Source organism: Cyprinodon tularosa, unplaced genomic scaffold (genome assembly GCF_016077235.1).
Source record: "Cyprinodon tularosa strain WSP-4 unplaced genomic scaffold, ASM1607723v1 ctg156, whole genome shotgun sequence".
In the NCBI taxonomy this organism is placed as follows: Eukaryota; Metazoa; Chordata; class Actinopteri; order Cyprinodontiformes; family Cyprinodontidae; genus Cyprinodon; species Cyprinodon tularosa.
The window spans coordinates 1,178,506-1,322,684 of NW_024038395.1; the positions used below are offsets into that span (position 1 = coordinate 1,178,506).

General features: G+C 38.9%; 4 protein-coding genes across 5 annotated transcripts in view; 2 read left to right on the plus strand and 2 right to left on the minus strand.

Annotated features, from left to right (window-relative positions):
- LOC119780151 (tumor necrosis factor receptor superfamily member 13B) overlaps positions 1–9,279 on the plus strand; it is a 10,466-nt gene extending 1,187 nt beyond the window's left edge. The window contains exons 2-5 of the mRNA XM_038280062.1: positions 5,970–6,105; positions 6,889–7,005; positions 8,220–8,519; positions 8,593–9,279. Of these exons, the coding sequence (XP_038135990.1) occupies positions 5,988–6,105; positions 6,889–7,005; positions 8,220–8,519; positions 8,593–8,843 (786 nt within the window). The 5' untranslated portion in view covers positions 5,970–5,987 and the 3' untranslated portion in view covers positions 8,844–9,279. The remainder of the gene's footprint in view (positions 1–5,969; positions 6,106–6,888; positions 7,006–8,219; positions 8,520–8,592) is intronic.
- Positions 9,280–18,639: 9,360 nt separating this feature from the next.
- Positions 18,640–54,617, minus strand: usp22 (ubiquitin specific peptidase 22). Of its 2 annotated transcripts, none has more exons than XM_038280091.1 (13): positions 54,110–54,617; positions 47,935–48,067; positions 37,460–37,573; positions 35,063–35,164; positions 29,297–29,463; positions 29,067–29,214; positions 28,837–28,939; positions 25,888–26,046; positions 25,677–25,803; positions 25,497–25,588; positions 22,155–22,217; positions 19,067–19,216; positions 18,640–18,984 (listed from the first exon to the last, which is right to left on the minus strand). In XM_038280091.1, the coding sequence occupies exons 1-13, from the start codon at positions 54,227–54,229 to the stop codon at positions 18,942–18,944; spliced, it is 1,521 nt and encodes a 506-aa protein (XP_038136019.1). In that variant the 5' UTR covers positions 54,230–54,617; the 3' UTR covers positions 18,640–18,941. The 2 variants fall into 2 exon arrangements, with proteins under 2 accessions (XP_038136019.1, XP_038136018.1); XM_038280090.1 differs by lacking the exon at positions 54,110–54,617 and adding an exon at positions 48,746–48,769.
- Positions 54,618–55,772: 1,155 nt separating this feature from the next.
- On the minus strand, positions 55,773–70,660 carry cops3 (COP9 signalosome subunit 3). The gene is made up of 12 exons (XM_038280093.1): positions 70,469–70,660; positions 68,997–69,126; positions 68,647–68,759; positions 67,109–67,158; positions 65,831–65,923; positions 65,574–65,753; positions 65,361–65,501; positions 63,084–63,257; positions 60,864–60,950; positions 60,597–60,710; positions 60,426–60,506; positions 55,773–56,254 (listed from the first exon to the last, which is right to left on the minus strand). The coding sequence occupies exons 1-12, from the start codon at positions 70,521–70,523 to the stop codon at positions 56,201–56,203; spliced, it is 1,272 nt and encodes a 423-aa protein (XP_038136021.1). The 5' UTR covers positions 70,524–70,660; the 3' UTR covers positions 55,773–56,200.
- A 5,618-nt stretch (positions 70,661–76,278) lies between these two features.
- LOC119780170 (5'(3')-deoxyribonucleotidase, mitochondrial-like) lies at positions 76,279–85,548 on the plus strand. The gene is made up of 5 exons (XM_038280092.1): positions 76,279–76,952; positions 78,519–78,619; positions 82,566–82,626; positions 82,725–82,839; positions 84,716–85,548. Exons 1-5 carry the CDS (start codon positions 76,671–76,673, stop codon positions 84,853–84,855), a joined length of 699 nt encoding a protein of 232 aa, XP_038136020.1. The 5' UTR covers positions 76,279–76,670; the 3' UTR covers positions 84,856–85,548.
- The last annotated feature ends 58,631 nt before the right edge of the window (positions 85,549–144,179 follow it).

The following is a 144,179-nucleotide window of genomic DNA, read 5'->3' on the forward strand; positions in this document are numbered from 1 at the left end:
AGGGTAAAAATGCTAATTCCACTGGCAGATCATATTGTTTTCCTACTCATATTAAGGGTAAATACACTTATTTTAAGACATTTTTACTCATTTTCATAACATTTTGCAGTGTAGGCAAACAGCCGCCATAGCGTTTTTGCGTCTCCCCAGTGCTGGTCACAGTGTATGTTATTATGTAGTTATAACTACTGTTACAAAATACACTTCACTTTCATTTCTAATTATTTAGTAACATTAACCATTTTAATTTGGCATCTCATTGAAGGGGAAAAACGTGCACAAAATCTCTTTTTATATGTACATGTATATCAATTCAGGCTTCTAGGGGTTAAGATATTATTTGTGATGTTAACATTTTTTCTTCTATTTGTTAAAACACCACAAAACGTGTTCGATCATCTTTTGGCATTAGAACCACTTTATATTGAGAAAAAGAGTACCTAAATTAAAACTGTAGCTTTAATAAAGATACAACACATGATCTATAAATGCTTAGTAGAAATGTGAAAACAGGAATGTTAGATTTCATAAGAAACATTGTCCTGTGAGCTTGTTTTTCAAGGGGTGGTTGAAAGATGGTCTTATCCACAGTTCCATTCATGCTATAATCAAAACTTCTGCCACAGCAGTTTAACACTTTTACACATAATCAGAACTCCTCAACATTCTTATATTAGCCCAAATTTCTGACCATAAAGGTTTTTATTTTAGTTTTTCAGTCAACCTTTTTTTTCCCCAGAAGGTTCCATGTAATTAAATTCTCTGTAAAATGGAGACGTAATCAACAAGGCAAGAGGTAGAAACTAAAGATTTGACAAGACAACCTGAAACTTTGGATACAAATAACAACTTTATTATCTTAGCTTTCTACAATAAGAACCGACTTTATGTCAAAAAGTTGAGACTTAGCCATTATAGCCATTCAAATGGCTATAATGGCTAAAATAATACCAGTGACTTGGAAAACAGGAGGACTTAAAAACATGGAGGTCCAAATACAGGTTCTCAAGGGCAATTAATAACAACTAATAAAGACTTCTGGATACATATCATCTTCAAAGGAAAAAAAAGGGGGTGAAAGTCACATTGTATGCCTGTGGTTGGACTGACCAAGACACATTTGCCCAGGCACATAAAAAATCTGAAATCTGAAAAACTCACAGGGAGAGAAAAGACAATTAGGAGAAATTGATTGATATAATTACTCGGTCTTTGGCGCTCAGACCTCGGGAGGAAACATAGCGCTGGATTTTGATAGATGCATGAACAGGAGTAAAGAACGGGGCTGTTTCTCCCCCCCTGGCCTGAAACTGGTGGTGGAGTGGAGATAGATGAAGCTGGTCAGTCTGTAGACTGCTGGTTAGCCAGACGGTATGCTGAGCTTTATGGGGAGATCCAGTGGATTGCGTGAGCTAATACTAGAGCTTCACTCAGGAAGATGGAAGTCCAGTTTGGATAACACAGGTTGAGAGAACCTGTCCATGATGAGCAAGCATGGAGCGACAGTGGAGAGGAAAAATTCCCCCTTTGGAAGAAACCTCTGGCAGAACCAGGCTCAACATGGCGGTCTTCTGCCAGACCGTTAAGATGAAACAGGGAACGCAATAGGAGTCCGGGAGGAATGACACTCTGATGAAGCTTTAGCTACGATGGTGGAGGAGGGGCTGGAGGAAAAGCTGATTGGTTGTTTCATAGTGGGATGAAGGCGAGTAATCAGTTTCTTCAGCTGAACTTCCACATAAGCTCCATACAGGAACACTTTGGCTGTAGATGATCAAATCATTTGATGCCATCCCAGCTATGATTATGATCTGACCTAAAGCCAGACCCACTTTCATTAATGATATCAACTAAACATTGAATAGTTGTTCCAGATTGTAGAAAATTTTTGTAACTGTTAACAATCTCCTTGAAAATTGGCAGCTGTATATTTTAACCCAAATGACTGGTCAGCATTTACTTTACTTGGTTGGTTTTCTGCCTCCAGTCATAATTTTAAGGATAGTCTCTAGATCCAGTCTGGATGAGGCTTTGTTGAGAACATCCTGATAGCACAACATGAGTCAAGCATAGTTATGATGTCTGATTGTTATTGTTGGCCTGTTGAAACTCGTATTTGAGCCAAATTTACCTCCATTTTACCCAAATTACTAACCCAATATTAAAGTAATGTTTATAAAAACAGAAACGACTGAAGAATCATCAAGGTTCATAGAAAATGCTGGAAAATCATTATCACTGTGATGTGTTTAACAACAAGTAGGACTAAGAGGATGCTGGTCATGAGATATTCGTCTAGTTAAAATTTAAAAAGCTTTAACTTCCAATGAGCTTAGATTCCCTTTGCAAATGAGATATTGATCTTAGTGGGTTTTTTTTTATGTTGTTAAACAAAAGAAATGACTGAAATTAAATTAAATAAAAACTGTAAAGACCAAGCATGGTGATCATGCACTGGATCTATTCTACTGCAATGGGTTGCAATAATAGTGCAAAACAGCTACTGGCAAGTTATTTGAACTTGCTTAAAATCAACATCTTGAAATGTGAATAAAGCAGGCAAATGATCTTAAGATTCAAATGATCCCGTGTTTCCTGGACGAGGCCGCCTTTTATTGTTGCTTTCTGTATCTCTGCTCTGTCTCCTTAAACCCCAGTCGACCTCAGCAGATGGCCGCTCACACTGAGTCTGGTTCTGCTGGAGGTTTCTTCCTGTTCAAATTGAGTTTTTCCTCTCCACTGTCACTACAAGCATGCTTGGTGTGAGGGATTGCCTTTGAGTCAATTAGTCGATGCAATCAACTGGTTTTCCTTAGACAGAAAACTTTGAATCAATTTGACTGTATGATCTGGTGAACTGTAAAGTGCCTTAAGATGACATGTTGTGAAATGGCGCTATATAAATAAACTGAATTGAATTGAAAATTAAACACTCATAAAATCTAGTTTGGAAGGAATAAACATGCCTAATATTAAACACTTAGAATCTCACCCATTTCAAATCATCTCTCTTTAAAGCATAGGTCTCCCTCCCAGGCATAGTCAAGTTATATGACATTTTTAAATCTACATGCCAGCTGCTTACTCCAGTGAAATACAAAGTTTTTTTTCTGGAGGATTACCATGCTTACTACTCTATTTTTTGTGTTTTGCTTGTCTTTTTTTTATTTTCGCTGAATTTGTTAGTAAATAAGGCCGTTGGAGAATATATCTATAACAACGGATGTATGATATTCAACTATTTCTGAGGCTAAGCAAATTTGCGCTCACCAGTGAAGTTGTTAAAAGTAATAAAAGAAAGTTAGAAATCCATTGTGAACTAAATAAAAAAGAGGAATAATACTTGGATGGGATTAGAATACATTATGAAGACCGGTGGTAACTGAAGCAGAGCTAAAGCTCCAGAGGAATTCAAGTGTCGCCACACAGTTGATGAATGTGGGGGCAAATATCCTCATTAGATGTGATACTAGTGATAGTGATGATGACTATATTCATTTAATTTCAATATTTCCTACCTTAATTCCGTGTCCCACTTTGCATTTGTTTAAAACAAGAATTTTCTTTTTCCTTGATGTTGTGATAAAAGGCTCTGGGGAGGATTCACCTGAACTTAGACTTGCTGTAGATCGGTTTATTTAATTAATATCGGTTGGTTATCAACAAAACACCAGGCTATTGCTTTAACATGGGGCATTTCTCATCCATCCATCCATCAATCCATCCATCCATTTTGGGTCACCAGGGGTGCTGGTGCCTATATCCAGCTGTCTACGGGCAAGTGGCAGGGTACACCCTGGACAGGTTGCCAGTCCACTGCAGAGCAACACAGAGGCAACCTAAGGAGAGTGTAGGGAAGCCAATTAACCTAACAGTCATGTTTTTGGACCGTGGGAGGAAGCCAGAGTACCTGGTGAGAACCCACACATGCACAGGGAGAACATGCAAACTCCATGCAGAAAGACCCCAGAACCTTCTTGCTGCAAGGCAGCAGTGCTACCCACTGCCCCACTGAGCAGCCCCCAGTAGCTTTCCATTCAATCGTTTTTTTTCTCAGTCAGGCTAAATTTGATCACTTTTATCTGTTGTCCCCAACTGGCTTTCTGTTAGTTTTGCAGCAATGCTAGCAGTAGGGTTGTCACGATACTAAACTTTTCAACTCGATACCGATACTAAGGAAAATATTCGATACTCGATACCATTTTCAATACCACAGGGATAAAAACAAAGACTCCAAAATTCAACAGAAATATTTTCATTAAAAATAAAATACAATAAATAAATAAATACAATAAACCATAAGAACAATATTTTGAGGTTGTATGCTGTGCACAAAATTAAGCAAGCTTGATAAAAAACTTACAAAATTAAAATTAAGTGTTCCTTACTTGGCTATGCTTTGCACACATAACAATGACCCTAGCCAAACCGGCTAAGAAACAAAAATAATTCTCAGCAGCTGCACCTGTTACAAAAAAAGTGTGAAACTGAAAAGTGCGGAGAATTATTCAATCACACAGTGTTCAGAAAGTGCATTTTCCTCTATTCTGCACTTTAGATGAATGACTGTTTAGGTGCCACTAGTGGTGGCACAGTATAGATACGTTTGAAAATTAGTATTGTATCCGGATGCAACGTTTCAGTATCGATACTTTTTTGAGTATCGATACTTTTGACAACCCTAGCTAGCAGATGGCGTACACGTCTGTTTATGTCTGCTCACAGGGCCCAGGGCTGGAATTCTGTTTAGAATTAAAAGGGATGATTAAAAACACTATAGGAGTGTTGCTTGGTGTTATTTACCTTATTTTAACATGATCAGATGGTTTTTGGTCTGTTTTGACAGACATTTAACGTTACTATACCCCTTCAAAGTATACTTACCAGTTTTAATTAGAGTGACTAAATATAAAGCCAGAATTATGCTGGCATCTTGTTGATGGCATTGGATTACATTGGTTTACATATGGTTACATGGTTACATATATATGGTTTTATGTGGCTTACTAAAAGATCAATAGTTTCCTTATTTAGTTATTTTATTTTTCAACTTTATTTATACCTATGGCATTAGATGGAACTGAGAAAAAATGTCTATGAAATGCCTCTCACCTCTTACCAAGTCACATACGACACATCCTTATAAAAGTCTAAAGGCAATCCTTAAAAGTGATGAAGACTAAAAGATGGTTCATTAAATGGAGAGAGCTACCAAGAATATGAATATAAATCAGGAAATCTATTAAAAACCTATTTATTTGGACCAGGGTTTAGAAACAACAAATAACAGCCCCTCAAAAAGTCCCTTTTTTTAACTGCACTTGTAAGACAGAACTTCTTGAAATGTTTGCCAAGATAGAGGTGTTTACCTAAAAGCTTCCTTTTAAAAGTATTTATACCACCTGGAATTACTTTTTTTTTTTCATATTCAAAACAAAAATATCAATGATCCAAGCATTTTACAAAAACTTTATGTAGCAATAACTTTAAACTTCAGATCACTTTGAAGGCACCATTCTGAGTGACACATGGCGGTGGCAGCATCATGCTCTGGGAGTTCTGTGCTAACAGGAAGAGGGCAAACCTCTGCGGCATTGATTAGTGGCCAAGAGACACTTTCTTTAGAAGATGTTGTAAAATTCACCTTAATGGTTGGCTGCCCTGTCTTCACTTTATCTGAATATTTGTTGAATATAATTATATTATTATGCTGCTGTGTTTATCAAATGTGGTCAAAGTGAAGGTTTGATTTATCATGAGATTATATTACAGAAATAAAAGAAGAATAATGTGAATACTGGTATCAAATCTATAGGGCAGTTGGAGACTCAAAAATCAAATCCCATGTCGTATAAGAGAACTAATCCGTTACTGAAGACAGTTATATTTAAAAGTTTGTGAATTTTAAAATTGCTTGCATTTCTTACAAGCATGTCTGCTGTTCCTGTCTCTGTTTGTGCATTTGTTAGGGTGAGGCTTTTTAGGGGATGATGGTTCGAAGATGCAAAGAAGATGAGCATCTTGATGGCCTAACCAGATCCTGTCAGCCTTGCCGCCTGCAGTGTCAGAAGCCGCTTGGAGTCAGTAAATGTGATGTTTACTGCAGTGAGTCCACACGCACACACATACAGCCCATACAGGTGTCTCTGTCCTTACAAGGACTTTGAGTTCACTTTCATTCATTTCAAAGGCATAGCCACTACCCAAACCTGAACAGATACCTTCTAATAATGACCTGTTTTGGTTGGGTAAAAACTTCTTAAGTGATAGCATAGAGAAATTTTTTTTTTATCTTAACAAGGACTTTGCATTAACTTGTTTTCATTTCTTGAGGAAATTAAATATCTTAGGTATGTCATGCATGATCGAAACTGATGATGGAGTTACAGCTCGTTGGGGGGTGTGACTGAACTCAGTCAAACTCAGTGGGAGGATCTCTTTAAATATAAATGTATTTCTGCATGGGATTTATTTTTGGACTTAAATGAACATATAAATGTGCTCGGTTCTTTTGCTGTTTTAGCTTTTTGTTTAGAGTTGGTGATCAGATGGGGGTAAACATTCATCCAGCTCTCTTTTCTTTTCTTTTCTTTTCTAGCCTCTAATGGGGTTTCCTTCAGGATTCAGCCCTTTTTATCCACTTGAGACACAGACAGTTCCAGTAATGTAGTGGATTTAATCGTTTTAGATTGATCAGAATAATTTCCTGACATTTTGAAAATATAGTTTTGCCTCTACTGTATAGATATCCACTACTTTGTTTTGGTTTACCACATAAAATCCATGGGAAATACAATACTGATGGTTTTTAATATCACTAGATTTAAAATCTAAGGGATACTAATATGTTTGAAATTCTCTCACGCTTCATTTTTTTCTTTCATTAAGAGGCTGCACTCTGTACGGCTAAGCCTGGTCACTACTACGACCGACTGGTCAGGAGATGTATAAAGTGTGCAGAGATCTGTGGTAAACATCCAGCTGAGTGCAACCCACACTGTCCCAGTAAGTACAACGCTGTGAATGGTAAAGAAAGTAATAAAATAAAATTTAAAAAGCCAGGCTTCCAGTTTAAGCTCTGCAGACAAGGATTGCAGGAAGCTCAGTGGAAAAGATTTAAAGCAAAGGAAACAGCTGTGAACTTTAGTCAAATTCAATTCAGTTTATTTATATAGCATCAATTCACAACACATGTCATCTCAAGGCACTTTAGAGTTCAACCAGATCATACAGTCAAATTGATTCAGTTTTCTATCTAAGAAAAACCAGTTGATTGCATTGACTCATTGACTCAAATACAATCCCTTACACTAAGCATGCTTGTAGCGACAGTGGAGAGGAAAAACTCCCTTTTAACAGGAAGAAAGCTCCAGCAGAACCAGACTCAGTGTGAGCGGCCATCTGCTGAGGCCGACTGGGGTTCAAGGAGACAGAAGCAGAGATACAAAAAGCAGCTGTAAAAGGCGGCCCCGTCCAGGAAACACACAGCCAGGCAGACGAGCTCTGAGGCAGCACCAATGTCAGAGGATGAAGAGAGCATATCCAGTTTGTCACAGTCAGAGAAACAGAACTACACTGGAAAACAGGCCAACATCTATAAACAAAGGTGTTGATGGCAGCAGCACAGCTGATATTTCTCTCCAGGATGGAGTCACAACCAAACAGGAACAGGCAAAGCTACTATGAGAAAAAGCAGAGAGAGCAGAACGCTAGAGATTGAACTAACAGATTCTGCAGAGTGGTAGAACAGAGACAGAATGAAGCAGAATGATGAAATGGGGAGCCCTATGTCCTCCAGAAGTCTAAGCCTATAGCAGCATAACTATAGAGATGCTCAGGATAATCTGTGCCACTCTAACTATAAGCTTTATCAAAATGGAAAGTTTTAATCCTAGCCTTAAAAGTAGACAGGGTGTCTGCCTCACGGACTAAAACTGGTAGTTGGTTCAACAGGAGAGGAGCCTGATAACTAAAAGATCTGCCTCCCATTCTACTTTTAGAAATTCTAGGAACCACTAGTAAACCTGCAGATTGAGAGCGAAGTGCTCTGTTAGGAACATAAGGAACAATCAGATCTCTGATATCAGATGGAGCTTGGCCATTTAATGCTCTATATGTGCTTTAAAAACTAACTATAAGTTTAAAAAATCAGGCAATAGCAAACTTTAAAGACTAAACTAAGAGGCATCTTAAAATCTTCCTTCTGTTTCCTCTTTCAGCTCCGTCACTTCCTGTGCCGACCAAAGGGCTTCACTTTAACGTTAATGAACACGGTGTAAGCAACAGCCGACCTGTGGGACTGCTGCAGCACACCACCCTGCTGTACTCACTCCTGGCTGTGTGCACAGTGCTGATACTTTCCAGTCTGTGTCTTGCCTTGGTTGTGTTTCTGAGGAGAGGAAAGGCCAAAAAGAAAAACTCCAATCACATGAGTACCAGAGACCAAATTCAGGAGTATGCTGTTCAGCCAGGACAGGAGTCTGCTTTCCCAGGACGTCAGGCTGGGAGAAGCCCCAACGGTCAGTGTCAGAAAAACCAGCAGGCCTTATCAGTGCAGTTACCTTTGCTGGAATATCATTTCTGTTCTTCTAGATTTTCAACCAAGCTCAAATCATCTCATCTACCGTGAGCCATCAGAGGACTCCTACCCAACAGAGACCTGTGTGTGCGTACACTGCTTCCCTGATCTGAGGGGTCTTGGCCAGGACAACAACGGGCTGCAGAAAGCACCACACGCCTACCACCAGGGCATCCTTCACAAAGCCCACATCCAAAACAGGGGCTCCCTGTGGCCCAAGGGAAGCCAGTGCAACTCAGCTCTGCAGAAGGCAGCAGTGGGATGAAGTCTGTCTGCTAAACTAAATGAGGAGGAATTCAGTCTTGGATGGCAGAGTTAGCCAATAAAAAACAAAGTTCCCTGATAAAGGAACGTTTTTTTTTTAATATAAAATGCAGAACTTTGAGTTTAGCTGTAATATTTTAAAGCAAAGAAGTAGCTGCTTTGCAGCAGACATATAAAACAAACTTCAGTTTTACCTCAAAAGAACTGATTCTGACATTTTGGTTGAGTAATTTCTCTATGACGATACTTAAATTCATGAGAGCAGGTTTGCATAGGGACCATAGGGACAAGTCCCTACCAAAACTTTTGACGGACCTACCTGTCCCTACCGACAATTAGATGTGAATACCATGTTTATAATTTACAATACAGCGTTGTTACAGCAGTAGAGGAGTTCTGGAATGGAGAATATTGACAGACGAAAACATGTTTTATCTAAAATGGAAAATGTTTATTTTTATTTTTTTTACAATTTTGGTATAATTCTTGCTCTAAGTTGGTCGCTCTGTGATCAAGCGATCATTAAATTTGTTGACATTATTTCAATAATTGATTAATCCAATGAATTGTTTCAGCCATAAATAAAATACATGAAATGGGTTAAACAGAGTAACTACAGCCTAGATATAGAGCTTGTAGAGCGAAGTTAATATATTAAATGCTCAGTGTCAGTTCCTCTTCTATTTCCAGTGCTCATGTAAATGCAATACATTTATTTTGCATCCCTTGAATATATTATTTTGTTTTGTTTTAATGATACAAAGAGAACATTTAAAAAATAAGAGTGGGGTTTTACCTCTGTTTACCTCTGCACAATTCTATATCTTCAAAAAAAAAATATAAATCCACATATAACAGACATATTTAGACTATATTCTGTTAAATAGGCACAGATTTACCTACTGTCTTAGGTAATTTCAAATGCAAACCTTTTCAAAGTGGAAAAAAGTCCTATTTCCTCATTCATCAGAGCCAGTAAAACGTCAGTCATTGATAAACAGCATCTAGTGTGTGTAGTGCTTACAAAATTTGTATAAATGTAGCAAGAAATGCTGCTTTTCTCTTTAAATGAAATACACCCTGATTTTCATATCAAGCATTAAAAAAAAACGAGCATGCATATTTTTGCATAGGACCAATTACATCAGACCAACAGTGTCCCTAGCTAAGTTGAAATCAAACCTACACCCTTGCTTAAAATATAGTTGAAGAGCAACATAATAAATATGATTATAATGTCTTAGGAAAGCACAGAACTTGCCGTCTGTGCAGTACAATTTATCAATTCAACCTTGAATAGAACAAAATCTTTTTTAACAATTAGTGAGTCTCCTTACATTTTTGGACATTTCTCCAAAGGTTTTGAATTGACCATGTGTTGAACAATTGGTTTGTTTTTTTCCTAACTTTGAAAGCCTGATTTTTGTTCCTCTCTCCCATTTATTCCCCTGCTGTTCAGTCACTCTTTGCTGGTTTGTTGTCAATACTTTGTCCCCTTCTTGTTGTGAGTACGTAATCCCAGTTTTCAGCATTTTTGGATTTTTGCTTCTGTTACCCTTTTTATTATTAAACATTTAACTAACCACCTCAAGCTATTGTCTGCATTTGGGTCCTGTCAAACCACCTCCATTGTGACAGTAGGACAGCCGTGAAGACGGCGACGAAGGGGGACCTCTGGAGGACGGCCGTGAGGACAGCGTCTCTGCTGTAGAACCCTTGATTATATGGGCGAGAGAAACAAAGACCAGTCTAATTAGCAGATTGGGAGCAGGTGTGAACAGAGGCAAGAAGGGAGCTAGGGAGAAGGAGACTGACACAAAAGGGCAAACAGGAAATATCTAAGAACTCAAATACAATCAAAAATACCTAGAAGACAAGAATGAAAAATAAGACCAATGAAAACTCAGTGATAAAACTTGAACAAAACCAAAACCATGACATGTAGAAATCATAAAGACTTACGTATGCACATACTCATATCTTGGTTTATTGTGTGAGATGGGAAGTAATGAAGTAAAAAATACTTCGTTACTGTACTCAAGTAGATTTTTCTGATATTTTTACTTTACTTTACTACTTATTTTTATGCCGACTTTTTACTTCTACTCCTTACATTTTTGCACAAATATCTGTACTTTCTACTCCTTACATTTTAATAAACTGGCTCGTTACTTTAGTTTTGAATCATTTCAATGGAGTTACCGTTATTATTTTTCACGTCATCAATACCAAATTCAATCTAATTGGATGGGAATCTACGTTGCATTTGACGCACCACTACAAGATGAATCTACAGATTCGGCGGTATTCATTCGCGGCAAATCATTGCAGCTTGGTGGCGGTGGCGTTAGCATAGTAGCATGGACGACAAGATGATTGAAAATGAACACAACGGAGATCTAGTCCTATTGGCAGACATCCATTTAAAATGTAGGCATGGTGGCACCACTGCATAGGTTACTTTCGTACTTTTTCATGGCAGTCAGAATGGCTCAATTCTGATCTTTGCTGCTCCAAAACAATCTGATCCATTCAACCTCGATATATGGTGCTAAATCTGATAACATTTTAAAACATCTGCAGTCTCATTTCATGCAACTTTCACATCATAATCGAGGCTCTGACTCCACTCCACAAAAACAAATGGTGCATAATTACCTTTCTTCCTCTTGTATGATCTGATTGTAATACTGTGGAGATCTTATAATGACACAGAGATGCAGACATATGTTATCACTTCCCTAACCAGACAGTGCTGATACTTTCCATTCTTTTGGTGGTTGTGTTTCTGAGGAAAGGCCTAAAAGTCAAACTTGAGACACGTGAGTTCTAATGTCCTTCTACCATGTTTGGACATGTGCGCTCCACATGGTCCTTCAGTGGGACTGTCCTGCACAGTCTGATGGTGGCCACATTTAAAGGTACACTATGCAACCGGTGTTGATTTTCCAGCGAGGCTCCCCCCAGAGGGCGAAAGTAAAAGTGCACTGTCGTAAATATGCACAGCTGTTCTCCTGGTTTCTCCGTCAAGCCAGGCGCGGTTGTTTTGAGCTTAGCAGACAGGCAAACGCAACGAATGACTAATGCTGCGTTCACACAGCAGCTCGCGCGACAGAAGCAGCAAGTTTACATGCAAAGTCAATGGTTGACGCGCGTCAAGGCGCAGCAAAAGGTCCCGCGGCGCGTTTTGAGCAGCAGGCGCAGCGCGTCTGAGCAGCTGAAGCAGCGCGTCGGGTGCGTTTAATCATCTGACGCAGGGAGAGAGACACAGCGCTGATGATCACTCCTCTTAAACAGTTTATTGACGCCTAAATTAACTTAAAATGCAGAAATCTGCCGGCAGAATATGCAGTTTGGATTATTTAGATGAAAAACACCTACCAGCTGCCGCGGTGAACCGCGAGGAGGCGACCAGGCCAGAGGCTGCTGATGAAGGGATCCCTACTGTCGGCGCACCGCTGGTATGTGGGGGTCTGAGCGGCTCCGACAGAAAAAATATTGAAGGCAGGATAATAATCTGAATGAACTGACGGCACTGATTACGTTTTCAGGTGTATTTTCTCACTTAAACACATATTAAAACTACTTTATTCCCACTGATCACAGCAAATATAGCTGCAAGGCAGAGAAAGGATAATGAAGCTCCGCCCAACGCGCGTCAGACACACTTTTGCACCGCAAATGAAGCAGCAGACGCGATTTTGCTGCTTTTGCTGCGTGAACGTAGCATAACTGCACAAAGATCGCCACTGTGCTAGCAACGAGAATGCTTTTAACTGGGGGCGTGTAGCAGTTCTCGCCGTAAAGCAAGACTGACTCTCGCGAGACTTCTGACCCTTTGGGTGCGGGTCGGTGCTCCTGCAATCGCAAGTGCAGTTTTTCCCCCACAGACCACCAGGGCGGCCGAGAATATCTTTGTTCAACCTGAAATGACTCATTTAATCATCCAAAACGTTATGGAACACATTAATTAACTGAAAAATGTTGCATAGTATGCCTTTAAGCACTAGTCTGAATGATCAGATTTTACAAAAAAAAAAAAAAAAATTGGAATTCAGCATCTAGACCTGCAGTGTGAACGCAGCCATATTCTCCTGATTAACACCGATGTAAACTTTGAAACGGTCTCTATAGCAAATTTTCCAGTCAGATGACTAACGTATAAGGATGGGGAAACAAAATGTTTTTATTGGCTCTTCATTGTTCTTTTTACCTGTTGGTGACAATTCCAGAAAAGAGCCGCAGCGCTGGAATCTGTAAACCATTTCTCTGCCTAATTTAGATCAAATGTGTAAAAGTTCTGTTAAGATTTGTCCCTTAGCACAGTGATTCCCAACCATGGGTACTCGTACCCGTGGGGTCTGCGAGTGCATTGCAAACAGTACTTGAAAATATTTTATTTCTTAGATAGTAAAATAAAATAGGGCTGGGATCTGTTTGATTTATAAGGACCAAGCTAAAAAATAATAATTTCAAACAAAAAATAACTTTTTCTTTGAGTTGACCTCCAGCTTTGACACCACTGATCAAAATCAAGCAGATCAGCATGGATGCAGAGAACATTCTGGTATCTGCTGGTTTTCACAGAGCAGCTCAGGTTTCTTGATAAAAAAAAAAAAAAGTAAAACTGATTAAGTCAGGCTGACTATATTTTTTGTTCTGTATTCTGTTCCCAATTTGTTTTCATCAAGTTTAAATGTTAAAAAATTATAAAGGAGTTACTCAGAGGAGCTCCAGTTTTATAAATACAGGTTTATAATATGATTTTATTTTGTATTTATTTCAATTCCTTACTAACTTTCAGGCATTTGTGTTTTTTTTTTTATTTGAGATGGAAATATTATATTATAAAAATAAAATGCTCAAATAAAAAAAAAGTGAAATACTCTTGTAACCAGGTTAATTTAACTTTCACACACTACAAATTGAGGGGCAGCAACCTGCACAGCTCTTTTAACTCCGCTTACTTATGATGTTGAGTTTAGCCACAAGGGGGCAGCAGATGATCAGTCACCCTGCTCTCTATAAAAGTTTTTTCGCCGTCTGCCGTTGGCGTGTATGGAAGCAAATCGTTACCATATTTAAAATGAAAAAGCATTTCCAGAAATGCTTTTTCATTTTCAAAATGTGGCTGCATTATTTGGCTCATAAATGAAATTAGTAATCAATAATCCTGTTTGCATTTTCATTTTCTTCTTTAACACCGCTCATCCTTTTACTTAATTAAAATAAAAAAAGACATTTGAGATTTATTTTTCAAAATGTACCCCAGCAAATACATACCAAAATTCAATTTGAAATGTCAAATTTGAAAATGAAAAAGCATTTCCAGAAATGCTTTTTCATTTTAAGAATGTGGCTGCATTACTTGACTCATGAATGAAAGTAGTAATCAATCATCATATTTGCATTTTCATTTTCTTCTTCAACACTGTTCATCCTTTTACTTAATTAAAATGAAAAATAAAAAAGACATTTGAGATTTATTTTTCAAAATGTTCCCCAGCAAATACATACCAAAATTCAATTTGAAATGTAAAATTGAAAATAAAAAAGCATTTCTGGAAATGCTTTTTTATTTTAAATATGGTAACGTTTTGCTTCCAGTGAGAAGAAGAATTGTTAGTGTGACGATTCTCACAGTTAGGGTCGTGACCCACATTGGGGGTCTTTGAGATCCACCATGAAAATTAAACTAATAAATACTTGTGTGGAAGTGTTTAAAGATGTTTAAGTATCCCTTGGAAATGGAGAAAACTCCGTAACCATTTCATGGGTCAGGGGGCTGAAAAATGTAAGAATCTCTGCTTTAGAGTAACGTCCTGAGAGTCCCTGATTTTCTAACATGTCCCTATTTAATTTTTTTTATTTTACCTTTATTTTACCAGGAATTCCCTTGAGATAAAATCTCTTTTTCGAGGAAGACCTGGCCAAGAGGCAGCAGTACAGTAAGACATATAAAAACACATAAAAACAACATAATAAAATCAATCATAAACTATTGATTATATCTACGATTGGGGGTTCCTCTAATCTGGCTTGGATTGAGCAATAATCTAAGCTGATTGATCTCTACTACAAAAGAAGGCACTCTGGGGGTTTTTTGTCGATACGTTTCTTTATTTGAGTGCGTTTCCATCAATGTGTCCAGTTATGCATCAGTAACTTGTGTGTGTGAGGAATGGCTGCCGAGCTCAAGTTCTACGGGATCAGCTTCCCTCCGGCCGGATCCAGCAGTGTAGAGAAACGACTTCCATCAGCTTTGAGGCTTCACCTTTAGTCTCATACATACCAACTGTACACATACACTTATACACACGTCATCAACATGTGAACAGAAAAAAAAAATAAACATATCAAACTGTGATACCAGCTTAGACAGCATGCTGACTGCAAGTACTGATTCAGTACACAAACGTACAGTGCATACGCACGACACACGTGCATACAAACGAGATCTCACACTTTGTCTTTTTTTTGTCTCTTTACACACAGAAACACATTTTGTACAAACATCTACTCTAAGTTTGGATTTTCTTGCTCTTCCTCAGACACACAGATGGATCAATCAGAGCAACATGCGGCGGACGGTTAACACTGCAGCACTGAGCCTTTGACCCTTTACACAAACAGCCTTCCCCCTTTTTTCGCCTTGTTTCGTTCAGGTTGTTTACCTGAAACAGCAACATGACAACATACTGACAATGTGGGGGGAGAAAAAAGAAGAAATTCCTTTACTAAAATAAAAATCTTACTGTCGTAACCTTTAGAGATGAAGTAAAACCCTTCGAATAAATTCATCTTTTACTGCAGTTAAATAATCTCACAGAAACTTAAGAGAACATTTACAGTATTGAAAAAAAGTCATAAATAGCACAATTTATTTTTATTCCGTATACTTTTTAAGATGACGGGTTTCTAGCACTAGAAGTTTGATAACTTCCTGTTTCACTGAGATGTAAATATATAACAAGGGTCTATTTTCTACTCAGGCTCAGAAGATCCACAGAATTAACGGAAAGGAGAAAATAAGCTCAGTGACCATTGGACACCTGGCTGTAAAACCAAAATAAGATGATAAATATGTGGAAAAGCAGAATCTAAACTATAGAAGATGATTTAAAAACAGAACCTGACCTTCAAAGGAAACAAGGCCTGAGGTCTGCGTTAGCAGCCGACTGCTGTTGTTAAACATGGTGAGGAAGCATTTATTTTATTAACATATAATAGGTCACCTTATTTTTTTAATCAGCTATGCGGCTTTAAAGCTAAGCAAAGCAATAAATATGTTTAAAACTTTTAGAATGGCAGACATCTAAAGTGTCCAGCTCTGCATCAACTCTGCTGCAGCATATATTCAGTTTGATCAGCAGTTTGGGAAAGAGAAGAGATCCAGTTTAAAAAGACGTTTAAAATCAACCGTTTATCCAGACAAGAATCCACCTTTCCTACACATCTGAGCCCTCTGACCTCAACCTGGAAGAAGAAAGTAGGTTTGCTGAGGAAACTGGTGAATAGGGGAGGAGCCTAAAGTCTAAAGGATCTAAATGACGATGAGGTCAAAGCTCCAAAATGTTACAGGAAACAATGAAGTGCTGTCCAACCGGCGAAAAGGAGAAAAAGTATTAAAACCAGAAGTACCAACAGTGGTTTTAACAAATCTGGATTTGTTTTTTTGTCAACTGAACTCAAAGGTTTACATAAAGTTTATGATTCTCCGTTTTTCGTGGTGAGATTTTGGTAACGCAGCAAAAGAGGAATCCCTTTTAGCAGTAATTAACCTGGACATGCTGATAAATACAGGAAGTAAAACAAGAACAGTAGCAGCAGGCTTCATAAAAATCCTAAGCATCTTTTTATCTACAGTGTATAAAAACATGATTGACGGCGTGACTTAAGAGACGAAAAACGTTTTTTTTTTTTTTTACGCAAAATTATAAACAATCATTTGGATGCAGGATGTATAAAAATAGACTGACTGGGTCTTTCTGTTCCTCTATTAGACCATGGAAGCTGAAAGAGAGGCTGACATTTATTTTTTAAATAAAAAGTATCACTTTGACTAAAATAATCTCACCAATAATAAACGGAACAACGTTAGAATACTGTCAGCTGATATTCTTCCATTATTCCCAACAGATGCTCTCTGAACTAGAACTGCATAAAGAGACAAGTTCCACTCTGAAAATATTTGGTCTTGTAGAAAAGTGTTTGCATGTTAGACTAAAACATTCGAGCTTAAAGTATTTAGTCAATGACTGTTGTTCAAGTTCTCCTACTTGGAAAGATGACAGAGGTTTGTTATCTTTAAATGGATTCACTTCAACTATGAGAGACAACATGAGGGGATAAAAATGCATGAAATCTAATTTTTAATTAGTTTGTTAATTATGGTAGAAAATAAGTATTTGGTCACCGAGCAACAAGCTGGATGTTTTGCCCTCACAGACTGGAACTTTTTCTTTAAGAAGCCATTCTGTCCTCTACTGTATTAATGCTTCCTGTTTGAACTGGAACCCATCTGCAACTCCAGGCTCATTTCAAAGACCAGCGAGCTGCTGAAGGACACCAGAAGGAAAACTATCGATCTGCACCAGGCTGGGAAGAGTGAATCTACAACAAGAAGCAGGTCGGTGGGAATATATGCACTGTAGGAGCAACTGGAAGACTATTAATAACCTCCATCCATGATCTCAACCTGTGAGGATAAAATGGTGAGAAGGACGGTGAGCGACATGAAGGGATGTGGCTAGTGAGCTGCAGAGAGCTGGGGCCAAAGTGACACACTACGACCAGAGGGACAGGTGTGTCCCCTGTACATGTCCACGGCGTCACCAGAGAGAAGATGGAACAAGAATAGAACTTTTGGCACAATGCTGGTGAAGATTCTCAGCCATCCAGGTCATAGTCATCCCAACAAAAGTTAAAAAACAATCCACTGGACATTTCTCTTCCCATCCAATAAGCTTTTTCAATTCAAAGTGTCAGAAATAGTGTTGAGTTTGAGGTTTTATAGAGTGGACCAAAAACAAACAGGTCCGCCCCTTTGGTATGGGCACAAGTTCAACTTTTCAGGTTTGAAGGGAGAAGTATCCCAGGTTGATTCCCAAAACACCAAACCTACGGAGAAGCATGGGGGCGGAACCATCATGCTTTGGGGCAGTTGTTCTTCCACTCTGACTTAATGAGTGATTGGTGTTAAAGGAAGCATAAATGCAGCCATTTGTGGTGAGATTTTAAGGTATAACCTCCTCCTATCAGTGACAGAACTGAAGATACAAGATGGTCAGTGGCCCCAAACAGACCAAGGAGCAATAAAAGCCTTTCAGGGTCCAGACGTCAGCCCCATTTAAGATTTGTTGATGGAGTTTAAGTCTACGTTGCCCAGCCACAGCCCCAAAACGTGATGCAGCAATGGAGCAAAACACCAGCTAAAGTGTGGAAATCTGCTAAAGAATGACAGAAAAAAGGTGACCTCATCAAAGTTATGCTACAAAGTGTTGAGTTGAACTTTTGTTATTGACCAAATACTCGTTTTCAATCATAATTAACAAACTCAATGATTTTCTGCTTTCATCATCTCTCTTTACAAAAAATGAAAGATTGTCATCTTTCTAAGGGGGAGAACTTGAACGATCAGCGATAAAACCTTCTTCCTTCTCCCTGTATGTGCTTGTGTCCAGAAAGATGGTGGTGAAAACCATGCAGGTGCAGCAAGCAGAGAGCTACAAGGCCCTGGATGTGAATACAGCTGTGCGAGCGTTGAGGCAGATGTGGGGTTATTTAAAATGAAGATGAAGTAAAACTTCCTGAAGTTTTACATCCACGGACCAATAGGAGACGGTTATTGTCCATTACATGAAGGATGAGCCGACTGTCAGTTTTTTTCCCTCCTTGTGTCCTGAACTCAAGTGAAACCTTCAGCTCGTCTTTATTTCAGACCATTTGAATCTGTTTTGTCCTGCAGGGCAGACGGTGGATCCGGCTCTGCGTTTAGAAAAGTAGCTTCCATGTTTACAGTGAGCCTCATGATCTCCTTGCCTCTTTCTCCATCCAACCAATTCCTCCTCCCTGTTGGATTCCTCCTGGAAACTGAAACCTACTCGTACTCCAGGAACTGTTTGTGATAAAACAACAGGTACCTGAGGAGAAAGAAGCAATGCAGCATCATAACCAATCCCAGCAGTTTAAGGGTTACATCTGCTCTTCATGAGACCTGCTTACCCTTCACTGTCCAGGACATCTTTGATGCTAGCCTTGGTGATGATGGCGTCGTCGCACTTGAACCACTGGTCCTTATGCTGCCGGATGAAGGTGGTGTAATGGCCGCTCTCTAGTGTCCCCTGGTGGTTCACCACGGCAAACAAACTGTACCTTAGACGACAAACGGACAGAGGGAAGATCTTAGATTGTGGGTGTCTGCATGATTCGGCAGCCAGATCGGACTTATAAAACATTGTGTAGTAAAACTGTATGTATGGCAAAAGAAATTATAAAAAAAACTATGCTCACTCATAAACCAGACAACTTTCCTTAATAAATCCTTGCTGACCTTCGACAAACCCACATTTAACCAGAAACGTTCCACGCAAAGCACCAGATTAACGCTACAGTGTACTTAAAGAGCCAGCTGATTGATTTTATTCAATGGTTACCGTGGAAACCACAGTGATCGGAGAGAAAGGAGTTGGTAAGTGAGAGGGACAACCAGAGAAAGATGTCAAAATGTGGTTCAATGCTTACTTTAAATATGTTTCAATCTCTGGATAAATTCATGGAATGAAAAGCGACTTAAGACTGATTATGTTACGTGTGTGTGTGTGTGCTAATCTTTAGCAGATTATTTAGGATCTTTAAATAAGATCAGAAACTCATTTCGAACATGTTTCTTATTTTGTTTTCAAATTGATGAATAGTTTCTCATCAATCTAAACTGTAAATCGAGGTCATGACACACAGGTTCAGTCATGAAAGAATTTAATTGATCTTTCCAAAGCATATATTAAAGAATAAATTGATGTTTTATGGCTTTTTGAGGTCGACCACTTCTCTTTTCTGAACCCCGAAAGAAAAACGGAAAAATCTAAAGGATTTCTTTTTTTTCAACTGTGTTTTTCTACATTTAAATTGAAGAAAAATTTGGAACCTAAATTGAAAAAAGGATGGTAATTTTCAGAAATGACTTCTTTGTAGATATTAGTTAATCAGAAGCTGATGTTTTCTAAAAGCTGGAGCAACATCAGTTCCCCCGATACCATTGGGATTTAGCTGGACTGAGGATAGATGTGGCTCCTTGGATTGTAAAGGATGCAGACTTCTGTTAGAGGAGACGTTCCAGAGAATACTAACAATTTAGATCATCACTTTGTTCCAAATTTATGTCCCATCAGTCATCTATTCATCCTGTCAGCTATATTAGAGCAATTAGAGCAATAATTAACAAGTTTAAGACAACTGGGGGGTGTAAATAATAATTGTTTTGTATCGATCCAACAGCCAATGATCCGATGCATCGATACGTCCACCCGAGTATCGATTCATTTTTTTTCTTTCTCCGGTCTTTTTTTTAATCCATTTGCTCCTGGACATAATTCTGACTCCCGTGCTGCGGAGGCGCTAAAACTATTTGACCCTCCGACCTCGCCTCCGTTAGCCACTACCCTCTTTCCACTTGCATACACACACACACTAGCGTAAACAGTAGGAACAAAAGACATGGCGGATTCTGGAGTGTCTAAAATAATCAAATCGTTGGGTCAAGAAATTGATACTGAATCGAATCGCCATGATGGGTTTGATTTACAGCCCTAAAGACAACAGGAAGTGATTAGCAAGGCTGGACAAATCCATTTCATTTTAGGATTTTGTTTATCATCCTCCACCCACTGGATCGATATAGATCCAGATAGCTAATATCTCCTGATGAAAAACCTTTGTGCATCACTGGTTCATTGCTGATCACATGAGGTGGATGCAGGAAGAGAAAAACAACTGTTGGCCTGATGTCAAAATAATTTGTATTGATCTTGAAGATCTGAATTAGTGGATTTCAGTAATGAAGCCATAGGAATTTTCTTCTAGTGAAGAGAGACAGAGCTGTGCTGTTTGGGTGAAATAGTGAGGAGGATTACTGATGCAGGAAATCAGCTTTCATTCCTCTTACTGAAATAACATTCTACCATTGATGCTGGAAGAAGCAGCAGTTATTGCTTTTATCGAACAACATAAAATTATTTGGAGAGCAGAGAAATCAGGCCAACTGCCACTACTCTGGTATCTCCTCTGAAAAATCATAGCTGCCAGGTCCACCAGTTATTAGGGGTGTAAATAATAATCGTTTTGTATCGATGCGTCGATCCGACAGCGGACGATCCGATGCATCGATACATCCGCAAGATAATCGATTCATGTTTTTTTTTTCCTCCGGTCTAATTTTAATCCATTTGCTCCTGGGCGTAATTCTCCCTCCCGTGCTGCGGTGGCGCTAAACCTATTTTGCCCTCCTACCTCGCTTCCTGGTTATACTCTTACAGCAGTTTGTTGCAGTAAGCTTGACACAGACATTTTTAAATTATTCTGAATATTGAAGCGTGGTCTGTGCTACACACTGTGGGTCTAGATACGGCCGAGGCGGCGAGGAAGTGGGGCGAGTTTAGCCCAACGACGGAGGGACATGAGGACCAAAAGAGCGGAGATCCAGGTGGAAAAAGGGTCCCAGCGTTCTCGCGCACCTCGCTCTTCTAGCTGGTCAAACTTCACGAGTTGTTTTCCTCAATTTCGGTCATAAAAACAAAACAAGCCGGCCTCCTGTCTGCAGTCAGCTACAATTTGGGAGAGGTGCAGCCGAGCGTCTGTGGGGGGGGCGGGGACGTCTGGAGCCGAGGTATTGCATTGCACTCATTGAACTGACTTTGTGCAGTATTTTTTGATGCAAGGCCTTTCAGAATCTATTACGCAGGGGTATTATTATTTTTCAGTGAATGAGGTTTTAATAGGAATAGGTGGAGTAAAACTTTCTACTTCTGTTATTTTCTGTAGTTTCTCAAAAAAAAAAAAAGCATAATGATATTACAGCTTTCATTGATTTATTTCAAATTTGAAACATTGTCTAGCCTGTAAGGTGTAAAAAAAAAAAAAAAAAAAAAAAATGAACCAATTAATCGAATCGAATCGTGGTGTATTCTTGAGTATCGAAAATATGCTACTCCTGCTTCTAGAACCTTTTTAAAACAAATTCTGCAAAGTCTCAGAAGAAAAACTAGACAATAAATGATATTCTTATCTGCTTGGTGTCCGTTTGTGTTGAGCTTACTTGTTGTCATTGTTGAAGGTTTCCACAGCCTGCTGGTACTGCCCGTTCATCCTGCTCTCCTTACTGAAACAACAAAAACGTAGAGAATGAAACAGACCTCAGATCTCTTTAGTTTCCTGTGATACATGAGCAGCAGCAGGGTTCAATCATGTCAGCAGTGTTGGGCAAGCTACTTGTCCAGTGTAGTGATCTAAGCTATCAGTTACTCAACAATAAATTAAGCTTCACTACACCAAAGCTACCACCTAAAGAATTATAGCAAGCTAAGTTACACTAATGTGTTAAAAGTAGCTTAACTACATCAGAAGCTACTTAACGTTGCACCAAGCTAATATCAATTCAAAATTAGCCTGATACACTAGTTAAAATATTTATTAAAGATCAGCCAATGACATAACAGTGTAAACATTGCTTTATGATCAGCATAATAAAAAAAAACTAAAGTATTTACTAGTAGACAAAAAAATAAACAATCTGCTGTTATTAGAACCAAATTAAAGGTACTGTGTAGTGTTCTACACATGGAGACATGGCTATGAGTTTGCATTCAATGGACATCTCTAGGGAAAACAAAACCCTACAAAAGGCATCTTATTTCTTTAGGGTCTCCCTTAGAGAAAACTTCTTCAGACCTCAATTAAACAGTCGATTCAAGTAACAAATTAAACTGTTTACAAAAAAGGTGAAAAAATAAAGAAGCTAATTAAGAGATATATATATATTTACAGATGCTGGTCATAAAATTAGAATATCATGAAAAAATAGATTGATTTCAGTAATTCCATTTAAAAAGTGAAACTTGTATATTATATTCATACATTACATACAAACTCATATATTTCAGATGTTTATTTTGTTTAATTGTGATGATTACAAATGACAACAAATGAAAATCTCAAATTCATCATATCAGAAAATTAGAATATTACTGAAGACCAATAAAAACAAAGGATTTATAGAAATGTTGGCCAACTGAAAAGTATGAACATGAAAAGTATGAGCATGTACAGCACTCAGTATTTAGTTGGGCCTCCTTTGGCCTGTATTACTGCAGCAATGCGGCGTGGCATGGAGTCGATCAGTCTGTGGCACTGCTCAGGTGTTATGATAGCCCAGGTTGCTCTAATAGTGGCTTTTAGCTCTTCTGAATTGTTGGGTCTGGTGTATTGCATCTTCTTCTTCACAATACCCCATAGATTTTCTATGGGGTTAAGGTCAGGAGAGTTTGCTGGCCAATTAAGAACAGGGATACCATGGTCCTTCAACCAGGTACTGGTAGCTTTGGCACTGTGTGCAGGTGCCAAGTCCTGTTGGAAAATGAAATCTGCATCTCCAAAAAGTTGGTCAGCTGCAGGAAGCATGAAGTGCTCTAAAACTTCCTGGTATGTGGCTGCGTTGACCCTGGACCTCAGAAAACACAATGGACCAACACCAGCAGATGACATGGCACCCCAAACCATCACTGACTGTGGAAACTTTACACTGGACTTCAAGCAACGTGGATGAAGTGCCTCTCTTCTTTTCCTCCAGACTCTGGGACCTTGATTTCCAAAGGAAATGCAAAATTTACTTTCATCAGAGAACATGACTTTGGACCACTCACCAGCAGTCCAGTCCTGTTTCTCTTTAGACGCTTCTGACGCTGTCTGTGGTTCAAGAGTGGCTTGACACAAGGAATGCGACAGCAGAAACCCATGTCTTTCATACGTCTGTGTGTGGTGGTTCTTGAAGCACTCACTCCAGCTGCAGTCCACTCTTTGTGAATCTCCCCCACATTTTTGAAGGGGTTTTGTTTCACAATCCTCTCCAGGGTGCGGTTATCTCTCTTGCTTGTACACTTTTTTCGACCACATCTTTTCCTTCCCTTCGCCTCTCTATTAATGTGCTTGGACACTGAGCTCTGTGAACAGCCAGCCTCTTTAGCGATGACCTTTTGTGTCTTGCCCTCCTTGTGCAAGGTGTCGATGGTCGTCTTTTGGACAACTGTCAAGTCAGCAGTCTTCCCCATGATTGTGTAGCCTATAGAACTAGACTGAAAGACCATTTAAAGGCTTTTGCAGGTGGTTTGAGTTAATTAGCTGATTAGAGTGTGGCACCAGGGGCCATCAATTTTGAACCTTTTCACAATATTCTAATTTTCTGATATGATGAATTTGAGATTTTCATTTGTTGTCATTTGTAATCATCAAAATTAAACAAAATAAACATCTGAAATATATGAGTTTGTATGTAATGTATGAATATAATATACAAGTTTCACTTTTTAAATGGAATTACTGAAATCAATCTACTTTTTCATGATATTCTAATTTTATGACCAGCACCTGTATGTCTCACTGTAAAATTTAATGTCTACCAACATATTTATTCATTGTATTTTGGGGGGTAATTAATTGAATGTTTATTTATTTATTGAGCATGTATTTATTTATGTATTTATTTTTACAAATGGGAGAGCTGTTCCTCCATACCTAAAAAATCTTATCTGTGCAAATAAGCCTTAAAACAGATATATGTAAACAACCTGTCTGGTAAATTAGGCCATGAAAATACAATATCTAAGTTTGGCTACTGCTCTCTAATGAGAATATCTTAGTGGCACACATCAGATTTAACTATCTGGAAATTAGAGGCGCCAATAAAGTTAAAGCTGATATATTTTTCTTATTTTTATTTCAAAAAATTGACTGCAGTTGACTGTTTTAATGAGTGTTTGGCTATGTAAAACAAATGGCTAGTCTTGGCGACATGAGCTCTCTATGGCCAAGAACCGAAATTTGAACACGTACTTTTTATCAGAGGGTTCAACAAGTTTGAAAATCTCTGAAGATAAGGCGCTCTGCTCCTGGTTCCTCCTCCACCCTGTGTGTGTGGCTGTGTGTGTCTGTGTGTGTCAGTCATTGAGTTCCACTGCAGTGCGCATGCACATGTTTCATAGATACAGACAGGAGAGGCAGAATAGAGGCTCATGCATGAATGTCCAACGAATAACTCCGATTGTTGTTTCAAAAATAGAAAACCTGGTTTCATTTCTTAGTTTTGCCCTGGATTTTGTAGCGTTTGTGGACGCTACGTCGCTACTTGATAAAAATAATAACGTCACTACTGGAAAGTTACTTGATAAATAAGGCAGCGACGCTACGGTCAAGCTACTGGAAAATGTAGTTAAACTAGCAGCAGTAACATAGTGAAACATTGAACTGTTCACGCCTTCAGTCCGTTTCTTTTCTGCACAAGTTAAATCCAAACTTCTGGTTTTCTCTACAATTTGATTAAATTCCTGCACAGCAGCTGAGCTTCTGTCCAAAGGCTGCAGATCCAATTATTTTCATATCTGCTCACCTAGAAGCCATGAAGGGAGTCATGTCCAGCTCCAGTGGGAATGAGACATAAGTAGTGATCTTCCTCCGCAGTTTGGCTGAATGTTCGAACCTCTGCCCAAACACACAGACAAAGGATTGTTAGCTCTCAGCTGGGGTCGTCATCACAACCTTTTAAAAGGTCAACATTTAGTCGCTTTACTTTTAGGTGAAAGCAGGCCACAACGGGCAGCTTCTTCATGGTTAGCTGCTTGGTGGACTCCTGGTAACTATGGCATCCGCTGCACTTGATCTTAGCGCTGCTGCCCAGGTGCTCCGGTCTGGTGAACCTAAAGAGTTTTTATTTGTTATTTTACTTATTCAAAGAGCTACTGACAGTTTAATAGATGTAGAGAAACAGGTGTGTTGGTTACCTGCGCAGACAGTCCATAAGTGTGGTTGCTCCAGTGGTGTGACTCTCTCCGTTTAACGTGGAAACATCTCCTCCGGGGCTGAGGGGCCAGAAAGGCGTGGATGATCCGGGTAGGTCCAGGCTGATGTCCCAGAATGGATCAATGGTCGTTGAAACACCACTGAAAGAAATAAATTAGACAGATCAGACAGGCCCTTACAGCTAACATCCAGTTTCCTGCACTGTGTTGTGGTAATGGAATGTTCTCATGTTCTGTGGCACCGGCTTTGTTTGCTAGATGGCAGTGGCTGCGTTATGCGGACCGGTCATATTTTGTGTTTCGTTTGTCTGAAAGCAGTCAGAAAAAAAGTCATACCTAGAGACAAATTTACAACCCCTTTGTGAAGGCCAGCTTTTCAAATTGGCCACTGAAAATTGTTTTATTGTGCGGTCTAATTAAAGGAGAATTCATCCTGGACACTACAGAAAATGGGCTAAAAGTGTTAAAAACCGGAATTCTCCTTTAATAGCGCATATCTTCACCTGAGAACTGATTAATGTCATTAATGATGTCTGTGAGTTACAGACCCCGGTTGCGCACACTAAAGTGTATATGACAATAAAGTAGTGAATCTCAATCTATTTCATTTTAAATAGGCCTATAGGCTCATAGGTCTTTTTTTGCAAAAAAAAATAAAAAAATGTACAGAATCCCCTGTTCAAAATGACTTCTAGCGACCCTGTTACTGTACAATGATAGAGTCCTCTTTAGTCTTTGCAAATTAATGGCAGCAATCATCTGTTCCTCTGAGGTCAGAGTGGACCTGCTGCATCAACAAAGGAGCCCTAATCGTTTTCAAACATGTCCGGATCAAATCAGGACAATACTAAACAATGAAATAGATTAATTTTAATCAGTGCTGCATATCAAAGGGGTATAAATAAAAAAAGAAAAACGCAGGGGATATATTCTAGAAGCATTAAAGTAGAGCAAATGCAAACCCTATTACAGTGAACCCTCGCTATAACGCGGTTCACTTTTCACAATCTCGCTGCTTCACGGATTTGCATCATGCATTGTTAAACTTTATTGTCAAACATGTTAATGGTGGCATGTCGGTTTATAAGGATCTTTTGGCCCAGAAGAAAAAAGAGCGACAACTACCGATAACTATGTTCTTCTCTCCAAAACACACACCTTCACCGCAGGCTTTAGAAGAAAAAAACGCCACAGAGCAATCAGGATGCAGCGGCTCCGTCAGAACAGCAGTGAAATACTGCACTGTACACGTCAGTCACTATTTGTCCTACTGTACTTTGTATTTTTTTTCATAATCATTTTTCATTTTCTCCCGTTCCAATCCGTCACAGCGGGGCGATTATGATCCCCGCAATATTAACCCTTCATTTCGTATTGATGATTAAAATTATTACTTATTTATTTATAACTATATTATTTTACAGTACAGTACAGTAGTTAACAACGTTTATACCGTACTTTTATTTGTTAAACAAATGCTTGGGCCTGTAAAAAGTTTTTGTTCCTTGATTTCAATGTTGTATGGAGTATTTCATTGTATGATAACTGTAAAAAAATAAAGGTTTCTACTTCACGATGATACCTCCTATTTTAAGGCAAACAATGTAAGATTTTTATTTTTATGGCCAATTTTTCAGTCCTTTCAGTCCTGAAAGACCACCTCCTTATCAGGAATCGTAAAACAGTCGGCCTTCACGAGGTGATCGTATCCTGCTGTTGTAGCAGAGCTACGAGCACATTTACCTCAATCTTGCCCTTGTCCATTAATGGACAAGGGCAAATGAAAAGATGCTGGAAGAATGCCTGACGCCATCTGTTAAGCATGGTGGAGGTAATGTGATGGTCTGGGGTTGCTTTGTGACCATTGAGCTGTTGTGGGAGCAGCTTGACCGTATGGTACGCAAGAAGTGCCCATCCAACCAATCCAACTTGTGGGAGCTGCTTCTGGAAGCGTGGGGGGCAATTTCTCCAGATTATCTCAACAAATTAACAGCTAGAATGTCAAATGTCTGCAATGCTGTAATTACTGCAAATGGAGGATTCTTTGACGAAAGCAAAGTTTGATGGAAAAAAAATCTTATTTCAGATACAAATCATTATTTCTAACCTTGTCAATATCTTGACTCTATTTTCTATTCATTTTACAAAGTATTGTGGTGAATAAGTGTGACTTTTCAGGAAAACACAAAATTGTTTGGGTGACCCAAAACTTTTGAATGGTAGTGTATATATATATATATATATATATAGATAACACGGCAAAATCATCATATCATCTTTACAGTGGACAGGCTGCAGCCATTTCTCAAGTTCCTCGTTTTCCAGCTTCTTTTCCGAACATGCAGCTTTACTATGAACTGGGAGCAGTTCTATCTAGCAGTTATATCTGATATATCCGTTTTTATTCTTTTTTTTAAATAAAGCATTTTAAATGCACCAATAAGCACATTTAATGAATTTTAATGCCAATTAATACCTTAATTTAAAAAATAATAATTTAATGGCTTTTAATGATTTTGATGATCCACCCTGAAAAAAAACACAATATTCTCAACGATACCTTTAAGGTAGGACTGGATTCCTTATCTAAATTTAGTTTCTGTTTTTTTTTTTCTTTTCTCAAGCGTGCTTCCCAAACTTTTTTTAAACCCTATATGATAAAGAATACGTTTATATTCAAACACACAAACATGTTTGAAAGGAGGAGTTCAAAGCTGCAATTGTAGCATGGATCCAGCAGGTGGAGCTAGAGACCAACCATAAGGCTTTCGGCCTTGATGCTGCTGCAGTGAAGCAGCTCAAAATGCAGATGTGGGAGTGATCAACAGTGAAGCTCAGGGTGGATCACAAGCAGACAAGAACCAGAGTTTAATAGAAAAAGCTTCCTCTTTTCGTTCTGAGGTTTGCCATTTGACTCAAACACACACTTACTGGCACACTTGGCAGGTGACGTCAGACTGCAGACCCCCTGTGAAGATTTGGTCAATGATGCAGTTACAGTGGTTTGGGTTGTTGGCTTTCTTCCCGTTGTCATCTGCGGAGACACAGAGACGTATAAAATGTTTTATAAAAGCCATCCAGGTGAACTTTAACGTCCCACTCAAAAGTAAGACAGATCTGTCAGCCTGTGAACCGCGTTCCTCCCTCATCTCTGTTTTCACCTTTGCAGTGTCGGTGCAGCACGTCCAACGCCGCGATGAGGAACTCGTGAGCGTCCTGCTGCTCGTAGCCGGCTAAGTGGCGGGCGTGGGTCCACACCAGGTGCAGGAGGCGAAACGGGATGTGAGGGGAGCGGTGGCCTGAGTAGAACTAGAGGGGGCGAGGAGAACGGAGGAGATGAGAGCAAACTTTCCCTGTTAGGACACTAGGAGAAAAAAGGAAGGATATTCACCTCCTGGAAGAGTTGGGACATCTCGCACACTAGACACGAGTTGCTCTGCATCTCGCATTTGTGTCGGTCGGACAGGAAGAAGTCCCGTAGCAGCGGCGTGTGCGTCAGCGCCTGGACGATGCAATTCATGAAGCAAGTGTTGCCCAGGTTGATCAGACCACGCAGCCCTGAGGGAGAAAAACCGAGGGATTATCATCCCTCTGAGGCCCACAGATTAGATCTGCTACTATTTAAACACAAAGGCAAAGAATTAAAGGCAACCTGCAGACTAGAACTCAACAGATCACAAAAATATTTCACCCAAATTTTAAGATTTATAAAATTTTATTATGGTACATTAAAAAAGTGTCATTTACTTTTAGTTTTAGATCATTTTAACACAAACCTATAATATAAACACACATGATGCAGATTTGTTTGTATAATAATGCTTTTTATTTCAAATACATAATTGTGAGGTTTACGTTTTTATTGTTTATTCCATAATAATCGAGTCTCTTCATGCAATTTCAAGCTTTAGGAATTGAAATAAATACACTCATTAATTAGTATCACTTTTGAATAAGTATACTTTATTCATTCTAAATACCTAAAACTTATGATTATACATTTCAAATAAATAAGCTTTATTATATAATTGAATACGCATCATGTAAGGTTTCTTTAAAAAGTGAGAATTTGTTATGTAATAAATAGGGCTGGGTATTTTCGCCAAAGTCCTGAATCGATTAGATTTTGATTCATACAGTTCTAAATCGATTTATTTCGATTCGATCTGTTTTTACAATCATGAAAGTGGTTCAACTGCGTTTCAAAATACTCATGTCTTTTAGATTTTAACTCGTATTAAACACAAACTGCAAACTTGTAAATCGGACAGTTTAAACTTGAGATGTGAACAAAACTGTCTTGGAAGAGCAAACTTGTTTGTGAAAAATTAAGAAGAAGTGAAGCCTCACACGAGCAGGCAGACGTGAACAGCGGGGACACAGCAGACATGCATGAGCTGCATTATCTTCACTGCACAAACCATATTTGCAGCGTTGTCTGTAACAACTGCAGCCCCCGTTTGTTAATGTTTGCATTAACAAATTTTCAGCTGTCTGGCTCGAAGTCATCTTGGTGGTCTGTAGCATGAGATGCGAGACGCCACTCATTATCAATGCAGTAGGAAGTCACCTTGATGTCACATATCCAGCACATTATCTTTATCTATTTTAAATCCAAAATGGTTCCCGACATCAGACTTCAGTGGGACAGCTTGCTGAGCGGTGTGTTACTTTGGTCGGCATTTGCACACACCTGCTCATTTGAATGTGAATGTCACGCGCGTTACTATAAAACTAATCAATCTCATTCCCTGCACATCCATTTTGCAAAAATGTAAAGGAACCGATCCAAAATCGATTAAATTTTTTTTTTTTTTTACCCAGTCCTAGTAATAAAATCTTAAAATTTGGGTGTAAAACATCAAAGACAGCAGTGGGAGGCAACAGTCCCACTCAATTTCACATTTATCAGAATTCTAGCATTCTATCACATTTATTGATCCCTGCAGAAAAAATGTTTAGTCAAAGTAAGGAAACGAAATCTGTAAAAAAAAAAAGAAAGAAATAAGGCTACTAAATATAGTCTTAATTTAAAAAACAGCATACGTGGAAACATCTCCATGTAGTTGGACGGAGGTCATTCAAACTAGCCATGTCAGTAGTTAGGGACAGCTGGTTCTGTTCAGTCTGACGGAGGCGGGGATGAACTATTGACTGATAAAACTGCAGAACCCATAATGGAGAGTAAGGTTTAACTGGATCTCAACATATAGTGGCTGAGGGATGCTGATCTTTCTCAGCATTAACTATATTTGTAACTATCGTTTTTAGTAGCATAAACAGGTTTCTACACTAAGCCCATGTTGTTATCCTGTAATAAGCTCCCCATCACTGCCTGCTGGAATAGAAGCAGATATTTTTCCTACAGACTGAATCTTCTCAATATGCTTGTTTTCTATATGAACCCCAGGGACTGACAGGATCCTGCCTGACTGAACACAGGCTGATAGACGATCAAACCTCAATGTGTTTACTGGATGCATGGAGAAACGGTAATAATTCATCTCATTTTGCAGATTTTACATTTGGCTTCTGTAACTCTGAGATCCACGAACGAAATCTAGGACATCTAATGGAAATTACATGAATCTTGTTTGTCATTAATCCAAATCAAAATTCAGAGCTTTGAGAAAACTGAGACCAAACATCATGATGAGCAGAAACACAGCAGCCACGACAGAGAGGAGAGAGAACAGCCGTTTGTTGTAATGAATCTACTGTTAGAGAATTTAGGTTTATACAGAAGATATAAAACCATCTGGATTATTATTTTTCTTATTCCATCTCCTATTTGCTTCATGAGAAGCAACATTTCTATCAATATAGTAATCAATAGATTAACAGTTTTTCAACACAGTCAAGCACAAATCCTTATTTCTAACTCACATACACGGTCAGTTATTGACGCTGGTACATCAGCTGTTGCCGCAGCTCCCGGCAAACATGTAGTGTGCGCGGCCGCACGAACAGCAGCTTGATGACCGGCGTCTAATTCATGTTTGCGTAGCACCTTTTTGCCAATGGATGCGTAAATAAGTCCGTGCAATTCGGTTCTCTCCATTTGTCCAAGCTAAAAGTTTTATTTATTTATTTTTTGACTTTTAACACGTCTCTCCGTTGAACGGAGCCGTAAACGACGCAAGTTGACTTTCCCTTCAGCACTGTACCACCATCTATCTGGCGGTATGCTTTCCCAAGACCCGCCCCCTTCTTCTTCTGATTGGCTAATACTGTTAGTTTCAGAGCGGTGTTCTTTTTATTTTTATTTACCGACAATTTATTTTTTAGTGATTTTTTTTTACCCATGGGCAATCACTAGAGGCCAGAATACTTTAGTCCCTGCTTATCATTACCTCCAAAACCATCTTCCTGTGTTAAAACAGCCTAGTCAAAGTCTCAGCATGTAGAGCTATTCTGCAGGAAGGATAAGGCCAACAATAGGGGGGCGAGGTGCTTCCATCTGCCCTGATGAAGGACAAAGCACTTTCCCCGATGAGAGGATGGAAATCAGGAGGAGGAGGCCGTCTGATGAGCAGCCAGGATTCTAACCCCTCCTCGGTGCCAATGATGTTAATGGCGCTGGGCACTTCTCTGCAAGCTGCTACAAGGTGATAAAAGGTTTGCCAGAACCAGTCAGTGCTGCACACAGCTACATAACATTCACTGATGCTGCACCAACTACAGCCCAAACATCAGCTAATGCCTCAAATAGACAGTTAATCTAGGAATTCATCATCTGAATGCAGCAGGAAAATGCCTCCATCCATCAGGGCTTACAGCCAATGGAAGCCTTTAAATAAAACATCTAGGCTCTCCTCCTCAGCTGATCTGCAATCCATCTCGGACAAGGAGCTGATCAGGACAGCAATCTGCTCCTAATCCCTGACAGCAGGGGCGTCTCTAGGTTTATGAGACAAGGGTGGCTAAGCCCCTGAAGATAATGCGCGCGTAGCGCGCGCCGAATTTTTTCAGTGCACCTGCTAAGGCGTTGTCTAAGACAAGGGTGTAACTTTGTGTTGAAAGTTGGTGGGGACGGCTCATAAGGAAAGGGAGGTCCCTGCGCGACGCCTTTTTTTTTGTTGTTGGAAAGGATAAAGCCAAAAAAATGTGAATAACATTTATCAATTTAATGCTTACAGTTGAAAACATAACTGTTACAATATTCACTTATATATTTTGTGCAAAAAATATCACATAAATCTAAACAGACAGTACAAATCAAAGAAGTCAAATAAATATATCAATTTTGTAGAACATTTATTGACAGTCAATTTTGGGTCACTTTTTAAGATTAATTTACTTTTAAACCAGGACTCAGACAAGATCTTATGGGACCTTAAGCAGAATATGATTAAGCAACTCCGTCTTTCTGTCAAGAACATCCACCAGCAGGGTATCCAGGGGGGGATTTACCATTAGGCCATACTAGGCAGTTGCCTAGGGCCCCAAGTTCCTGGGGGCCCCATAAAACTCTGTTTCCATGTATAGTTAATACAACTAATCCTTATTTGTGCACATTAATTATGTTTTTGATAAAAATCCTTTGGCTAAAATGCCATCAGAACGCTGATAAATAGACAGGAAAAAGGGACAAGAAGAGAGGGACAAAACCTAGAACAAATAATGGATGTCTATTCTATTAACATTTCTCTATCTGTAGAATGGGCCTGTTTTATGGGTTTACTTCTCAGGGGGCCCCCTGCCTGTCTTTGCCTAGGGCCCCAAATTTCCTAAATCCACCCCTGAGGGTATCAATACTGATTTGATAGAATCTGGGAGAGCGGACCATGTTCAACCATCCATTTTCTTTAACCTTATCCCTCAGTGGGATCAGGAGGTGCTGGTGCAAATCTCTAGCCACGTTCTGGGTGAGAGGTGGGATCACCCTGGACAGGTCACCAGTCTGTCGCAGTATGTTCAACCAGCTTAAAAGTAATCGGTAATCAGATTTATTATTTGCACTTTTACTAAGTGAACTTTCTAACTCCCTTAAATCTGAAATTCCAATGCCAAAATTGTTTAAATCTTTTATCTTTGGACCCCCTGCAGAGTGACGTCACACCTGCAAGATCCTATCCTTACCTTCCTGCTAGATTGCAAAAAGCAGCTTGCTCATGAGTTGTCAATATAACACGCTAAATATTAAATGTACGTGTACATATAAAAGAAAAAGGGGCGCAGTGCTTGCTACTGAATGGCAACACTATCAAAGTCAGGAAAAAGTTTTAAGTAAAGCCGGGATTAAAACAGTAGCTACAAGAAGCTTCAAATAAAAGGTGTTCTTTATGTTCAACCTAAACACCAACTCCGATAGACCATCAGTAGAGCAGGTGTTTAAATTAATCAATCACTGCTGCGAAAGCTTATAGCAGTGAAAGCTAATATACCACAGCCATCACTTAATAAACGCAAAATAAGCAACCCTCTAAAAACGGAAAACTGTAATGGACTGAAAGTCCTGCTTTTTATGTGGGAAATTATTTGTGTGTGTTTTAGTATAATTCTGATATTGGTGCTGTTGTCTGTTTCTATGGCAACGATACTGAATGTAGTGTAGCTTAGAGACCTGCATGGGTCGAGTTTTACCAACCCGCACCCGCCCGATGACTACCGAACCCGACCCGTCACCCGCGGATATCTTCAATTCAAATGTTATGGGGAGAGGGCGGAGGGGGGTGATGGGCAGAAAGCGAGAGGCAACAGATTCTTTTTTCTGAGTTTTTTTGTCGGGGTTTGTGGACGGTGAGCAGCGGGGAGAACTTTTTTTATTTTCTTTCTGAGGAGCGGCATGAATGGGGTTTTAATCAGATATACACAGCACCGAAAGCAAAATACGTGTACAAAATATTGGTGGGGACATGTCCCCCTACCGGTCAAGATTGGTGGGGACTGTCCACACCAGTCCTTAAGGAAGTTACGCCTATGATTGTTCAGATTAACTTGTCTTCTTTATGGCTTTTATTCGGTGCTTTACTGCATTTGTTTTGGGAAAATATGAGGAAAAAATAAATACAGAAAAAAAAAATATTTTTTTTAAATCGCAAAATAATTATAGGGTGGCTAATGCTAAAGAAAGGATGACTGAAGCCACCCTTAAATAGGTCTAACGACGCTTATGCCTGACAGCTATTAGTTCTGGGAGCGCAGATGCACCAACCAATTGTACAGTTGGAGGTGATTCTCCTCCTCTTGGGATTGTGGCGAAGCAGCTCCAGCTCCCTCTTGGTGGGCTCCCACGTCGAATACTTTTCCCCAATGCCTGCAGCACAAATGGAAATGAGTTTAAATAAAATTTGCATGTATAAGTAATTTGTTTCTATTTTAGGACTTATAGAGGGAGGCCTATTGGAATAACTCCTCGCAACAGCATTGTGGGAAACTATAAAATCCACATTTAGTCAGAAAAGAAACTAAAACCAGTGAATACCTCATGGAGCCTCATTTTTAGTGCTAGCTTTCAGTGTTACGTCTCTACTAGCTCCAAATCTACAGACTATCATACTCATTATTTCAAATTTGGCCAAATTTCCACCATGAGAATGTAATAAAAGAACATTTCAAATCTTGTATAGATTCTCAATTGTATTAAATTCTGGCCTTTGACTAGGCCATTCTAAGACATGGCTTTGTTTTGAGCTAGACCATCACATTATAACTGATAAATGTTTCCCTTGCAAGATAAATTGTCGTGAGATTTGGGAATTTACAAACTCCCAATAATACATCTTGAAAGAAATACAGAAATGTTTTGTACCGATGAAATGCAGTGACATAAATGATGTCAACCACAAAACTAAAGAGGAAGAAGAATTCAACTTTATTGTCATTACAGTGTCACAAGTACAAAGCAACGAAATTCACTCTCTCTCACTCAATCTGTTTTATTATATCACAAAAATAAGTTCAATAATGTGCAAAAAATAAAAAAATTTTTGCTTGTTCAATCAATATTTATTAATAGATAAAATTATGTACTGTAAAAATTATATTTAGCTATTTGTGTTATGGAATGATTATCTTAACACAGGAGGATTTTAAGAAAATGCTTATCAATGAATCCATTGATCAATAAAACCATTCAACATTAGATTTATTCATTAATCAATCACTTGCATTCCTAAAATGTAGTTTTATTTATTGAGGTTTATGTAAATAAATGAGATTTATTAATAATCAAAATATAAATTTATTGATCACACATTGGAGAAATGTACCACTGCATTTAACCCATCCCTTGTGGAGCAGTGGGCTGCCACCATGGGGCGCTCAGAGAGCAGTGTGGGGTTAAGGGTCTTGCTCAGAGAAGCTGTGGGAGGTGTTTCTGCATCCATGTTATACATTGAATCTTTAAATAGAAAAATATGAAAAAAATAGAAAATGTTTCCATTTTAAAATCTGAAGTAGAGAACAACAATCGCTCAGTTTGGTATATAGACAATTTCCTGATTCACATATTTTATAAAACACCTGAACTGATCGTTTTTCTTTCTTTTTTCTGTCTTAATGAGAGCAGTGGGCTTTATGCTGCCCTGCAAGGCTTTAAACCTGGGTTTGAATGGAGACTAAGCCATTCTCAAGCACATATCAAGGAGCTCATTTTGAGCCTGGATCCATATTTATTTTTGATTCTTTTAATGGTGGAGAATCCTGCTTCACAACAGCAGGTTGAGTCAAACATACTCAAAATGTGCAGGGTCATCTTAGAGCACCATTTCACTTTTCTGTCACTAGTTCACTGCGGTTCTTCCAGCAGTCCACACTTTCTCTGCTCTCTTTTTCTCATCGTCTTCTCCTTCTTTCCCATCGCCCGGCTTGCCACAGGTTTGCCTGCTGTGTCTAAAAGTAGCAGCAGCAGCAACCCAGACTGACAGCAGCTCATTGCTAAATTAAATCAGGTGTGGCCTGATGCCATAGGGCTTTACCGTACTAACAGGAGAAGCGGTGCAAGTGAAATTAGACACTGCCGTCAGACAACATTTATAAATGTTAAAAATCAGGTTGGGTCTGGATTAGCCAGCAGGTGGGTCCAGATCCGGACCGTGGTCCGCTAATCCGTGACCTCTGCATTAGACCACCACTCCTCTGCTGAGGCAAAAAAAAAAAAACAGAGCTGTGCCTATTTTACGCAGAATATCCTCCATTCCTTACTTCAAAAATGATCAAAACAACAGCTACTGATGCTGCGATTGGCTAAAAGCTTGACATGGCAGGAAAGTGCTGCTTGGTGATTTACCCAATCAGCTCCAAGAATTTAACCGAATGTCTTTCCTTTTGCGAACACTTTCCGCAGGAAAAGTGTGGAGAATCCAAACTGAGCTACACTGATCAATCTGGCCTATATGAAGTTAAATAAATGTTACTTTTATCCTTTTTATAATGTAAACAGCGAAAGAAATCAACATTGGCCTTAAAAATTTGCCCCAGAAAAACCTAAATCAGCAGAACATATTAGGGACGTTTAAACTGATATGGAAATAATCAACATCAGCTCAAAAAGCTGCATCAGTCGAGCTGTTTCTCACTAATGGACTGGTTGTGTTCAGTGCTGAAGTACCTTGCATTTTCCAGGATTTCCTCTGCTCCTCTTTGGACATTTGCTCCATCTCTTTGTCATAAATGTAGTCTTGGCACATAAAGCAGTAAATTCCCCCATACAGCAGGTCGATAGCTGGAGGATGGAGAGAGAGACAGAAGGATAACAAAAGGCAATGCATAAATCCACTTCATGCAAAAGCAAAGAGGGTTTTGGTTTACTGGACTGTGAGGAAGATAATGTTTGTGCAAAATGCGCGAAGCCGCTTCCTATCAATAATCTGCAACCATTTGAAACAACAGACACCCTGAAATCTGAGGAAGAAGAAACTCAAGTGTTTACAGAAGTCAAACACATCCTCTACGCCCCTTCCCTCCTTTCTCATCCCCTCTTCTGCAACCTACGTTTACCTGTTTAAGGTTGCCATAACAACCAGCCTGTGAGCCTCTCAGCAGCCGACCTTTGCAGATATGGAGGAAAAATAAGAAATAGAAAAACTACAGGATAGAAGGAAAGGACTCAAGAAAGATCTGGAATGAAGAAGGTGCAGTTGATGAAAATCCTTGAACGTTTATCCGTATCGATGGGGTCACTGTGTAACCATGGGAACAAGAGGGCCAAAGACAAGAGGATGGGGATGCAGAAAAGCCTACATGATGCAGCAAACAAAAATGGTTGAAATAGGGAGGTAAAGGACGAAAGGAGATTTATTTAATATCTGCAGGTTTCATGGGGTTTGTTAAGGATGCTTAATTACTCTGTCGCCGCTCTGCAGAGATCTGTCCTTTTCTCTGCTTCTTAACCATTTTAAAGCACATAATTCAGCAGATAACCTAATTAAACTTACAATTATACTCAGTGGGGAGTGCCACGTTGCACACAGCAGGAGGTCTTCCTGAGCAGAACGATAACTCAGCGTGGGGGAAAGGGGGGGGTGGGGGTGATACCATACATAGGTTTCTCAAAATCTGCCAATTCTAGATACCCTCTCAGCTCCTCGCTGCCACGCTCACCTCCAGAAAGGGAAGAATGAAGACCCTGAAGCTGCATCACACATTTACATCACCAGGATGATGCCCTGGCTAAAGATTTAAAGCACCTTTTATTACATCTTTATTACGACATACTGCTGACATACATCTAGCCTTAAGATACAATAAAAAATGCAACTCCAAAGGCAATTGTTAGTGACTTGAGTCTAAATGTGTCTGAGGCCATGTTTTGTGGTTAACAGAAACCACAATAACTGCTGAGTTCTCTGAGAATGGCACAGATTCTAAGGGAAGCTTTTTAAAAACGTCCAGGTTGCAGGAATCTTTCTGTATGTCTGTAAATCCGACAGAGCCGCACTAAAATAACTACACATTAAACAGGGGGCATTTATATGCGTACAAATGTTGACTTTTAAAAACCATATCACCTAGTTGAATGGCAGGAAGACCAAATCCCTTTTAATGCTTTGACTAGTGTTTGCATCAAGACTGAATAAAATTTTGTCATATAGGGAGGTTAACTAATAATCAACTGGTTTAATTGATTCAAATGCGTCACATCTAAACAACTGATAAAATGCACATGAATTTAATTTCCCTTTGGGATTAAAAAGTGTTCTGGAATTGAATTGAGCAGAACTTCTCTCAGTGTAATACTACCACTATCCACTAGTGTCGCTGGTTATTCTTAAGGCCAATTCATGTTTCTGACGCATAACCTCTGCAAGCTTCAAATGTGTCTCTGTGTAAAAAATCCTGACTACGCATCGGACGGTCAGACACCCGCGCATACCTCAAGTGGAAGTGTGCAGACAAAAAGCAGCTGTGATTGGTCCTTGGTATGCCTTTCCGGCTGTCTGTGTGGTCGTCCTTCTCGATTCGGTAGCCGGGCGCGCCATTTTTAAAAACCGAGGAACAACTACAATGGGCAACTATGAGGAAAGGTTAATTGAGGAGGTTCGGAAGTACAATCCGCTGAAGTTCACACGAGTTTTCGAATAGGCTTCCCCTTGCGCTTTGGCGGGAAACTGTGCGTCCCTTGAAATTCCAGACCAATAGTGCAGAAGCATACCAGCAAAAGCGACATTTGATGTGTGCGTTTGCAGAAGTCTTATCTGCCCTTTAAGTGGAACCTTAGCGGTATTTGGAGAAGTAACTCCAGAGCAGAGGTATGCCAGAGCTGAAATATTAATGTATTTTGATTGTATTTTCTCCTAAAGTTGATGCGTTTTACTTTGAATTGTGCCTCTCCTCTCGTCAGGCCCGTAAAATTGCTCCTCAGTTTCTGTGTAGTCTCATTAAAATTTAAATGGTGGTAGACTTGACCAAGGAGCTGTACACTACATTCAGTCATTAACTCACACACTAATGGTGGGGAGCTAAATTGTAGCCACAGCTGCCCTGGGGCTCAGTGACAGAAGCTAGGCTGCAGTACGCAATCAGGAGGCAATGTGGGTGAAGCTTCTTGCCCAAGGACACAACGCCGTGCGCCCTCAGGGGCCACATGGGGGTGTCCACATCATCTTCTAAAAACAGCACAACTCACCAGTGGGCTGAGATTGAAATTTTATTTTATTCCGTTGCCCTTCTCTTTTAATCATTTATAGAGCATTTTAATCATACAGACCATTTAAGCATTTATAGAGATTTGAATGACATATTTCATAAAGAAAATTAGGAGTTAAAAGAAACAAAAGTATGTTTGTTATGTATGAAGTTAAGGTGAAGGCTGATCCCTCAGTTCATAGGGATCAGAAACACAAAATGATTTTCTGTCTGATCGGATGCAACACCGTCTTTGGTGTGTTCAGGGTTTAAGGTTGCAAGTAATATAACGGTGTTAGCAATCTGTAAAAGTGAACACTTAGATTAAGGTTTTAATAAAAAGAAATTAACTCTGTTACTAATGGCGTTATTATGTAGCGGCTCCGTCACTCAATGAGTCATATGACACAGAGCACCACTTTACAACAGAGTTCCCCTATAACCTAAGAGCTAACTGAGCTAAAAAGACTTAAACCTTTTTTTCCCCCAGTGTTTTATTGTCATTACACTGTCACAAGTACAGCACAACGAAATTCACTCTCTGCATTTAACCCATCCCCTTTGGGAGCAGGGGGCTGCCACTTGCAGCTCCCGGGGAACACTTAGCCAATTTTTATTATCATTTTGTATACAAAATTAAATTCCCAATTCATAATATGCTCATCAGGGGCTGCTCAGTGGTGCAGTGGGTAGCACTGCCGCCTTGCAGGAAGAAGGTCTCGGGTTCCATCCCCCGGGTCTTTCTGTATGGAGTTTGCATGTTCTTCCTGAGAATGTTTGGGTTCTCTCCGGAAACCCCTGCTTCCTCACACAGTCCAAAAACATGACTGTTAGGTTAATTGACTTCTCTAAATTCTCCTTTTTGTCCTGTTTGTCTCTGTGTTGCCCTGCGATGGATTGGCGACCTGTCCAGGGTGTACCCCGCCTCTCGCCCGTAGACAGCTGGAGATAGGCACCAGCACCCCTCGCAACCCCAGCAGGGATAAGCGTGATGGGAAATGGATGGATGAATCAGTTCTTACCAATGTATTTCTGCTTAATAGGCTGTTATGCTGAAAATCAAGTAACATTTTTTATGAGCGTATCTTTGGGCTTACTGCATACCAGAATTCAGCAGACACTGGTCACACCGAAACATTTAGAATTACAGTGGAACTATGCCGATACCCAGACTTACAATGAGCTCAAAGTCCACACAAAAAAATGTGTTTTTAAGCACATTTACCTCCTTATTTACAAATGTGCGCAAGGGTGATGACGTCATACATGCGCCGCTTTGTTTTTAAAACATATAAATATAAAAAATGTAACCACGGATGTCTGGGGGACAGTGATTCGCCTACATGGTATGAATGCTGGCATAAAGAATAAATTATGAACAGTTTAGTTTGTGCCTTCAAGTCGTTGCCCATAGGAAGACGTTACTTGGATATAACCTAACGGAATATCTTCAGAACAGCTCCAAATGACACATAACTCATATGGGTGAGTAGAACATGAAGTAATAACGTAAAATCAAGTGGCCAAATGTAAAAAAAAAAAATGGCGTTCCCCCTTAAGGTCATCATTGGTTCCCAGAAGAAGGCGGGTGAAAACACTCCAGCAGTGACAGCAGACAGCAAGCTTTGAAAAAATCCTGGTGAGTGAATGTGTTTTTGTCTTTCCAATGCGCTGAGGGAAACAAAGCGGTGGCACCGGTCGCTTTAAACCTGGAAGTTAAATGCCTAACACCTCTAGTAGCTAAAAGTTATAGTGTTGCTTTACATCAATATCCATTCATATTCAGATATTTTCAGGAGTTGGGTTTCATACGTCATCAAATAGATGTTTATCGTTTTTGCACCCTATATTTATTTAAATAACATCCAATCAATATTTGGTTTATCACAGCTTGTTTTGTCCCTGAGGGACTATTAGGGAGGGGGTAGGACAAAGAAAAACAACTTATCCCTACACCTTTACTCAAATTCATACAAAGATATCATTTAGGCGCCAGAATCCATCCTTGGCTGTGGAAATATGCCAAGACAGCAGCCTTTGTGTGGGCAAGTTGGTTCAGTTCCTGAAACAAAGCCCCAGACAGCTTTAAGGAGGTATGTTTTACTGCGCTGTAGGGATTTACCTTCCTCCCACAGGCACCTCTGAATGAAGCAATTAGCTATACAATAATAATAAAAAGAGAAACATCAAATAACAACATGGTGCAGCTAATCTTCATTATCCATCAACCTATCCATTAGTCACCAACGCCTGTTTCTTCAAATGGGCTACATGGGTCCAAATACACCAGTGACATCATTATTCACCCCCTGAGGTTAATCTCTCTGTGAAAGGTGTTGCAATTATGTTGCACAGGCTTGCATAAGAGCTGCTAACTACAGTATGTGGCTCTTGATAAAGTGCCTCTCAACGCTGCCAGTGTGTCACCCTGAGGTTGGAGTGTGTTCAAACATTAACAACCTAAAGACCTCCTTATACACCAACACACCCTGATAAACAGAAGGTGAAGCAGAACTTATAAACAGCTGCTAAAAACATCTAGAAGAGCGGTGTTTCTTAGCATGGCTCAGGGTAGCATTAGGTCATCTACAGACCACCGTGTGGTCCATTCAGGTAGGGAGAGCAAAATTTCAAACAGACAACAGGAAGGCTTAATGGAGTGCAGCAAGGTTGATTTTTGCACCACTTTTTAGCTGTCAACCTATGGCTTCAAGAGACATTATGTAAGTCTTTACTGAAAAATATCAGCCTTTTTTGTTTGACCGTTTACAACTAAAACATTGTTTGATTAGTAGACTGAGGCCTCAGTATTTCAGGGCTGATGCATCTATTAGCCTGTAGCCTATGTTCCCTGAATGGACCTTGGGTCAGAAGTTTCTGCGCTGTTCCGCTGAGTAACGTCAAGCTTGTTCAAGTTAAACGGGTACAACCTAGCAAATAATCCAAGCGTTATATGGTCACTCAAAGTAAGGTGAAAAAAAGTTTTAAAAAACCAAAAAGATTGTCAAGTAGGAGGGCAATAGGGGTGGGTATTGGCAAAGAAGTCACGATTCGATTCGAATCACGATTCACATGCCACGATGCGATTCTATCACGATGCATCACGATACATGAAATATTGCGATGCATTGGGATATTTTCACTGAACTTTGTAAGAAAAAGATACAGTCCTTACCAGTGGCTGACTGGCTGTGTATGATCTGGATAGTGTCTTCAATTGATACATAACTGAAAGCAACTGAATTCATACATAGCTGTATTTATTGAAATTACTTTTGGAGGTGTTGTCATGAAAACAAATACTGGACAGAAATATTACTATTACTGGCGTGGACACACTAACAAAAAGATCTTAGGATTCATCAAACTTAAAATAACAAAATGAGGATAATCAGTGCCATTTACATGGCCTCAGTGGTCTTTTAAACCAATTAAATGAAAACATTCAAATGTAAGACATTTCCCCTTTTGGAAATTACGTGCGTCATATCAATTTCGTTTTTACCTTCTTTGTTTTTAAAGCCAAAATGCATCCAAGCATCTGACTTGAAATGTGATGGAGCTGGGGGGCGAATTTTCTCAGTCTCCTCCATATTTTGTTTATGAATGACTCTTCTCAGTATCCCAAGGCCGGACATGCTTGCAACACAAAGCAGCAGGCGTCAACACATCCGCAGCGACATCTGCTGGACTGGAAGTTGTATTCCACTTGGTTTGATTGATGTGCGCCAACCATTAATGTATTTTATTTGTTAATTTTTTTTATTTTTTATAATCGATTCTTGCCTTCAAGAATCGATTCAGTAGATCACAAAAATTAGAATCACGATTCATCGATTTGACGATTATTTTGCACACCCTTAGAGGGCAAGCTAGGAGAATGAGCAGAAGAGTGCTGCAAATCTGTGTTTTGGCCACAGGAGGCAGTATCAGTAGAAAACTATCATGCCTCTTTAACAATTTAAATTAATTTAGAAATCAGAAAGTTTTGGGCAAACTTTCTAAAAACAGGCAGAGGCCATTGTAGTAGTGGGATCTGTGCTAATTGTCTCAATAAGGGTCTAAAAAGGTTCAACCTGTCTTTGTCTGTTTTTTTCTAATATAACTGAGGACTGCTCAGAACACAAAGAATAAAAAAATAAATAAAACACTTTGAATAATAATTTTATGTCTGTATAAAACACAACTCCAAAAAAAAAAAAGAGAGAGAATTTAACATGCATTAAAGGTACACTATGCAACCGGTGTTGATTTTCCAGCGAGGCTCCCCCCAGAGGGCGAAAGTAAAAGTGCACTGTCGTAAATATGCTCAGCTGTTCTCCTGGTTTCTCCGTCAAGCCAGGCGCGGTTGTTTTGAGCTTAGCAGACAGGCAAACGGAACGAATGACTAATGCTGCGTTCACACCGCAGCTGGCGCGACCGAAGCAGCGAGTTTACATGCAAAGTCAATGGTTGACGCGCGTCAAGGCGCAGCAAAAGGTCCCACGGCGCGTTTTGAGCAGCAGACGCAGCGCGTCTGAGCAGCTGATGCTCCGTTCAGACCGGACGGCCAGCTGCCCCCGGTGTGAACGCAGCATGAAGCAGCGCGTCGGGCGCGTTTAATCATCTGACGCAGGGAGAGAGACACAGCGCTGATGATCAGAGGCTACGATCACTTCTCTTAAACAGTTTATTGACGCCTAAATTGACTTAAAATGCAGAAATCTGCCGGCAGAATATGCAGTTTGGATTATTTAGATGAAAAACACCTACCAGCTGCTGAGGCTGCTGATGAAGGAATTCCTACTGTCGGCGCACCGCTGGTATGTGGGGGTCTGAGCGGCTCCGACAGAAAAAATATTGAAGGCAGGATGATAATCTGAATGAACTGACGGCACTGATTACGTTTTCAGGTGTATTTTCTCACTTAAACACATATTAAAACTACTTTATTCCCACTGATCACAGCAAATATAGCTGCAAGGCAGAGAAAGGATAGTGAAGCTCCGCCCAACGCGCGTCAGACACACTTTTGCACCGCGCAGCCAGAGCAGCAAAGCTGCTTCAGCCGCGCGTCAGAACTAACTGGTACAAGCAGCAAAAATGAAGCAGCAGACGTGATTTTGCTGCTTTTGCTGCGTGAACGTAGCATAACTGCACAAAGATCGCCACTGTGCTAGCAACGAGAATGCTTTTAACTGGGGGCGTGTAGCAGTTCTCGCCGTAAAGCAAGACTGACTCTCGTGAGACTTCTGAGCCTCTGGGTGCGGGTCGGTGCTCCTGCAATTGCAAGTGCGGTATTTCCCCCACAGACCACCAGGGCGGCCGAGAATATCTTTGTTCAACCTGAAATGATTCATTTAGTCATCCAAAATGATATGGAACACATTAATCAACTGAAAAATGTTGCAAAGTGTGCCTTTAAGTTAATCTTCTTGATTATTGATCTGGGGTATGCTCCCGATACAATTACTCAGCTTTGTTTTGACCGATATCAGCATGAATCCCGCACATATTTATTGCCTATTTTATAGTGTGGAATGATAGAAAAGGTTTGATCAAGAGATATTTCTTAAACAGAGAACAATTCTTAACATCAGGTTTGAGAACAACTGACCTATTCCTTAGTAAGCAAAGAGCTTAATAAACTTCAAACAAAACTGGACTATGAGCTGCCTAATATTAGAGGCAGGTCAATACATTCCTATATTCATTTTTTGGCTCAGATATCAGACCAATTTCTGATATTATTATCAGATAGGGACGTGCCTAATATGGGGTCTTATTTATAGAAATGGGTTCTAAAACTTGGTATGCAACATGTATTACGCTTTAAAAAAAATAGCATGAAAATGTAACACAAACTGTAAACTATGTGAACGAGTCACTCGGATCTTTTGAGGCAGGAGAATCGGGCAACATGGATGGGTATATGGGGTCACTAAGGCTAGGTTCAGCCTTGATGCTCACTTCCGATTTTTTTGTGAAATCCGATTTCTTTGCGTTGTTGTTCACATTTCCAAATATATGCGACTTGTATGTGATCTCCTGTGTGAATTGCAGTCATACAACCTCATTGTTCCGCATGCGCAGTAGAGGACGCAATGACGTCACAAGCAAGCGTGCTCTGTGTTTACGGAAGTAAACATGGATGGTAGTGCTCGAGAACATCTAGCGACCTTTCCCAACCTAGAAAACTCAATCTTTCCAAGATGGTTAAACATAAATACTGCTCTCTGCATTATCGTCCACCATTGTTGTTGTTTTTCTTGCCACTTCTGCGAAGCAAGATGCAGAAAATTAACCACTGTCGGCTATTGATGACATTTAGGTCGGATGGATGTTATCTGGCCGTTTAGACTGGGGTCGCATTTAAAAAGATCAGATTCGAATCGGATTCAGGACCACAGAGCCAAGCGGCCTGGGTCGCATTGGAAAAAATCAGATGTGTTGTTCAGACTGCCATGAAAAGATCAGATCAAGGTCACATATGGGCCAAAACATCTCATTTGGGTCACTTCAGGCTGCGGTGTGAATGTAACCTAAGATGACTGACTTATAATTAGGGCTGCAACTAGCAATTATTTTGCAAATCGATTAATCTGTGGATTATTTTTTCAATTAACCGATTAATAATCGGATAGCCAAAGGTTCTTTTAAGAACTTTTACTAAATTAAAAAAGGTAAAACTCAAACTTTTCAGAATCTTTATTTAATCTTAAAAGCAAAATGTTTATATATTTTTCTACAATTTACGTATAATTACTGCTTTAAGTAGATTGCTCTGTCAGCTAAAAGCACGTTTTAGAGTCTCTATAATCCAGTTAACGACTACTATATTAGTTGACGACTATTTCAATAATCAATTAATCGCTATTAATTCTTTCAGCTCTACTTATAGGTTTATACTTCTGCAAACACACGCATCAAATGTCGCTTGGGTCTGGTCGTGAACCAGTTTTCCTGGTATGCTTCTGCACCGTCGGTCTGGAATTTCTAGGGTCGCACAGCCGTTTGCCGCCAAAGCGCAAGGGGGAGCCTATTAAAGAACCCGCAAGAACTTCAGCGAATGTTCACGAGAACTTCGATGGTGCCAGCGGGAGTGTTTATCTTCCAAAACAACAATGGTGCGTCTGCAAGATATCATGGTTAGGGAGAGGGATCTAGAGTTGCTAGACATCGCAGAGGATATATTTATTTATATAATTTGTCTGAGACGTCGTACAAGTGGTTGTACTCCCGAAACTCCTCGATTATCCTTTCGTCGTAGCTGTCCATTGCTCCTCGGTTTTTAAAAAAAGGCGCCCCGGCACTGAATCGAGAAGGACGAACAGACAGCCGGAAAGGCATACCAAGGACCAATCCCAGCTGCTTTTTATCTGCGCACTTCCGCTTGAGGTCTGTGCGGGTTTGCGACTGTCCGACGCGAAGTCAGGATTTTTTTTAGGTGCACCACGACGGTTGCAAAACCTCTGTGCGGGGGGCGTGATCACGCACAGGGACAGATTTGAAGGATGCAGAGGCTATGTTTCAGAAGCATAAATTGGCCTTTACACTCTCAGAACATTGCACTGCTAGATGTTTTCAACTGTGTCCAGAATTGGAGAAACGGCAGACCCACACCACCCTAGTTCATCACAGGGTTAAACAGGAGGTCAGCAAACACATCTGGGAGCACGGTTCTAAAGGAACAAGATTAAACATAAATAACCAGTACTTCATGATTCATTTAAGATTTAAAATATATTTATAAACTATCAGTATACATAAATGTAAAACGATTTCTGCTTCATGCTGTAGGCAGCTCATTACACATCCAAGATGATCTAACTATCTACTGCATACAGATTAGGAAACATCTAAATATAATAAGATCCAGCTCACTAGAACCTCTGCTTATTAAACAGATTTGTTGTCTGCTGTTTTACATACTAATTTACATACAGCAGGAGGTGGATGAGGGAGACTGTGTGGTCATACCCAGGTTATGCCTTTTGCTCTTGGCGTGTTCATGGATGTGTTTTTTGGAGAAGCAGGCAAAGAAGACACAGTAGAGGCAGGAGTGGAGTCTGTTGAGGTGGGCTCCGCACATGTGACAGATGCATGACTTGGCCTGCAAAAGTAGAAAGAGGTGAGTTTGGGACAGAAAAGGCAGTGGGTAGGATATTCGACAAAACTATCACCAAAGCTGACAGCAGCACATCATGTAGGGTAAAAAACATAACAATAAAAGAGCAAAGTTGCAGCTATAATATGCTCATCCTAAATACTAAACTTGAAAAATGTGAAGAATTGATTCAAAATGTTGGTTTTCTAAAGAAAATTTGCCCAAAAAACATCAGAACTTTACATTCAAACTGCAAATAAAAGATCCTCTGTGCCAAAAAGCGAGGGAGGGAGATGTGAGGCGTGTATGGAGCGTAGATTGCAGCAGTTCAAAAGCATGCAGATGATATGCTGGCATGAATATCAGAAGAAATGCATAATGCTGGGAAAAAAAGAAGGGAGGGAAGAATAAGAGGAACACAGATGGAGGAGGGGAAGGCGAGCATGGAGAAGGTGAAATGTAAGCCTTTGTGCATTGATAAAGTGAAAGCTGCTGGAAGAGATGCATGCGAACGAGGCTGCAGAAATAGAGTATTATGAACAAAAAAAAAAAGAATGCTGTATGTGGTGTCAAAATAGGCTTCAAAATGCAAAGACTGAAAAAAACTAAATCCTCTGGAAAACCCCAGAGTGGAAAAAAAACGTGTTTAATTTGAAAAGTGGGTCATGGGAAACTGAGGCTCACCGATGCATGTGGGAACTGAAGGGTTTGCTGCGTGTTCTGTGGTCGAACATTGGGAAAATATATTAAAGGCATGAGGATGTTTTCACACATCATTAGGCGGACGGACAAACACGGATGGAGAAGTGTTGCCTGGTCAGAGGACGGGGTCTGCATTATAAACCTGCCTTGTGTTGCGCTAAAATATTTCTCCTACCTAAAACCCTCTGTCTCAACATATTACATGACTTCCATGTTTTTTTTTTTGTTTTTTTTTATGGGATTATAGTGGTGAACAAGCTTTTTTTTTAAAAGAACATGACCAAAACAATCCATGTGTCTTAAATGCAGAAAACTGTGTGGTGGTAGCATCGTGCTATAGGGGGGATTTCTCTGACAGGGACAGAGAAGGAGGTTTGAGGGATACGTGGAGATGAGTATGGATCTAGAAACACGATGAGAGACGACAAAGGAGTGAAAACTGGAGAGGAGGGTTAAAAAAAGGAAAGCTGAATATTTCAATATTTTACATCCTTTAAATGATGCAAACGACTGCATTATTTGCAGGATTCTGCCTTTAAGCATCTGAAACTGCAGACAATCAGAGACTGAAAACGCCTGGTTTGGCTCTACTGGCTCCACTCTGAACTTTTTTGTGACCATTTTGGGACCAAGAAATGGAAACCACAGAGTCTAACAATGAGATGCAGGCTTCCCAGAGCATCACCAGCAGACTTAAACAACCTGCAGGTTTCCTGTTTCGGTCAAAGTTCTCCATCAGCACCAAATCCTGAAGCTGACGTTCATACACACATTGCTTCCAGTGTGCTTCATAAAACCACTTAGAAAAGATGAGTTGGCAATGATGTCCGCCTGCAAAAAAGCTGGTAGACACCAAAATACCTTTAGGGTGGAACTTGATGGAAAGCTTTCTGTTCTGTTTAATTATCTTATTCTATTTTTTTTTTACAAAGTAATTATGGAGTATTTTTGTGTTTTTATTAAATTCAAGAAAAAGTCATCTGAAAGCAGAAAATAATTTCGAAAGTGGGATCAATATACCAGCATATAAAAAAACAAGTTTTCACGCTGATAGCAAAAAAACTGATGCTATTTGAGACTGACAAAAAAGCTTTGAGAAAATATTTTCTCATTTAATAAAAGATAAACTGACATTTGGAAAATGATTACCAGGAAATATCAAATTAAATATATATATATATATATTTTTTTTTTTTTACTCTCAAACATTGCTTTGAAAAACATTTCTCTCTCAAATGTTTTTCCTCTCTCTCTCAAAACCACCAATCAGCTGTCAGTTCTGTTGAGACTGACCAATAGGAGCACAGGCCCGCTGTTCTGTCAGATGAGCAAACCCAAAGTCAATACCCCTTTATCCCTGCAGTTTATCCCAATTTTTCCCCTTAGTTTATCCCCTTAGTTTTGTACCAAAAATACAGTTTAAACCACCTAAATGGGCGTGTATCCCTTTAGTCATGTACGAGAAAAAAACATTTAATTACTTAGTTTTTGGTGTTTTTTGAAGCGTATTGTGATCTGACCTTAAATTAGTGTTGCGCCGATGCCATTTTTTGTCCCAGATACCGATACCTTGCTGCGCAGTATTGGCCAATACCGATGCCATACCAATACCATCTGTTTGAAATTGATGTGTATGAAGAACTGCATACTAGTTGGATGTAACATAAATGCCATCATGGGTTTGTCAAGCTGCTGCCTACCTTTGTGAAGCAGGAAAAAGACTAATACAAAGTGAATCCAGTAGAACTTTTTATTGCCTACCAGGAATGGGTGACAATAGTTGAATAAACTTTTGGCTCTCAAAATGGTATCGGTGCCCTATTTGTTGGTGCTCGCCAACACCACCATTGTAGAGCTGGGCCCCGTCCGATAATGGTATCAGTGAAACACTAGCTTAAATTTTATTTTTATTTTTTGTACACAACTAAAGGGATACAACCCAGTTGAGGTAGTTTAAAGTATATTTTTTGTACAAAACTTAATGGATGAACGTAAATCTGACATCTTGCACATGCTTATTTATTATGGGTATGCTGGTCTGATGGGGTATGCTCATCTGACAGAACACCGCCCATTTCACATTTTTCACATGAGAGAAAAATACGGAATCAGCAAAGACTTAGGTCTGAGATTTTTTTCCTCTTTAATATATGCATTTTACTTTTTAAATTATTTCACCCTTTAAGGCAGTGGTTCCCAAAGTGTGGGGCGCGCCCCCTTATAGGGGGGCGCAATGCCATTGCAGGGGGGCCGCGGGAAGCGGTATGGATGAATGAAGAAAAAAAAAAAAAAAAAGAAAAAAAACAGCGCTTGCTTGACTGAGCATAATGAACAGTTGTGACACTGCAACCCAGATTTGAGAAGATCTACAGCAAAAAGCAGGCTCACTACAGCCGCTGAATGAGATGGGAGGATTAAAGTACAAAGAAAAAACTCTCAGGGAGCTGTTCAATGTTTTCACTCCATTTTGCACAGAGGCTTTTTAATGTATAGATTATAGCAAAGTTAAATATTGTTACAAATAAAAAAAAAAGAAATGTTTAAAATAACACAGACAACAAAGAATCCTCTTCTAATCTACATTATAGAACTATGAAAAAAATACAGTTGTTCCACTGTAAAGATGGTGTATAGTTTATTTTGTTGCAACCTGAAGTGTGAAATAAACTTCAGTGGAGTTGTGCGTGGAAATTTTATTGTAATCCAAAGGGGGGCCCAGAAGAAAATCTTTGGGAACCACTGCTTTAAGGTAATTATTTTCTTGAGTTTAATAAAAATACAAAAATAACTCCATTATTGACTCAGAGTGGCCCACAGGACAATACTGCCACCACCGGTAATATCTAAAGACTTTCCATGTAGTCCTATCATACGAGTATTAGGGCCAGGGTAGAGATTTTTTTTTTTTGTTGCTTCTATTACGAGAATAAAGTCATAACATTACGAGAATAAAGTTGTAAAATTACAAGAATGAAGCCATCATACCACAACCCTTTTCTGAAAGAGCTTCGAGCTACAGCAGCAGATGATGGCGAACCCGAGTCCACTTTGACATCCTGCCCAATTTGATGGCAGTGCTAAAAGATTTCCTTATTTGTCAAACCAGAACCAAAGTATAACTTCACATGATGCTCGACGTTCCTCATTTTAGGGAAGAAAGTGCTTCTTGGAAAAGTTGTAAAATGCAACTTTATTCTTGTAATTTTAGGACTTTATCCTCTTAATACTACGACTTTATTCTCCTAATTTTTATGAATATTCTCGTGACTTTTTTTCTCGTTATATTAGGACTTTATTCTCATAATGTTACGGCTTTATACTAATATTTGTTACGTCTTTAATAATGTTATGACTTTATTCTCGTAATGTTACGGCTTTGATAATGTTACGGCAATATTCTAGTTATGTTATGATTTTATTCCAGTAATTTTGCGACTTTATTCTCGTTATGTTACGACTTTATTCTAATAATGTTACTATATTTTTGTAATGTTGCGACTTTATACCATGTTATGACTTTAATTTCTATTTTTGTAATGTTACGACTATATTCTCCTAATGTTATGACGATATTCTCGTAATGTTACGACTATATTCTTGTAATGTTACGACTATATTCTTGTAATGTTACGACTTTATACTAATATTACAACTATATTCTCCTAATGTTACGACATTATACTAATAATGTTACGACTTTATAGTAATGTTACGACTTTGTTCTATATTCTTGTAATGTTACGACTTTATACTAACGTTAACTTAATGCTAGTAATGTTACAACTTTTTACTAATGTTAAGACTGTTCTATATTCTCATAATGTTGCTTTATACTAATATTACATTATTCTAATAATGTTACGACTATATTCTCATGTTTCGACATTATACTAATAATGTTACGACTTTGTTCTATATTCTTGTAGTGTTACGACTATATTCTCGTAATGTTACGACTATATTCTTGTAATGTTACGACTTTATACTAATATTACAACTATATTCTCCTAATGTTACGACTATATTCTCATGATGTTACGACATTATACTAATAATGTTACGACTTTATAGTAATGTTACGACTTTGTTCTATATTCTTGTAATGTTACGACTTTATACTAATGTTAACTTAATGCTAATAATGTTACGACTTTATACTAATGTTAAGACTATTCTATATTCTCATAATGTTACTTTATACTAATATTACATTATTCTAATAATGTTACGACTATATTCTCATGTTTCGACATTATACTAATAATGTTACGACTTTGTTCTATATTCTTGTAGTGTTACGACTATATTCTCGTAATGTTACGACTATATTCTCATAATGTTACGTCATTATACTACTAATGTTACGACTTTGTTCTATGTTCTCATAATGTTACGACTTTATACTAATGTTACAACTTTATGCTTATAATGTTACGACTTTATACTAATGTTACGACTTTATTCTTATAGTGTTACGACTATACTAATGTTACGACTTTATTCCTATAATGTTACGACTATATTCTGTCAATGTTACGGTAATTTTAAGACTTTATTCTCGAAATAGAAGAAAAAAACCTCGAGCCTGGCCCAAATACTCTGCCGTGTATCAGAGTAAAGCAGAGCAATGATTTTTTTCTGCATTTCTTGACAGTAAGAAATGCGGGGGGGGGGGGGGGGGGGGGGGGCTCCTGTCAGTGCCAGCCTCCTCATAGTGGAGCAGCAGAGGCTGAGTATTGGTGTAATGTAATCCCCACATACAGTCTGAACAATAACAGTGTTTGAGGGATTCATCAATAGAAATGCAAATGTAGAAAAGCTGCAAACAGACAGAACCAGCCGCACTGTAGTGAGGCCGGTTCTACAGTGAAACATCTACAAAGTGTAGCAGAAACTAGACCGATTCTGAACCCCTGCCGATCAGAAATGTTTTAAACTTTGATTCCAGCGGATGATGAGTTATTCATTGCAGAGGAAAGGGGGGAGGGTCATTTGTTTATTTTATTCAAATCCCACAGAGGAGGAAATGCTGCTGCTGGTGGAAGGAAGCGGAGCCTCAGCAGATAGATGCACAGCAGCTCTGATCTAGTGCTTTAGGTTCTAACTGTGATGGGAGCTGATCTCTAAAGTGACACAATCTGATAGTTTGCTTTAGTTTGAGCTATACTTGATGTCGAAAAATAAAAACACTGAAGGTTTTTTTAATGTATGTATCTGAAAGCGGGTTTCTGGCTTTAGATGCGTCTGCCTTGGAAGGGCGGGGAACTCTTAACGTTCAATAGAAAAGACGAAAAAAAAACAGGTTGTGTCGCCCAGTAGGACACTTGTCTCCCCTCCACTTGTTACCTTGCGTTTTCTGGTCTCAGCTGAACCGCTCCACACGAAGCACTGATAAATAAGCCTCAGGTTCTGCTTCCAGTTGTCCACTTTGAAGCTGTTCACATGAGGGCAGCCTGCGGGACTCATGGCAGTCACAGCATCCGGCTTTCCGCCTACTCCGAGCGACGAACCTGTTCACAAGCCGCCCCCCGCCACCCCGGTCCGAACGGGTTTTTTTCTCCTCCTCCAGCTAGCTCGCCAGCTTCGTTTATCCAACGGCTGCTGCGTTCAGGCTAACTGGCCATGTCCCGGTGGCAGGAGCTGATGCACACGCAACAGCAAACATGGAGGCAAATGTTTACACTGCGGTCTGTTTGCAGGTTATCATGGACGCGCTTAAAGCAGGGCTACGCAACACATGAGGCTCTTCTAATTCGTCCAATTATATGTTAGCAGGCTGGCTAAAGTTGGTTAGCACTGGAATTTCAACACGGCGACAGTCGTCAGGAGTAGACCCTCAGCCGTGGAGCTAAACCAATCAGAGTCGCGCTCTCAACGTGATTGGCGTGTGCCAATATTCGGGGCTTTTTTTTTCTTACAAAATCCCGCCTCTACACAATGAGAGCTGCCTTGTGATTGGTCGGCCTGAACCACATCCGCTTGCTGAGAGATGCTCACTGGATTCACTCCTTTTAACAGTCAACTGGATCTTGGTCAAAATGAGGCGGCGTGGGAGGAGTTAGTGTGTTTTTAACTATAAAATACTACACTTAACTATTGATTATTATTAAAACGGTTGCTAGATGGGACACTTGAGAATAAAGGGAAGAAATTACAATATAGGAAGAAAAATGGAGCAAGGACAGAGATGGGGCACAGGAGGAAGGAAGGAGATGGAAAAGAAGGGAAATTTGCAAGTGGAAAAGAAAAATGATAAAGGAGGAAAAGAAAAAGAATAGGAGGCAAGGATGAAAGGAAAGAAGGGGGACACATGCGGAAAAAGAAAGATGAAGAAATTATAAACATATAAAACCTTGAGACAAAGGGATAAGGAATAAAGACTCAATTTTTTTTCATACCCATAGAAATTAATTTGATTGACTAATGTTAGCTCCACTAGTTTAGACTCACTGACTTATCTAAATTGTGGATTTTCCCAACAACTGAACAGCTGTAATGTTTTTCTTAGACGTCTGCCACTTCTCACATCAAGGTCACGTCTAGGCTGATGAACCCCAACAAATGATCTTTGAATCCCTCCTGTTCAAGCACACAAATTGCCACGCCGGGTGACAAATGGTGCACACCCGATGAGACAGCTTCAAAGCAATAACTGAGATTACGATCATTTTAGAAATGATGGAAAGTAAAGCAGAGTGTGCAGAAGAAGTTACTGAGACCTGTATCCTTAAACAATTTATTAACAGATCCACAATCGCAATGCTAAAGCTCCCGATTGACAAGACAGTTTGGTTTTATCTGACTTCAAGCTCTCAAAAACAGATTCTTGTGCAGTGCTCTAGCGACATCTAGTGGATCTGACCTAAAAACCAAAACCAAAACAGTGCACCAGATTGTGTTCGACTTCTCCACAGCGGCGAGCTCCGTGGAGGGCAAGTCCGTGTGTACAGCTTTGCATTTGATATCTACAATCTAACCAAGGAGTGAGAAGAAAACCATCAGCACCATCTTTACAAAGGTGGAATATAATCATATTTATTCCTCGTCAGCCATTGATGTTTCGCTTCATATGCAATGCCCTCCGGTTACGGCCATCATGCAGAAAAACCAAAACAAACAGTGAGATTATTCACACAAGGTTGGAACAGATAAGTCCAGTTTTTATTGTGGTTTCTGTCGCCGTAGCTGTGGCGCTCCTGAATATCGATAAATAAAACACTGACAAAAGTTTTATTTTTTTTTCTCTTTTCTCTAAGGATCTTTTTTTTATCCCCAAGACACGGTGAAGTAAGAATAATCAAATTCGTCATCATTTCATATAACTAGGTTTTCCTTGACCAAAGTTCATATGCGACAGAATGCTTGCTTTTCCTTTTTTTTAAAATCCAACTCATCCTGGGAAGAACGTGTTGGGGTGGCTGTGGCGTTCTGGCCCCCTCATGAATAACTTGATGTTTTGCTACCAACGTCATCGTCCTGCGATCCCATACTCTACAGAAAAAAAGACAAAGAAGATTTACGATCAGAAATGTTTAATTTAAACCTTGAGACAAGAGAAGTCATCATTTTGTTCTTGGCGACTTTTTTTTCAGGATTGTTTAAAAGAAATTAATGACACTTCAAACTTAAAATAAAAATAAAAGGCTTTTTTGTTGCTCTGGCAGAATAATCAATGGACGTAAGTTCATTTGAGACTTGGCTTTATCTGCAGCTCTTAAAGGTCAGAACAACCTTTTCATTAGAAGTGAAGTGGTGCAGACTGAAAGTATTAATCTTACCTAAAAATAGTATTTACATAATATATTTTATACATTTTGGCAGGTCCAAAATATGTAGTTCAATATATATATAATAATATATATGCCTGTTCAAATTCTCAGTCATCCGGGTCACGGCAACAACAACAAAATGTGCTTAAATCGGAGGAAACCGGACTTTTGCTCAGTTTTTCTGAAATGTTTCAGCACATATACAGGAGGCTTTGTCAGTTCTGTCGGATCGATCCAGACCAACCTGTAGTTGTAGTGCTGACATTTTTAAGCAGCATGGATGTCCATCCACCGAAGAGCATTCCATCAGATACAAATCCATGACCTACCCTTCATTCTCTTGTTTCAATCTGTCATGTACGGGTTTTGTGTTTGGCCATTTGAATCATGATAAGTGTTCTTGTCTAACCTCTTTGGAGTGAGTTCCTAGCCTCATGAGACCATCCTGATTTCGCGAGCTTTCAAGGTTTCACTCGCAGATCAGTCTGGCTACTTTCCGTTAAAGAAAATTTGGAGCCGTTCACCAAACGAACGTCCAATCAGCATTGGCTTTGAGGCAGGTTGAGGTGTGACGCAACGAGAAGCGCGACAGTTCAGTCTAAAGAACAGGGCGGCTTCAGCCGATGAAACTAGCGTTAGCGTGGCTATCGAGCAAGTTTTATCGGAATTACAGAGTATTTCTTTACTGAAAGAAGAGGAAAACACTGCTCTGGAGGCTTTTCTCAGAGGAAAAGATGTTTTTGCTCTTCTCCCGACTGGTTTCGGCAAGAGTTTGATCTATCAATTGGCTTGTGCCTGGCTTGTGGTTGTGTTTTCGTAGTTGCTCTGTTAGAACGTCATATGCTTCGTTGATCTGATCGGTTTATTTGGCCCGTCTATCACCAACATAGGCCAATCAGCTAACCAGTATTTTCGCCCCTTCCCAAAATTACTTCAACTGAAGGTTTCCAGATGGATATGCGGAGCAAATCCAGCAAATCCATCTGGCGGAGTCAGGTTAGTGAGTTCCAGGAATGAGCTTTAAATGCTTGGAAACTGAAACTTCAATCCTCCTCTTTTCAGTGACTGCTTTGGTCTTTTAACAAAGATGGCTTCCTGCTCCCTTAGACAATCTTCCCAGGATCTGAACACTTTGGTCATCAAAAGTGTCCTTTGTTCTCAAAGTGCTTTTTTAGCCGAATCCTTCTAGGAGCTGCTGGTTCTTTGCTGCTCCATCCGTTTGTATAGTTGGTATTTATTCTCTCCAATGTAGGAGTCCAAGCTGCATTGCACCACATAAACAACGCCAATCAGCTTTGGTTTGGCTTTGTAGAAAGAAAGAAAGAAAGCTCTAAAACCACAGGTGGCTGCTGTGTGAACAAACAGACACACTCCTGGATTGGTGTCAATACATATTCAGAGAAACTGAGCGGAAGTTCCATTGTTTCAACTTAAAACCAAAAATGGTCCAAATATTTATTTCCGATTTAAATGATTGTGTTGAGAGGAAAGGATTCTGCACTAATAGGAATAGTAATCATAGTAACAGAGGTAAGAGACTGTTTCTTCTAGATGTTGCATTTCTCAGATTTAAGCAAACAAAAAACAAGACTGAACAAGTTTTTAAGTGCTGGTACCAACATGAAGAAGCCAAGTAAAGGTTGTTAGTTATTCACCAAAAGTAATCTTAATGGTATTGCATTGAAAGACATGATAATCATCAGGATTAAAGGAAATAAAAAGGTGAAATATTTCACTCTTTGTGTGATAAATATCTATAAAAAGCCATTTGCTTTTTTAATTAAACCTTTACACAATATTCTAATTGTTTTAGATGTAAAATTCGTACTCTAGAGATTTTCATCAAACTACCAATATTTTTAGTTCCAGACATTAACAGGCTGATGATTTATTTAGCCTTCCTGGTGTGTGCTCAGAATTTTGCTCTTTTTCAGCCTGAATGGACCACAGATAAGAGTCAACATGTCGTAGGACAATTTCCCATTTAATATCTACTTAGTTTTTGTTCCCCTGACTTATTGAGGCTGAGGTAAAGTGGGTTTTAATATGTATGAATTTCATGGTTTAAAGGCTTTCTCAGTGCATTTTTACCTTTCACCAAGCTTTCTGCAGTGCAGTAATTTTAGGTGGATAATGGGAAAGAGGATATCAGAAAACTTAATGTAAACCTCACAGGATATCACAGCTTTCCTTCAAAAGATGAGCGTTTTTTTCTTATTGCTTCCGTTCGGCGATAAATCAGAATATAAGTAGATGAAGAAATTTAAAACTCAGACAGGAATGACTGGTAATGATGAAGAAGCTCAAAGACCTGCTTCCTTGTTTTGAACTGCAGTGCTGGTTTATGCTGATCTAAGACACTGGCAGAGGGTTAGTGGAAGCGTATGGCAAGCCAAAAAGGTCAAAAATGGCAGATTTTTTTTTTCAGATATAAAAAGTTATACATGTATGTAAAGGCTGATTTAGCCTCAGAAACCAGGTCGTCTGCATGTGTGAACGCAAATGTGTCCCCGCCCATTCCGCAGACACCCTGATGCACCTCTCCAAAATTGTAGATGACCGCAGACAGCGCCGAAGATAGGAGGCAGCTGATTGGTCGATTCTACATCTGCTCTACACTATGAGTATTTCCTGTTTGGTACCTTACCCGCTTGTTTTGTTTGTATAACCGCCATTGTGGAAAACGACTCGTGAAGATGGATCAGTTAGAAGAGCGAGGTGCGTAGGAACGCTGGGACCCTTTTTCCCCCCTGGATCCCCGCTCTTTTTCGCCCTCATGTCCCTCCGTTTTTGCACAAACTTTCCTCCACTTCCTCACCGCCTCGGCTGTATCTACACCCACAGCTCTTTCGTGATTGTCCCTCTTGCGTTGTGGCGTGGAATAACATACCCAAGACCACGCTTCAATATTGGGCATAAATTTAAAAACACAGCGACAGGCTCACTGCGACACACTGCTGCTGGAGTATAACCAGCCCTTAACACTTCATTTATGTCGCTTACTCTAAAAAAATTAAACAATCTTTTAATGCGATTCTTTAGCCCCTTTTATTTTGGCGATATTTTTCTAATTTTCTGTTCTGGGATGCTGCAGCTAATGGCTATTTTGCAAATCAATAAATGTGCTACTATTTTTGATGAATGTATTAATGTTAAGAAAGAAGATCTTTGACTTTAATGCAAGATTAATTTATTCTATTAAAGTTATAGATGAATTGCTGCTGAGTGGATGGTTACCTCTGCAAATTGCATGTTTTAGAGCTGGTATATTCCAATAACATTATTCAATTGATAAATTAGTTAATGATTATTTAATAAATAAATAAAATAATTATTAATCGCAATCAAGAGTTTAGTATCAAACATAAGAATTAAAAAGAATAAATTAAAAACAAGCTTATTAAGAAAAATTTAAGTTAGAAAATTATCAATAAACAAAGCTGAGAAATCTTCTAATTGAGCACCATGTCAAGAGTTGTAAAGCTGATAGTGTGTGTGTATATATGTATATATATATATATATATATATATATATATATATATATATATATATATATATATATATATATATATATATAAAGCTAAATTGTACTTTTTCCAACTTTTGAAATAACTCCTTTAACAATCTCAATAAAAAAACAGGCCTTCTTCTAATGATTGCATTTACACAATCTCATTCCAAAAATATCATCTTTAGGTAACGATTTACCAATTATTCTTCTAATTAGTTGACTTTTATGCACATTTGAGCCATAAATATGACAGGCTTAATTTTTTTTATAAACAATAGTGAAATATTTCTAACTAGTATTACTAAGAGCATAAAAAAAGGCAAAAACGTTTCCCTTTCAGAAACCTGGAAAGAAATGAGGAACTCTGAAACTCCCACTCACCTTCTGCACAAATTGTGGGTTTACTGTGATTTCTTGATCCATAGACTTTAGTTTCTCGTCCAGCTCTATACATTTCAACATCTGCGATAAGAAAAGACGATAAAATGGATTATAGCATCTTAACGGAGTTTTCTGAAGCAGAAGGAAACAACCTGATGTGTTCAACATCACCTCTTGGTCTATTTTGTGGAGCATTGCAGGGTTGTTGTATTTTTCGGGGTTGTCATGGAAACAGACCATACCATCCTTTTGGTTAATGCTAGCGTAGATCTCCCCATCTTCAATCTGAAAGAGGAAAAAAAAAAGATTTCAGACCAATTTCCTAAAATAACCTCCATGTTTGCATCAGAGCTAATTTTTATCCCAAGTTGTTGTTGATATTTAATAGAAATACTAAAATTACGACAAAAGTAGGAGAATCAACATGATCACACTCACCATGTGTAAGACATATTTCTCTGCTTCCTGGGGACCTGATAGCTGCACTCGACTCGCCATGTCTTGCAATGACAACGTCAGGAAAGTCTGGAGGGATCGAACGAAACAGAAAAGCTTAATCCATTCCTATAGCACACTGAAGCTTTACTTTTGTTATGACAATAAAAAAATAAAAAAAATGCACAAGCATAGCGAAATCCAACTCATTTCATAAATCGCCCTGTTTTAACCAGAAATCCATTTGGATTGTAACTGAAGAACAGTAGCACAATATATATATATATTTTTTTTTATTTAATGACAAAGGATGATCTGAAAAGTGTGTCAGGTATTCACTCCCCTTGACTCTGGTACCCCTAAATAAGCTCAAATTAGTAAATTAATCTCAGTGTGAATCCTGGAATCTCCAGCATAGGAAGTAAGCATGTCCATAAATCAAGTGTAAAATATCTAATATGATATTTAACAGCCTTTAAGCCAGAAAATATCTATCTAGATCAGACTGTGAAAATCTAAGCACCAGATTTAGTAAATAAACCATCAATCTACAGAATCTCACTAAGAAATAAATCCTGATGATATTTAACAGAACAATCAATTAGTAAACGAATCAATTTTACAGCCCTGCATAAAAAGAAAACCCAACAAATAAGAAACGAGGAGCAATGTGGTGCAGTTGTAGCTCATTGCTCTCAGGTTACTATGAAATTGGAGGAAAAAACAACAATAAGCTCTGAGAATCACCTTCCACTCCCTCAGTGACAAACTGTTCCAGAGTTTTTACTGTTCGCTGCCCTTTTCTTCCCTTTAAATAGTTTCTATTATATTACATATTGATTAAAATCCCTTAGTGTCATGAAGTGGGGCATAGCATTTGTAATGTGGTTGACAGCTGGCATTGCTCTCTGACAGTCACTGTAGCTCTGCCTGCTTTACATTTAAGAAAACCCTTTTTTTCTCCTTTATTTAATCAGACCATGTCAAACAAGAGACAATCAGTGGGAAATTGAGACAGAATTGAAAAATGCCAGTTTCACACAAATCAGGACATCTGATCACAGTGAAAAAAAAGCCCATCAGAGCTTGTAGAGTCAAACAAGCGGCGTGACGCAGCCTTAAGAATAAAATCCTGAACAATGGACTCTGGACGACGACCAAATAGAAACAAGGAAATGAAACATCTACAAGCTTGTGGTTAGCGGCAAGAAAAATTGCCCTAATAAATACCGAAGGAGAAAACCGCATGGCAGGAAATACAGGTGTTTCACTGCAATGTAAAAAAAAAAAAGGCTAATTAAATTAAACGAAAGCAAGATCGATTCCAGGTGATGCAGGGTGGAATATCCACAGGAAAGAAGCAGCTGAATGAATTCAGAAACTTAACACAGAATGGAGTCAGACTGACAGTGCAGCATTTCAGAAAAAGATGGAAAACAATCCAAAACACACAACTGAAGCAACCCAGGAGTTTATTACAGCAGCGAAGGGAAGGTGGCCGAGTCAGACGATTGCTGTGAGCCAGACTGGGCTCAATAGAGACGTGTAGAAACACAAAGACGCGACATTTAAGACCTGGTGGAGCGTTTATATGAAAAAACTATGACACATCGTCAGCAAACTGGTTTTTTAACATATTAGAAAAAACATTTTGCTTTTAGTTATTTAATTTGTCCAATTTTGACTGAACTCCTGAAAATCAGAGATTGTTAAAAATTCTTTAGTTTCCATGATGTATATTGTATGTTTTTATGTTTAACCCACTGAATTAAATCAGAAAATGTTAACCTGATTAACAGTTATTTTTATTAAAAGACCCTCTGAGGTAATGTATAAAAAATATAATTGGGACCTGACTGTATCCACTGAATCCATGTTTTAATAATGGAGTTAAAATATTTTATCACTGAGATTTAATTTACTCAAGAAGCTCATTAATTATGAAAGGAATGAAAACCTTAATGGGGCCATAAAAAAAAAAAAAAAACACACACACTAATATTGTTAATTATTTAGAACAGGAAGCTCTGTGCGATAAGAATAAAATCTAAATGAATCAGTTTTATTTTGCCATAATAAAACTGATCTTTCCACTGTTTTTGTTCCAGCTTCAGCTGAATAAAGAACTTTCTTTGTTCAGCTTTAATAACAGCAAGGCGTTTACCTCCATCAGGTCCCATCCTGTGAGGACGTGAGTTTAAACACCCGGAGCCATGAACCCACCTTTGTTAGCCTCTGGATGTTCTTCTTGTAGAGCGAGGACAGGCACTGCTTGACCAGGCCGGTGTTGTTGTCTCGTGTGAACGTCTCACTGTGTTTGTTGACCAGGTTGCGCAGCTCGGCGGGGTTGTTGGTGGAGTAGACCTGAGCCAGCTCGTGATATGCGTTGCTCAGGGGCTGGGGGTGGAGACAGGAAGCAGACAAAGAGCAAAACAGGTAGAAGTATGAAACAAGGATGTAAGAAAACACTGAAGGTATTTCTACCCTTTTCCCATAATCTTACATTACAAAGAGACTTTTATTTATTTTCTGGGAGTTTATGCAATAGTTAAAATAGATAAAAGTTTATGCTTCTTAAACTTCTTCCCAGTATAAATCTGATTATTGTTCAGCTGTATTCAGTCCCTCTGCACTAATTTTATTCCAATGTTAGCTTAAATGTATTTCTGCCTCCCTTGTACTTCTAATAACAGAAGTTATTAGAAGTACAAGTAACGTCTTCCTATGGGCAAGGACTTGAAGGCACACACTAAACTGTTCATAATTTATCATTTATGGTACGCCCGCATTCATAACATGTAGGCGAATCACTGTCCTGCAGACACTTGCAGTTATATTCTTTTTTACATTTATATCTTTTAAAAACAAAGCAGAGTGTGTATGACGTCATCTTGGATATAACCTAACCTAACATCTTCAGAACGGCTCCAAATGACACAAAACTCATATGGGTGAGTAGAACATGATGTAATAACGTAAAAGCAAGGGCCCAATTAAAAAAAAAAGAAAAAAGAAAACGGCGTTCCCCTTTAAGTGGGATACACCACGCTTAAAAATGTGCAAAACCCCCGAGGGTCAGAGACTCTCCCACCACAGTCTCCTTAAATCCTGTGGGAAACACTGCTCCACCCTGTGTTTTAGTGTGCAGCATTAGTTTCCAACCACACATAGCCAGTTCCAGGTAGGAAAATTAGTCCATATTCGGTTCAAGAACGTGCACGCCATTCCATTTTGGTTTTATATATGGGGAATCCAGAAATCAGAAAACAATCCGCTTACTGATTTCTAAAAGAAATCATTTTTGTTGTCTTTTTTTTTTTCTTTTTAAGAAAACGCCAAATCTGAAGCAAATTAGCTGTGTAGCTCAGCTGGCATCCTTGTCTTTTATAGATTTTAGCTGTTTGGCTTATTGCCAAAATGATCTACATCCAATAATAATAATAATAATAATTTTGTAAAAGTTTAAAAACAATCCACTGGACTTGGTTTCCAAGATTTGAAGACTTTTCGCTTCCCCTCCAGGAAGCTTTATCAATTCAAATCTCAAGTCATTTGAATTGATAAAGCTTCCTGGAGAGGTAGCGAAACGTCTTCAAATCTTGGAAACCAAATCCAGTGGATTATTTTTAAACTTTTACTGAATGACTATGACCTGGATGACTTAGAATCTTCATCAGCAATAATAATAATAATAATAATAATGAGGGGGATTCATTGGAACTTTCCGGGGATACGATCATATGCCCGTTATTCTTGTACCACTTCATGAGCGATACGAATCACAGAGAGCTTAATCAGGAAAGGAAGCATTAATTTTATTTTTAATTTTCCCTTTTTGTTTTAGAATTGAAAAAATGTTTAGAACAGTTCTCCTGATTTGAGATTTCAGAGGAAGACAACAACAATGGCTCCCGTTTTGTTTTCGTTTTAATTTCTTTGGAAATCAAGAATTTTTTTCATCTTCCTATTTTGGATTTCTCATTATAAAGCCATTACCCAATGTCCAGAAAGTACACAGACCATATTAGATCTCCTTCTTTCACATGTTGGCTATTTTTCAAACTTTTCCTTTTTCGTGCTTTAAGATCATAGACACCATCTTAGCTGTGATTCTAGGCATCTCCTCCAGACTCATAATGGGCTTCTGATAATTATCTTATCAGGAGGACTTTAGATGTTAGCTAAGGTCCCTGTGAGATAGTTCTCACAGAAATTAACTTTGTTCAGTAACTATTTAACTTCTACCAGAAACGAATGCTTTGGGTTTTATGTTGCTATTTCAAATCTAAACCTTAAATGTTCATTTGTAGAATGAACTTAGTAGTTGGTCCCTGTCTTTCTTTGTGTTGGTTTATCACTAAATATATAAAAAAAAAAAAACAATTTCTGTCCAAAAATGTTTGGACAGAAATTGAACACCATGCACTTTTCACCAATAATGTTTTAAATGGTTTCAGGAAGATATTTAGCGTTAGCTGAAATACAAGAAAGCCTGCGTACCTTGATGAACCTCCCTACTATCTGTGACGTGTATTTGGGCAGCTGCTGCACTTTGCCGTGGAGAATGAGCGACACCACGATGTATTTCTTATAGGCTTCCAACATGATGTGACTCACTGCCATGGCTGGAGTGGTTATTGCCTGCCGAGGAACAGAAACAGGTTAATATCTCCCCCGAACGCAAAGGAACGAGCAGAAAACTAAAGGTTTTACCTGTTCATAAAAATACAGTGCTCTTTCAAAGTTTTTGAGGCCCGTATAGATCATCCCACCATAGTAGTAGTAACATAAAAAGTGCTTTGCATCGTAGGCTCCATTTTCCTTGCAGATGTCCATCATGTCCACCTCCAAGAAGGGCAGAGCAGGCTTGAAGCACTTTGCTAACAAGCACAGCTGCAGAGGACAGAGAAAGAGGTGAGCTGATCGGGAGCGGAGCGTTCAGCAGCAAGGAGAACAGAACAGAGACTCACCTGACACAAGTCTGCATGAACTGAGGTAAGTTGGTTTGTGTTCATCTGCATTTTGTCTATCGCCTGTTTTAGGATGACGACGCCCCTCAAAGGCTGCAGGAGGAGAACATGGGGAGAGATTAAATGGCAGCTTTTTCTAGAGAAATTCAAACTGAAGCTGTTTTTCCTGCTTTAAGATACAATAAAATATTTATTCTAAGTCAGAACGGAACCAGCGTGTTGCTTTTAGGATTAATGCAAAAACACAATGATATAGGAAGTTTTAGCCAACTTTGAAAAACACGACCACGTCTTTAAAATGCCACAAAGGCACACAGAGATAAATGACCGCTACGCATCACAGAAACAAACAACCCACCACAGCTACTGAACTGGGAGGAAGTGGTGGCTTCGTACAGCAGCAGGCTGGCTGCAGCAGCAACAGGCATGACTGATTTACTGGTTCTATTTACCCTGACTGTTGAGGAGCCTTTTCGTTTGATATGAGAGAATCTATCAATCAGAAATGAGTCATCTTATATGTATTTGACCTTCAAGCCTTTTCCAGGAAAAGATTATGTCACAGATTCATTATAAAGAGCTTTCTCTTTTGAAGAAAGATTATGTTAGTTGAAGAATGAGAACAATAAATGGTTTCTATGGGAATGGGATGCTGGTCTGTGTCCCATCTTCCAGATGAACACAGTTCAAAGGTTCTCTTTGGGGTTTCAGTTGACGAATGCAGCAGAACTGAGCCCAGAGATCCCTGTACTTTTAATGATGTTACTATAAAGGTTATTCACTAAAGGAAGGATGGAAAATGTTTCATCCTCCAGTTAGATGGTGGGTGAGTTGGACTAGATCAAATATGGTGGATTACATAAGTCCCTACATCGTCTGTAACCATGGAAACCTCACACTGAGCCATTAATGATGTCTTCCCTCACCTCCTCCAGTCATTCATTTCTAAAGAACTTCTAAACTTTACCTTCATCTGAAAAAAGGAATTAGGACACTTTGAACAACAGTCAGTTCCTTCATCTCTATAAGTTGTTTCTATTCTAGGAGTGGCTTAATTAATCTAACACAAAAACTGACAAAAATAAAAGCAATACATCATTAAGGATATAGCTAAACCAATTTTAAAGACCTACTTTTAAAATCTAGGTCGCCCTGACATGATGATTGAACTGCTGATATATGCAGCTAAAGAGCATGAGAAAATCTATGACGTTTGAAAGAAAAACAAGTAATGAAAGGATGGAGTCTAAAGCAGATTGGATCTCCTAGAAGCTGTACCTGTTTCCGCTCTACAAGGGCGTTTGTCAATTGGTGGCAAAGGCCAGCAACTGGAAAAAAAGAAAGAAAACAAATGATCAGCATCAAAGAAAATCATTTACTTCTTGATAAATCAACAGTTCAGTATGTTACACCCTACTTAAAATGAACCTGACTGTTTTCTTCTAACTTCTCGTCTCCTCGCCCCCCTTCAGACCTGTTAACTGATCCGATTACAGCGAGAAGGAGGTTTAATACCAACATAAAACACCTTTCGTTATGTTCTGTATAGTTTAACCTGATACTGGCAGACAGCCTGACCAACTTTAATCTGCTGTCATCAGCTTGTGTTGCTCCATAAAGGGTTACAAATTAAAAATGTTTTGAAGTGTGAACCTTATATAGAAATAAAATCTCTTAGCAATATTGTTAAATATGTGATATCAAATAAAGTTTGTAAACGTTTTCCAAAATATGCATCTCAGGAGAATCTGGACAGAATATCAGATCATCTAGAACAGGCCTCCTGATGGTGGGGGAGTCGTCTCCTCCTCAGACGTTTTCTCTGTCATTGTTTGAATCCAATTTAAGATGGCTTTTAATGCCAGGTGTGAACAACTGTCTGCAGAACTTCGTAAAGCCTCTTTCCCCACTGAAATTAGGCTACGTTCACACTGCAGCCTGAAGTGACCCAAATCCGATTTTTTTTGCCCATATGCGACCTGGATCAGATCTTTTCATGGCTGTCTCAACAAAACGGATCCATTTTTTTCCAGTGCGACCCAGGCCACTTGGCTATGTGGTCCTGAATCCGATACGAATCTGATCTTTTGCGACCTGTGTCTGAACGGCCAGGTCGCATTTATCCGACCTGAATGCCAATAATACCCGACAAGTTCACTAGAAAAACAGCAACAATGGTGGACGATGATGCGGAGAGCAGTATTTATGATTTTTTTTTTTTATGGTTGGGAAAGATTGCTAGATGCGCTCCAGCACTACCATCCATGTTTACTTCTGTAAACACAGAGGCCTGTGACATAATTGCGCCCTCTACTGCGCATGCGGGACACTTGCATTGTATGACTGCAGTTCACACAGGACATCACATACAAGTCACAGATAATTGGAAATGGAATTCAGCATCAAGGCCTGCAGTGTGAGCGTAGCCTTAGTGGGTTAAAGCAGGTTTTTCAAACGTGGGTTGACCAGCTAAAAATCGGGATTTGGTTCCCTACCCATTGGCAAAAAAAGCTGGGTCTGCCCTCCCCCCGCTGCTGCGTGTTTGGTGTTTCTTGAGCTGTCAGAGCCTAGCTGTTTCAGGGTGATTTTAACCCGGTCAGTGAGAGATTCATACTGCCACTAAAAACTGATTGATCGCGGGTTTAAACTGTTTTTTTTTTTTTTTTTTGCCAGTGGGAGAGGGGTACATTTTTTTATCAGAGTCAGGCAGGCAGATGAAAACAACGAATTCAAGATCACCATGATCTGGACTGTGACCACAAACGGGTTAATTTGTTCACTCCTTAGAGTTAAGCAGCTGCTCAGTAAGGACTTACAAGTGTCTGTTGCATATCTAATGTGTTCCCCATTACAGGTGCTGATGAAGAGCTGAACTTGAGAGAAGAGTGTCTCAAAGTCTGGGATGTTTGGCATGGAGAACTTCACAAATCTAAAAAACAAAGGAGGAGATCACAAACAGTCTTTCAGGACATCAATGACACTAGAACAACACACACATGTCTACAGGAGATGAGCTATTAACTAAACCAAAGGTTAACCAAAATTCTTACAAGTAACAATATTCAGCACTTCCAGGGTCTCACACCCAACAGATAACAGAACTCGCACAGAAGCAGTCAAATGTGTCATGGCCCGGGTGGATAAAACGGTCAAACAGGAAACTTACAGCACAGCAAGCACGCCAAGGGAGTGCTCCTGGATGTCCAAGGCTCCTAGCACTGTGTCCAGGTGGGACAGATTTTTGGCTAGCAGCTCCCCGCTCTTGTTGATCAACTCACACAGCTGAGTCATCTGGCCTGGAGGGGGGGGTTAAGGATGGAAGAGGACAGAGAAATTAACCTTTGAAAGCTCCTACTGGATAGATACCTTTAACAGTGGCTAGAAAAGTCTTCAGTCAAATGAAACTTTACCAAATGTTGACACTTTACAACCAGAACCTTAAGTATGTTAATGGGATTTTATGCGACAGGCCAAATATAAATATGTATCTAACTTTAAAGTGTAAGAAAAGCAGTATAGGGTTTGCAAATCTTTTGTTGCAAAAACTGCTGGTATTTTTGCATCTACTGCTGTACGCAAAAAAAAACCCTACAGGTTGCAAGGTAATGTTACTTCAAAGTTAAATTTATACATTTTAACTAGAGTAATCAAGAACACACTGAGCTTGAGCTATTCTGCAAAGCAGAAGAAGTGAAATTAATTTAGGTAGATGTGCCAAGCTGGTAGAAATGGCAAAAATACTCGGTTCTAGCAGTGGTTCTACAAAGGATTGACTCTGATGTGCTAAATATGGTACGCTTTTTACATCTGCTATAAATACTTTATTATATGTGTTGCTAAAACTCCCAAAACACCACAAACTTTCGGTGTTCAGGACAAAAAGGGTTAAGGTTCCAAGAGATATTAATATTTAATTTAATCAGACGCTATGCAGTCTTTAACCAAAACAAACATTAAAAAACAATCGCAGCTAGCAACCAAAGGACAGTAATTATCTGTAATAAAGTTAAATGAATACCTTCAGAAGCTATTATAAGATAAATAGTTTCCCCCAGTAGAATTAGACAATTCATTCCCTCGACAGATATTAAACTGGATTTTCTATATTTTACCTCCCAAGAAGCTTTTCCTTAGAAAGTTGAAAAACAGCATGAATCACGTGTTGTTGTTGTTTTATAAACCCCCTGAGACTTATTTGAACACCAATCGGCCGGTCAAATGCCCTGTCAAGGCCTTGCACGAGTGAGGTAAGACAAAATGATTGACAGATGACTTTCATCCAATAGCATTCCAGATTTCGCGTCGGCAACCAATCAGGGGAGGGCTAGGCGGGACTACCGGTAGGCTAAACCCCAAAATCATTAGCTTGATCTGAAACAAAAAGTATAATTTTGACATTTAATTTCATGGGTTGCGGAGTTTGAGTGTGTCCCCCGAGACACTGTATACAGACGAATCTCCTCCTGTGAGTTTACAGAACTCTCGTGCTGTAATAAACTCATTTTGGTGGTGTGTTTACATGATAAAGCAAAATGATAGCTCTTAGCAGTTATGCTGCCTGGCTATCGCCAAAGCATTGGGTAGCATATGCTAGCTAACTAGCTAATACTTCTCCTGCGGTAAGTTTAGCGGGCCTACCTTGAGCGGACAGCTGCCGCACATTGTTAACGAACTGCTCCAATGCTGAAGCCATTATTTCCCGGGTCCAAAGTGGAGGTAATTCGTCGTGTTTTTCATTCAAACGTCAGAAACAAGTCGGTCCGGGCTGAGACAGGGGGCAACACAGCCGCCACTGATGGGGAAGCTATCGCGAGATCACAGCGACAGAGCGGACTGATACGGGACTGACGAAACGTCTTTTTTTAACTCTTAAACCGCTGAACGCACGGTTTGCTTTCCGTGTTTAAAAAAGACCAAAAAGAAAAAAAAAAAAAAAAAAAGCTGCAGTTTTTTACTTAAAAAATAGTTGGAGGCCAATCTGCCATTTAAAAATAGTCACAAACAAAAACGAACAACTTGAAACCGATTTCATGGAATTTTGACAAATATTTTCTCTGAGCAAGAGCTTCTGACTTAAAAAAATAAATAAATTATTATCTGCCTTTGAACTCAAACAAATATTAGAAACGACTTCGGTCCTTGTACTTTCAGGCAATTCGGTTTTTTTTTCTTGAGAACCAAAAACAGATACTACTTATGTTTTTCCGTTTTTATTTTTAAGAATCAAAAACGGGAGGGGAAAAAAAGCCTTTTTTCCTTTCCTGTCACCAGAATTTAGAGACGAAAAACGTAATTAAAAAACGGCCAGTTTTTGGCATTTTCTTCTTCAGAGTTGAAAGATGAAGATCACGGCTGGCCCGGAAGTGCAGAACAATATTTCAAAATAAAAGCCTAGATACACGCCTAACATAATGCCTCCTTGTCTTTTTATTTTGTTAGATTATTTTTTTGTTTGTGTCGTTCTGTTTTATTGTTGCCTTATAACTATATTTGTGCCTTAAGCCTGTAAGACTTGACTTCATGTATTTACAGACCACGCGATTTTGTTCAAAATGGTTAATAAAAAAAAAAAAAGATATACGCGTAACATAATGCAAACCTGAAGAAAAATTAATGAAGTGTAGAGATGTCTTTGGAATAAAAAGAGGATCTTTTTACTTTACGACATGATATTTTATTCTACAGACGTGAGCTTTATTACTTTATTGTGTGTTTTATTGTTGGAACATGTAAGACAAAGGCTAATCAGATGCTGTAAACCAAAAATATAGAAAGTTTAGTTGATGGTGATTTTTTTTCATCAAGCAAAATCCACCTTTGCATCTTCCCTCCCAACCTGACCATGCTTCAGTTCTAAAATAGAAAATATGTTGCTAATTATAACCAGGTTTACTAACGTGCTCTTATGAGACATATGTGTATTGAATGTAACAGCATATGTCACCGATTTAATAAGAGTCCAATCTTTTTTTTCCACCACAATGTTTAAAAAAAAAAAAACACTTTTTTAAAAATGAAGAAGTCTAGAAAGCTGTACTTAACAAAATGTCTATTTGTATACACTTGTGTGTACAAAATGACAAAATAAAATCTGTCTAAGTCTAAATCAGTTGCGCAGACAGATTCTAGGTTTCTCCTTTCAGGTGGACTGCAACAGTTTACCCTTAGCAGGCTCCGAGGAGTGAGCTATCTTTTCTGTATAAACTATCTTTGAAGGAGCTTTCGTGTTTCTTCTCCACCTTCATCCTGATGCGCTGCTAAACAATACTTTATGGCCACTCCTTGGTGCGTTCAAATACCCAACCAAGATAGCTAAAAAGGAATGACTTGAAAATGATTTCACTTCAGGTTCAACCTGTTTACTGCTGAACATTGATTTCATGGAATGATATCGGACAGAAGCTAAAGTTTACTCATGAGGATATATAAAAGTAACACGAGCAAGCACATAAAAGGCAGGCAGAAAACCTCTAATGTGTACAATTTTTCCCCCCACTTCTTTCACTAGTTACTTATTTTATTTGACTTTTCTATCTAGGTGTTTGTTTTTTTCAAAATAGAACTGTAAATATACAGTCATATGTTTATATTACTGTTTTTATATATATATATATATTTTTTGCTGTTTTTGAAGGCTTCACAATTGTCTAGAGAGCTGTTAATGAAATGTATTTTTCTTTTACACTTGTGTATACAAAATGACAAACAAATCTGTCTAAGTCTAAGGTTTGAATTTCTAAAAAGATACTTTTCGTATTGACAAATGTTTGGTAAATTTGTGAGTTATTTGGGGCCATTTAGGATATCATTATCTATATTTCTGGTCTTTAATTGTGCCCGGTAGAATTATATCACAGCAAAAATTAATAGATAAAAAAATAACAATAACATCACCTGGAAGTGGCCAAGAATTTAATTTACAAAGTGCTTAAAAGACATTGGTTTTTTCACTGTTGTTCCAATAAGTTTAATAGTAAGAACAAAAACATAGACTCCAAAGTTGTAGTTCTTCAAAAAGTCAGAGAAAGAATATCAAGATTTGATGCATAAAATACCTAATCTTGAAAAGTTTTTTTCTCTTTTTGGAAATATGAATTAACACTATAACATTGTTTAAAATTCTAAAAACATGACTTATATTTTGAGATAGTCTTCAACATAAATGGCATATTAACCAGAGAAAAGAGGTTAAACACGTATAGTATAGCTGTAACCTAAACATTTTTTTATATTCCCCCATCCTTTTTTTTCCACTAATTGAAATGTCTTCAAATCCACATTAATACGAGTTCAACAAACTGTAGTAAACAGATAAATGGAGGCAGAGGATGTCTTTCAGTCATTAATGCACACATTCAGCGACACACAGGAGCTCTTTCAAGCTGGGCACCGTTTCATTCACAACACCTGTCCCATCAACCAGGAATCAGAATCAGAAATACTTTAATAATCCCAGGGAGAAATTAATTTCTTTACATGTGACTCCCTCTGTAATTGAGTGACTATAGGACCAGATTGATATACCATTTTATACAATATATAACTACCGTTCAAAAGTTTGGGGTCATCCAAACAATTTTGTGTTTTCCTGAAAAGTCACACTTATTCACCACCATACGTTGTGAATAGAATGTGAATAGAAAATAGATTCAAGACATTGACAAGGTTAGAAATAATGATTTGTATTTGAAATAAGCAGCTCCCACAAGTTGGATTGGTTGGATGGGCACTTCTTGCGTACCATACGGTCAAGCTGCTGCCACAACAGCTCAATGGGGTTCAGATCTGGTGACTGCGCTGGCCACTCCATTACCGATAGAATACCAGCTGCCTGCTTCTGCTCTAAATAGTTCTTGCACAATTTGGTGGTGTGTTTAGGGTCATTGTCCTGTTGTAGGATGAAATTGGCTCCAATCAAGCGCTGTCCACTGGGTATTGCATGGTGTTGCAAAATGGAGTGATAGCCTTCCTTATTCAGAATCCCTTTTACCCTGTACAAATCTCCCACCTTACCAGCGCCAAAGCAACCCCAGACCATCACATTACCTCCACCATGCTTAACAGATAGTCAGGCATTCTTCCAACATCTTTTCATTTGTTCTGCGTCTCACAAACGTTTTTCCTTTTGCCCATCTTAATCGTTTTCTTTTATTGGCCAGCCTCAGATATGGCTTTTTGTTTGCCACTCTGCCCTGAAGCCCAGAATCCCGCAGCCACCTCTTCACTGTAGATGTTGACACTGGTATTTTGCGGCTACTATTTAATGAAGATGCCAATTGGGGACCTGTGAGGCGTCCGTTTCTCAAACTAGAGACTCTAATGTACTTATCTTCTTGCTCAGTTGTGCAATGCAGCCTCCCACTTTTTTTTCTACTCTGGTTAGAGCCTGTTTGTGCTGTCCTCTGAAGGGAGTCGTACACGCCGTTGTAGGAAATCTTCAATTTCTTAGCAATTTCTCCCATGGGCAGTGATGGGAGTAACAGCGTTGAAAGTAACGGCGTTACTAACACATCGACCTTGTTTTAGTAATGAGTAATCTAACTAATTACTTTGACTGTAACTATAACGCAGTTACCATTGCAGACACCCCGTTACTGCACGTTACTCAGGTCGCACAATGAACCTTTTTTCATGATAGGACTCGTGCCGCCTTGTCATGAGAGAGGGGAGGATGAGAATGGCTGATGTATAGTGAGATTCCGTCTGTCAGTTAGGTAGGTGGGTGTTTCTGCTGGTGAGTGTTAACGTACAGCACACACAGAGAGATGGAGAGTGAGGAGGACTCCAACAGCAAAACGGCGTTTTCCAGATGGAAATACCGGTGTTACGTCGAGCTGCGTTTCCTCATCAGATACGGTTTCCCCTGCACCTCCGCACAGCGCAGGCGGCAAGAGTCACCGCGCAAGCGACAGGAAACGCGCATGCTCGCTAAAGACGCGCAACAGTTGCCCTGTGCTCGCGCCACAGGGGAACTATGGAGAGCGTGAACGATCAAATGATAGCCTATATATGGAGAAAGGGAAAAATATGGATGGATGGATGGATGGATGGATGGATACTCTGCCTTTTCAACCTACTGTATTTTTTATTTTAAACATTATTTGATGGTCTTTGTGGCAGGGATGGAGATCCATATTTTATGTCACACACAGAGTATACATCTAGATAGATAGATAGATAGATAGATAGATGATAGATAGATGTTGCAGTATCCACAACAACCCAAACACACAGGATTTCAGAATTAGACATCCCCAGTTATTAATTTCATACACTCACCAGATCTGAACGCCCTGTTAAAAAACTTCACATGGCGTTCCCCCCTGATGTCATTTAGGTTGAGTTGCAATAAATGCCAAACTCTCTGCAGGTTCTTGTCTTTGTCGTCCACTCTATTCAGCTGGCTTTTGAACTAGTTACTAGTTACTTTTATTGTGGAGTAACTCAGTTAGTAACTCAGTTACTTTTTGGGAGAAGTAACTAGTAACTATAACTAATTACTTTTTCAAAGTAACATGCCCAACACTACGCATGGGATAGCCTTCATTTCTTAGAAAAAGAATAGACTGTCGAGTTTCAGATGAAAGTTCTCTTTTTCTGGCCATTTTGAGCGTTTAATTGACCCCACAATTGTGATGCTCCAGAAACTCCATCTGCTCAAAGGAAGGTCAGTTTTGTAGCTTCTGTAACGAGTTAAACTGTTTTCAGATGTGTGAACATGATTGTAGAAGGGTTTTCTAATCATCAATTAGCCTTCTGAGCCAATGAGCAAACACATTGTACCATTAGAACACTGGAGTGATATTTGCTGGAAATGGGCCTCTATACACCAATGTAGATATTGCACCAAAAAACAGACATTTGCAGCTAGAATAGTCATTTACCACATTACCAATGTATAGAGTGTATTTCTTTAAAGTTAAGACTAGTTTAAAGTTATCTTCATTGAAAAGTATAGTGCTTTTTCTTCAAAAATAAGGGCATTTCAATGTGACCCCAACTTTTGAACCGTAGTGTATAGGATAGCTGTAACCTAAACATTTTTTTATATTCCCCCATGCATTTTTTTTCTCACTAATTGAAATGTCTATAAATACACATTCACATGAATTCAACACACTGTTGTAAACAGATAAATGGAGGCAGAAGATGTCTTTCAGTGATCAATGCACACATTCAGTGACACACAGGAGCTCTATCAAGCTGGGCACCGTTTCATTCACAACACCTGTCCCATAAACCAGGAATCAGAAATACTTTAATAATCCCAGGGCAAAATATTTTTTTTACATGACTCCATCTGTAATGTCTCCATCAGTTTGGGTTGGTCTTGGTCTGGAAAACGTTGAAGACCCCTGCTTTAGAGCGACATAGATGGATATCTTTGAATTTACGAGTAAACCTGAATGCATCAAGGATATTAAATCTGTGTCGTAAAGCACCGTGTAGAAGCGCAACTGGGGAGATACGCGTCTGCAAAAAGGGGAACAAGGTGGTTTGTGACACTGGCTTGTAGTACAGTTTGTTCCCACATTGGAGCCCTTCTCCCCCCGCGGTCCTCCCTGTCCGCTCACTGCTAACAGCGGTTACAGCTGACCAGCTGCTATCAGATACTGTTAGCCTGGCAGCTAGCCGCCGGCTCCGTTAGCTCAGCTGCTGCAGTAAAACGGCCACAACTGAAACCGAGCTCCATTAAAGCTCGTCATAAATAAAACGGGAAAACTCCAGCTCCAACAGATGTTTATTTCTTGTTTATTCCATTTCCCATGCGGACTTTGTGTCGGCTTGCTTCAGCAGCAGTGAGCTTAAATCGGTCTATCGGCCGCTGGAGGCTGCAGAGATGTCGCTGTGCAGGGCTGCTACCCGCCTCCTCGGAAGACGGAAAGGCTTCCTCCCAGAACAGTTAAAGAGGATCGCCTTCGACATGTCCTCCTCCTCCTCCTCGGCTGCCGGTAAGAGGCTGCGGGTCCTGGTTGACATGGATGGGGTGCTGGCGGACTTTGAGGGGGGGTTCCTGAGAAAGTACCGGGCGAGATACCCGGACGATCCCTTCGTCCCGCTGGATGACAGGAGAGGCTTCTGGGTGTCATCGCAGTACGGCCAGCTGAGGAGCGACCTCTGTGTGAGTGATCATCACACCGGGAGAGCCGGTCTGAACCGGTTTGATGAACTTTAGAACTATTATCCCTACTTTTTTATTTTAATCAAATCAAATTCATGTGGGATTTAATTAATGATCTAGATATCAGCAGGTTAAATTCGGTTTCTGTTCCTTATCTTGTTTTGTGATCTTTTTTATAAGTATATAATCTATCCTCCCAAAGCAAGATTCCATTAAATAAGGAACATTATGGCTGATCTGAGTGTGTACATCTGTGTTTTTCCACATGAATGTTTTGTTTTCCTCTGTTTTGTGTTGCACCAATGCAATTTTTTGAATCCAATACCGATACCTGGCTGTATAGTATCGCCGATACCATCTGTTTGAAATTGATGTGTGTGTATATATATATTGTCAAACTGCTGCCAACCTTTGTGAAGCAGGAAAATTACTTAAAATGAATCCAGTAGAACTTTTTATTGCCTATCCAAGTAGTATGCAGTTCTTCATATATATACACACATTAATTTCAAACACATGGTATCGGTATCGGCTGATACTGCGCAGCCAGGTATCGTATCGGGGACAAAAAAATGGCATCGGTGCAACACAAATTTTCATACAAACAGCAGGAGATGCAGCAGAACACATAACTCAATAGGATTATTTCATTGACCGTAAAGAATAGGCAGAGAAAAAAGCTCTTAATATAAGCCAGTAAAATATTAGGATTATAATTATATCGCAGCAAAGAATAAATAAATAACAGTAAAATCACCCGGAAGTGGCCAAGAATTTAATTTACTTTGCTTAAAAGAAATTGGTACCATTGTTGAATTAAAAACATATATTTTCTTATTTAAGAGCGATATGGATTAATTTGAATTTACGAGTAAACCTCAATGCATCAAGGATATGAAATCTGTGTCGTAAAACACAGTGTAGAAGAGCAACTGGGGAGAAACGCCTCTCAAAAAGGGGAACAAGGTGGTTTGCAACACTTGCTTGTTGTACCTGGAATGGGTAACTATAGTTGAATAAACTTTTGGCTCTGAAAATATTATCAGTGCCCTATTTGTCGGTACTTGCCGATACAGGTGCAACACTACCTCTTCTGCCTTTGCTTTTACTCCTTTAATTACTCCTTTGATCAGTACTTTAAGGGGAAATCAAATTGCTCTTCAGCAAAAACAGCTTTACATTAGAACTTGTCTTGAATCTGTCAAAAGTCCCTCAATCTGCACTAATCTTTGCTGTAGGCTGATCACATGCTCTTTCCCTTACAGTGTTATTAATATACACAAAAAGGCAGAACAATCTATGTTCAGTACTTTTTAGAAATCTAAAGGCCTATTCTGTGGGATCCTCACATGGAAACAGGTCCACAGGTAAGCAGACTCAGGTTTAAACAATCGAGCGTCAGATCGCAACAAAGAAAACAGGGAAGGTGTAACTTTTTCACATCGTGTCGACAGCAAACCTGACCTTTGCACCTTCCTGTATTTACAGCAAAGGTTACACTGATACAAACACACGTGATGAAAGCACACTACTTGATGGAAGCTCTGCCTGTGTTTCTGTCTCTAGGAAAAAGCCATCAGTATCTGGGAGTCCAAAGGCTTCTTCATAGACTTGGATCCTCTGCCTGGAGGCGTGGAGGCGGTGAAAGAGATGGCCAGGATGGATGAGTAAGACTCAAAGGCGTTCTGCAGCCGTTTGCTATGTAGTAACAAACCTTTGTGGTGTTGACGTAGCAGAATGTGATGCAAAAGAGGGTGCTGTCAGTTGTGTCTAATAGATGCACCCACATCCCATATGATTGACTGTTTTTAGCTTCTTTTCATTTCTATCTAGCGATGGTCAATGTAATCCAGTTTTGCATCCGAAATGTAGAGATGTTTGAAGACTTAAATCATTTTACATTAGTTTAGTTGGGAAGGGTGAGATATTTAAGGAGGAAACAGTTGGGTTAGTTTAACACTTGGCCTCTAGGAGGCAGAGGAAACAAACCAAAATTACATGAGAAGACTGTTGCTGCATTCTGCATCAAAGCTAAAGGTTCTACTTTTTTTAGCCCTTTAGAGTTAGCTATAGACATATATACAGGTGCTGGTCATAAAATTAGAATATCATGAAAAAGTAGATTGATTTCAGTAATTCCATTTAAAAAGTGAAACTTGTATATTATATTCATACATTACATACAAACTCATATATTTCAGATGTTTATTTTGTTTAATTTTGATGATTACAAATGACAACAAATGAAAATCTCAAATTTATTATATCAGAAAATTAGAATATTACTGAAGACCAATAAAAACAAAGGATTTATAGAAATGTTGGCCAACTGAAAAGTATGAACATGAAAAGTATGAGCATGTACAGCACTCAGTATTTAGTTGGGCCTCCTTTGGCCTGTATTACTGCAGCAATGCGGCGTGGCATGGAGTCGATCAGTCTGTGGCACTGCTCAGGTGTTATGATAGCCCAGGTTGCTCTAATAGTGGCTTTTAGCTCTTCTGAATTGTTGGGTCTGGTGTATTGCATCTTCTTCTTCACAATACCCCATAGATTTTCTATGGGGTTAAGGTCAGGAGAGTTTGCTGGCCAATTAAGAACAGGGATACCATGGTCCTTCAACCAGGTACTGGTAGCTTTGGCACTGTGTGCAGGTGCCAAGTCCTGTTGGAAAATGAAATCTGCATCTCCAAAAAGTTGGTCAGCTGCAGGAAGCATGAAGTGCTCTAAAACTTCCTGGTATGTGGCTGCGTTGACCCTGGACCTCAGAAAACACAATGGACCAACACCAGCAGATGACATGGCACCCCAAACCATCACTGACTGTGAAAACTTTACACTGGACTTCAAGCAACGTGGATGAAGTGCCTCTCTTCTTTTCCTCCAGACTCTGGGACCTTGATTTCCAAAGGAAATGCAAAATTTACTTTCATCAGAGAACATGACTTTGGACCACTCACCAGCAGTCCAGTCCTGTTTCTCTTTAGCCCAGGCAAGACGCTTCTGACGCTGTCTGTGGTTCAAGAGTGGCTTGACACAAGGAATGCGACAGCAGAAACCCATGTCTTTCATACGTCTGTGTGTGGTGGTTCTTGAAGCACTCACTCCAGCTGCAGTCCACTCTTTGTGAATCTCCCCCACATTTTTGAAGGGGTTTTGTTTCACAATCCTCTCCAGGGTGCGGTTATCTCTCTTGCTTGTACACTTTTTTCGACCACATCTTTTCCTTCCCTTCGCCTCTCTATTAATGTGCTTGGACACTGAGCTCTGTGAACAGACAGCCTCTTTAGCGATGACCTTTTGTGTCTTGCCCTCCTTGTGCAAGGTGTCGATGGTCGTCTTTTGGACAACTGTCAAGTCAGCAGTCTTCCCCATGATTGTGTAGCCTATAGAACTAGACTGAAAGACCATTTAAAGGCTTTTGCAGGTGGTTTGAGTTAATTAGCTGATTAGAGTGTGGCACCAGGGGCCATCAATTTTGAACCTTTTCACAATATTCTAATTTTCTGATATGATGAATTTGAGATTTTCATTTGTTGTCATTTGTAATCATCAAAATTAAACAAAATAAACATCTGAAATATATGAGTTTGTATGTAATGTATGAATATAATATACAAGTTTCACTTTTTAAATGGAATTACTGAAATCAATCTACTTTTTCATGATATTCTAATTTTATGACCAGCACCTGTATGGTTAGATGCTACTCTTAAAAATACAGAGTTAATTTGTTTGAAACAAGTGAAAGACACTTGCCTTGAGCAATACCTCTCCCTCTGGGGGACTTTGCCTTTGAGTTGCTTCAGCATCGGTATCACATCATTTCTGAAGATTATGCTCCTCTTTTGGACGGATGAACAAGGAGATACTTCTGGCAACCAGAAAACATATTTATGGTCGTTTTAACACTAGTTAAAAAAAATATATATATATAAAACAGTTGCTGTCACCGTGCAGATTATCTGCTAAAACAGCCACTTTGGCTCAGCTTTGAACAGGAATGAAGGCGCTCAGAGACAGTTTTCATGAGGATAGCGTTACAACATGGTGAAACCTAAAAGAAAAAAAAAGTAGATTTTTCATGATATTGATCCTTTCATTGATTTTAAACTGAGAGAAATGAAGAAAAAACCTTTTATCGTCTCACAATTGCGAAATTTTGGTGTTACAGAAGCAAAAAGATTTTAGTAAAAAAGATTTAGCGATGCAAAACAAAATATCGTTTTGTTTACACTGTATACAGAATGACAATTAAAGTTGTCTAAGTCTTAGCTCTATTAAGGCCCCGTCCACACGAAGTCAAAACGAACACGAAATGCTAATATTTTCCAGAACATTTGTCGTAAAGACGGAGACGTAAAATAAATGTGAGCGTCCACACGAATGCATGAAAACGCTGCAAAATGAATGCCAGGCCTGTAAGTGGCGCTGTGGTGCCAAAGCAAAAATAGGCGAAAACAGGCAACGAAATGTTGGGCATGCGCACTAATATTTATACAACAACCAAACCGGAAAACCGGAAAATGGCCCTGCGGGTCCATTTTCGTGGTTCAGTCAAATTCAGGTGCTGAACTATGTGGTCGATATTGCTCTGTTCTTCCTGGAGATATTCCAGAAGAAGAAGATTCTGTTGTAAGCCCGACAGCAGGGTGAGTAGCATGAGCAGCAACCATTCAACACAGTACGGCGCCATTGTTGTTGTGATACTGTGTCGCGCATGCGTGTTTAGAGGCGACGCTATGACGCTTGCATGTAAAAAAAAAAAAATGCGGTCAGACCTTAAAGATGGAAACGCGAAAACGGCGTTTCAAAATCTTCCCACTCTTAATAAAAAAAAGATCGTTTACAGACCCCCGAAACGCTGGCTTCGTATGGATGAGAGGTTGGTTTGGTGAAAAATTTGTGCGTTTAGGCCAGGGTTCGTCTTCGTTCTAAAGTGTTGCTGTGGGCTTATTAAAATTGACTTTTGTTTAATTTAAGAGCAATAAAATCTCTTTATTCCTCTCTAATAGCTTTTTTAAGTATATATGAAAAAATGTAGAGTTATTATTGGCTGCTTTTGGCTATATGCCTCAGGGGCAAAGCCTCTTTAATGTTATGTCTTTGTTTTCATTCTGTCAGTTTGTTGACTTTTTTATTCACCTTTTCTTTTTTCTAACTAAAAAGTTCTGAACATTATTAAGATCGTAGGTTTTCCTAGTTTAAATTCTACTTAGTTGAACCATTTTTTCGTATAACTCAGTGCTTTCATCATGCTGGGAAATAAACGTTTCTTTCATTTCTGCGTCGCTTAAAGTTGCTTCATTCTCAGACACTACAGGACTCCAGTGAGGCTAAAAATGTTCCCTTTTTAAAGTAGGATTGCAGATATAAGCACCTTTTAAAATAATAGTTTACTTTCACTTCAGTTTGACTCTTCCTTGGTGGTGATTGAGTTTGAAAAACCAGTAAACAACACGTGGGGGTGGGGCTCAGTGTGTCTGGACTCCTCAGACCAACTGGTACTACCTGTTAGTGCCATCATACAGGTTCTCTGTGGGCGGAGGGCAGCAGGAAAGCATGTGGCACCACTTCACACTGAGCTCTTGTTGTTTCCTTTTCTCCCTGCAGCACAGATGTCTTTATTTGCACCAGCCCCATTAAACATTACAAACACTGCCCATATGAGAAGGTAAACCCTCCGCTCATCAATAACAGCCTTCATCTAAAATAATCATTAAAGTGCTGTGTTTTTCTAACAGCTCCTATCTGGTGTGTGTGTGTTTCCAGTACGCCTGGGTGGAGAAACATTTCGGTCCTAACTTTCTGGAGCAGGTCATCCTGACCAGAGACAAAACCCTGATTGCTGGTGACCTCCTCATAGACGACAAGCCTGACATTCAGGGTGAGAAGTTTTTCTTCTGTGACATCCTGATGACTCTACAGTATTTTTCATGCTTTATATTAGATAAACATAAGCTGAGTCATTAGAACAGCAGTGAGCTTTTATGTACCAAGGGAAAAAAGTGATCCTAACTGACCTGTGCAAAAGTAACCTTAAATCATTAATTAGGATAAATTTATTTGGAAAAAAGTTTTTAAATCTGTTGGCTACACCCAGGGCTGAGGTATGCTGCACCTGCAAACTAAATGGGACACAAGGGTAACGGTTCCCAGCATTTACGTAGAGAGAGTTGATTTTAAAATATTTGTGAAGCAAATGAATCCTGCAGCTCAGTGTTACTAATGAAAGAATAAGGAGTGATCGGCGGTGAAAACTTTCTGGACCATTAAAACTCCTCTGAACTCTCTAAGGATGATGTCACTTCGAAATCCCACATCCTCCGCTCTGTCCCGCCTGTGCAAAGCAAAGCCTACAGCCTCTGCAGTTCCTCCCATCTCGCTCCGCTCCGAGTTCCTTGGAGCTTGAGGAAAGCATGCGGGATATTATTCTTTCTTAATTCATAGGAGCAATACGAGGTAATTAGCGCTTAATTTTATATGACATAATTACAACTCACCATCAGCATCCATCACATATGCAGTTTCTGCCCAAACGTTTTCTTTTGTTCTGCGTCTGTGATGGGGATAATTAGGATCATATAACGTTGGTTTGTTCTCTACTTCCAAACTCGGCATCTCTTCAACCCTGCGATAAAAAGTTTCTTTTGAAGTTGAGAGATTTGCTTTTGGAAGTTGTTGTGACTGGATTTGATGAAACTTTTAAGCCTCTCAGTATAAAATTAATATTTTCATCAAGATGAGAAATCTGCTTCCTGTTATGTTGAAGTACCAACAGTTTGCATCCAATAATTAAATTAAACTGCCTTATTTTTTGGGAATATAGAAGAATAATTCTCTAATTTACAGTTTGTTTAAAAACCGGATCTCTTTAATGTTTTTTTTTTTTTTGTTTGGTGCGTTTGCTATTGTGGATCTTGAACTGGCCGGCTTCCAACTGACCCGATCGGAGCAATAAATAGGTTGTCTCCGTATTTTGACGGAGAAGACGGAGTGGACGGTGAGGTTTGGAGGAGTAGCGGTGGATGTGGAACAGTTCTCATTGATTAACATGACTGCACAAGTGCGCCGTTTATTTTAGGGCTTAATAAACATCAAAACAAATAGGATTCCTTGTTTTTTTTTTTTTACCTGAGTGGAGCGTTCGCTCTAGATCAACCTGATCTGACTTTTTTAAGTCATGCTACAAACTCGAGCAGTAACGTTTGTTTTTTGGGGGTTTATTGTGACAAACAAACACAAAGAATTTGGCAGATCAACCTTTTCCTCCAAGAAGCCATTTCCTCTCCCGGGCCTTTACCGTTGTTTAGCTGCAACCAGCTTCCAGTCTGCACTGACAGGACTCCCAGAACACCATGCACACAGCATGATGCTGCCTCCACCGTGTGTCTCTCTGTGGATAGCAGGCTGTCTGGTTTTAGGTTGATTATTCATTAATGTTCACTAACGAACCTCTGATGGATTCACAGAGCAGCTTGAGTTCTGCTGAGATGAAAGGTGAACCTTTAATCTGCTGTGATGTTAAATCCTGATAAAATCAGTTAAAGTTATTTGCTCTCTAACAGTATAAAAACTTCAAAGTATGTTCAGTGTAATTATCTGGAAGCATCATCAACATTGAACGATTTTATTCTTTAAAAACTGCATGAATTATGCTTCTTCCAGCTGTTCATCTGGAACCATGTTCCAACCTTCAGAGTTTTCCTTGTAGTTAAACATGAGTCTGTGGTGACTGTATTATGTCCATGTCTCCCAACCAGGTGTGGAACCGAGACCAGTTTGGGAACACATCCTGTTCACTGCCTGCCACAACAAGCATCTGTCCGTCGTTCCCTCACAGAGACGCCTCCTGTCTTGGTTGGACGACTGGCGTGCCGTCCTGGACAGCAAAAGGCAGTGAGGGATCCTGATTCCCCCGCATCCTTTGCACGCTGGTAACCAGGACAACCAGAGGGTCATGGACGGCACGTCGTCTCACTGTTAAAGTTGCGTCAGGATGAATGGATCAACCTTTCCTGGAAAAAAAGAAAAAAAAAAAACTAAAGTGTGCTGCAGGCTTGAGAGAAAAAGTTCCCTATTTTTACCACTAGATGGCAGTGTGACACAGGCTGAGAAGATACTGACTGCTACACTTCCACTAAGCAAAAACTGAATAATTGCATGTCGGTTTTAATGACAGCCTTTTTGTTCCTACATTTAGACCTTTCCACATAGAATCCGTCCCGTTTTATTTTTAGACTGGAGTAAAGGTTTATTCATAGCATCATTACAAAAAGGCCAGTTGCATAAATGCGTCTGAACTGTGATTCACCCACAAACATCAGGGCTCATCACACAGGAAAGTGAACAAAAATAGCCTCCCAGACCTGGGATAGTGCGAGTCGGTGCACAAGACTAAGTGTTGCTAATTTCACATCCACCTGATTGAAACACGCCCGTAACTCAGAGAGGTTTACACCCAGTCTATAGCGGCACCAATGTTTTACTTTTAATGTTGCACCTAAATATGACTGAATATAAATATTTTAAATGTAGAGCACAATGGAGCTAATTTGTCTTTGGCATGCTCCATTAATAAAGTCTTTAAAAAGTACTTATCTGGATGAGTTTGGCTCTAATTTATCAGCCCAATTCTGGGCTCCTTGATCCAAACCAAGGCTGATTTTAAAAAAACAACTTGGAATAAGAGGCTGCCGACATTAAAAGGAGACTAATATTAAAGGTATGGTGGTGGCAGCAGTATGCTGAGGGATCATATGAAGGTGGACTGTCCTCACATGTTTTGGTTTGAATCAACTTAATCTTCAGCTTTAAAAGGTGACGGCTGTTTGACCAGACGGTCTTGGGACTGAATGGATGTAATTGAGCTGCTGTTATTTAAAGGAAATCCACATTTAGTGGAGGATGTAATGCCCCAGCATCCTGACGTTAAGGAACCATTTAAATCTCTCCATAAAAGAACGTTATATTTAAGAAAAACCTTTAAGTAACCCCCCCCCTACCTGAAAGTGCAGAAGTTCAATTTTTTTTTATGCAGTTAAAACAACGACTTTGGTGCTCTTATTTTTCTTGTGATTCGTTAGCATTTTCACAAAGATCTATGCATCTCACTTCTCATTCTAAGGGAAACCTACAAGCAATCGCATGTTGCCAAAAAAACAAGTTCAGAACAGAAATAGTCACTTTAAACTTGTTGCTTGAAATGTTTTCCTATTTTGAATGATTAAATATAAGAAAATATCTATATATCCCGACATATCCTGTCTTATATGTTGTACTGTATGTAAAGTCCAGCCTGTTTACACCTAGTGTGAGAGTAGAGGAGGTCGTAGGGTTGAACCCTGAACTAACACCGGAGGGATGATGTTTTGAAGCAAGAATTGAATCCCAATATTTGAGAGGGAGTTTTTCTCTCACCTTGGCCACAAAAACGACACTAAGCTTTAGATTTTAGTGCGTTTGGAAGCAGCTGTTTGCTCTGCAGGGCCTCTTTATGACAGCTTGTGTTTTGGTGCCTGGTTAAAATCGTTTTTTTACGTTTGGTTTTACTGCTTTGTTTTCTAGACGTTAAAAGAATAAAAAATGCATAAACAGCCATCGGTTTCTGTCTATGAGAAAATCTATTGTGTCTCTTTGTTCTTTTCTGTTGTGACTTCAGGTTCATCTGTTAAAACAAGCCGATTAAGGCTCAGAGTTTTGACAGATGTTTTGGAAACTGCTCCCCCACCCCCAGAGTGTAACATCCCAGCATGGTGGGGTGGTGGGAGAGTTTGAAAATGATTTTCACACCTCTTTGTCCTTGTTGTCGTCTCCTCCCTCCGTGCATCAGATCAGTTAATAAACAGGATCTAATAAATTGGTTTGAACTGTTTTCCAAACTGTTTCCACTTTATTATTCCAGCAGGAGAGATTTTGCTGTGAGTGAAAAAACTCCTGAAGTTTTGTAGTTGTTTGTGTTTTTTTGCTATAAGATTGTTTTATTCTAAAACAGTCACTTCATATGAAAAATAAATAGTTAAACAAAATATCGCTCAGTGACTCTAGGAAGTTTAAACATGGAGGACTTTCAGTCATTTCAAGGTCTTTATAAGTATGAAAAAAATCAAAATTTCCAGTCATGGTGTCAGAAAGTCGTTCTTCCTTCTCTACTACCTTCCTTTCCTCTGTTCATCATTTGCCCTTATTTCATCTCCTCTGTTCTTCTTATTTGTGTTTTTTTTTGCAAAATTCCTTCCAGGTGTGTTTCCTCTTTCTTTGTCTTTCTCAATACTTTTTTTTCCTTCTCTCTTTCCCTCCTTGTTCCCTTCCTTTCCTCCTTATATATTTCTTTCATTTCCATTTTTATGTCCTTCCTTTTCCCTCTTCACCCTTGTTCTCCTTTTGCTATCATCTTCTTTTCCTGCACCATTTCCTATCATAATTATTTCCTTACCTTAATTACTTCTTTTCTTGCATCCTTTCTTCCTTGTGTTCCGCATTATTTTCCTCCCTTATGCCCTATCTTTCTTTTATGACCATTGTTCGTTCGTTCCTTCCTTCCTTCCTTCCTTCCTTCCTTCCTTCCTTCCTTCCTTCCTTCCTTCCTTCCTTCCTTCCTTCCTTCCTTCCTTCCTTCCTTCCTTCCTTCCTTCCTTCCTTCCTTCCTTCCTTCCTTCCTTCCTTCCTGTCAATCATTTCCTCTTCCTTACCTTCTTTCTTCATGTGATTCCTTTCCTTTCTTCCTCATGCACCTTTTTTCCATCCTTTCCTCTAGGGTTACCTGGAAATGTGGAGGATATAGTGACCCTCTAATATATTTATTTTCCAGCCAAAATAGAATAAAGTAAAATGCCATAGAGGAATAGCAGCCAAACCCAGCATGACTTTAGAACAGCCTTTACAAACAAGCTGATGTTTGCTTCATAGTCAAACTCAACTATTAAACATTTTTCTTATCAGAAACGACGGAACCATCTGAATTAATCGAAGTGCTTCAACAGTCGCTATGATAAGGGCCGTCGGTAAGGAAGGATCGATTAAAAAGGAAGCAGGATGGATTTGTATCTACAGTTCATTTAGTAATGACTTAATGTCTTAGCTGCTGCTAGGAGCTATACAGCTTCTCACAATCATTGATGGGATGATCAGGAGCAGCCCACCTCATGGAGTTTAACAAAAAAACATAATTTATACACATGTACTATCTGTGATACATGCTGCTGTATGCACCTTAGCTACATTTTGTAGTGTTGGGATTTAAGGAACAATCCTTGATAGCCACCTGAAGAACATTTCCAGGATTAAAGGATGAATGAATCAAAGAAACTCATTCATGTATTTATCTTTAGTAAAATTGATGGAACAGTGTCTTCACATGTTTGTCAAAAATGTCCATCAGCTGATCCAAAACTCTGCTGTCAGTGTTCTCACTAGAACTAAATAAGTAGAGCACATCAGCCCGGTTCTGAAGTCCTTCCACTGACTCCCTGTAGCTCAGAGAATAGACTTTAAAATCCCTCTGTTAATCTATAAATCAGTGAATGGATCAGCACCTCATAACAGATTTGTTGTCAGTGTATCAGCCTTCCACTCAGGTCTTCTAGTTCCAGCCTACTCTGTACACCCAGAACTAGAACCAAACATGTGGAAGCAGCATGTAGTTCCCATGCTCCACTGATCTGGAACAAGTCAGTAAAAAGTGCTGAAAGCCTGAGTTCCTTAAGTCAAAGTTAAATACCCATTGCTGCCTTTCAATGTTAAAGTTCATGGTCTAACAGTTTTGCTTTACTTCCTGCTTTTTACATTTTTTTATCATTATTTGCTTTTAATTATATTTTAATGTTTCATTAATGTAAAGCACTTTGAATCCTCTTTGTACTGAATCATGCTATAAATATAAACGTGTTTTGCCTTTCCTCACTCACTTTAAACATCCACTTATAATTTGCGGCTTTAAAAAAAAAAGACAGCTTAGAAAAACTTAAAGGATTTGGTTCTTAAAGAAGTCTAAAGTAAAAGAAAAAAAATATCAGTTTGCTGTAGGATTTAGTCCTTTTGTTAAAAAAAAATCCTTTACCATTAAGAGTTTCTTTGCTGAATATTTTTCTTCACGTTGAATTAATACGTGAAAGTGTGGATGGGGTTCAGTGGAAAAGCGTTTTTTACACCAGCACCCTACCTTTCAGCCTCCCATGACAAGTTTTCGCCCACATTGTTTTTCTTCCTTTACTGTGACTGTGTGCTTGACTACAAATAAAACGCATCATTCTGATCCAAGAGGAGAGGATTCAGCTAAATGTATGGCTGATTACCTCCTGCTGGTTTTCCTTAGATGGAAAACTTTTAACCAATATGATAGATTAGATTGAATTTTCTCTATAAAGCAGCTTGAGATGACATGTGCTATATATAGTATTTGTGCTAAATAAATAAACTCAATAGGGTTTCAACTTCTTTCATTGTTTTCAACAATACTTACGGTATATGGGTATTTTTGCACTTTCTTTTTTATTACATGATTCGGCAAACATTTTACTTTGACCTGTAGTTAATAAGTCACTTCATTTTGTTCCTAAAAATGGGACCGTTCCGTTTTTTTTAAGGGGCAGTTGTCCACCCTGGTCATCAACCCTTTGGACAGCTGTTTGTTTCACATTGGACTGTTGGAAAAGAAGTTCTTTAGAGGTTCACCAACTCTCAAATAATATCTGCATGTCTCTAATGAAAGTCCTTCCATCCTGTCTGTGACCTGAGCTTCCATGGCACACTTCCGAAGGTAGTTAACTGATCTAATGGATCAGCTATCCCTCGGCTGTTGAAAGCCTCTGAGGAGGAACCCGTCCGGTGCGTTCCAGTTCATCGCCTTCCAGCTCATCGCCCTCCAGCGTCATCTTCTTGTTGTTAAACTTAGGTTGAGTAACAGCAGACACTCAGTCATCCATTGATAAAAAAAAACTTCTTCAGCCTTTTTGCCTTTCATCTCATCAGAAAAACCTCTGCTTTTTTTTTTTTTAGCACGACTGGTCATTCTGTTCTAGAGCTGACAATAGAGGGAACAACATCAAATAAAATATTAGCAGAAACTGGGTCATTTACAGCATTGACTGTATTTGCTACTATCTTTAGAAAAAAAAGAAGAACTAAGCAGGATCGCAAGGAGGAGGGTGTGATATGTGAAAACTCAAGACAGCAACAAAACCCCTTAAAAACACCATTCCACCATTTAGATCAGGGGTTCGGTAACCTTTTTGAATCAGAGAGACATCCACATAATATATTTAAAGACCGAATTCAACTAAATGTGTGAATAATAAGCCTCTGAATTTATTCTTTTAAATATGTTATACGTAATACTCACCATTAACGTGACCTCTGTCGCTGCATGGATTTGCTGAACTGAGCTGCAACAAATGAATTGTCTGTTGACTCATCCAAAGCCAGGGAAAAGAACGGTGCTGCCTTTATGTTCTTCACTTGTGTTTCCTCCACTTGCTTTGCAATCATGATAGTACGATCATGAGCAGTTCTTCCTGACAGAGGCATGTCTTGTATCCATTTAAAAAAAAATCTTGTCTTTGTACTGAAGATCATGAACATTTTAGCAAACTTGGGATCTATGAATAGTTTTCTGTTCCTCACCGTTGCTAAAGATCCAGCAAAATTAGTGGAATTATTCCTAAAAAGTTGGAAAGAAAACAGTCCACTGGACTTTGTTTCCAAGTTTGAAGAAATTTCGCTTCCCATCCAGGAAGCTTTTTCAATTCAAAATGTCAGAAATAGCATTGAGTTCCAGGCTTTATAGAGAGGACCAAAAGCTAAGCCTGTTTTGGTTTAGAAAACATGCAAATGGGACCTAACGAATTGTTCCACTTCTTTGCAATGGGGATCCTTTGGCTTCTTTGTTAGCCTGTAATACCTGGAACCTGTGTATGTCTCTAAAAGGGGGGTCGTTAAAGAGAATTGTTGGCTTGGCTGAGAAGGCGAGGTGCTCTGGTTGCGGGAAAGAATCAACTCAGTCACTGAAATCTAGGTTTTTGAGTCCACCTCCTCTGTTTAAGGTTGGTTTTTCTTTCTTATCATAGAGAGAAACCAACCTTAAACAGAGGGGGTGGACTCAGATTTCAGCTTTCAGAAACCTACAATTCAGCGATTGAGTTGATTCCTTCCTGCGGGTATTACAGGCTAACAAAGTAACCAAACGATCCCCATTCCAAAGGGGTGGACCCATTCGTTAGGTTCAGTTTGCATGTTTTCTAAACTAAAACAAGGCTTAGTTTTTGGTCCACTCTGTAAACCATCGAACTCAATGCTATTTCTGACATTTTGAAATGAAAAAGCCTCCTGGATGGGAAGTGATACGTCTTCAAACTTGGAAACAAAGTCCAGTGGATTGTATTTTTTTTTACTTTTTTGGAATGACTATGAGCTGGATGACTGAGAATCTTCACCAGCATTGCAGAATTATAGTCACCTTACCGGGTCCATATGCAGAGTTGCTGCTGGCTAGCTTGAACTCTGCTCAGTAGTTCTTGGCACTGCTGTCTCCTGCAGAGTATTTCGATGCAAAGGTGGCATGGCATGTATCGAAGTGCTGCTTTATATTCCACCGTTTCATCGATGCACTTTTGTCATCAAAAATTAGGCACACCACAGAATCTACTCAAAGGTGATTCCTTCAGTCCATCCATCCATTTTCTTATACGCTTAATCCCAAGCGGGGTCGCGAGGGGTGCTGGTGCTCCAGCTGTCTACGGGCAAGAGGCAGGGTACACACTGGATAGGTCGCCAGTCCATCGCATACCTGAATACCTGAACATTTCAAGAAGTTCCTAGTCTTTCAGATTATTGTGGTTGATTATAAAATATCCTATAAAAGATATTTTTTCCTATTACTTCCGTAGCAAAGTGCCTAAAGATTTCGTTATTGTTGATACTTTATCTCCTCAAAGCTTCTAATGCTGTTCTTTCTAATCTGGTCCCATATGTTTTTGGATCCTTTCCTTACATACTGAGTGTTTAGTCTAATGCAGGGGTGTCAAAGTGGTCCCAGAAAGGGCCGTGTGGCTGCAGGTTTTCTTTCCAACCAAGCAAGACACCAGACTCCAGTCATCTCATCAAGGGAGTCCAATCTAAACAGGACGACTTGATGAGATGAATGGAGTCTGGTTTGCTATTGCTTGGTTGGAAAGAAAACCTGCAGCCACACGGCCCTTTCTGGAACCACTTTGACACCCCTGGTCTAATGCATTAGGCTTAAGATCAGAGACATAGTTCAATTTAATTACATTTAACTATGTGGATGAGGTGCATGAAATGAAGCAAACCCTCCCATGAAACAGTTATTTTTCAGTTATTAAGTTTCACTTTTCATTATTATATTTTAACTGAACTACAAACAGTTCACTGGAACTATAAACAGATTTTTTTCCAATTAAGATGTATTCATGGGCGTGCGGGTGGGTCAGTGGTTAGCGCGCATGACCCATGTCCGGAGGCCTTAGTCGTCAATGCAGCCGACCCGGGTTTCGAATCCGACCTGTGGTCCTTTGCCGCATGTCTCTCACCCGCTCTTAAATGCCATTTCCTGTCAGCCTACTGTTGAAAAAATGAGCCACTAGTGCCGTAAAAAAAAATGTGTACATGACTAAAACTTAAGATTTTTCTTCGTAAATTGTGGATTAATTCATATTTTCTTATGTTTCAGGTCTTCCTTTCTTTTTCTACTTCACACTTTAAAGAAGAATGATTTTTTGCAGTCATGCAAACAGTGATAATGATCTTAAATAAAATAAAAAATTATATACTAAATGTTTTGGAAAGAGTTTTTTTTACAAAATGAACAGATTTTAATTTTGAAGTTTTTAGCACATAACACAAAAATGTACATTTTAAACAAAGGGAGAAGTTTATTGGGTTTCCAATGAATTTGTTTGAATATAAATTTCCTTTGGTAATAATTAGCTAATGCTTTCATTGATGTCCTTGTTAAGATCTCAATCTTGTCCAGTGATCTAGAACACATTGAAAGCATAGAGACAAACCCCTTGTTGGAAATAAAGGTAATTAGCTTTAGGTAATGGACGTAACCATGCGTGGAGTGCCAGGAATTGTTGCAGAACTTTGTCCCTGCCTATTAAAAGCGTCAGAGTTCCAAGGAGGGGTTATTGGTCCCAGCAGACCAATAACCCATGAACCGGACTGAACTAGAATTTCTCCTATAAGTATGTTCTCCTACTGGACTCAACTGTACAGTTTGTATTGCTTATTGCTTGCACAGAGGGGATATGATGTACAAGATGTCCCCTGAGGGAGCGGGGGAGTCGCCACTCATGGCCTCTGCTAGAATTAGTGTAATATTTGAGTTAGACTTGGCAGGAAGAGACTGGAACCACACAGAGTAATGAGCGCATAAAATACTGTAGAAGGGGGCAGGTGCAGCTTTTATGTTTGCATACTTATTTTTTCCCCTTGCTTTCATTGCAACCCTGCAGCTACATCGCAACATATCTCACACTCTGTTATCCTGTCTCTCTGTTTGCATTGCTCTCCTTCCGTTTGTCTAATTGCTTTATGGTTGAGAGGAAAAGTGTGTTGTATAAGATATGTTCCAGACAGGTGATGTGTACAATCAAACAGATTGCCTCTGTGCTTTGCAGTCCAGTAGTTCCCCTTTTTTTGCCCAGAGCGGGAATAACTCGGATGACCCCCTACAATTAGCAGTGCCACTGCACTCTAATCAAAGTCACAAATTGAGACTCTGCATCACACTGTAAATATTATACTTGCACTGCATGGTGAAAATAGAATTCAACTCAGCGTTTCTACTGCATTTTGCACCATATCTATTTATTTATTTTTGCACTGCTCCGAACCTTCCACATCAATGCCTTTTGCACCATGTCTCTCCAACACTGTGTATGTACATTTCGATCACTGCTAACTTAGACTTAGACAGATTTATTTATCATATAACAGTTAGTAGAGTATTACAGTTCTTTTTTTTGTAATGATAAAGTATAATAAAATGCAATACAATAACCCATTTTTAAAAACATTCAGCTATATAATGGCAGTGGGGAAGAAACTGTTATGGAATCTGCTGGACCTGCATTGGATGCTTCGAAGCTTCTTCCCAGATCAGGGAGAAAAGTCTTAAAGGAGCTGCAGAGTTCAGGTGGTAGAATCTGTTCAACAGCTATTAGTCCGGTTCTTCACCATTCTTCCCTATTATTAAGAGAAGGAAAATCTTTGTTAAATATTTGAACTCCACTAAAAACCATTAGGTACAAAGATCATAAAGTTGTTATTTACCCTACTTGCAAAATGCTCTGTGTGGTAGAGCACTAACACTAAATAAGCACACTGTCTCTACTTGAAAACATAGTGGTGACATCATTATTCTCAGAGAATGCTTTTATCTGGCAGGGGCAGGGATGGACTAAATACAGGAAATCCAGAAAGAAAATATTTCACCTGGACGATGACCCTAAATATACAAGCAGAGCTTCAATGATGCTTCTACATTGATGTTGCAGAAGCTCCTTCTTCAATGTCTCCATCAATTTGAGGTCCTAGACTGGAAAACTGTTTAAATACCCCTGTTAGGACCAACTCATTAATAGGTTGATAGGCCCATTTAAAGTCCATTTGAGGATCTGTTTCAAGACCTGAAAATGAATCTGTTCTCTTGTTTTAAAAAGAAGAATAATCAATGCCTGCTTACAATTGGATTGTATTTTCTTTTACCTTTCTATAAACTACCCATTAAAAACACTAAAGTGTGTGGCATAAAGTTAAGTGACAAACTGTAAAAAACTTTTTTTAAGAGAGTAATGAAATAAAGCTAGACAGACAGATGCTTCACATGTGTCTCTTCTATTTTCAGTCAAGTTTCCTGTGCTCATAAAACCTGAAATGAATTTGCTACTCCAGTAGCAAATCAACAAATGCTCCCAACATCACATAAAACTGATTGTTAAGAATGTCATAAACTGCTTTAAAACTGCATGACATGCATGTCATTAGGTGCTGTTTTGACTGGGAATGGCTGAGACAAAAACATGTGCAAATCATTTTTTTGTTTTCACGTGCTGACAATTCCCATGCCACTGAAACACCAGCAGCTGCTGGTATGTTATATCTGAGTCAGTGGCAAACATGTTTTTAGCCATGCCAAACTGGTTATTCATCCAAAGCAATCATAACTGTCCAATCTGGAAGTCTGCTTTATTGACATCTGTCTGTCAACAGCCGTTTTTCCACCCATCTGTGTAGTAACAGGACATGGTGTTTTGCTGAGCTGGTGTTATGGGAGGAAGTCAAACACAGCTTGTAATTACTGTAAAAATACACCTCTGCCCTCATTATCAGTGCAAACACAGACTGTTTCATGAATATTTTTCTATTTCCCATTTTGTATGCAGGTATAAGGTGTGAACATAGGGCACTGCATTGTTTGTATACATATGATCACCAAAAAAATATATCTCTTTTGAAAATGGTAAATACTGCAATAGACAGACTTACTTCTGATGATGCATTAACAAGATAATGAAATAGCAAAATTTTAGTCAGGCAGACGCCCTGTCCCCTTTAATGAATATACTTAAAACTTTCCTTTTTAATAAAGCTTAGAGTGGCTCAGGTTATCTTGAGCTATCTCAATGATTATGCTGCTATAGGCATAAGCTGCTGGAAGACATAGGGCCCACTTTTGATTATCCTGCCTCATTTTATCTCTATTCTCCTATTCAGCAGTATTCGTTGGTTCAACCTCTAACTTTGTGTTCTCTCTGCTTTCTCTCATCATAGTAGCTTCTACTGGTCTGATCCTGTTTGGCTCTGATACCATCAACACCTTCGAATATACAAAAGTATGCAAACCTTTTGCCACATTTCAGGCTTCAAATGATATAAAATTGTCTTTTTTGGTAAAAAATCAACTAGTGGGACACGATACTAAAGTGGAACAAAATGTATTAGATATTTAAAACTTTTTTATGAATTAAAAAAACTGAAGTTGAGTTGGGAGTGCAAAATTATTTGGCTGCAGCAAAGATCTCTGAATCATCCGATGTTGACCTAAGTGATTGATGATGATAAATAGAAGCCAACATGATAAATAAGAGCCTCGTGAAGAACAAGGAGCACACCAGGCAGGTCCAATATGCTGTTGTTGAGAAGTTTAAAGCCATAAAACCAAACCTAAAAAAAACCTTCAGTCCCTTTTTACATTAAGGGCAATAGGGATCCACAAAACAGTGCCAATTTTTAGCAATATCTTATGATAGGATACTCCCCTTTCCAACGTTTAAGTTGCCTGTTTTAACTATACTTCACTATAGCTTGATTGTTGTTGCATTTGATTATTCCATGTCAGCACGCCTATGTAATTAATCTCATTTTACTTGTAAACTATCATTTCTGTCAGGGGAGTTGCAGTTGTTGACTTCTTGTCCAGGTCAGTGGTAAAATAAGTAACCTCAGTCTCAATTGATTGTTTTTATCTGGTTAAAAAAATAAGTAAATAAAAATAAAATAAATTCAAAAAAGGTGGGGCCATGTATATTAAAAAAGGAACAAAGTCAGAATATTTTTGTTTTTATCGGGAAACAATTTGCACACCAAAATAAAACATATTTGGACATTATATCGGCTAAGTGCAAATAACTTTTCATCCTTTGCATGTAATTGCAGCCGTGGTGTTTCAGTATTCAAGCCACATCACAGTGCTTCAATGACTTTGATATGTTAAACAATACCTGAGATCAATTAGTGAAGCATGTAGATCAGAGCAAATTTTGGGGGATATCAAAACAAAATCCATTTCTGTTTTATAGATTTGTTAATCTGACAGTAGAGAGAATCCGACACTCATGATTGTCTTTAATTAAGGCTGATATAAAACCAAGACACACAGTATGAGTTTCCTTTTTTTAATGGAAACAATTACATTTTCAGCGGAAAGCTGTTGAGCATTCATTAACTCTATTCCCCTATTAGATAAATAACTGCACTCATTTTCTTTTCAAGGAAAGTAAAGGGCATTGACATCGGTCTTTAAGTGGAACAAGAAGAAAACTGAGTACAGAACTGCATTCTAAGTACATCATTTCGGTTCAATTTCTGAAGAAAGAGAATTCTGTCACAGACTGGCAACTGGCTGGAAATTTGAAGCACGTCTAAGTGAAGCTTGGCAAGAGTTGCAGAAAAGGGAGAAAAATAAAGACGTCTGTGGACTGATTAGGATCCCATAGGAATATTGGTAGGAATTTTTAGCTATAATTCTGTTTATAAGAACAAAGAACATGTAAAAAGAAAAAAAAACTCCAGCGTAAACAAAGGTTTTATAAGGTCTGTGTGGTGTACAGTTGACAGAGATTAATTTCCCTGGTGTTTAGTCTGAATGGGAAGAACACGGTGGGTTCTGTTTGTTTACACCCGACTTTGTGTACTTTTAGATTTATGTCTGTGTGTTTCTATGTGTGTGTGTGTATGCATTTATGTGTGTGGGAAACGGAAAGGAAAGCAGGTAAATTTCCACTGCAGCGGCAGACCAAACCATTTCATGACTCCATCTTCCTTCATTCAGATTGCTGTTATTGCACTGATGCCTCTAGAGGTACAAATCTGTTTATAGCACTGTTTCATTTTTAGGCTCAAAGTGAGGTAGAAAATGTTCACATTAGTAGATTTACGTCACACACTGAAACACACGAGCTCATTTCATCTACTTTTTATACTTGTTTTTTTTTCAGCGTGAGGCTCCTCGCTTTGGTAAAATGTGCTGAATCAAAACAATTGATGAGTACGGCTCAGAAAGATTAGAAGCTCCTTTTTGTGTTTTAGCACATCAGTGTATTGTTTCTTCCTGTAATTGTAGATGTCTCATAAACACAATCTAAAAAAAAAGGGTATATTATATATGTTAAAGTTGTTTGGGTTGATAAATGGGCTAAGCTTGATTTCATTCTCTTTGTTTTGGTCAATTTTAGACAGGACAAATGAGATATATTCTAATAAACTGGACTGGTCTACCAGAGTATAAATATGTAAGGGTATGGACTAATTAAAGCTGTGACTAAAGTCGTTAATCTCAGACGGCTTCTACGGTCATAATTCTTTTGGCATAACTGGACGTCATTTATCATAAACTGCCAGCGAGCTTATTCTGTGGAAGTTAATGTGTTTAGCAACATTGAGGAGTGTCCACAAGGTTCTGTAAAATAAAGGGTTGACTGGGAAAAGGGATCTTTAATTCAAGTCCATGAGCTCAATGATCAGGTTATTAGCAGGACTCTAGACAACTTGACAGGTAGTTCAGCCACATGGTTCATGTGTGTGGAATTCGAGACATGCTTAAAGGTACCTGACATCTGACCTCTAGGGCTGGAACTGAAGACCCTGAAGTGACTGCAACTAAAATCTGTTTTAAACCATATGTTACAGACCAACTAATTTTTTTTCTAGCCATCAAAAATTATAGGACCACACCTGACCTATTCTTTAATGTGATGAATTCTTCTTCCTCCCTTATCCTAACTATCAATTTATGCCCTCCATCAAACATTTACTTTAGTTTCTTAAAGCAAACAAACAATGTGTACAAACAGAACATTAAAATGCAACTGTACTGAGAACATTTTAACTCAAGAGCAGTGCGAATGGGATTAGTATTTAATGCAAATAGGGAACTATGGAGTTTATAACATTATGTCAAAATCATTTGGTGAATCTCTCAGATCAATAAGACAGAAAACATTCCCCCAAAACAAACTAATGATGTGATTCAATTATCCATGTTTTCAATTTGCTCAGACAATAACACCTACTTCCTGTATCTAAATCTTGTTCTTTAACCCAAGGACATATCTGTTGTGATTTTTTTTGTGTAAAAGGGAAAAAGTTAGAAGTCAAAAAACTCATCACTGTTTAAAACCAAGGTAATCACCCTCCACCTAAACCAGCTGTCTTTGGTGCGACAGTTTCTTTTTATTCCTCGACTAAATAACCAGCTATTGATGTCAAGGCTCAGATCTGAAGGATCCAGTATTTAAGGTGGATAAACAGTTAGATTTCTCAGAAGTTTATTGAAAACAGAACTGGGTTGGTTGGCTTCACCGTCTAAGGCAGGAACTTCTGTGGGTGGATACAGCAGGTAAGTGACCACATCTTTCTGGCAGTGAATGATCACGAATGAGTGAGTCAATAACCTGGTCTTATAGTTCAGTCTGAGTCCAGAGGTAGAAGATGTTCTGGCTGGCTGACAACGCGGAACAGCAATCCCAGATGCTGTTGTATCGGAGGTTGGAGGACAGGCAGGAAATCAGAACCGGGCAGGCGGAAGAAGGCAAGATGATCCAGAGGGCAAAGCTGAAGTTGTAGACATGGTGGGTTGTCAGAGCCGGGAGGTCAGAGATCCGGTGAGGCGCCGAAGGAGAATCAAAGACTGAGTCAGACCACAGTTCCAGGTACTCCACACAGTGGGGCTAACAGGCTGGATGAGGGCAGTGGTCGGGAAACAGTTCCGGTCAGTACTCAAGCAGGCAGAGATCAGGTAGAAGTCAGAAGAATAGTCAGGCAAACAGATAAGACTGGAACAGACAGGCACAGAGGTCGAGAGGCAGAACAGGTCAGGATCAGATGGTCAGAAAACAAGTAAGCTACAATAATTCTCACCCACAGCTTGAATAATCTGGCACTAATGACTATTCCGAAGGCTGGTTAAATAGAGACTGATTCAGATGGGCGCTAACGAGGACTGGGTGGAGCTTTCAAAAAGGCAGGGGTCAGGGTGTGTTTATTTATATTTTTATTATGAGTAATTATTGTTCCTTGCATATTATTTCATTTTTATACAGATTGTTTTTGTGTTATATAGTCTATAATTCATGAAGAATATTTAACTACGAATAAATTATTCTGATTTTTGTATCTTTGCCACAGGTTGATGTTAAGACAATTAGTTTTAAACAGTATGCAGTAACATTTCTAAAAACGTAAAAGTCTAACCAAAGTTACACAGAAAGAGAGTTTCTCAGTAGGCCCTCTGCTTCATGTCACAAATCAAACACTCTGCTAATATAATGTTTCCTCATTTGTATTTCCCTGAAAGGCCAGAAGGAAAACTCAAACAATTAAGGAGCTGCTGTATTAGGGGAGAGGAGAAATGATCACCAAGCCTCCCAGAGGACCTGCTGGAAAGAGAATGGAAAACACTGGATAGGTATCTAACAAACTCATTAAATATAGATCTTCCAGTTTGTATTTCTTTTTCCTCTACTTGGAATCTCATGGAAATCAAACAAACAACACATTCCTTAAGAATTCATCACTTCTTTCCAGCGCAGAGCAATATTATCTGTTTTCCTAAGAAATATTTTTTTTATTGAGCAAATCAGAATGAAGGAACATTCATCTGTTGTTTACAGCAAAAATATGGGGATTAAAAGCTACAATTTAAACAAATGGCACAATTTAGAGAAACAAATAAACAAATAAAGTGTTTTTTGGGCTGTGAGAGGAAACTGGAGTATCTGTAGAGAACTGATGCATGCAAGACAACAGTGCTACCAACCATGCAGCCTTTCTAAGTGTTTGTAGAACTGATTCAAGCATTGTTTTCATAGTCAAAGTTCAGCACATTCATTTCTTGACCTGTTTTATAATTCTTTTTGTGAGAAAGAATATCAAAAAAGGTTATTGAATTGGTTGAAGCCAACCTGATTAGAAGGTATCTTATGGTCTCATCATGCAGCATAAAGAAAGCAGCCTGTAGGGTAGTCTGGCCGCTCCCTTATTTTCTCTCATTTTTAAACCACGTTATATTATCACTGAATTCATAAAAGCACATCTGTCATCCTTTTGTTTATTTGCAAGGTTATTCTTCCTGAGTATAAGAGCATGACTTTGCATTTCATATGCAGCAAAGAACTGTACCCTACTCTGAATGGGAATATAGTAAATTGGTAATGAGAAGGCATCATTAAAGGTAAGTCATCCTGTTAGCAGGCCTCTGCAGGAGTAAAACTTTAGGGTTTACAAACAAAATACAAATTTTTTTTCTCATGATCTTGGCGCTGATCTCCGGCTTTATTACTCATTTCATTCACCTATCTAATTCTGTATGGTTTCTGCTTATTGCTCATCTGATCCACCTGCTTCTGCCTCTATTTAAGCTGCCAGCTATCATTCTTTAGGGCCAGATTATTATTCTTGAGCCAGTTGAGAGAGTGTGCCCGTGTTAACTTTGTGTTTCTAATTTCCTAGTATTCCACTTAACTACTTAGCCCCCCTGTTCGCGTCTAATCTGTTTTAACCTGCCTGCTTCCAGTCATCAGCTGAGATTATTCTCGATCCAGTGGTGAGATCGTTTCAGCATTACCATAGTGTTTCTGATTGCCTGATCCTGTTCAGACTCTCTCCCACTGTGCCTGTGTGTTCCCATCTGATCTGTTTGCCTGACCTGTCTTCTGACTCCTCCTGGATTCTGCCTGATTAATGAACTTGGAGCTGCTTCAACGACATGGATTTCCCTTTGTAACCACTTCAGACTTCTGATCTCCTTGCTCTGAATCCTGAGTATGTCCTTGGCTCAGGCTTTAGCTTTGCCCTCTGGATTTTCCTGCCCTCCTTCGTCTGCCTGGTTCTGGTCTCCTGCTTGTTCTCTGTCCTCTGGGGCTGCAGCATCTGGGACATTCTCGATGGCGCCTATCTCATCTTTATGGCAGCCCACCAGCTGGATCCTTCCTTGTTTTCTGTGCAAGGACTGAACTGGTAAACCAGGGGTTCCTGCAGTAGACGCCCTAGCTGCTGTAACTGCAGATCCGACATTTTTAATAAACATTCCTCATGGTGAAACTTCGTGTTAGCAGGAGCCCCAATTTTAATAGCTCCAGGTGTACTAGTGGTTCCTAGAATTTCTAAAAGTAGAATGGGAGGCAGATCTTTTAGTTATCAGGCTCCTCTCCTGTGGAACCAACTACCAGTTTTAGTCTGTGAGGCAGACACCGTGTCTACTTTTAAGGCTAGCCTTAAAGCTTTCCTTTTTGATAAAGCTTATAGTTAGAGTGGCTCAGGTTATCCTGAGCTATCTCTATATAGTTATGCTGCTATAGGTTTAGACTTCTGGAGGAAATAGGGACCCCTATTTCATCATTCTGCTTCATTCTCTCTCTATTATCTCACTCTGCAGAATCTGTTAGTTCAATCTCTAACCTTCTGTTCTCTCTGCTTTTTCTCAGAGTAGCTTTGCCTCGTCTGTTCCTGTTTGGCTGTGACGTCATCCTGGAAAGAAATAACAGCTGTGCTGCTTCCATTAACACCTTTGTTTATAGATGCTGGAGATCGGCCTGTTTTCCAGTGTAGTCCTGTTTCTCTGACCGTGACTGGCTGGATGTGCTCTCTTCATCCTCTGACATGGGAGCTGGCTCAGATCTCGTCTGCCTGGCTGTGTGTTTCCTGGACGGGGCCGCCTTTTGCAGCTGCTTTTTGTGTCTCTGCTTCTGTCTCCTTGGAACCCAGTCGGCCTCAGCAGATGGCCGCTCACGCTGAACCTGCTGGAGGTTTCTTCCTGTTAAAAGGGAGTTTTTCCTCTCCACTGTCACTACATGCCTTGAGATGACATGTTGTGAATTTGGTTCTATATAAATAAACTGAATTGAATTGAATTAATAGAATGTGACTTGTTTCTGCTGTATAGCAAACAGAATTTTTCATTATAGAAGAATTGTGGGGCTGCATGAAGTTTCTGGGTTCAAACCCAATATAGGATTTTTCTGCATGCTTTCTCTCCATCTTCCTCCCTAACATGACTGCTGGGTTTAGTTGTATATCCAATACAATCTCTAAAGTGTCTGTATGTGCTTGTTTCTCTGTGTTTCAATGCCATGAACCTGAGCAGGGTGTACTCTGCCTTTTGCCTAAAGACTGCTGTAGAAAAGAACCAGTCCCCTCTGTGACGCTTAAACTCAAGTGAATATATAGAAAGTGGATGGGTAGACGCATTATATCCGTTATAAAGTCTACCGCTTTGTTGCCTTTTATCGTTATATTGTTAGTGTCTTTTGGAGCTATTCCTTGTGATTTAATGATTGGATATGAGAGGTGAAGCAGAACAGATAATGATGAGCTTTAAAACAGGGCATCATCAATAAACAAAGACTTCAACCATAAAACAGCTGACAGCTTGCTCACATAAATGTGACGCAACATTCCACTTAACCTTTCCAGCTCTGCATATCCTAAAAAATAAAGTGAATAATAAGGATAAATCAACTTACCAATGCAGAGATATTTTAGCAACAGACCAATAAAATGCAAACAAATGAGAGAAAATCTGATTTCCTTAAGAAAAAAAAGCATAACTAGACTAAATCAGCCCGGTTTCGAATATAGACTACATAATTCTTCAATTAGTCTATAAATTACTGAATGGATCAGCACCTCAATACTTAACAGATTTGCTGTCAGTGTATCAACCTCCCAGACCACTCAGGTGTTCTAGTTCCAGCCTACTCTGTACACGCAGAACTAGAACTAAACATTGAGAAGCAGCATTTAGGTCCTATTCTCCACTTATCTGGAACAAGACAATCAAAAATCTGAAAGCCTGAGTTCTTTTAAGTGGAAGTTAAAACCGTATTCGTTTAGAAGTGCATATTAGTTTCAGGTTTTGATTCAACTCTTTTATTTGCTTTACAACCTGCTTTAAAAACTTGCCTTGCCTTCTATTTTAGTCAAACGCTTAGAAATAAAGTTAACAAAGAATCTCTATCAGTAACTCAATATAGTAATCAAGTAATCAAGTTGGAGTTTGTGTTTGGGTCGTGATTTCTTGTAATTTTATATAATTCCACTTTAAGTAGAGATGCGTTAATCAGACATTAATATAAGAACCAAAATTCTAGATTGGGCATTGGCGAAACCAGTTTCTGATCCACAGATGCAGATTTATTAGATCTATTTCTATGATCTAAAATCTCTTCACAGTAGGAAAGTTAACACTTTATGGACTGTTGTCTTTTTAATTGAATAAATCCTGGCTGTTTGAACCATTTCAGCTACATATTTGTTTTCAGGATGGACTCTGCCCCTTTAATACGATTTACTGTTTTCATGACCTCATTTACTGACCTTTTAATAATCTGAGGTAACGTTTTGAAACATACATGTGTACATTCAGACATACCATACCTGCTCGTAGTGAGGAGTTTATGACAGCCTCGTAAATAAAGATAACAGTAGCTATGGTAAGGATACCGCTTTGGTATCAGGAAACCACAAGTCTAAACAAAGTCTAAATATGGGTAGAATACTAACTTCTATATATTTCTGGGTTTTGCATAAACTTAACACTGACTCCTATTTCACTTAGCTCCATTTGAGGTGTTGCCGTATAAATACAGTTTATTAGTTAATTGCCACCTATAATCTACCTATAGTCTGACTCACATGACTTAATGGGGAGAAAAAACTCTGATTTCTGAGCCTGCAGGTTGCAGCTGATTTTGGACAGTTTTTGGTGCATTTCTGTTGTAGACTGAGTCCAATTAGCACAATTTCTTAGTTTTACACTCCCTTCTTTTTATCAGTGACTCTCTTGGAATGTGCTTTATTGGTTCTGTAATTAAATAGACAATTTATATAATGCAATGAACTGAAATTGAAAATGGGTCAATTTAGGTAAAATTCTTTCCTGTTTGTCCAAAAGGTGCCTGTTTAGAGAGTGTTCTATAACAAATCAAATAATAATAAGATAGCAACGCTTTATGACTTTTAGACAGAATACCAATGAATAAAATAATTAAACCAACCCTTTAAAGAAAAATAAAGCTCCCTCTTGAGCTGGAAGCTCTGTAGTTTTCTACCTAGAACCAAGTAAATATAATATTATTTTAATAACACACTGAACTCTAGATAACCCCACTCTACATTAGCCGGCCTGGTTGGTGTACATGACTTGTACTGTTAAATATTTCCACAGATCATGAATACTTCCAGGGGCTGTTTGCTGTGCACAAAGAACTGATGTATTAGAAATAAGAACAGACTTATGTGTTTGAATTCTGAACAGAGGAGTAATGCTGAGTTTGGAACCCAGTTGCTCTGTAGATCGTTGGGCCAGAAAAGCTGCTCTGTCATGGTTGTGTGTCTATTAGTTCCTATTCACCCCTCAGTCTGTTAAAGCAGATTCCTGTCCTCCCAAAGTTGGAATTTTCAGGAGGCCTCGCTCCATCTAGGATTCAATTAAGTTTATTTATATAGCGTCATTTCACAACACATGTCACCTCGAGGCACTTTACTTTCATGTAAAGAAGGGGGTTTTACAAACTATCTGACATGCACTGTATCAAAGGAAAGTTTTAATGTAATCAGTTTGGTTATTAGCTCCAGTATTAAGCATGCATTTCATTAAAAATAAACAACATTTTTCTTGTTGGTCTGATGATGAAAATTAGATGTCATGTTTCCTTTAGCTGTAAGCATGAGATTGCAAGAATGAACAGAAAAAAGCCATTATATTAGATTATGTTTCTTGATATTGTAGATCCACTTTTATAGCAAGACCATGCCATGTTTGCAGCAACAGTTTAAAAGATACAACATGATCCATGTTTTTGTGTTAAAGTATATATTATCGAAATGTTTCGACCTGTTGCAGGAAGGGGAAACACCAGTTTTTACCTAGACCTAAACAGGCAGGCTGTAATTATAAAGACTGATGTTTTCATTACTTTTTATTCAAACTCCCATAGATATATTTCAATGCAACATTTCTTCCTTTTTTGCATACATAGGCCATAAACATTACTAATCATTAACTTCAACAGATATACCAGGTTTGTTAAAAAGAAGAATGCTTTTAAGAAGGGGGAATAAAATGTACATGTCCCCTAAATGCAGCAGTCCATTATACGGTCCTTAATGGTTCAATGATCATGTTGCTGAGTCTCTGCGTATGTCTCAACAGGGAGGGTGAAAATTAGTCTCACTAATTATCTACTTTCAAGTGCCCGATGCAGACAGTCAGCAGATATCTATGATGATGGAATTCTGAGAAGTTAAACAGTGGGGAGAAATAAATTTCATTTCTGAGTAAAGCTCTCATGCTTCCTGCTACTAAGTTTCTATGTTACTCTGCAGACGGTTAACTATATATGAGGTCATTTTGGGTAAAATAACCCAGTTGCTATGTCTCCTACATTTGTACTGAACTGTGATTTGAAAATGGTGCTGTTGCAGCATATGCTGGTTTTGCTTCTCATGCACATTAACCCAATATAAGACTAGCATACAAATCCTGCATAAACTCAAAGAACAGGATATGGCCCTCTATGGTGCAATACTGCCCTGTGTAACAAACATTACATCTTCACACTGCATGAAAGATGCAACACGTCACAATTCAATGTTTGTTTTTAACTGACTTTTCTGAAGAAAACAGCTTTTCTATTACACAGTTAAACTCTTAGTCAGAAATTGTTTCTTTGCCTTAATAGGATACAGAAAACTGGTTCAGGCAGTTATATTAAGTATGTTAGATAACTGTAATAAAGCAATATGGATCTCTATCAAAGAAATCAACCAAGGCGACTGCAGATCATCCACAATATAACATTTCAAGTCAAGCTGGAAGATGAAACACTTCAAAGCAGTCAGTGAATTTCTGCATTAGCCCACTGTTTTTAAAAGATGGACTTTAAGGTCTTGGTAAGTTCTATATGAGTTGCTGGTAAGAAACCATGTATATTGGAGGAAGGAAGCATTTAGATTATGCTCCTTAGGTCTAAAAACTACAGAAAAATGAGAAGAAACAGTTTGATCTTTTAAATCATGACTGAAGACATCATGGTTGCTTTTCCATGCAGGTCAAATATATTTCTTCATCCTCCCAATTTGATGAAACAACATGATGCGAAACAATATGTGAAACTTCATTAACAATGCTTTGGTGCAGGCTTTGGTTGGCATGAAGCAAAGGGAGAAAAACGTTCCTTTTAACTGTTTTAATATGATTGTGTACATTTATACAACAATTCTTTGTGTATAGTTTAAAAAAGAAAAACAGCTAATCTGACACATCTCCAGGGAACCTGTTATTAGAAGTGACCAAAACTGGCATGAATATATTTTTGATTAATGTTGTTGTTAAGATTTCTACTTACTACTTTCTACTACTTCAATAAGTGTTTGGAAACCGATATCATTCCCCAAATTAAATGTATGAAAAAAATCAAAAGGGAATTTTCATGTTTGTGTTGGTGCAACAACTTGACTTTTGTTTAATCTTTCAAATAAACTTTTCCTGCAGTAACCCACTGGCGTATAAATTAAAAACATGTCATTTCTTTTCATGTTATGATTCAGGCCTGCATGGTGAAGCAGTTTGTTGCAACGTTGCCTTGCAGCTCGAGGTTTCTGGGTTTATTTCTTGGCCTAGGGTCTTTTTTTCCAGGGAGTTTGCATTTTCTCCCCATGCAGCTTCCCAGCAGGGGATCAGATTCAGCTGTTTTTGCCAATTGGAAGGGAGCAAAAAGCCGACTGAATGGAAAACAGGCTATAGGTTAACTGATACCTTTAAATCATCCTCAGGGTAAGTGTGAGTCTGTAACTCAGTGACAGACTGGGTATCTGTCCAGGGTCTACCCCACTTTTTGTTTATAGACTGATGGATAAGCAGGAGAAGATAGAGGGATGTAATGCTCCAGCTTAAATACTAATCAATCTGAGAAACAGTTTTAATTTTTATAAATTAATAAAAAACTGATTAATCTCTCTTTAATATTTTATATCTTTATGTATAAATGGTGTTGCACATATGATTTTTCCTTGCCTTATCCCAAAAGACATCTGATATATTTATCATATAAGCATCTCATGAGATCTTCATATTTCCTGAACAGATATGCCAATAAACTTGATAAAATGAAGATAAAATGTGAGACAACTTAAAAAAAAAATACAACAACATAAGAAAAACAACTGAATAGGTTATTTCTGGATATCTTTGTAGAATAAAAAAAGTAAGTTTTTAGCACTGTTGCCTTGCAGCAAAAAGGTTTTGGGTTTGATTCTGGTCAAGGGTTTTCTGCACAGAGTTTGCATTTGTGAGTTCTTTCTGGATGCTATTTTAGGTTAATTGCATTTCTTAATGTTCCTTTTGCGTTTGCTTGCATTGTTGTATGTCTCTGTGTTTCCCTGGGCTGGCAACCTGTTCAAGGTGTACCTCGCCTATTTGCCCAAAGACCACTGAAGACAAACACCAGCCCCCTGAGACCCTGATGAGAACAGATAGATGGATGAATTTAATCCAACTGGACTAAAAGTTCCAAATTTACATTTTGCAAATTTATGGTCCAGCTTGATTACCCAAATTGAGACATATGTAGATATGACTGGCAGATATGTACCTGAAGTAAAATTTTGTAAAATTACTAAAATTTGAGACTATCTGTTGCTGCAGCCAAAGGTTCCATGCTTAACCTTGGATAGCCTCATTACACAGGACAGCTCATTAACTATTCCCTCAGCAAAATCCTGACTAACAGGTGCCACGTGGGAGATGATTTTATCACACAGTTCTGGAAATGTGACGCCAGTATCCATTGTTCACTTGCAGAAGTGTCCAAATAGCTTCCCTACTTATGAGTGAGTGAAAAAGAAAAGCCAAATCTGCAACTGAGATAAGAGGATGGAAACAGGTGCAGTACAAGAGGGACCCTCTTTCCAGGAAACAGTTTTTCAAACAGATCAACCAAGGATTGCAGCTCTCGATCCTGGAGAGGGGTTTTATTACAGCTTTCACGGAGCGATGAACCTGTCTGTTCTGGTTTGCTTTTACAGTGGCTTGTTAGGCTCAAAGAGGTGAGGAGGGAGAATCACGTCTATGATGATGTAATACAATAAGTATTCAAAGCTAAAACAATACATTTGTTGCACAATGCAAGTATTCCCACCCTTTCTCCATACTGTACTATATGGAAGGAATTTTGCTACATTGTTGTTTGAGTTAGGAAATTTTTTAAATAAAAAAAAAAAGGTTGTGAGAAAAACTTTTGTTTTGCTAAGATTTTCGTTTTTCGTATTTTTATTTATTTTTCAATATATTTTTTTCCAATTTAATTTAATTTAATTCAATTCAGTTTATTGATATAGAGCCAATTCACAACACATTCACCAGATCATACAGTCAAATTCATTCAAAGTTTTCTATCTAAGGAAAACCAGCTGATTGCATTGACTCGAAGGCAATCCCTCACACTAAGAATGCTTGTAGCGACAGTGGAGAGGAAAAACTCCCTTTTAACAAGAAGAAACCTCCAGCAGATCCAGACTCAGTGTGAGCGGCCATCTGCCGAGGCAAACTGGGGATTAGGGAGGCTGGGGAGAAGCAGACGAAGAATAAGAAGCCGAGATACAAAAGACAACTGTTAATCAGCTCCAAAGGGGGCCCCGTCCAGGAAACACACAGCCAGGCAGATGAGCTCTTAGTCAGCTCCCATGTCAGCGGATGAAGAGAGCACATCCAGCCAGTCACAGCCCAAAGAGATTTTATACATTACAGTAATCTTTTTTTCAATTTTTTATTTTTATTTTTTTACAGATTTTGTATTTTGAAATCTTTTTTTCAAATTTCTCGTTTTCAGGTTGAATTTTACAAATTACATTCTTTTGAAATTTCACAAATCATATTATCTGGCTGTCCTTCTATTGGTCTGCTTGGACATTAGAAACAACAGGTTTATTGGTAAATGTGTGCGTCAAAAGTGAGAGTTTGCATAAATCTGAATAAAAAAAAAATCTGTAAACAATAAATAATACCATTTGAAAAAAATATAAAAAAGTAGATTTTAAAACATAAATTTTGAGAAATAAAAAACATTTAATAAAAGAACTTATTCTCAAAAGGTTTTTTTTATAGAATGTTTTTTTTAAGATGTATTGCATTTTTATTTTCTAAATTTACAAAATGAACAACTATTTATACTTATTAATTTCCACTTTAAACATGAGTTCTTGCAATAATAACATTAACAGATGAAACATGATCAACACAAAGTTGTGCCAAAAAACATTTACACTATCTTAAGAATTTACCTTCTAAAAAAAAAGTGTGTAGCTCATTTTCACTGAAGAAATAATTTGTCTGCTCCTTTTTAAATTTAGGTCTGGACTTTAACTAGACCACTCTAACATAAAGATACTATGACCCGAATCATTCACTGGTTTGGCATTCTTCTCCTGTTTTAGGTTAAATCTCCAGCTCAGCCTAACGTCTGTTGCAGCTTCTCACACACAACTATTCCCATCACCATTGTTAATTAAGCTCTTCTCTTCTGCTATGCATATGCAAAATAACTCCTCCCTATGCTGCAAACACCATGCAACAACACAGGGCAAATAGAGCCAATAGAGCTAAATAAATAAACAAATAAAAATCAGACCCTTCCTAAAGATTTCTAATGTCCCTTCGACTCTTCATTCCACGACTGTTACACCTGCATGTCTTGTTGCAGATTCAGGAATTGCGCCTTTTTTTGGTTCTAGTTTGCTATTATGGTCAGACTTGCACTCAGTCATTCATTTTCAACTGAAAGTCATCCTGTTGGCTTATTCTATAAATGGACCCTGCTTCTGTAACCTTAGATTCTCCATCACTTCATGATGCTGTTGGTTCTCTCATGTTCTCTAACATACTGGGGCGTTCACAGAGTAGCTAGATGTAAACTTAGGTTCAATTAAAAAAACTACACACTACCCGGTAATTATGGTGTCTGAATAGAGGGGGCTGAATTAGAGTTTTATTTATACATTGTTTCAAAAATCATAGTTCATAATTCAGTTTTATTAATGAAAGTGTTTGAAAGCCTTTATAGATTATTTCTCTTGTCTATCACAGAAATTCTCCAAAAAAACAACAACAACTTCCAAGCTTGTGGTTGTAGTATAAATAATAGTTGGGCTTCTTATATGAGATGCTTTGAACATAAAGCATTTTTTGTCGAGGTAGAGATAAACAAACAAAAATTCAAATTATAAGATCGCAGTGCATTTCAGCTGCAACCTTTAGTACAGCGGTGGAGTTTGGTTGTATTTGCTGAGCACAGTTTCAGTTTGAGTTGATTTGGGTCCAGTTTCCTCACCTTGTTGTTGTTTTTCTGACATGTAGCGAGCTGGGGAAAAGCTGCTGGCTGGCATGGGGGAATAATGATGTTTTCAGCTGTGATTCCTTCCACAACAAGCAACGTGTGAATATGATGTCATGGACCGCCATGCTTTATTATTAGCAAAACAGACTGACGTCATCCAACGGTTCTCATTTACTCCTGCAGAAACCCATTTTCACCTTAATCATTCCTTCACATCCTAAACATTAAACAACAGTAAAATAGACCAGAGAGCGCTACAGGTCCTGTTACAACCCCCCCACCCTTAAGAACACTAAAGGGTAAATTCTGGCACTGGGTGTAACACAAAAGTCAGTAAACTAAAAGATGATGTCAGCAGGAAAATATGATGTACATTATGCAGGGGTCACAGAAAAAACAAACAGCAAAACAGGGAAGCTTAAAGCCTCAGGGTCTCCAAGGCCAAAACAACAAACAAAACCCCCCCCTTACTTATAAAACAAAACACTTTCTAACATAGAAAATGAAAAGGACATACAATACCTGGACTCCCTGGCTAACCACAAAACAAGGAGAAAACAGTTCAACAAAAATGGCAGAGAACCCCTACCAGCTTCCACTGTGAACAGAAAAACAAAACTTTAGTCAATCAATTGTTCAACATGAACACACACAGAGACATTCAGCTCATGAACAAGGTCACTTCAGATCAAGGCCCAGTGAATAAGAGAAGGGGCCTGACATCTCAGGATTGAAGCTCTTTATGAGGTGGCTGACGAGCTTCAACGCATTGCACCTGTAACAGCCAGGGAGACCTGAAACACAAACAGAGAGCTCTCTCATGAAGAGAGCTCCTAGAGGTCAGTGACCGCAACACCCTCCCCCATAAAATCCTTCATTAAATAATCTTTCAGCATCATACGTACTCTAGGGAGGTGAGTAGCATTATATCCTGGACAGTACATCAGCTATTACGTTTTCAGCCCCTCTCTTATGCCTGATGTCCAGACTATACTCTTGGGCCAGTAAGGCCCACCGCATTAACCGCTGGTTGTGGTTATACATACGGTTTAGGAAGACTAATTGGTTATGGTCTGTATAGACTATAACGGGACTTGTTGAACCCACATAAACTTCAAAATGCTGCAAAGCTAGCAGCATTGCCAATGTTTCCTTCTCAATTGTGGAGTAGTTCAATTGATGAGACTTGAACTTAGCTGAGTAGTAGGAAACTGGGTGACTGATGTCATCAGTTCCATCTTGGAGTAACACTGCTCCAGCCCCAGTGGCGCTGGCATCCACTTCCAGCTTGAAGGTCTTGCTAAAATCCGGAGCTGCCAATACAGGAGCACTGCATAGAAAGGACCTTGCACAGTCAAACGCATGTTGAAACTCAACAGTCCACGTGAATGGTTGCTTCGGACTACACAACTTTGTCAGAGGAGCCACCACCATTGAGAAGTTCCTGCAGAAACATCTATAATAACCAACCAAACCCAAGAACCGCCGAAGCTCACGTCGTGTGGTGGGCACAGGGTAGCGTAGGATAGCATCCACCTTTGCATTCACTGGACGAACTTGGCCATGGCCTACTTCCTTTCCCAGGTAGGTCACCACCGCTTTGGCAAACTCACATTTTGCCAGATTCAAGGTGAGGGAGGCTTGAGCTAGACGGGCAAACACAGTCTTCATAGTGTTAATGTGATCTTTCCAGGATGATGAATAAATTACAATGTCATCCAAATAGACATTACAGTTCTTAACGTCTCCTAATATAGTGTTCATCAGTCGCTGAAAGGTAGCTGGTGCATTTCGCATTCCAAATGCCATCACTCTGTATTGTAGGAAGTGGTCTGGTGTGACAAATGCTGAAATATCAGAAGCCCTGGCAGTTAGGGGAACTTGCCAGTACCCCTTCAGCAGATCTAACTTGGTGATATAGGTGGCAGGACCAATGCTGTCTATGCAGTCTTCCATGCGAGGTAATGGGTGCGAATCAGGGACTGTAACTGCATTTACTCTCCGATAGTCTGTACAAAAACGTTGGGAACCATCAGACTTTGGTGTCAGTAGACATGGAGAGCTCCAGGAGCTATGACTTTGTATAGCCATGCCATTTTCCAGCAAATATTGAACCTCTTTCTTCATCATTTCCCTCTTAACTGGAGGACAACGGTACGGATGCTGTTTAATGGCGGGGGCACCACACACACACGTCAATGTCATGCTCCAGTACCAAGGTCCTAGAGGGCACATCTCCAAAAAGTGCAGGGTGTAGCTGGATCAGTCCTTTTACATCCTCTTTCTGACCCCTGGGAAGATAGGACAGACACTCATCCAAGGAATTAAGTATTTCAGAGTTTGAGAGCCTACCAGAGTGGCCTTCATCACACTTTCTCAAACCATCATGGGGGTTATCTCCAGACACAAGAGAGATCACAGGTTTTGGAGAGTCCTCACAACATGTGTCCTTGTGGTCATTTTCCCTGGAATGAAACAGCTTCAACATATTTATATGGCACAGACGTGTTTGGCGCCTCCTGTCAGGAGTATGAACAATGTAGTCTGTGTCATTGACTCGCCTTTTTACCACATATGGACCTGCAAATTGGGCTGAGAGGGATGGCCCAGGCGTAGGCACCAGCATGAGCACTTTATCACCTGGTTCAAATGAACGCTTCACACTCTTTTTGTCATACAGTTGTTTCATTTTCCCTTGAGCAGCTGACAAAGATTTTCTTGCTATTGAGCAAGCATGGTGTAGACGTTCCCGACATTGTGTGACAAACTCAAGGACATTGGATTGTTTCTGAGTGTCGTCTGACAGGAGTTGCTCCTTCAGAACCTTCAGTGGTCCCCTTACACCATGCCCAAAAACCAGTTCAGCAGGGCTAAAACCAAGAGACTCCTGTTTAGCTTCTCGGGCTGCAAACAGAAAAGGGAGTCCTTCATCCCAGTTTTTGTCTGTCTCATGACAATATTTGCGCATCATGGCCTTTATAGTCTGATGCCATCTTTCTAGAGCGCCTTGTGACTGGGGATGGTAAGGACTGGAGGGAATGTGTTTAATGCCAAAAGACTGTAGTGTCTGCTTGAAGAGTTTGGACTGAAAATTGCTGCCTTGATCCGTTTGTATAACTCTAGGCAGACCAAAAGTTGCAAAAAACTTCAGAAGAGCTTTAGTTATAGTGGGCGCTGTAATTTTTCTTAGTGGAATGGCTTCAGGGAAGCGAGTGGCAACACACATGATAGTCAAGAGAAACTGACTACCAGTTTTAGTTTTGGGCAGAGGACCCACACAGTCCACCAAGACACGCTCAAAAGGCTCACCAACTGCAGGAATTGGCTTAAGAGGGACGGGTGGTACCCTCTGATTAGGTTTACCCACTATTTGGCAAACTCTACATGTTCTACAGAACCTGGCAACATCCTTTTTCAGACCTGGCCAAAAGAAATGCTGTAGAATACGGTCATGGGTCTTAGTGATTCCCAAATGACCTGACCATGAGTGGTCATGTGCCAACTGCAGTATTTGTTCACGATAACCTTGAGGAATGACAATTTGATAAACTACTCCCCAATCCTCCTCAATACCCTTCTGTTGCAGGGCAGGCCTAGAGATCAATTTTCTCAGAAGTAATCCATCTTCAACAAAAAACATATGGGTCTTGTCCTTTATTTATTCAGTCACATTCTCAAAGCACTTAGTGAGTGTTTTATCACTCTTCTGAGTTTGGCTCAAAACCTCACGTGACATTGATAGTGGGAGAAAAACCTCAGAGTTTGGAGTGAAGTTCTCTCGGAGTACTGAGTTTGAATGGTCATCTGCTGGCAGCTTATCCTCCATCAAGGCCGAGCCCAGAACAGAGTCATCCAAGTTCACTTCCTCCAGCTTACGAGCTTGGGACCTGGTAAGAGCACTGACAGCAAACACATCAGGAAGGGATTCCAACATGTCATCTTCACCCATTATGCAACTGGGAGTATCCACCACCTCAGGGATAGGTAGTACCTGTTCTCCAGCAAGATCATTCCCCATTATAAATTCAACCCCCCGAACAGGAAATGAATCTCTCACCTCAACCTTGAAAAATCCAGAGGCCAACTTGGACTTTAGGTAAACATGATGCAAAGGTGCCGGCACGTAGGCCATTCCAATTCCTTGTACTATTGTACTTGCATTACAGGAGGTATCAGCATTGAATGGCAGAAAGCTGGACATGATAAAATGACTGGGAACCACCAGTGTCCCTCAGTATCCTCACCGGTTTCTCATCCTCAGAACATCCTGTTAGGGAGACAAGACCATCAAAGATGAAGGGTTTAAAACAATCCTCAGGTTCACTCATGTTTGACAGTTGTGGGGCGGTCCTCAGAGTCTCAACTAGGCTAACCCCTTTAGCTGGTTGGGGTGCCTGCTTACGTTTCAGGGCCAAACAATCAGAAACAATATGCCCCATTTTATGACAATAAAAACACTGTCTCTCTGATTTGGAAATTGAAGAGTTCTTAACCCTAGATTGTGGTACATCCTTCCACGTCTTGTCACGATAGGGTTGGTCAGGTTTAGAAACAAAAACATTTTTATGAGTAAGGGCAAATTCTTCAGCCAGGACAGCTGCCTCTTGTAAGGTTGAGGCTTTCCGTTCATTTAAGTACAAAACTGTACGATCCGGAAGGCAGTTTTTGTACTCTTCCAACAATATCAACTCACGTAGTGAAGAAAAATCAGTAACTTTACTTGCCTGGCACCATCTGTCAAATAACATTCCCTTCTCCCTTGCAAATTCAACAAATGTTTGTGCACTGGATTTTCTTAAGGATCTGAAACGCTGCCTGTATGCCTCAGGCACCAGCTCATATGCCCTGAGTATGGCAGCTCTAACTTTGTCATACACAAGACTGTCTTCGATTGTTAGTGCTGCACATACTTCCTGTGCCTTACCACTGAGTTTGCACTGCAACAAAAGGGACCAAACTTCTGTGGGCCAATGAAGGGCAACAGCAATACGTTCAAACGCATTAAAATATGCCTCCACCTCCGTCTCCCGGAATGGTGGGACCAGGGCAATATTTTTGCTGATGTCAAACGTGAAAGGTGATGAAGGGGAAGAAGGTTTATCTGGGGAAAGAACGCCGTCATCTTCATCCCCACCAGAATCCGTAATGAGTACAGTGGTCAGTTTATGAGACTGTAGCTCCAGCTGACGCATTTTGATGGCAGTTTCAGCTTCAATTCTTCTGCACTTAAGCTGGAACTCAAATTCATCCTTCCGTTCCCTTTCCTTAGCTTCAAGTTCTAGCCGCACCAGACGTACCTTTAGACGTGCCTCAACACTAGGATTTGTGGACTCCATAGAGAAAGGCTCAAACCGTGGGAGAGAGGCTGGTGGTTTTTCCAACTCTGGCTTGGCAGCAACAGGAGGTGTCTTCACTCCCTCCTCAGCACAAACCTCAAACTGTTCAGCAGTTTCAGAAGAGCTGGCCTCCTCCTTATCCATTCTCACTGGAAGTACTCCTTTCTCAACCAAGCCACTGAAGACAAGAGATTTCAGTTCACGTTTAAGCAAAGACTTAGAGACACGGATACCAAAATGTGAAGCAATTTCATATAAATAATCTTTTCTACAGACATCAAAATATTGTATGGTAGGGTTACCCAAAAACTCCTCCAAACTAAACTGTGCCATGTTCAAAAAGTAAATCAAATCCCGGACAAGCCCCCACTTATGTTACAACCCCCCCCCCCCCCACCCTTAAGAACACTAAAGGGTAAATTCTGGCACTGTGTGTAACACAAAAGTCAGTAAACTAAAAGATGATGTCAGCAGGAAAATATGATTTATTTACATTATGCAGGGGTCACAAAAAAAAACAAACAGCAAAACAGGGAAGCTTAAAGCCTCAGGGTCTCCAAGGCCAAAACAACAAACAAAAACCGCCCCTTACTTATAAAACAATACACTTTCTAACATAGAAAATGAAAAGGACATACAATACCTGGACTCCCTGGCTAACCACAAAACAAGGAGAAAACAGTTCAACAAAAATGGCAGAGAACCCCTACCAGCTTCCACTGTGAACAGAAAAACAAAACTTTAGTCAATCAATTGTTCAACATGAACACACACAGAGACATTCAGCTCATGAACAAGATCACTTCAGATCAAGGCCCAGTGAATAAGAGAAGGGGCCTGACATCTTCTTCTTCTTCTTCTCTTCTATTATGGCGGATCACAAGCAACTTTAAGGTGCATACCGCCACCTACTGTACATGAGTGTGTAGCAGCGTTACTTCACATCTATTAGATTCTATTTTTTAATTTTGTATTCTTAAGATACAAAAACAATGCTTTCCTTAGTTTATGAATATCTGTTATGTTTCCTTCATTTCCTAATATTCCTTTAAGATTCCATTCATGCCCTATACTTCTAACTATTCTCTTTAATTTTTCCCTTTCGTGTTCATATAACTTACAGTTCATCAGTATGTGTTCTACATTTTCTTTTTCACCACATTTCTCACATTTCTCACTATTTTTCCTCCCTATTAAGTAAAGCATGTCATTTAAGTAGGTATGACCTATTCTTAATCTACTAACTATTATTTCTTCTCTTCTGTTTCTTTCATTAATGTTTCGAATTCGAACTGACTTTTGCACTTCATATAATCTTCTTCCTTTCCTATCTTCGTTCCATATTTTTTGCCATTCCTCCATTTCTTTACTTTTAATAAGTGATTTCCCTTCCCCTTTTCCAAAAGGAATTGAAATCGTTATTTCCCCCTCTAAAGCCCTTTTAGCTAATTTATCTGCCTTTTCATTGCCTTTTACTCCTTCATGTGCCGGCACCCAACAAAACCAAACATCAATGCCACCCCTATATAGTCTAAATAAAATATGATGAATTTCTAATACCAAATCTTTTCTATTATTTCCTTCTCCCTTAATACTTTCCACTACTGCTTTAGAGTCTGTGCACACCACCACCCTGATTGGTCGAATCTCCTCCACCCATTGCAAGCCTAATATAACTGCCACCATTTCTGCTGTAAATACCGACAATTGATCTGATATTCTTTTGTGAATACATTTTTTAAACTCTGGGATATATATTCCTATACCCACATAACCTTTTAGATTTTTAGAACCATCTGTATAAATTTTAAGGTAATTATTATATGTAGTTCTTAAATAAATATCAGTTTTTATCCCTATTTCATTTATATTCCAATCATTTTTCATTGTATTGATTTGCAAATCTACATTAACCTCAGGTATTAGCCATGGAGGAATAACGCTAATTGGGTTAAATTGAGCTATTTCCTTGTCTTCTAGTCTATACTTTTTAATCCATTTCCTAACCATCCATCCAAATCCATTACTTTGGAACTTCACATATTCCCAACAATTTTGCAGAATAGTTGAATTCACATGATTATCTATATTACTTTTAATTTTCATCCAATATGCTAAAGCTAATTTAATTCTCCTCATTTCAAGTGGAGTTTCCCCACTTTCAATTAATAGAGCATTAATAGGTGTTGTTTTTATTGCTCCTGTACATATTCGTAAAGCCCTACACTGTAATCTTTCTATTTTTTGTAATGATGTTTTAGCTGCTGCTCCATATATAATGCTGCCATAATCTATTATTGCTCTCATTAGAGCCCTGTATATGCTTAATAATGACTGTCTATCTGCCCCCCAATTGTTTCCAGCCACAGCCTTTAATATATTAATAACTTTTTTACATTTGGTTTCTAAGTTATCTATATGTGTTTTCCATGAGTAAGAACTGTCCAACCATAAACCTAGATATTTATATTCTGTTACTCTTTCTAAAGTCTGTCCATATAATGTTATTGTTTCTATATTAATATTTCTCTTCTTTGTGACAACCATATAGCAAGATTTGGTTGCTGATAATTTGAAACCCCATTCATAAGACCATTTTTCAACTTTACTAATTGCTTTTTTAATATTTTCTACAACATGTTTAATATTTTTCCCTTTCATCCATATGGCCCCATCATCTGCATATAGTGCAGATTTTATACATTTATCAGTTTCATAGAAAATATCATTGATCATAATATTAAATAAAATTGGACTAATTACACTACCTTGTGGTATTCCATTTTCAACATTATATTCATTTGAATAGTCATTCCCAATTTTTACTCTTATTTTTCTATTTAGTAGAAAATTTGCTATCCAATTATACATTCTCCCACCTATTCCCATCTGTTTCATTTTTATAAGTAATCCTTCTTTCCATAGAGGGGCCTGACATCTCAGGATTGAAGCTCTTTATGAGGTGGCTGACGAGCTTCAACGCATTGCACCTGTAACAGCCAGGGAGACCTGAAACACAAACAGAGAGCTCTCTCATGAAGAGAGCTCCTAGAGGTCAGTGACTGTAACAGGTCCTGGAAAATGTTGTCTGATATTAAACCATCTGTTGCACTAAAAAAGGTTAGGTGCCATTGCTTTGCACCTTAACAGGTGAGGTATAAGGCCCCAGTGATCTTGGTGAGGCAAGGCTTATTAGATAAAGGTCTCTGAACTGTTAAAGAGTCTACATGACTAAGTGCTGGAATGTATATATACCTGCAGCCATGGCTGAGTTTAAGAAAACCTAAATTTAATATTTGGATAGCTGAGCCAGGACCTTTGGCAGTGAACCAGAGGTGGGTTAAAGCATGCAAGGTGAAACGCCACAAGTTAGGAAAAAATTATAGTTTGTATTGAGAAGCTTTCTCCCTTTAAACATATTTCTGGCTGACAAGCAGATGACCAAAGCCCCCAACAAAAAAACAACAAAACGATGGTTTTTCATTTTAAACACAGACTGTGCCCAAAATTTAGCTTCTTCTTTCAGTCTTGATTAAACTCCAATAACTATAAACGTTCACCATATTGAAAGTTAATAAACCTTTCCCATTTTGTCATGCAACAACAAACAACCTTAACAAAATGTATTAAAGCTGGAATGAGCCAATAGAACAACATCTAGTAGTACATTATTGTGACATGGAAAATTAAATGATAAATGAGGGTTTTTTAAATTTTATTTAGGATCTAAAAAGGCAGGATATATATATATATATATATATATATATATATATATATATATATATATATATATATATATATATATATATATATATATATATATATATATATATATAAATGTATAGTTGTGCTTGAAAGTTTACACACCCTCAAACTGAAGAAATTAATAAATGCACACTAGTAATTCAAATATCAGTAAACTGAAAAAGTAATATTAAATCAAAATGTAAAAAATATTTGCTAAAATAAAATCTTGATTTTGATTTATTTATTTTTATTCTAAAAAACAAACTATCGTAGACATATTAAAGTTCCGTGCTGATTTCAGTGATTCCCTCAAAGAGGAGCTCCATCAGGCTTATTTACTTCTTTTTTATTCTTTTATTCTTCTTTTATATATATATATATATATATATATATATATATATATATATATATATATATATATATATATATATATATATATATATATATATATATATATATATATATATATATATATATATATATATATATATATATGTGTGTGTGTGTGTGTGTGTGTGTAATTAAATATATTGAAAATCAATGTCCTGATTTATATTTTATATGATTTTTATTTATTATTACTTTTGTCAGTTTCAGTTTATTTTATTGGCAGCTGATATTTATCTGTCTTTAATGGAAGCATATGTAAATTTTCAAGCACAACTGCACATTCTAGTGCCTGATTATGTTCCCAAGTAAACTGTCTTCTTGTTCTCCCTCGCGACCCCAGCAGGGATAAGCGTGTCATAAAAAGGATGAGTGGATGTATGTATGGTACAGAATGTGAGGATTTTGGACATGAACTTATGAAATAATGGTTTAAAAATATCCCAAAATGTTCTATAAAAGTCAGCTGGCAGTCCATCTGGACCAGATTTTTTATTTTGTACTTTGTGAAGTGGTGGGATTATTTCATTGAGGCTCAAGGGTGTATCAAGGAAAGCTGCCTTATTGTATGTGGTACCTTTTAGGATCAGTTTTTGCTGCCGTTTTAGTTTGACGGCAGCAAAGTTTGTGGTTCCTTTATGTTTTAGCACATCAAGGAATGACATTATAACCAATTTTCCTCTTAGTCTAACTTCTGTTAAATTATATGGGTTCGATCTGCGATGATCAATGTTAGGGCCTTGGGTTTAGCTTTTAAATTTCGACTAGTCTTGAACATCCTAACATACACTATATTGCCAAAAGTATTTGCTCACCTGCCTTGACTCACATATGAGCTTAAGTGACATCCCGTTCCTAATCCATAGGGTTCAATATGACGTCGGTCCACCCTTTGCAGCTAGAACAGCTTCAACTCTTCTGGGAAGGCTGTCCACAAGGTTTAGGAGTGTGTTTATGGGAATTTTTGACCATTCTTCCAGAAGCGCATTTGTGAGGTTGCACACTGATGTTGGACGAGAAGGCCTGGCTCTCAGTCTCCGCTCTAATTCATCCCAAAGGTGTTCTATCGGGTTGAGGTCAGGACTCTGTGCAGGCCAGTCAAGTTCATCCACACCAGACTCTGTCATCCATGTCTTTATGGACCTTGCTTTGTGCACTGGTGCACAGTCATGTTGGAAGAGGAAGGGGCCAGCTCCAAACTGTTCCCACAAAGTTGGGAGCATGGAATTGTCCAAAATGTCTTGGTATGCTGAAGCATTCAGAGTTCCTTTCACTGGAACTAAGGGGCCAAGCCCAGCTCCTGAAAAACAACCCCACACCATAATCCCCCCTCCACCAAACTTTACACTTGGCACAATGCAGTCAGACAAGTACCGTTCTCCTGGCAACCGCCAAACCCAGACCCGTCCATCAGATTGCCAGATGGAGAAGCGCGATTCGTCACTCCAGAGAACGCGTCTCCACTGCTCTAGAGTCCAGTGGCGGCGTGCTTTACACCACCGCATCCGACGCTTTGCATTGCACTTGGTGATGTATGGCTTGGATGCAGCTGCTCGACCATGGAAACCCATTCCATGAAGCTCTCTGCGCACTGTTCTTGAGCTAATCTGAAGGCCACATGAAGTTTGGAGGTCTGTAGTGATTGACTCTGCAGAAAGTTGGCGACCTCTTCGCACTATGCGCGTCAGCATCCGCTGACCCCGCTCCGTCAGTTTACGTGGCCTACCACTTCGTGGCTGAGTTGCTGTCGTTCCCAAACACTTCCATTTTCTTATAATACAGCTGACAGTTGACTGTGGAATATTTAGGAGCGAGGAAATTTCACGACTGGATTTGTTGCACAGGTGGCATCCTATCACAGTTCCACGCTGGAATTCACTGAGCTCCTGAGAGCGACCCATTCTTTCACAAATGTTTGTAAAAACAGTCTGCATGCCTAGGTGCTTGAATTTATACACCTGTGGCCATGGAAGTGATTGGAACACCTGATTCCAATAATTTGGATGGGTGAGCAAATACTTTTGGCAATATAGTGTATAAATACACACTTGGATGTAAAGCAATCTATTGTAGCACTTATTTCCTATGGTCTGCATGAAAGAGGAATCTCTCCCCAGTTGCAAGTATTTTGCAAAAAACGGATTTCTTCCAAGATAGTGCTTATGTTGAGCCCCCCTGTCAATGCTGAAGGATTCTTAGCATTTCAGCAAATCCATAAAAGTAAAACTGATGTGATGACGGGCAGGTTTTATAACTTTTTGAGAAATTAATCCACCGATCTTTGTTTCCAAGTTTGAAGAAATCCCATCCAGGAAGCTTTTCCAATTCAAAACTAGCATTGAGTTCGAAGCTGAAATGGGGGTCATTAGGGGCACTGTTGGCCTGACTGATGCCCCTAATGCCTCCCCTTTCAGAAGCATAGACCCTTATTAGGGATTACAGCGTAACAAAGAACAAAAACGACCCCCATTCCTAAGGGGTGGGCCCGTTCTTCTGGTTCAATTTGTATATTTTCTAAGCCAAAGCAAGGCTTTTTTCTGACATTTTGAATTTAAAAGCTTCCGGGATGGGAAGCCAAACGTCTTCAAGCTTGGAAAAAAAAAGTCCAGTGGATTGTTTTTTGGAATGACTATGACCTGGATGACTGAGATTCTTGACAAGCTATAAAGTTACTTCTTTAGTTCGATTCAATTCAATTCAATTAATTTTACTTATATAGCGCCAATCAACAACACACATTTTCTCATGCATGCTTGTAGTGATAGTTGAGAGGAAAACTCGCTTTTAAAAGGGAAGAAACCTCCAGCAGAACCAGGCTCAGTGTGAGCGGCCATCTGCTGAGGCCAACTGGGGTATTAGGAGACAAAAGCAGACAGACAGAAAGAAGCAGAGATACAAAAGGGTAACTGTCAACCAGCTCCTTAAGTGTCCCCATCCTGCAAAGACCCAGTCGGGCAGACTGTGACTGCTACCAGTAGTGTAGTAGTCACAGTAAGACTAACAGGACTAGACTGAAAGCAGGCCGAGCTCCAGCATTTATAAACAAAGCTGTCGATGGCAGCAGCACAGCTGATATTTCTCTCCAGGATGGTGTCACAGCCAAACAGAAACAGACCAGATGAAGCTACTATGAAAGGAAAAAGCAGGGAATAACTATAGAATAGAGACAGAATGATGCAGAATGAGGAAAATTGGTCCCTATGTGATCCAGCAACATAAACATATAGCAGCACAAATACTGAAAATAGCTCAGGATGACTGACTATTTTGGATGCAGTATAAGAAAGGTAGAGCCAAGGAGAAACATCTGTCTGGACTTAGTTCTCCAATGCCGGATTGGGCTGTTAATGCTCTACCTTCACCAACCCCTCTACTCACCCAGCAGATAAGCACATAACACTCTGTTTTTAATCATAAGCTTTATGAAAAAGGACATTTTTAAGCCTACCCTTAAAAGTAGACAGGGTGTCTGCCTCACGGACTAAACTGGTAGTTGGTTCCACAGGAGAGGAGCCTGATAACTAAAAGATTTGCCTCCCATTCTACTTTAGGAAATTCTAGGAGCCATTAGTAAACCTGCAGATTGAGAGCAAAGTGCTCTGTTAGGAACATAAGGAACAATCAGATCTCTGATATCAGATGGAGCTTGGCCATTTAAGGCTTTATATGTGAGAAGAAAGATTTTAACTTCTATTCTGGATTTAACAGGAAGTCAATGAAGAGAGGCCAGGATAGGAGAGATATGATCTCTCGTTTTCAGAGACTCTGGGTCAAAAGACTATAACTTCTGTTTTGTCAGCATTCAGAAGCAAAAATTAAGAGTCATCCAGGTTTTTATGTCTCCATGACATGTAGTCTATGTAATGTGTTAGTTTGATAAGAAAGGCATGAATCAAAGCTAACATGCTAAACTTTGTTGCTGGTTGGAAGAATATTCAATAAGTAATGTGTCAAATGAGGTTTGTGTTAACTCAGCAGTATCTGATGCTTCATATCTATAGTAGGAATTTGGGTGTCAGGGAGTCTTTACAGAGGATTATACATTTGATGTGTTTTAATGACTGTTATCAGGAGATTGAAGGCTGACTTTCAAACTGCTTTTTAAGCTTGCAGAAAAGTGCGTAAGACCTTGATGAAGGGCTCCAACAGCTCTAAGAAAAGATGCTGGACTCTAGCATTTCGTCTCACTTTCCTGATTATATGTGTGCAATCAGGACTTCCCGCATCATATGACACAAGATTGCACACAACAACGCCTGTTGGCTAAGAAAATAAAAAATCCACATAAAATACATGTGATGATGATGTTCCCAACTGGCTCTTTTACCATTGTTTACTCTCTGCTCAGAAATAGAATGACCTTTAAAAAAAAATTAGCAACAAATAATATCGGCAGTTGTCTGAATCTCCAACTATAACAGAATTGTGATGTAATTGAAAGAATCTAATTCCCCTGTTCCTACATTTTACTATTGATATTACTTAATAGTTAACTATATGATAGTTATATTCAGCATTAGACAACACAGCATTCCCTTAAAAGATAAACGGTCTGGAAGCTTCAGAGATACATGTGACTCTTAAGCTTCTTTTTTAATAACTGATAAAGAACTTAGCATCATTTTGACATAGAAATGTTTTTTATGTGTCAAAAGAAAAGTGCCTTTATAATCTCTGAATAAAATATCCCCAACAGAGTAACACTCACGGTGGAAAAAACTCTAACTTTTTTGTCCTCATGAGGATGTCACAGACATTGCTTTCTCCTCCATCCTCTAAATATGTGGATCTTAAGAAAATGCATTATCTCCTTTTTATATACGTTTTGTTCTTTTTTGTTTGTTTTAAAGTCACAAGAAAAAGAAATAAATTGTCACATAATTTGACCACAAAAAAAAAAAGAAGAAATTGGTAGAGTGGGTCAAACAGCTGTTGTTTTCAGAGAGCTGTGCATCTACAAGGAAATTTTAACCAAGCATTGTAATAAACAAAGAAAAGGTTGTTATAGCTAACTGCTGAATCTAACTTTGGTTTAAACCGGTTACTTAAACCAGGGTTTCTTAACCCTGGTTCTCAGTGCCCACTGTCCTCCGTGTTGTACTGTAGATGCGTCTTTACTCTGTCATGATTGTCTTAAGGGATCTGACCCACATGCAGAGAGCCACTCAGAGAACACGGCAAAGGTCAAACAGGTTTATTGAGGTAATAGTACAGGAGTTGGATCTGGAACTCAGTGAACTGGTGAACCGGAACTGAAAAGTCTGGAGGGGAGATAACAGTGATCAGTTCAGGGACCGTTGGAAAATTGACTGAGGTTTGAGTTCTGTGGTTGTGGGACTCACGTTTGATGGGGTTCTTGTTAATCCTTGAATCCAGTCAGTGAGGGTATATCCAGTGAAGAGGGAACTCGTTGGAGAGCGGACAGGTAGACATTCATTGGACCTGGAGAAGCATTGGAGCGGACTGTCACTTGGATTTCCGAAAGGGACTTGACCGGCATATGTGGATGTTTTCCCATGCTCAGTGTGAACTCAGTTTATCCTTCCAGGGGGAGAAGGCCAGGCATCCAGTTACACAGGAAGGCTTCCTGCCGAAAGGCAAAGACAAAAACAATGTTAGACTCGGAGAAACAAAGGCTCAGGTTAGACTCAGCTAAACTCAGCTTGGCTAGAGTACCCAAAACTGGCAAACACTCTGGCGTCGAGGTAGTGACAGCCCACTGCTCAAATACTCCTCCAGATAATGATCCAATGAGCCGCAGGTGTGCAGGGAGGGCCAACGAGGACAGGGCATAAAAACAGACCACACAAACTGGATTCCTAACATACTCAAGCACACCTGATTCAAATTATTACATTTCCACAAATGCTGCAATAGCCTGTTGATTACCTTTTCATTCAGGTCAGGTGTGTGGAAGCAGGGGAACACCTAAAACATGTAGCACAGTGGACTCTGAGGACCAGGGTAAAGAATCTCTGACCTAAACCATCGTCTTGCCAGGAGGCAAACCTACTCTCCACCCTAAAGTCTTCTAACAGGTTTTCTTCTTATCTGTTCTGAATTTAACCACAATAGCTCCTCCTTAGCATGATGCTGCCACCATCATGTTTCACAATGTGTTTGGTTTAGGATGTAGAGTTAATTTTCAGCTGCACATGTTGTGTTGCATGTAGACAGAAAGATAAAAGCATCTGTCTGACCTGATCAGAGCACCTTCTCCCACTTGTTTTGGCTCCCTTCACATTAGATTTCTTTCATCATTTTCTTTCCTGCCACATTTTCAGAATGTTAAGATTTATAGAGTGCACCTTAGCTGTCAGCGGACAGGGTTCCTATGAGCTTGGTCGTCTCTGGTCTTTGTAGAATCAAAATCAAATCTGTGCCATATGCTTTTCATTTTGATAACATAGATTGAACTGTGCTCTGTAAGAGGTTGAATGATAAGGATTTAACTTAAAACTGATCTGAACATTTGAATACAGTGGTCCTGAGGAGCAAAATCAACATTACAAAATGTGAAACACTTTAACAAAGCTTGAGAAAAATTCACATTTCAGAAAACAAAATAAAAATACAAGAAACACCCATAAAAGTTCCCAAAACAAATTAATAAACAATTCCTTCGAGACCCATGGCTCAGGTTTCAGAATATTGATTAGAAAGCTCAGGGTCATATCATTTGAACAGAGGTATCAAATAAGTAAAAATTTACTTTTTACTTAGGTAACATTTAGGCTATCTACTTTCTATTTTCTCCTCATTACATTTTAAAAATAGACTCATTAGTTTTGTTTCATTTAAGCTAATTTTTATTATGGCCTGTTGGTATTTAAAAAAATAAAAACCATAAAAATAATTTGTTTCATCCAGACACTTGATTTCCTTGTGGTTGGACTCGGTACTGCACCAAATTTGTTGTTCTCCACAAACCAAAATAAATAGTTTTTCAAGATGATGTAAAGTTAAATATGACCCTGTTTCCATTAGTTATGAAACTGATAACAAGCAGGTTGTCATCCAGAGTTGTAGAAATATTTTCTTTTAATTTGGTTTAATAAACCAGTATAAGGTTTAAAGCATCTGTCCTTAACAGTTTTTCTTGCATTTCTTTTACTTTTATATTTTAAGTAGTTTTAGAAATGATACTTTTACCCTTTTACTTGAGTAAAAAGACAAAGTTGATACTCCAACATTTGCAAAAGTGTTTTTAAACTGTAGGATTTATACTTGAGTAAACATGAATACTTTTGACACCTCTATATTTGAACCCACCTGCAGCTTTATCCCTGAGCAGTCTCCAGTATTTCTTGGTCTGAATTATGTTTTTCTGCAAATTTTCAGCCTGTTTATGGTGCTTGACTTATACTGGTTGCATTGGATTCATATGTTATTTTTTCTTATGTATATTTTTCATTTTATTCCAAATATTTGCATCTTCTGTATAAAACATACAAACAAACAAACAAACAAACAAACAAACAAACAAAAGAAAACAATTAAACAAAGTGAAATCTATTTTTATCTAATGATTTAAATTTATTTTATGGAAGACTACAGGTACATGTCTATGTTTGGCATGTGTGTGTTGTAGGGTGACAATGCGTAACTGAAAGCTGGGAAGGTCACGGTGCGGTCAAGTGACTGAGAGGGATCATTCTGTGCCTGAATGATCGAGGTTACACACAAAAGAACAACCTGTTATAAGCAATCTACAGTCATATGCAAAAGCACAATTTGTCTCTAACACAGGGACACAGGCAACTCTAAGTTTATTCAGCACATTACTAATATTAGGCAAGCATGAGCTGTGGTGTAACACCCTTTATTTAAATGTTCTAATTGTATAGGAATGAAAAGATGACAGAAGAGACTAAAACTACAAAATGTGCAAATTAGGTGTTATTATTCCCACAAAGACTGTTCAGGATTTTTTTTTGTTGACAAGGTTCCAATAAAGACATTTTTTTAAAGCTATTACTGAAAATATCTTTACAATAGCCTTTTTATTTGCACCTTTATGACTAAAGCGTAGTTTTAGAATACTGAGGTACTGACACCTCAGTACTCGTTGATGCATCTTTAAGGCTGTAGCCTATTTTTCCTGAATTTTCTTCAGGTCAGAAATTCCTCTACTGTTTCTGCAGATGCGACGTCCAACCTAGCAAACAATAGACACGTTATATTCAAGATGGATTTTCCATCCAGCTCAACACCAGACACCAAAGCCAATTCTATGTGAGGTGAGAAAAGTAAAAAAAAAAAAAAGGAAGGGCGTTGTTGCTTAGCGCCCTAGTGGCTACAAACGCCGCTGCACTGTCGCAAAATTCAACTAACAGTGTCTTCTTTTTCATCATCATCATCACCACCATCATCATCATCATAGTCATCATCATCATCTTTTTTTGTAGAGCGCTTTAAAACAGCTACAGCTGAAAGTAAAGTGTTGAACATAGTTAAAAATAATAAAACACAATAGAATAATAGCAATAAAAGCATAAAAATATAAAATAAGGCAATAATATGAATTTGTTTAAGCTAAATAAACAAGGTTACAACAACTTAATCCTGTCAGTATTAAAAGCCAGATAATAAAAGTAAGTCTTGAGCTGTGTTTTGAAATTCAACAGGTAAGGAGCCTCCCTAATGTGCAGTGGGAGGCTATACAATAAATGGGGAGCAGCGATAGAGAAGACTGTCACCCCCCTGAGCTTCCTCAATACATGCAAGAGGTGCTGTGCTGCTGACATGAGGGACCATCTTTTGATTGGGGATCATGCTAGATGTCTAGATTCAGCTCTGAAGGTGTGAGGAATGCCACAGCTGTCTGGAAAGCATCGCCGGGACAGGCCGGTCGGACCACGCCGGTCAGCATGGATGATCAGCGGCAGAGCTCCAGTGAACAGCAACTGGGTCGGACCAGGCCTGTAGCCTGCTAGCTTTCGTCTGCCCCTATGTTGCTTCTACTAAACATAGAAAATAACAAAGATATATGACTGTATGCTGGGAGCAAAGTGTTAACTTACCAGTCTAATAATAAAGTGGAGTAAAGTGATTGGTTTTACCTCACGCATGATCCCTTACACTTTTTCTCTTTTTAACCTCCTTAGAAGGTTCCAACTTTTTCCTCGCCTCATTACCAGTAGTTAAGCAAGCAGAAAAATAGTAGAGCAAAAGACCTGAACTCCATATAAGAGCCTGTGGCCGTAAAGCAATACGTTCTTCCAGGTCACATGACCTGGCCAATTACGGTGCGTCTTCTCCCAACTTACATAATATTATAAGAATTAAAATTGAACTTAAGTTGTAGAATTTATAGTGTCAAGCATTGTATATTGGCATGAGGAATCATTTAAAATAACTCATATGCATCAGCTCTAGGTCATAAAGTCCTTGGTGTGCCTTTAAAGGAACAAACTTTTTCTGCTTGCTGTCAAAGACGCAACCTTAAATTAGTAAAGATGATCAGAGACAGAAAAACGACATGATAGTTGCACAATGTCCTCCACCCAGTGCATGAATGGACTGCCTGGATCTGCTGGAGGTTTCTTCCTGTTAAAAGGGAGGTTCTTCTCTCCACTGTCGCTACAAGCATGCTTAGTGTAAGGGATTGCCTTCGGGTCAATGAGTCGATGCAATCAACTGGTTTCCCTTAGATAGAAAACTTTGAATCAATCTGACTGTATGATCTGGTGAACTGTAAAGTGCCTTGAAATGACATGTTTTGTAAATTGGCGCTATATAAATAAACTGAATTGAAAGTGTTGCACTGAAGGGCCACCTAACACTGTAATTGCAGATCATTTCCCCCAACTGCTGTTAGACTTTAGAAACATCACAGCTTCAAACAGATTTGCATAATCAGTTTACATCCTAGCTTTTATTTGCAGTTTTTTTTAACTATAACTTAAATAGACACTTTCTACTTTTTTTTATACACAATCTAGGTTTGTCAGTTTGAATAACTGCACATTGTTTCTCCTCTGCTTTAAACTGTCTGTTGAAATTCAGCTTAAAATCCCTGAACATTCCCACCCCGGGACAACAAAAGATTATTTTGTTCAATTCAAGTGAATAATACGAAAAGCAATCAATTTTCAGTGCTACATTTTCCCAGAAATGCTCATAACAACTCCGTCACAACTAAAAGTCTGACCTCCAATTGCACTGTGCTACAATTGTCAGCATGTAGCTGTGTTAAGAACACTCAAAACACAGTCTTGTAATTGTGATATAATAAAGAAACTAAGTGCAAAGCCCCTGTAAAAACACCATATAAATAACAATGTAATTAGAAATGCAGTAATTCCCTAATGATCCCTGTACGCTCTGGCCTTCCTTCTGTCTGTCTAATGTTCAATACCATTCCCTCCAAAGTGTACACAAGTTAAGGCGTTATTACTCCCATCACAACAAACCACATACATTGTACTGTAGCTTTCAACTAAGTACTTCTAGCACTTAATCTGATTGGATTTTGAAAATGTTGGTTAACTCTCAAAATGTATCCAGGAATCAATTCTTAGTCAGAATTTACTATTGTTCTGAATGGTGAAAGTACCCTGGTCTGGCAACAGCCCTCTTCAGTGCGGATGCTGATACTAAGCTGTGAACTCAGGGTTAGCTATGTTCACTATCAAGATCTTGGATAAAGTACAGAGATTGAACAAGCTACCTAAAAAATATATATCATTTTCTCCCACTAAATAATGACGGGGAAAAAAAGTCTCAAAGAGATGTATGTAGTGCATTCAGATTTTGAGAGAGCAGTTTTTTTTAAACCAATTTTTAGCCAGTTCATTAATGTTCACCTGAAGAACATCTCCAGGATTTTAAGACTAACGTCCAATCAGGATATAGAACACCTCATTCATGCATTTATCTTTAACTGAATAGAGTACTGCAACAATAATTCATAGGTTTGCCTACAAAGTCTATATAGAAAAACTCATTCATGCATTAACCTTTAATTGAATTGATTACTGCAACAACAATTCATAGGTTTGCCTAGAAAGTCCATCAGCCAGCTGCAACTGATCCAAAACTCTGCTGCCAGTGTTCTCACTAGAACTAAGAAAGTAGAACACATCAGCCCGGTTCTAAAGTCCTTCCACTGGCTCCCTGTAGCTCAGAGAAAAGACTTCCAAATACTTCTGTTAGTCTATAAATTACTGAAAGAATCAGCACCTCAATACATAAAAGATTTGTTGTCAGTCTATCAACCTCCCAGACCACTCAGGTCTTCTATCCATTCATTCATCCATTTTCTGTCATGCTTATCCCAACTGGGTCGTGAGGGGTGCTGATACGTATCTCCAGCTGTCTACGGGCTTTATCTCTGTGTTGCCCTGTCGCAGGGCAACACAGAGATAAACAGGACAAACAACCATTCACACACACACTCAAGGAGAATTTTAAAAAGCCAATTAACCTAACAGTCATGTTTTTTAGGACTGTGGGAGGAAGCCAGAGTACACAGAGAGAACCCACACATGCTCAGGGATAACATGCAAACTCCATGCAGAAAGACCCCAGGCCAGGAATGGAACCAGGAACCTTCTTGCTGCAAGGCAGCACTGCTGCCTACTGCGCCACTGACCTGGAACAAACTCCCACAAGACTGTAAAAGTGCTGAAAGCCCGAATTCTTTTAAGTCAAAGTTAAAAAACCTGTTTGTTTAGAGCTGCCATTAACTGTTGAATTTAAACTGTCAACTTAGGTTTTATTATAAGGTTAAGGTCCTAATTGTTTTATTTGCTATACATGTGTTTTTTTTTATCTTTATTTGCTTTCATTCTGCTCTCATTTTTCTTATATTTTATTATCTAATTCATGTAAAGCACTTTGAATTGTCGATGTACTGATTTGTGCTATTAAAATAAACTTGGCTTGCCTTAGCAGCTTTCTATCATAGAGCATGGTGGATAATAAATGTTTCTAGAAAACTCCATCAATCTGAAAAACCCCAAGCAGAAAAAATAAGTTTTTGTAACAGCAGTAAATGCAATTAAAATGCTTAAATGAGGAGTCCAGGGGGCGCTTTTAAAACCTTTTTTTTTAACTTTGGAAATGTCAGCCATCTTCTGTGCCGCAGTTTGTTTTATCAGCAGCTTTTTTTAAGCTGAGGTGGAATGGAATAGATAAGCTCATCGGGAAGGTGTTCTCTGTGGCTTGACATCCCCTCTTCAGCTCATGTATGTATTTAGTGCATAAAGGAAAGATAAGGTTCTTGAAGAGAAACCTGAGTTTTAAAAATGAAAACAGATTCTTATGATCAAAGTCATTATGAGAACAGATGTGTTTTCAAGGCTGCGTCAGTTACAACAATAATCATTTAGTTTTCAGAAACAGTAAACTACATAAAACGAGATTAAAGATGACGACATAAATTCAAATTTATCATTCAAAGTTTAAATCATATAAACAATTAATAAGAAGGGTTTCTGAAGTTGTAGTGTAGCTTTGACTGGTCCTTCCCCTCCTCCACACAGGCAACAAATGATTGTGCTCTTTTAACGCCAGGCTGGAGAAACAAACACTGGCTTCATCTCACATGTGCTAGTTAAGCTTTGACAACGTTCATCAGGCTTTTAGAGCATCTCACAATGACACAAAGTGTTTGATCAGCACTTAGCCAATAAAATGGAAAATCTCATCCTGCTTATTTAGCAGTTTTTATTTCAGTCTGAGGCACATTTGATTGAAATTTTACAGTTTGGTCATGACCTTTTCGCAACCTCTCAGTTTATTGCAGGAAAACTCAGGTGTGCATCTTTCCCATGAACTAGAGCCATTTTATTTGCTTTGAGAGTTCGTCACAAGCTGAAACCCTGAACTATAGAAACGCTGATGATCACAGGACGAAATGGGAATTTGATTAAAATCCTTTTAAAACATGATGAATGTGATGCTATAGAAAAACAGTAGATGTAGGCTGAGTATCAGCATTAGCATTTAGAGGGATAAATCAGCTGTGCACATGTCTCAACAGCCGTTAGGTAGGAGTAAAAGGACTGATGCACCCAATGTCAGCACAAGCGTGTGGGTTGACATTTCAGAGAGCCAAGCATGTGTGAGCGTGTATGATTGGTTTGGGATCACAAGCTTTATCTTTGTTTCAGACAATAAAACACGGATATAACTAAATAATCTGGACACCCTTCGAAAGTGTCTTCTGTTTTTCTATCAGCTGTGTATAAAAATACTTTCCATATATGAAAAATGTCTGTGCATCGTTGTCCATGCCGACACGTTCCCATCGCTACACAGAACAGCTAAACTAAATTGTTCAACCAATTTCACCCTGGGAGCAGTTTATAAGACGCTGAAAGAAATGTCCAAAACCTTTAGATAGCATCACGGGAACGATAGCAGTGATCTTATTGTTGTTGATTTGACATTATAGACTGTAACTTCCATTCAAGAGAAACAAGGAAACCCAACAAAGGTCGATTGAAGACGATCAGAACCTCCAGACTCATTTAACTTCGATGGATGAGTTAATGATTCAATTATTTGGGAAATAGGAGCAAAATTATTCGATCTAAGGAGAAAATGTTTGTTTATTATTTAAGATGGATGGATGGATGGATGGATGGATGGATGGATGGATGGATGGATAGAAATGGAAATAAAGAAAACCATTTCCAGTTTCCACTTTATCTTTAATAATAATCCACACACAGTCTGATGACGACACGCAGCGTCAGTCTGTGTCTAAAAACAACAAACACTTGGAGATGGGATGAGTCGGCCATGTAGGGATAAACACATTGACTGAGGCTCATGCACACATGCACATATGCACGTGCACGTGTGACTGACAACTTGGCAGCGTTTGGCAGCTTCATACTGCGAGGCTTCCTCGGCGTGGCTGCCTCAATCTGTTAGGCAAAGACGTCAGTGTTTGTTTCCTGATCAGCAAGTTTCCTGGCACTGGAAATGTGTGCAGTGATGAAACAGCTCCCTGTTAAACCCCTCCCAGACTCATAACTCATGGTAAAAATAGAAAAACAAAAATCACAAGTATGGCTCAGTCATCATGGCTAAAAATGCTTTTTGAAGCAAAGCTGTTTTTAATGCATCAGATGCATTATGAAAAATCATTTTTTTCATCAGGCACTGTTTTCTAAAATAATTCCCATTGCTCTACCATTAAAAGAAAACACTGCATAAAAAAAAATATCATGACAGTTATTACATCAATAAGCAGCAACTCCATAAACATGTTATTGTCGCAATTGTAGTTCAGTTGGACTTGGCTGTTTACTGGATTCTTCCTGCGGGGATATTGCCCTTATTTATTTCTGCATTGACTGTAAGCCTTTGGCTAAAGTGCACAGCAAACAAGAAGGGCAGGTCAGAAATGACGAGCAACGGACGACTTCAAAAATAACATTCTGCCGAGTAAACAAGCAGAAATCCAAAATTGAGAAAAGGTTCATTCAGTGTCTGCTGAGCTATTTCTGGACTGTTTGGTCATACCTGATGGGGAATAATAATAAAAAAAAATAACGTACAGATTTTTCACTTAATTCCTTAGCCTTTGGTAGACTTAAAGGCCCACAGCATCAGAGATCCTCTACCATACTTAACAGGAAATATAAAGTCAACCTAAACCATGTAGAGTGTTGTTTTCTATTTATTGTCTTTTTTGAATCTTCTGAAAAAAGAATGCAGTTAAAATGTTAGTATTATCTAAGAGAACAGACGACTCATGAAAAGTTACAGTTATCAATAACTACTGTAAAGATTTTTTTTATTTACTACCCTCATCGATGAAGAAAGATATTTTCATAATCCAGTCTATAAGTCACAATTCTGATTGTTTTTGCTCAACATACAGTATATTGGTTAAGAAGAGTCACAACATATGCTTACCAGAAACAAGAAGCTATTGGGTTTTCTAAAGGTTCTCAGACATATTGATCACCTTTAAAAAAGTAAAATAGACATAATGAGAGTATTTTTTAATCACATTTATTTGATAAAAACTGATCAAAGGACCAGATGATCTTACTGAAAATCGTTTTTCCTAAAATGACAATCTTTGTTTCACTGAATACATGTTATGGAATTAGTTTATAAACCTTTACCGAGTGACATTATCCTTGTTTTAAACTATATAACTATATACAGGAGGTGCATTTCTTGCAAGTCAATTACTGAATCCAATGAACTGGTTTTCCTTAACAGAAACTTTTAACCATTCTGGTTGAACTGTCTCTGTAAAGTTCATTGAGATGAAGTGTGTTGTGAATTGGTGCTATATAAATAAACTTAATTGAATTGAATTGGATGTATATTAAAATTGAGGCCTTCAATTTTCAAAACAGCTGTTTTACTGTTCTTTAGACAATTTGGATTGTGAAGCACAAGCTTCTTGAGAAAATACCTTACCCTCTAAAGACAGCTTTAAATATGCCATAGCTTTTTCCTGGTGGGATGCAGAGCTTACAGTAGCATCCAGTACTTCATGGAAGCTCAGAGACCCCATATCAGCACACCACCATCAGTGAACTTGATAAAGAGACGCTTTTCTTGTAACTTTTGTTTGCATTGAGCAGTACAGCAAAGTGCTTTCTTCAATTACTTTTCAAGTCTATTAATAGTTGACTTTGTATTATATATCTGGCTGTAGAGGTTAATGAAATATTTTTAATGGCTTTTAAAACTTTCAGGTGCTCATAGCAAGTATTTCTGCAGCAAACAGAACTGTGGAGCAAATATGAACACAGTTTCTTTCAAAACTCTTCACTCTTTCCTTAGATCTTGTAATTTATTATTGTATTTTATGCCTTATGGAACAGACAAACTAAAGAAGGATTAGGATAAAGGGATTTTATTTTGGGGTATCAACGTAAAAGGCCTGGTCTGCAGGCTGAATTCTTGTAGAATTTGTTCACATAGAAGAATCCATCTTGACTCACTCCAGCTTCAGCTGTTTAAGGCAGACTCAAAATGGATCCTATGTTATAAGGTGGGATATACAGCTGTGATGAAAGCTGCTAAGTCCATCAAAATAAACATGGCAGCATAGGAGGATGTACATGTTGCTTTCGCTATCACACCTGGTTTGTCCCAATCTACAATTTCATCTTTGAAATAGGAACAGTCAGAGTCATTAATTTGTTCTGTGAGGCAAAAACCAAATATTGGTAGGTTGGCAGTATGCGTAGCTTCACCCAATCAGCTCTGACATGTTCTGCTGATTGGAACCGCCTTTCACTGATCAGGTTCGATGAAGTCAGTCCATAACTAATATTTTAAATTAAATCTGGTCACAGAAATTTTAACAATTCATTTTTTTTCTTACTCTTATTCTAGACATGCAGAAAGAACACAAAGATAAAATACCCTCAGTGGAACTGAGCAGCACAGAGCCTTCCTTCCTTCCTTCCTTCCTTCCTTCCTTCCTTCCTTCCTTCCTTCCTTCCTTCCTTCCTTCCTTCCTTCCTTCCTTCCTTCCTTCCTTCCTTCCTTCCTTCCTTCCTTCCTTCCTTCCTTCCTTCCTTCCTTCCCTCCCTCACAGGACCCTCAATCTAAAATTCCTCCACCATATTTTTATCTGATCATGATTCATTATTGTAGAAAGGAAAGGAATTAGCTTTCATCTGAGCCACCCGTGTCTTTTTTTAATTACTTAGCTTTCTAATTTTAGATTTCAGAGTCAGTGCTGGCAGCAGTGCCTCCCTCGCCTCCTTCCATCCATACACAAACAAATCATACGTTAGAGCGGGACTGTGTGACTCAGTGTGTGCAACATGCTGACATAGAACGCTTCTTACTTTATCTTTCCAGCCAGTACGGGTATAAAAAATCCTCCCTAATATATAGCGATATGCTGCGTCATCTGTTTCCACCTTATGTTTTAGAGTCTTCATAAGCTTTTTTCATAATTTCTTCTGTGGAAAACTTTGCTGCCTTGAGACACAGACATTTATAAAAAATGCATGAAGGCCTGCTGAGTCATGCTGTGAGCCAGAAAAACAGCAGAAATCCTGTTGGACTTTAATCACTTCAGATTGAAACTGTTGAAAAAATATATGATTATATTATGTTAACAATTAATCATTAGTGAGATTAAGCCATTGAGTGAAGATGTTGCTGAGTTGCTGTACTGAATTTTTGTAAAAGTACATGATTTTTTTAATCATGTAATTTCTCCAGCAGTGTTTTTCATAATTTTTAACATCTCCTCTGAAATTTAATCAATTTTATCAGCTTATTCAACACAGACTATGATGCAGCCAACCCAACAGATGGCTTCAAAGGAAACTGTCTCTACAGATTGCTTCAAGTCTGCCATTTTCTCTGCAACCATAGCTCTGGGATTTGGACAAAAAAAACAAAAAACAGATTTGCTTCCTTACATATTTCTACTGCATGCACTATTTGCCATTCTTTAGTCTTTTCAGATCAGCAAATAAATATTGATAATGAGAAAGATAAAATGAAAACGATACCAAGCACAAAAAAAGAACTTTGTTTTTTTCGGAGAATCATTTTTAAAGGGGTCATAGAATGCAAAACCGAGTTTACATTGTCAGAGATGAATGACAATATTTCAGTGGGTGAAATGGACGTACAGGAGAGTTCAAACCGCATTGACACCTCCTTTCTCTGCAAATCTCACAATTATAAACTTCCACCATAAAACTGGCAAATCAAAACGAAGCCCCGAGTTGATGTCAATTCGGGGATGTTTCCTTATTTGGTTCTGGTCTGTAATTTTTGCCCCGGAATTTACATCCAGACCAGCCCACTGGTTCACAGCCCAAGAACATGAATAGAGGTAGATGTAAGGCACCAGTTTAGCTGTTTAGCCTACAGTTGGGTTTATTTCTACAATATTTACAAAGCAGGAAGTTTCTCCATTGAAAATGAGCCAAAACCACAGGGGTAAATGCAGCATTTCAGTTGACGGAGAAAGGGGAACATTTTCACAGTCTTCCCAAGGATCCGAAGACTCGACAGGCATGGAATATTTTTGTGTATCAGAAGATCTCTGCAAAGCTTGATGCTCAGCTGTTGATTTGCTCTAAACATTTTACCCAATACATTTTTAAAAAATCTTGGACAGCTCAAAGCAGGATTTGCTAAAAATCTTTTACTGAAACAAGGGGACGTCTGGTCACCCCATCATATCGACAATTTGATGTTTCAGTGAGTGAGTGCTTGCTGCTATGATGCGTCTTTGCTCAGCAGCTTTGCTCGTTGTAAACCAACCAATCAGCGCACAGCTTATCTAAATATTCATCAGCATACCATAAAAGGAAGAAAACCTGTCGTTTCTTTCTAGGGCTTTTAACTTGCATTAGGGCTCATAGAACAGCAAATATGCCATTTTCGGCCCAACCAATGTTACACACCCTATTCAGAGACCTTAAGGACCAGCACCAGATACCCTATAGAATCATTCTATCACCCCTTCAAGCGTTCTGCAAGTCCATGCTCGGTTGGGGAATAAATGACTACCAAGCTGTTTTGGGACCTTTTGTCAGCATATGATGGAATCATGTAAGAAATCATTATTAAAACCTTATTTTTATTTGATTGAGACATTTTCGAATGATTTATATGTAAAATAAAATCATATTATGAACAGCATTCAGAGAAGTGTGGCCGTTTCATCTTCAGCAAAAGCTAAGTCTGCAATTTTCAATCCGAGGTTGCAAATAAAGAACTGTGTAGAAAAACACAGTAGAAAATCTAAAGGCAGAAATCCAAAGAACCATGCAGATCATAATGTGGCGCTCCTGGCAGGAGAAGGTTCATGTTCTGCATGATCTCTTTTTTAAATTGACGTAAGACATATAAACAACAGAGTGTGTGCAAATCGAAAGCTAACACACTCTGATCCGTCTCTGCATCAGTCAACCTCTGCTTGGCTTAATTCTAATCTTTCTCCATAAAATTCAATTCAAGCACTGATGTAACTGTGTTTAGGGCTAAAATGTGTACCAATGACTAAAGTGAACGAGATTCAAACATTTAGATTTGTGTAGAACATCCTGGACCTGCTTGTGAAGCCATTAACCTGCAGGTATTCACTCAGGCGAGAATAACAACCTCAAAGTTACTGATTAAATGCTGATGATCATTTAGTTATTGTGAATTATGCTTTACTGCTCCATAGTAACAAAGGTAAACAAGCAGTGCCAAACAGAGCATACTATCAGTAGTTATGACATTCTGTTTGTGAGTTTTAGGTCACTTCTGTCATATGTTATCTAGCCTGGCAATGAAGGCAGGGCAGATGACCGTGGGATGCTGTCTACCAGATTTGGACCAAGTTATTTTGCATTGTCCAGAAGAGGGTTGATGTGCTGTTTGCATCAATTCCTTCAGGAAAATGCAATATTACATCCACACACACCATCTCAGACTTTCTCACACAATCACATATTTGAATAAGCATCCTTGCTGACAATCAAGCGCACCATCAGCCCATTTCTTAGACTAGACTTGTACTGGTTGGCCTTTATGATCCCACTATGTACTTTATTTTCATCTCTCACAGAAGAGAGATGATTGATTATTGCTATGTTATACTGTTTATTATTTTTTTCAATAAATAAAGCTTAAGTTTACGTTTTCTTTATGCATTGCTTGGCTGTAAGCCTCAACATTTTAACCAACTGTTTGGATGGTTTCTGAAGTTCTGTAACGCTGTTGCAAATTAAACTTCTCTGTGACTGATATCTGTTTCACTTATCTAAACTCATGATAGGAGCTGATTTTCCAGAGTGAATACTCGTCTCAGCAGAAAGCCCTGCAGGAACCCTGAAACACAAACACTTGCATGGTAACTGGGTAATGAGACGCTGCATCAAGGCCAGGTCTACTGAATGCTCAGTCGCAAACAAAGTGATGCTTTGAGGGACGAAACATTGGTCTGTTGCTTTCATTGAGTTTAAATCTAATCATCTGAAAGCGATTCAAAACCTAGCCTTGGGCTCTTTCAGACATTCCGCTTTGCATTATTTAACCTTTCACCTAGATAATACAACTTTTCAGTTATCCAGCAAAGCACCTATGCACTTTGTTCTCATCTGAGCTTTTAAATCTCCATTTATTTAGGCAGTGAGCACATGGTTTGATGCTTATCAAGCCATCTTAGCCTCGCAAAACTGTGTCTGACCCATATATCAAAAGCCCAGGTAATACTGAACAAAAAAACCAACATAGGAGGCAGCAACAGGTGATTTAATCTCCTGCTCCAAGCCAAAGCTAAGTGTCATATAACCTATTATTTACAGAGTAGTAATAAGGCAGTGCTTTCTGCAGGAATGCCAATAGGAACAAATAGGATTAGTTATCATCAGTTGTCAGTATTATTTCTTGCAGTTTATTGAGTTATTTTTTTATCCATATGACACAATTATTCATCATTGTATCATTTTAAAAACTTTCTTAAGTGATTACCTTGGATTGTCTGCACAGAGGCTGGCAATATCATTAAAGTTAGGGTGAATTGTAAACATTTTGTTAATTAGGGATATTGATTGTAGGTTTTTGATAGTATTTTTGTTAATTGCAGCATTTTTTGTTTTCAACCTTTTTAGTTGCGTTTGTTTTTTGTGTTTATATGCTTTGGAGTTTGGATCATATGTGTGTTTGCAGCTCATTTGCTGTGCATTTGTACCTGTTTACAGCTTGTTTTTCTTTTAAATGCAGTATTTTTTCTAATGCATTTGTTTTCTGTGCAGTTTGCACCACATATATTTTATGACAGCTTGTTTTGTTCTAATGCTAAATGCACCTGTTGACCACTGTAATGCCAGGTAGGAAGGTTCATTACGTGTGATTAAAAGGTTTTGACAGAATAAAGTAGGAACATGAAAACACTAAGAAGAAACATAAACAGGTATTGTAAGTGTGCAAGCACAGAGCAAAGCATTATAAAAACAGGATGATTAAAGCACTAAGAGAAATTAGTAAAACAATCACTCAACAGTCAGATATAAGCACAAGAATGCACAAAGCCATAAAGAAATCAAACTAATTTTGCTAATACCAACACCATAGTGGGTTCCAAACATCACTAAAAGTGTAGGAAAAGCTGCAGATCCAGAGAAAAAAGGTCAGGTGCAACTTAAGTGCAAAGCATCAAAACCAAAGTCCTGCAGATGATTACAGCAGCTGCATCTGTGTTCTGCCCCTTTACTCTGGTAACCTTCAATTAAAAAAATATATATAAACAAACATGGTCAACCAAACATGAAATGTCAGAACTACAGTGAAATTATGATTTTAATTATGTTGAGATGTCCAAACCTCAATAAGAAACAACTAAACAATATTTAGTTTCATTAATAATCAAGAAACATTTATTATATTTTCTGGTCTATTGCATACAATACTAATATGGTTTATGATTGCAAATGGACAAAATGTTAAATATTTGAGGGGTATGAATACATTTTAAGTCAAATAATTTCTACTTAAATTAACTTTTTTCTGATTACAGGTTTATATAATGTGGGGTTCAGATGCTGTGATGTAACTAATGTTTGATTCTGTACAATGAAAGATCCCTACTATAATAAATACTAATAAAGAGTTCTGTACCACTACATGTAGAGGGATGATGTCATCATGAAATCAGCCTATTTTAGCAGCAAACAACACACAGTTGCTTCTGATTTTGATTAAGACTGAGGCAGCCACCTGTCTAAAATTAGTCTACTTCTTTATACCTGCAAATAGTCATGTTTAACATACTGAAATCATATTTATTATTTTCGCAGATGAAAGTGCAGCCACACTTTTTAAAGCTCGCCAAGACAAAGAGAAGAACAAGGTGTCTGTAGACAAAAGAGCTAATATTGACTTGATGACCCTCAAAAGTACTGCAGTCATCGTTAGCAGCATCGCAGCTGCTAATCATAGCAACATGAGGTCAGTGCATGTACCACAACAAGGCAATTAAGTTCTTCAAACAGCTGACCGCAGGCCCATTCGGGTTAAACACAGTAAAGACCAGACTTGGCCAGTTTAAGCTGCCACGAGATGCCTGTTAAACTGCTGCTTTCTAAGAGCCGTGCGTCAGTACATCTAGCTCCGACCCTTTCAAACCCACACACAAACACACACCTACACATTCGCAAATGCACATGTCCACCCCCCACCACCACACACAGACTTAAAAATGGACATCAGAAAGATCCTTGATGAAAGGGCATTATGTAATTCCTAATTGAATCTTTGCCCCTGCGTTTTGTCTGTGTTCTCATTTGAAACAGGAGAAGATCATAAAGGCAAGACACACAAATCGTGTGTGCTCATAAAGATGTTCACAACATACTGTGCTTGTCATCCCTGCTGCTGCGCTGCTGCTGTTAATTCAGGAATAAACTGTGTGCACTGCTTGGATTACAGCCCAACACCAGGATGCTTGATGAGAGATGGGTTTTCTGTGCAAGGCAATAACAAGGAACCTCTACTAAGTAAACATCATCAGAACACATCCAGCAGCAAGAAAAACAATGTCCAGCAAATGTTTCTGTGGCTTGTGCCTTAAATCAGCATCATGCATCACATGTAAACATGAGACAAATACAACCTGAGTTCAGCTACAAGGTGTGCCGTTGGTAAAGGTCTTGCCTCAGTACAAGTAGGTCCAGGTTTCTGATCCCAAACTGAGGTCTTTCTGTGTGCAGCTTCCATGTTCTGCCCTTGAATATGTGGATTTTCTGCAGGCACTTAGGAACAAATTTTTACTTAGCGATCCTGGATTACCTACCTCTGCTATTAGGTTGTGTAGTGTATCTGGATTTAGCCATTACAGATATAAATCTATATAGTGTATGCATGCATGGCTGTTTTTAGGACGTTTTCATTTAGAACAACAACAAAAAAAAACTATCCAAACCCAATGTAAAAAATAAAATAACAAAAATAACACCAAGGCTGTTTATATTATTATCTGAGTAAAATGTCATGCTTTTTTCACTGTGTTTCTCCAGAACAAGCCTGGTTACCCTGTAGTTCGTTTTTCTTGTAGATATCCTGGATCGGGTGTTCTGACTGATTCAGTTGACTACTGACAAGTTCCTCTTAGAGCGCCCAGCAGTAGCCTTCCTGTGCAAGATCTTCCCAAGTGGAGAGCCTGGCCTGCCTCCGCTCTGTGACTCTGTCTCCACCTGCATGTCTACCCTCCACTGTTCTCAGGCTCTCCACCATAGATGGGGGGACAGGGGCGTTGGATGTGGGAGTTTGCCCTGAAATCGAAGGGTTGACGGTTCAAGCCCCGACTCCGACTTTCAGTGTCGTTGTGTCCTTGGGAAAGACACTTCACCTGCATTGTCTACTGATGGTGGTCAGAGGGCCCGGTGGCGCCAGTGTACGGCAGCCCTGCTTCTGTCAGTGAGCCCCAGGGCAGCTGTGGCTACAATGTAGTTGCCACCTTCAGTGTGTGAATGGGTGAATGAATGTAGTGTAAAGCGCCTTGGTCAAGTCTCCTAACTTGAATAAAGGCGCTATATAAGTACATGCCATTTACCATCTATCACTGACAAAACAATTACTCATCAGATCACATGTATGGCCCTAACAGCCAGCCACAGATAGCTCACCTCCTCCTGGCTCCCTCTTACCTCACTGAACACTGTAAGCTTAAAACGAAA

Excerpts from the sequence above, each read along its gene's own strand:
- usp22 (XM_038280091.1), bottom strand. The coding sequence starts at position 54,229 with ATGAGTCCCGCAGGCTGCCCTCATGTGAACAGCTTCAAAGTGGACAAC. Across the intron at positions 29,215-29,296 it reads TGTCCCAACTCTTCCAGGAG|TTCTACTCAGGCCACCGCTC; the intron begins GTGAATATCCTT and ends CGCCCCCTCTAG. Across the intron at positions 22,218-25,496 it reads ACTCCCTTCATGGCTTCTAG|TAAGGAGAGCAGGATGAACG; the intron begins GTGAGCAGATAT and ends TTGTTGTTTCAG.
- cops3 (XM_038280093.1), bottom strand. The coding sequence starts at position 70,523 with ATGGCTTCAGCATTGGAGCAGTTCGTTAACAATGTGCGGCAGCTGTCC. Across the intron at positions 63,258-65,360 it reads TAGTAGGGAGGTTCATCAAG|CCCCTGAGCAACGCATATCA; the intron begins GTACGCAGGCTT and ends CTCCACCCCCAG. Across the intron at positions 56,255-60,425 it reads ACCCACAATTTGTGCAGAAG|AGTATGGGATCGCAGGACGA; the intron begins GTGAGTGGGAGT and ends TTTTTTCTGTAG.
- LOC119780170 (XM_038280092.1), top strand. The coding sequence starts at position 76,671 with ATGTCGCTGTGCAGGGCTGCTACCCGCCTCCTCGGAAGACGGAAAGGC. Across the intron at positions 78,620-82,565 it reads GAGATGGCCAGGATGGATGA|CACAGATGTCTTTATTTGCA; the intron begins GTAAGACTCAAA and ends TTCTCCCTGCAG. Across the intron at positions 82,627-82,724 it reads AACACTGCCCATATGAGAAG|TACGCCTGGGTGGAGAAACA; the intron begins GTAAACCCTCCG and ends GTGTGTTTCCAG.